Source organism: Prunus avium, chromosome 6 (assembly GCF_965620075.1).
Source record: "Prunus avium chromosome 6, drPruAviu1.hap1.1, whole genome shotgun sequence".
NCBI lineage: Eukaryota > Viridiplantae > Streptophyta > Magnoliopsida > Rosales > Rosaceae > Prunus > Prunus avium.
This window is the reverse complement of record NC_142289.1, coordinates 11,505,780-11,645,829: the sequence shown is the minus strand read 5'-3', so window position 1 is coordinate 11,645,829 and position 140,050 is coordinate 11,505,780. Positions and strand designations below refer to the sequence as shown.

Sequence of the window (140,050 nt, the reverse complement as noted above, 5' to 3'; positions counted from 1 at the left end):
ACATCCTTAACATTGAACCTGTTGAGCAGGCCGATACCAGAAATAGTAGACATGGGCTTCACTTCGAGATCATCCATTATCATATATGTAACAAGGCCCTTCACATACCCTACCGTGCCAGCACCGGAATAAGTAGCCTGTACCGCACTAGTTGGTGAATCAACATAAGTAGTGGTGGTGGAGATGGAGTAATTGCAGCTAGGACATTTGGCCTTAGGGTCTTCAGCCACATAACCGTGGCTTCTACTATTCGAACACATATAGATCATCTATCTAACATCGGATTTGACATCGGTTAACAAACCAAGGATGTTAGGTCCAGCAGCAGCAGGTTCTTTTGGTTTCAGGAGGGCGTCTTTGTTAAGATTGGGTTGCAAATATTCATCGTTGAGAGTTTCAACGCTCTCATAAAGTTCGCCTAAACTACCAACCATGGCCTCCTTAGAGAGCAGCCTAATGATAGTGCCAGCGGGAAGAGACAGGAGAGTGAAGAGAAAGTCCACAAAGTCCTTACCCGCTTCAGCAAACAGGACTTTATTGCGCGTTGTGTCAATGAGGAGCTTCAAACTAACAGTGCCAGACTTTGAGGTTGCCATCGAAAAAATGAGAAGGTAAGTGTCAACTTGGAGATTGTATATATATATTGGGTGCCATGGGAGTCCAGCCCATGATGGAGCAATTACTAATCCTTAGAGTTCTCTAGAGTATTAATAGTGGTACATGAAGGTTGAAATGACTCTTCATATTCCAATGCAAAGCATTGAATTTGGTGGCTGCTGCGTATCCATACATTTAAATGTATTAAATATGGAATTATGAAGCCCTCTTACTACCGTACGTAATGCTATATAATTGGTGCATTGTATGTGTGGTGCATTGATGATGGAAATAAACTTGGGATTTTAAGAGCATTCACAGTCATGTTTTCTATTTTTTAGTTAAATTTTAGCTAAAAACATATAAATATTATTTCAGGAACTCTCTATAAAATTTAAACTCCAATCATGCAATCTAGTTTAGGGAGTCATAAATGCTATAACTCTTTTTTAATTAGTCCATCTCTATTAAAAAATAATATAAAAAATAGTTAGCATTAATTAAAGGTTTGAAATACTCATTAAATAAAGCAGCATTAAATTATAGTGAGCCACTAGGAGTCCTTTCTCTCTCCTCAAATTTAGGAGCTCCTATAGGTTTCCTTATTTTAGGAGGTGAATAGGGAGCATGATTGGAGTTGTGTTTTTCCAATTCCTTCCTAAAATTTGTCTAAGGAGATGGTTTAGGGAGCCCATTGTGGATGCTCTAAGAGCATCCATAATCATGCTCTCTATTTTTTAGTTTAAATTTAGCTAAAAACATGTAAAAGCTATTTTATGAGCTCTTTATAAAATTTAAACTCCAATCATGCTCTCTAGTTTAGGGAGTCATAAATGCTATAACTCTTTTCTAATTGGTCCATCTCTATTAAAAAATAGTTAGTATTAGTTAAAGGTTTAAAAACTCCTTAAAAAAAGCAGCATTAAATTATAGGGAGCCACTAGGAGTGCTTTCTCTCTCCTCAGATTTAGGAGCTCCTAGAGGTCTCCCTATTTTAGGAGGTGGATAGGGAGCATGGTTGGAGTTGTATTTTTCCAATTCCTCCCTAAAATTTGTTTAAGGAAGAGGTTTAGGGAGCCTATTGTGGATGCTCTAACAAAAGTTAGAATTTCTAAATTGACATGAACTAGTTCCCGTGTTTAGATAAAAAAAAACATAGAAATTTAGGACCCATTCGTTTAAGTTTTGAGGGCCCATTTTCATTTTTAGAGAACAAAAAAAAACCATGAACCCGTTCGGTGGGCTAAAAACAGAAAACACTGAGAATGTTTTAATAAAATGAGAACAACGTCACTTGTACTTCTGGAAAACAGAAAAAAGATGTTTTCATTCTCCCAAAAAACAGACACCTAAAACACGATGCTGCTCAATCTCTTGTTCAATCTTCTCTCCCCATCACTCTACCCTGCAAAACAAAAACGAAAATCAAACCCATCACAGCCATGACTGTTAGACCATCATCACGGCCACCGCCACTAACCCTGCCACTGTCACCAAACCTCACAGACTGTGAAACCCTATATATATATATATATATATATATATATATATATTAATATGTGTAGGGGCTTTTTTTCTTCCGGCAGCTACTACGGGCCTGGGCTGCCGTAAATAGCAAAATGGATGAAATTGCCCCTTGAGTCTGAGTTCAGAGATCATGCCCCAAAATGCTTCGAAAGGGTTGTAAAGCCTTAGGAAACACCTTGGTTACCTTCACCAACGAAAAGAATGGCTGCTTACAGATAAATTCTTGGCTTAGCATGAGAAGCTTGTGGCATGGGAGCAAAATCGACATGAGTTTAGCACCGAAGAGAAAATTGAGTGTTCTTGGGAGAAAAAGGGGTATTAAGGTAGGAGATGGAGAGTTTGCAAAGAGGTTTGGCTGAGAAAGGAGGGAAGGAAAGGAAAAGATGGCTTGGGCGCTATTTCCGGCAGCTCGACAGTGACTCTGTCAAATGTCAGAATAGCATGACAAAGGGGAAAGCTGAGGGAGGAGATGAACTAAGCACGAAAATTGCTGGGTTTTGCATGCAAGAGAGGAAGCTTGCTCTCTGGTTGTGTGTTGTCATGATGGGTAGGAAATGCCCCTTTTTATAGGCGCTGGAAACTACCATTTTTCAAGAAACCCTAATGGCTTCTATCCAATTTGGCCAAGTTTTTCCCTTCCTTTCTCCCCTCATCCCTTCAATCATCCTATTTTGGTGAAATCCACTCTACCCAATCCCACAAAATCATGGATTTTTGGGAGCTCAAGACCCTTTCCCGCAGCTACCTCAAAACTCTCATTTTCAGCCATCTCCTTCCTTTCCTTTTTTCCTTCTTTTTTATGGCCAGGTCTGATGGGGGAAAGAAATGGGTATGTACACTGGTTTGAAGGGTGTTTTGCTCAAGTATCCTTTGGTTTTTGGATGGATTGTGTTGGGATTTGTCTTTGGCCATGTGCTGGAGGCTCCCAGCAGTCCACTCACATGGGTAGCTTTGGTTTTCTCATTGTTTTTGTTTCCAGCTAAGTGCTGGAGAGATGGCAGATATTTTCCTTGGTTACTTGGGGCTCTCTAAGGTGATGGGTTAGTTTGTCAAAATAAATGGGCTAACCTCAATAAGTGTTGGCCTATTCTTTGTTGAGGTGTTGGGCTAATTTGGTTAAGCTAATGGGCTATTTCGGTTGGGCTTTTTGGTTGGGATATTTTCTCTTTGTGCTCACCCACATGTTTGGGCCTAAGAAATGGGCCTGAGTTCCGAGGCTCCCAAGCAACCCCGGGACTTCCATTTCTTGGCCCATCAATGGGCCTCATGTCAACTTATTACCATCCATACCACAACCCACTCAAGCAAGCCCCAGGCATCTTGCGTGGCTTGGGCCCACTTAAGCTTGTAGCATGGCGTGTTGCTTATTTGCTTGGCGTGGCATGTGTGCAAGCGCGTATGACGAACTTTCGCATGCCCAAATTAGGTTTCCTCTCGATAAGGTATTGCATTGGGCCAAGAATTTATTTGGGCCGAACCGTGGATTTTTTGGGCCTCAACATTAGCCCCCTTGATTATTGGGGCCATGAATGTGTATTGAAATGGTCCGAATAATCAATTTCCAGCCCAAAATAAATTGTAGTGGCATGGCATGGCATGGCATGGGTTTAGGAGCAACTCAAGGATGACCAGTTAAGGGTCTCTGAAATTACAGCCAGGTCTTTTCCGGGAAGGTTGGAGGGGTCGCAATGGTCCCGCTTAAAACCCAATTCTTCTTAAACACCGAGGGTGTTTCCTTAAAGAAATTTCCTAGACACTGTAATTTTGGAGGTCACTTACTAGAGTTACCAAGAGTTTGCCCATTTTGTGGCATGACAGAGAAGAAAATGCTTGGTGGATTAGCTCAAAATAACATAGCTTGCATGATTTATTTGCTTAAGTGACTAGAGAGGCTTGATTTTAGATCGTATGCTTGGATGCTTGGCATTGGCATGTATGCTTGGCTCGGGCTTGTATGCTTGGCATTGGCATGTACGCTTGGCTTGGGCTTGTATGCTTGGATGTTTGGCATTGGCATGTACGCTTGGCTCGGGCTTGTATGCTTGGATGCTTTGCATTGGCATGTACGCTTGGCTTGGGCTTGTATGCTTGGATGCTTGGCATTGGCATATACGCTTGGCTTGGGCTTGTATGCTTGGATGCTTGGCATTGGCATGTACGCTTGGCTTGGGCTTGTATGCTTGGATGCTTGGCATTGGCATGTGCTGGAAGGATGTTTGAAATAGGGCAGGTGTTGGAAAATGTTTTGTTTGGCATGGAATAGGTGTTGGAAATTCTCTGCTTATGGAGTAGGTGCTGGAAGAACGTGACTTGGCTTGGCATGATTAGCTTGGATTTGCAATGAGGACGTGGATAATCTAATGGTTGAGTTGAATCAAGATATAGCTTGGTCTGGCATGAGGGTTCACTCTTCTGGCAGCATGAATATAGAGCTTGTGCTATTTTCCAGAAGCACCTCGTACAACGCATCATTATCTTCCATGTTTTGCTTGGCTTGAATCTTGGTTATTGGGGTTTTGGAATTGTTGGTGGTGATTGCACTGAATTCATTCCTCAGCCGCCAAGTGCACCATAATCATCAGAAAAAGATTTGATTGGCATGAGTTGCAAAAACTATTGCAGCGTGGCCTTCTGAGTATTTGTTTAGGTCATTGCATGGCGTGGTGAACTTAGGATATCCCTTTGTTGCGATGGTGACAATTTGGCATGATATGGTGATAGCATGGCTTCTTCTCTGTGCTTCCAGCAGCTAGAACTGCCAAGTTCTAACATTGTCATTTTTATGATGACTGTATTGCTTGAAAAGCTTGATATTGTGATATCTGGTTTGGTTTTCTTGAAATGTTTGTACCAAGTGAGATGCTTGAGTTGCATGGTTTGTGTGAATTGATTCACAAATGCTTGTATTGATGCATGGTGGGTTGAAGAAGAGATACAGGCTTGAGAGAGCATAAGAGAGCTGGGCACATTATCTCCTTGACTGGCTTGGCCTTCACGTGGGCAAAATTGTGTTGCCCCTTCCTTTTGAATTTTTTATTTGCAAGTGGCTGCTCTCTTTTCCTTTCATTTGGCATGGCATGCTTTATTTTCTGATTTTCTCTCACTCTTCTTTCTTCTTCTTCTTCAAGACCCAAACCCGTGGGTATTGTTCATCGACATAGAAGTCAGATTTTTGAAGCTCGGATCAAAAAACTTCCTTGATAAAAGTTGTTCATCTGCTCGAGTAATTTAGCCTGTAAAAATTTGAGAATTTTTTGAATTTTTCTGATGCCTCAAAGCTGGTCTGAAACTTCTGCACTCATCCATGGCTGGTGAGTTTCTGCAGATTCTGCTTCTTCATGTATCTTTAATTTCTGATCCTCGGATGATTTCACTTGCTTCTCAAACTGTGCTCACAATTATGTTGTTTATACCATATCCAAAATTGAAGATCATCCAACCATTGTAGTGTTCTCTGCCTTCATTTTTCTGATGCATGCTCATGAATTGATGTTGATGCTTTGTTGCATGTTTGTTTTCTATGCTTGAAGCTTGAATTACATTGCACTTCTCAAAACTGGTGAGTTAGGTACTAAATTTTGAGGCTGAGCTTTCGATTTAGGATTCTAGCTTGGTGATAAACAAGACTCATACAAGCTCACTTGGGGTAATGCATGCCCAGTGTTTGTGAAAATGTCTTACAGAGCTTGTGTGCTGATCTTTGAACTTTCGAAATGTTTCTCTTGGAATATAAGTTGGAGGTTTTGACACATGAAAATAGACTTCTCAATGGTTGTGTTGGAACTGGTCTTGTGCCATTTGAAGGAAAATTGAATTTTTGGTACAATTTCAAATGGCTAAGCTGCTGAAATTGTGCAGTTTCTGCTGCATGGCATGTTTTGGGAATCTGTTTGACATGCTTCCCTAGCTCGAAATGCAATGAAATTTTGGAAAAACGAAGCTTGATATGTCTAGTTCTAATCTGGAAAGTTTGGGACTTGTTGGTTGTAAACTTGATTTCTAGTGATTTTCGAAAGGTGGGATGTTCCAGCTAGAATGGTTGGAAAGCTTGTGTATAAGTTTCGCTTGGCATGTTGCTTTTGTCTGAGAATTTAGCATGTCCTTTCTCTTGGCATTGAGTGCTGATCTGGGCATTGCTAGAGCATGATCTTGAGCAATATTGTTGTGAGAGCATGATGTTGAATGGCATTGTTGCATGAGCATGAGTTCTTCAATTTGCTTGAGCTGCGTGAATTGCTTGGAATACCTTAATGAAATGTAGTTGCTTGGCATATGGATTGGTATTACACCCTATGAATTTGTCAAATGCTTGATAGCTAAGTTTGCTTGAGAAAATTATGCTTCCAGCGCCTCCCTTTGTGTATGAATACCTTTTCGGTGCCTGATTTTGGCTAACGTATTCTCTTGTTCAGAATCTCTAAAGCATGAGAAAGCATGAGAAGTCAAATTTTCTAGGATTTTGATAGCATCAAAGTGAGTTTTGGATACTTTCATCTTGACTTGCAATGTGAAGGCTTATGGAAGATTTGAATTGCTTGGCCAGAGAGACTTTGGATGAGACAGAGAACAAGCTAGTTGTTGGGGCTGCTTTGAGTTTTCTTTCAGAGATGTAATGAGTTTGTTGAATTGTTGCAAGGATAAATTGAGCTTTGGGGGTTAAGGAGCATATACACTAGCATGATGTTTGAAATAGGGCAGGGGCTAAGAAGATTTGAAATAAAGCAAGTGCCAGAAATTCTTTTCTTGTAGAGTAGGAGCTGGAAGAATGTAAGAAAATATGCTTCTGGCACCTCTGTTTTTTTTTTTTTTTTTTTTTCACGAATACCTCTCCAGCATCTGTATCTTTTTTAAAGACTTGATTTAGAGGTTCCAAAGCATGAGAAGAACAAGCTAGTCGTTGAAGTCACCTCAAGTGTTCTTTTAGAGGTGCAATGAGGTTGTTTAATTGTTGTAAGGATGGATTGAAATCGGGTAGAGGCTAAGAAGGTTTGAAAATAAGGCAAGTGGTGGAAACAGTGATGAATGAATGTATATAGCTTGGACTTGGTTGACGATGTGAATAATGTTGAATCACAGCTCTCGGAACCGAGGCATTGCTTGGTTTAGCATGAGAAACTTTGAAGTGCTTGTGCTTGACTATTTTTTTTTCAATTGGCAGGAAGGCCCCAAGTCATTTGGAACTGAATTTTGACTCCTTTTTTTTTTTTTTTTTGCAGATTTGCTTGGCAAGAAGCCCCCAAGTATTTTGGAGTTTGCATGTGTAGTTCGCTTCAATGGCATGAATGACGGATTTGCCTAAGCCCCCAGCCCTTGTACAAGATCTGTTTTGCTTGAGAATGGAGATCTAAGACACAAGAAAAAAAAAGCACATGTCAGTCACCCATGTTATGCTTGTTCTGCAAAGTAGATAGCCAACAAAAGGAAAAAAAGAAAAAGAAAGAGGGAATGTTCTTATCTCTTTATTCTCTCTGATTTTTTTTGCTTCTAGCCTTCTTCTTCGGAGGCGTTGGTGAACATAACGGCCTGATCCCCAGCAGAGTCGCCAATTTATGTAGGGGTTTTTTTTCTTCCGGCAGCTACTACGGGCCTGGGCTGCCGTAAATAGCAAAATGGATGAAATTGCCCCTTGAGTCTGAGTTCAGAGATCATGCCCCAAAATGCTTCGAAAGGGTTGTAAAGCCTTAGGAAACACCTTGGTTACCTTCACCAACGAAAAGAATGGTTGCTTACAGATAAATTCTTGGCTTAGCATGATAAGCTTGTGGCATGGGAGCAAAATCGACATGAGTTTAGCACCGAAGAGAAAATTGAGTGTTCTTGGGAGAAAAAGGGGTATTAAGGTAGGAGATGGAGAGTTTGCAAAGAGGTTTGGCTGAGAAAGGAGGGAAGGAAAGGAAAAGATGGCTTGGGCGCTATTTCCGGCAGCTCGACAGTGACTCTGTCAAATGTCAGAATAGCATGACAAAGGGGAAAGCTGAGGGAGGAGATGAACTAAGCACGAAAATTGCTGGGTTTTGCATGCAAGAGAGGAAGCTTGCTCTCTGGTTGTGTGTTGTCATGATGGGTAGGAAATGCCCCTTTTTATAGGCGCTGGAAACTACCATTTTTCAAGAAACCCTAATGGCTTCTATCCAATTTGGCCAAGTTTTTCCCTTCCTTTCTCCCCTCATCCCTTCAATCATCCTATTTTGGTGAAATCCACTCTACCCAATCCCACAAAATCAGGGATTTTTGGGAGCTCAAGACCCTTTCCCGCAACTACCTCAAAACTCTCATTTTCAGCCATCTCCTTCCTTTCCTTTTTTCCTTCTTTTTTATGGCCAGGTCTGATGGGGGAAAGAAATGGGTATGTACACTGGTTTGAAGGGTGTTTTGCTCAAGTATCCTTTGGTTTTTGGATGGCTTGTGTTGGGATTTGTCTTTGGCCATGTGCTGGAGGCTCCCAGCAGTCCACTCACATGGGTAGCTTTGGTTTTCTCATTGTTTTTGTTTCCAGCTAAGTGCTGGAGAGATGGCAGATATTTTCCTTGGTTACTTGGGGCTCTCTAAGGTGATGGGTTAGTTTGTCAAAATAAATGGGCTAACCTCAATAAGTGTTGGCCTATTCTTTGTTGAGGTGTTGGGCTAATTTGGTTAAGCTAATGGGCTATTTCGGTTGGGCTTTTTGGTTGGGATATTTTCTCTTTGTGCTCACCCACATGTTTGGGCCTAAGAAATGGGCCTGAGTTCCGAGGCTCCCAAGCAACCCCGGGACTTCCATTTCTTGGCCCATCAATGGGCCTCATGTCAACTTATTACCATCCATACCACAACCCACTCAAGCAAGCCCCAGGCATCTTGCGTGGCTTGGGCCCACTTAAGCTTGTAGCATGGCGTGTTGCTTATTTGCTTGGCGTGGCATGTGTGCAAGCGCGTATGACGAACTTTCGCATGCCCAAATTAGGTTTCCTCTCGATAAGGTATTGCATTGGGCCAAGAATTTATTTGGGCCGAACCGTGGATTTTTTGGGCCTCAACAATATGTACACTAATATTTTATGGAAATTAAATATTTAAAATTAATAGTTTTAATACTATATATATATATATATATAAAAAGTTGCATGGCAAGCCACGTGAAAGCTTTTGCTATAACCTATCAAATCTATTATATGGTTTTAACTATATATGCCAATTCACTTCAATCTTATATAATATTTATACACAAGTGTTTAGAAAAGTTTGACGTGTTGCTTTTTAGAGCCCTCAAAGACCACAATAGCATGAGGTGGTGAATATTAACTTGAGGTGTAAGAATAATAGGAAGCCTTGTATGTATAAATGTAATTGGAAAGTGCTTACTAAGCACTCTCCGGAGCCAGCACCTAAAGACTAAATGGGGTGGCAGTTTTATCTTCAAGCCACCCATGTAATCTATAAATCCTAGGATGCAGTCTAGAAATCCCTAGGTTAGTTATGTGGCACAATGTTAAAGCTTCAACCAAATTTTCTTTACCGACTCTAACTACTATAAATAGTCCTACATAATAGCTTTAGACCATAAGTTCTTCAAGTTATAGTAGTTTCCTTGAAAAAAATCGTAGACAAAAGAAAATAAGAGAACTAAGTGTTGTGAGGTTTTGAAGAAATTCAAGGTATTTGAGCTTACAATTGGGAGTTATACAATAGCTTTGGATTTAAGGTAGGGGTTCTTTCTTGGGGAGGTTTTGCATAAATTGATTTAATTAAATATTGTGAACACTATATTATGCTTGGTAATATTGTTTGATTATTATCCTTGATATTGGATGTTTACATGATTATCAATTATCATTATAATTTGATTAATATTGACATGTTCATATGTTGTCAGTGGTGTTTGGAATTCTTGGGTTGACAAATAAATTATGGAAAAGAGGGTAATGGGAAGGTTCTTTTGTGTAGTTGAGTCTGACCATTGTAGGGACCAAGTTCAGGCGAGCCCGTGTGCACAGTAGATTAGGAAATCGGCGGTATAATTGTCGATTGGGTAATTTGGGCTTGGAGATCAATGGTATGGACAAGATGACTAGCAAAAGGTGAATTATGGGATGATTGAAATGGGTGTTAGTTTATATAATGGGGCATTCGGAATCACAGTGGTAAAATGCATGGTATGGGACATGCAGATTTGCTTGCCCTATTATATAGATTAACGGGTTGGGTAGAATTGAAGTTCATTCATGCATTGCATAAATTGTACATTAATAATCTCACTAATCACATAAGACATAGGACTCCTACTGAGCATGTAATACTCACCCCTTAATGAATTTATTGCAGGTTTTGAATCTGAAGTTTAGTTGTGACAAGGAAACAAGAAGAATGAGTTGCAGATAGTTTTGGATGTTTTATTAAGAGTCTGTATTTTACTGAAATTTTGCTTGTAAAATTACAATGTAAATTACTTTGGTTTAAATAGAAGTTTTATGTTTAATTCTCAAGTTTCTTGCTATTTAAATTTTGTAATTTTAGTTTTTTTCTTTTCTTTTCTTTTACCTCACACTCTCAATAAATAAGTAAATAAATTGGGGTGTGACACAGACCCAGTCCCCACATCACCACCACTTATCAAACCCAGCTGACACCAACAACACCACCATACCAATGGAATCACCACCAAACACCCAATCGAACCCAATACGCATCATCGCCACCTAGTAAAAAAGCAATCGACCCTAACACCTCCACCACCCATACCCAATCAAAGCACCATCATCGCCATCACCACCCAATCGAGAGAGAGAGAGAGAGAGAGAGAGAGAGAGAGAGAGAGGTGGGTTGATGGGATTCATGCCATGGAAGGAATGAATGGGTGCGGCAGCATGAAGAGATAGTGAAAAAGAGGGAAGGGAGAAGAAAAGAGAAAGGAGAGAAGAGGAAGAAAGAAAAGGAAAAAAGAAGAAAAGAGGAAGAAAGAAAAAATGAAAAAAAAAAAAAAAAGATACAAATTTTTAACTTTAAAAAAAAAAAAATGTTTCAAATTATACATTTTAAAAAATATTTTTTTAGAACATAAATTAGCAAAAATACACTTGAAAAATAACTCATATATTATTATTCTCAAATTGTTCTACCAGACACGTTTTCATTGTTTTTATTTTATGAATCTATTTTCTAATTAATCTACCAGACGCATTTTCAAATCCTGAAAATGCAAATTCGTTTTCTTGTTTTCATTCTCTGAAAATATTCTCTGAAAACATTATCTGAAAACGTTATCGAATGGGCACTTAGAAATTATGTGTGGGAAAAATATGGAATTTGGAGGTCATAAATCTCAACTTTAAATTCTATCTAAAAGTCGTCATTTCTCAAATTCCAAGAGAGATTGAGTTTTAAAAAAAGATAACTTTACAAATAAAGGTTAAATTCCGTATTTTAAATCCCTCACCCAAACTAGAAATTTTACAAATTCTAGAACATTAATTTCCGTCATTTCAAATTCCGTAATTTATACATTGGAGTAGAAATTGTACTGTTAAGGTATTGAATTCAAAAGACCATGCTCAAGTATGGGTTGATTAAACTCAACATTGGTTCTTTTCATTTGACTTTGCTATTCATACAGATGCGGACGTCCGAACGTTATTATCGTGCCATGTATTTTGTACTACCCCTCCTTCACTTCCTTTCTGTTTACAATAGCATCCGCACAATAATAACGTAGGGACGTCCGAATGAGAGAATAATATCAGACTCTCAGTCCCACAAGAAGAGCTCGAAATCAGCTTCTAATCCAAATTTCATAAGATTTTGCGAGGCATGAATTGAAAATCCAAAACATCATAAAAAAAAGGGTTTGAATAATCCAAAAAGAAAGGCATTGCATCTCATCATTTAATAGCAGCAGATCTGTGATGCACTAGCCATCCAAAATAACCAGGCAAAACAAATTAAACCAGCTAAAAAGGAAACATCTTACAGAAGCTTCAGAATGTCAACTCCAGTACTTGAGGTGCTAAGCTGCATTGACATTCCCCCCAAGGAACACATGGGTGAGAACTGACTTTGACAGCAATGACACCTTAAGCAGTTTCACACCCTAAGAAAGCAAAACAAAAAAACATTGTTAATGTGAACAAAAGCTAGATTACAACTTAGAGAATATATCTCTGACATCCAGCTAGAACCAAATAGAATTGAAAATTCAGATTATTTAACCAAATTTTAAAAAAAAAAGTTGAATTGGAACAAGACTCAAACCATGGTTCAGGACTCAAAACATGTCCATCAAATGAAAACAGGGATGAAAAGAAAACCCAATCCTAGGTTTTATTTTAGGGCTAGAAAGGGAAAACTATCTGATCAAACTGTCGTTTGGAGTACTTATCGTCATGTGTTACCACTTTGAAGATGCAATTCCTATTTTGTAATTCATCTTTCCAATCTCAAGTTCGAATCCCCTATCCTACGTCGATCAAGAAAAAAATATTGGTATCCACGAAAGCAAAGGGTCCAAAGGGGTGCATATCCAATATATAGGCACAGAAAAAAACATAGAAGTACAAAGATGGGTTGGAGATGCAAGTGAGCCAGGCAGACCATGGATCGAGCAGACGGTTAATAAAAACATTTGCCGACGTACCTCATTCATGCCTAGATCAACAACCTTCTCCTCAAGGACCCCGACATCCTTAACATTGAACCTGTTGAGCAGGCCGATACCAGAAATAGTAGACATGGGCTTCACTTCGAGATCATCCATTATCATGTATGTAACAAGGCCCTTCACATACCCTACCGTGCCAGCACCGGAATAAGTAGCCTGTACCGCACTAGTTGGTGAATCAACATAAGTAGTGGTGGTGGAGATGGAGTAATTGCAGCTAGGACATTTGGCCTTAGGGTCTTCAGCCACATAACCGTGGCTTCTACTATTCGAACACATATAGATCATCTTTCTAGCATCGGATTTGACATCGGTTAACAAACCAAGGATGTTAGGTCCAGCAGCAGCAGGTTCTTTTGGTTTCAGGAGGGCGTCTTTGTTAAGATTGGGTTGCAAATATTCATCGTTGAGAGTTTCAACGCTCTCATAAAGTTCGCCTAAACTACCAACCATGGCCTCCTTAGAGAGCAGCCTAATGATAGTGCCAGCGGGAAGAGACAGGAGAGTGAAGAGAAAGTCCACAAAGTCCTTACCCGCTTCAGCAAACAGGACTTTATTGCGCGTTGTGTCAATGAGGAGCTTCAAACTAACAGTGCCAGACTTTGAGGTTGCCATCGAAAAAATGAGAAGGTAAGTGTCAACTTGGAGATTGTATATATATATTGGGTGCCATGGGAGTCCAGCCCATGATGGAGCAATTACTAATCCTTAGAGTTCTCTAGAGTATTAATAGTGGTACATGAAGGTTGAAATGACTCTTCATATTCCAATGCAAAGCATTGAATTTGGTGGCTGCTGCGTATCCATACATTTAAATGTATTAAATATGGAATTATGAAGCCCTCTTACTACCGTACGTAATGCTATATAATTGGTGCATTGTATGTGTGGTGCATTGATGATGGAAATAAACTTGGGATTTTAAGAGCATTCACAGTCATGTTTTCTATTTTTTAGTTAAATTTTAGCTAAAAACATATAAATATTATTTCAGGAACTTTCTATAAAATTTAAACTCCAATCATGCTCTCTAGTTTAGGGAGTCATAAATGCTATAACTCTTTTCTAATTGGTCCATCTCTATTAAAAAATAATATAAAAAATAGTTAGTATTAGTTAAAGGTTTAAAATACTCCTTAAAAAAAGCAGCATTAAATTATAGGGAGCCACTAAGGCCTAGTTTGGGATTGCTGTCACTTTTAAAAAAAGTTGCTTCTGCTGTGCTTTGAAAATAATTAGCTGTAAAGTAAAGCAGCTCCATGTTTGGTAAACAATATTTTTAAAGTGCTGTTAGTACAAAAAGCAGTGTAAAAGCGTTTGGTAAATTTTAATATAAAATTGTTGTAACTGTGAATAATGACTAAAATAGACATGATGTTAAAAGTGTTTTGTATTAATCATGTGGTGGTAGTTGTAGTGATGGAATGGAGGTGGTGGTGGTGATGAAGGTGGAGTTGGTGGTGGTGGGGATGGCGGTTGTGGAGGTGGTGGTGGTGGCAATGGCAGCATGGTGGTAGTTGTAGTGATGGAGTGAAGGTGGTGGTGGTAATGAAGGTGGAGTTGGTGGTGGAGGGGATGGTGGTTGTGGAGGAGGAGGTGGTGGTGGTGGAGGTGATGGATGAGGTGGTGGTGGCGGAGGATGAGGAGGAGGATGTGGTGGTGGTGGTGATGTTGGTTGTGGAGGTGGTGTTGGTTTGGAGGTTTTGGAGGAGGTGGTGGTTGTGGTGGTGGTGGTGGAGGATGAGGAGGAAGAGGATGTGGTGGTGGTGGTTGTGGAGGTAGTGAATGTGGTGGTGCAAGTGGTGGAGTTGGATGTGAAAGTGGGGGTGGTGTCATTTTTTAAAATGAATGATGGTATTTTGGGAATTAAAAAAATTTATTAAATGTTCATATATGCTTCTTTTGAAAGCAGCTTTGAAAAGCAACCCAGAATCTGCTTTTAAAAGCTGCTGTCAAAAGGCCATTGCTTTTAAAATAATTGGGATATTTTCTTTTTACTAAACACCTTAAACTGCTTAACTTTAAAGTGAAGCAGGTTTTTGGCCAAAAAAAGCAATCCCAAACGGGGCCTAAGAGTGCTTTCTCTCTCCTCAGATTTAGGAGCTCCTAGAGGTCTCCCTATTTTAGGAGGTGGATAGGGAGCATAGTTGGAGTTGTATTTTAAATTGACATGAACTAGTTCCCATGTTTAGATAAAAAAAACATAGAAATTTAGGACCCATTCGTTTAAGTTTTAAGGGCCCATTTTCATTTTTAGAGAACAAAAACAAACCAAGTGTACTTCTAAAAACAGAAAACACTAAGAATGTTTTAATAAAAATGAGAACAACTTCACGTGTACTTCTGAAAAACAGAAAAAATATGTTTTCATTCTCCCAAAAAACAGACGCCTAAAACACGTTGTTGCTCAATCTCTTGTTCAATCTTCTCTCCCCATCACTCTACCCTGCAAAACAAAAACGAAAATCAGCCCACCACAACCATGACTGTCAGACCATCGTCACGGTCACCGCCACTGACCCTGCCACTGTCACCAAACCTCACAGACCCAGTCCCCACATCACCACCACTTATCAAACCCAGCTGACACCAACAACACCACCATACCAATGGAATCACCACCAAACACCCAATCGAACCCCAATACACATCATCGCCACCTAGTAAAAAAGCAATCGACCCTAACACCTCCACCACCCATACCCAATCAAAACACCGTCATCGCCATCACCACCCAAGAGAGAGAGAGAGAGGTGGGTTGATGGGATTCATGCCATGGAAGGAAGGAAGGAATGAATGGGTGCGGCAGCATGAAGAGATAGTGAAAAAGAGGGAAGGGAGAAGAAAAGAGAAAGTAGAGAAAGAAAGAAAGAAAGAAAGAAAGAAACAGCTTGGGAAGGGAGAAGAAAAGAGAAAGGAGAGAAGAGGAAGAAAGACAAGGAAGAAAGAAGAAAAGAGGAAGAAAGAAAAAATGAAAAAAAAAAAGATAAAAATAATTTTAACTTTAAAAAAAAAAAAAAAAATTTCAAATTATACATTTTTTAAAATATTTTTTTAGAACATAAATTAGCAAAAATACACTTGAAAAATAACTCATATATTATTATTCTTAAATTGTACTACCAGACACGTTTTCATTGTTTTTATTTTATGAATCTATTTTCTAATTAATCTACCAGACGCATTTTCAAATCCTGAAAATGCAAATTCGTTTTCTTATTTTCATTCTCTGGAAATATTCTCTGAAAATGTTATCGAACGGGCACTTAGAAATTACGCGTGAGAAAAATATGGAATTTGGAGGTCATAAATCTCAACTTTAAATTCTATCTAAAAGTCGTCATTTCTCAAATTCCAAGAGAGATTGAGTTTTAAAAAAGATAACTTTACAAATAAAGGTTAAATTCCATATTTTAAATCCCTCACCCAAACCAGATATTTTACAAATTCTAGAACATTAATTTCCGTCATTTCAAATTCCGTAATTTATAAATTTCTTTGTACTTTTAAATTTCCTCATCCAAACGCACCGTCAAGGATTGCCCTCTTACTAACGTATGTATAAAAAGGAAAGGTTTGGTAGATAGATTCTCAAATGTTTCAAATTGGGTTAACAAAAAGCTATTTGGAATTTGTCGATCTCAATATGTTGGTTATATATGTGACTGAGTTTTAAAATAAATGAAGTTGAGATTCCACTTCAAAAGTAGTCCAACTCCTTATAAGTTCTTCGAAGGTTTGTTAAATTTTCGATGCGAGACATTTCTTTACATCCTTACAAGCCCTGGCATGTGTGGAGAAATTTCAAGCCTAACACATGGATAATACATATATTGGGTGGCTTTGAGCATGTGACTGTTGGGCTTCACACGTGGGCAATTCTATCTCTAATACTATGAAGGAAGTTGAGAGTCCATCCTAAAATTAATTGTCAATGGGAAAGTAGCTCAATTCCTTATAAGCCATTCAAAGGTTTGTTAACTTACCAATGTGAGACGTTTCTTCACATCCTCACATTTTGAATATATATTCTAGGTTGGAGTAGAAATTGTTTTCATTAAGGTGTTAAATTAGAAAGACCATGCTCAAGTATGGGTTGATAGGAATCAACATCGGTTCCTTTTATGTGGCCTTGCTATATATATACACACTCTCAGGTTCGCACTAGAAGAGCTCGCAGCCTGCTTATAATCCTTAAAATTTCATAAGTTTTTTGCAAGGCGTGAACATAATTTGAAAATCCAAAACATCATAAATGAAAAGTAGGGGGCAAATAATCCGAAAAGAACGACATTGCATCTCATTTAAGCAGCAGATCTGTGAAGACTTCCAAAATAACCAGGTAAAAACAAACTAAACCAGCTCAAAAAAGAAACATCTTAGAGAAGCTTCAGAGTGTCAATTCCAGAGGTGCTAAGTTGAGGTGCTCATGCTGCATTGACATTCTACCTAAGGAACACATGGGTGAGAACTGACTTTGTCTGCAATGATGCCTTTAGTAGTTTCACACCCTAATAATAAAGCAAAACAAAAATGATTGTTAATCTGAATAAAATGACAGTAGACTTGTGTCAAATTAGCTAGGTTACAACTTAGAGAATTTGTCTCTGGAATAATCCAGCTATAACCAAATAGAATTGAAAGTTCAGATTTATTTAAGCAAACTCAAGATGATGAATTGGTTCACGACTCAAAACCATAGAAAAATTTGTGTCTTTAAACAAATTCAGATTTATTTCCCCACTGTTTCCCTCCTTGATTTATCTATCACAAACAAAGAAATTGAAATTTTTTAAAGGGCATCAGATGAAAACAATGATAGAACACGTATATACAATTAACTATGTATAAATAGTCCCCAAGGGTACAACTTAGAAAGGGAAAACTATCAGATGAAACCCTTCTTTGGAAAACTTATCAAAGATCGTTATGTGTTACCAACTTACCACTTATACAGTGGTGGATCCAGGAAATGTGTAAAAGTTCCTAAATCTTTTTCAGACGAAAATAACTCCAAAAATTAAAATGGTAACACTTGCATTCATAATTTATGGTAAAACACAAACCCCCTTTCATACATGTCAGTACACATATTCATGTGTTCTACGACTTTAATTGGTTCATGAATATGTTCCTATTTTTGAACCTAGTTTGGGTTTAACACACAAGTTTACTAACATGGAAAATCTTGATGTATGAGTATTGCGTGTCAAACAGCAACCAATATAGCCTTCATAGGCTAAAATGCAAGTCAAATAGCATGTCCACGGCCATGTCCACTTTGATCAATGATCATAATGATGGACAAAGCGGCAGGCCAGGCGTTTAAAAAACAAAAAGGAAGCCAGCGCACGCAGCTGGGCTTAAAGTAGCAAACAGACAACAGCAACTGGTTGGGGCATTTCATCGAGCAAATGGTGGGCACCCCAGGGTAGCCCACCAACCGCTCATGTCATGGCGTCATAAGTGGAGCTGCTCAGGGAGTTTTCCGGCGTCCATGGGTCGGCGACTCCACTAGTCCCTCTGTGGGTCCGCATAAGTGACTTAGATATATATATATATTTTTTATCAAGAATGGAGATGCAATTTCTATTTTGTATTTTCTCTGTCCTAAAATAGAACAGGTCTCATGTTCGAATCCCCTCCCATGTCAATCAAGACAATTCATGAAGGCAAACAATCGAAAAGGAGTGCATAACCGATATAGGCACAGATAGAGCAAACCGTTAATAAAGAAATTGGCAGACGTACCTCATCCATTCCTAGATCAACCACCTTCTCTTCAAGGACACCAACATCCTTAACACTGAACCGGCTGAGCAAAGTGATACAAGAAATAGTAGACAAAGGCTTCACTTCGAGATCATCCATTATCATGTATGTAACAAGGCCTTTCACATACCCTACCTTGCCGGAATAAGTAGTTTGCACCGCAGTAGTCGGTGAAGCAACATAAGTAGCGGCGGTGGAGAGGGAGTAATTGCAGCTAGGACATTTGGCCTTAGGATCTTCAGCCACATAACCGTGGCTTCTACTATTCGAACACATATAGATCATCTTTCTAGCATCGGATTTGACATCGGTTGACAAACCAAGGATGTTAGGTCCAGCAGCAACAGGTTCTTTTGGTTTCAGGAGGGCGTCTTTGTTAAGATTGGGTTGCAAATATTCATCGTTGAGACTTTCAACGCTCTCATAAAGTTTGCCTAAACTACCAACCATGGCCTCCTTAGAGAGCAGCCTAATGATAGTGCCAGCGGGAAGAGACAGGAGAGTGAAGAGAAAGTCCACAAAGTCCTTACCCGCTTCAGCAAACAGGACTTTATTGCGCGTTGTGTCAATGAGGAGCTTCAAACTAACAGTGCCAGAGTTAGAGGCTGCCATCGGAAAATGAGGAGGAGGCTGCCAGAGTTAGGGCACCTCCAATGAAGATTCAAACTGGACAAGTTTCTCTCCAATGGGCCGGATTATATGGACCGGTACTATATTGTGCTTGTGGCATATGTATTAAAATAAAGGAAATATATTTTTTGGGGTCGGTCATTTATTTTCTTTGTATATTTTGGTAAGAAATTAACTTGGGAATGCAACCGAATATGGTGTGCAAAATTAGCCCATCTATAATAAGCTATCTAAATTATTTTTTTAGACAAATTTTACCCTCCGTTTGGATGAGGGAAAATAACTCGGAATTTAGCTAAAAGTCGGGAATTTAAGAGGAGAAATTGACAATTCCCTTATTTGGCAACTTAAGCGCGGAATTTATTAAATGACGCACGGAAAAAATCGTGGAAATTGAGGCATCAAATTCCCGAGTTTAATTTCCACCAAAATAGGCGTCATTTCACAATTTTCATAGTGCTGGAATTCATATTTTCCAATGTGCCAAAACTTACATAAAAAAAAACCACCAAACTTTTCATTAATTTTAAAAAAAAAAATTACACATCTCTCTGGATCAAATTTGAAGGTTAGTCTTCAAGCCTTTCTCCTTCAATTTAGGTTTTTCTATTTCAGGGTTACCACGGTTTCTAAATGGCTATCAAAATTGGATGTTTCTGACTAAATTTATGAATATGTGTTGAATGGGTTTTGTGATCTTTGCAGCACTATGGCTGGATTTTGGGAAGTTTTAACAAAATATTCTATGCCCATGGATATTGGTGTGTGATTTGTGTTTATGGTACAACTCTATAATTGTTTGCTAGCTTTATCGCTTTGTGTTATCGTCTTGTTCAAGTTTTATCCTTCGTTTCCTTACTCTGAAGAAAAAGCCTATGTTGCTGAAAAGCTTTTTATATACTATGTAAGGAAACGAAAAGCTTTGTTGATTGTTATATGATGCCGAAAATCGAGGGCGCTGAAATAGGTGCAGATGCAACTGAGGTTATGACTCCTACTAATGAAGTTGATCATGTTGATTTGAATGGTGATACACAAGATTAAGAAGATAGTCATGTTATTGGTGATATTTCACCAACCTCAACAAATGGTCAAAAGAGAAGAAATAGGGCATCAAATTCTTCTAATATTCTTCCTACAGATAAAAGAGGTGCTGTAAAAGATGTTATTGCTGATTCGATTGCTAGAATGACTTTATCATTTGAAGAGTTTATCCGTGCTAATACTAAGAACCTTGATCCAGCAAAGGTATATGTTGTAGTACAAGCAGTACCAGGTCTTAGTGAAAATAAACAACTCAAAGCATGTGCTTGGCTGATTGAAAATGACAAACAATTTCAGATGCTGAAGGCACTCCCAATTAAGAAAAAAAAAAAAGTATGTTGTTGATGTTTATTACACGTGGAGAGTGATTTGGTTTGCTAATATGCTCTGTTTGTTTAAGTTGAGTTATTTAGTTCATCAAACGATATGTTATTTTATACTTCGAGGAATACCTTATATGTTAGTTATCAGTTTTTTTGTTCTTTCGAAATATATAATTTCTGTCATTTACAATTTAAATGAGCTATCCAAACATTGAAATTTTCAATTTCTGTCGATTACAAAATTCGACATACATAAATCCAAACACTGAAATCTTCAATTGCCAGAAATTGAAATGACGGAAATTTAAATTCCGTCATTTTAGAATTCTATGTAATTTGCAATTCCTTCATCCAACTGGAGCATTAGGGAAGAATAAAAAAAAAATACAACTTCAACCATACTCCATATCCACCAGTCCCCAAATAATTTATCGCGACATGACATTTCTGAACGACACGACATGACATGACATTTCTGAGCTAGATTTACAGGACCTTGCTACCACCCGGAATTTCTGAAACAACTATCAATCAAGTTTGTCATTATGTAAAAAAAATATAATAATCATAACTTTGGGCGAAGAGAAAGAAAAAAGAAAAAGAGAGATAAGGAAAGGAAAGAAAAAAGAAAGAGAGTGAGGAGAGAGGAGAGAGAAGAGAGAAAGAAAAGAAAGAAAAAAAGAAAGAGAGACAGGAGAGAGAAGAGAAAAACAAAAGAAAACTAGCGGAGAGAAAGAAAAAAGAAAGAGAGAGATAAGAGATAAGAGAAAGAAAAAAGAAAGAGAGAAAATAATGTTTTTTTTTTTATAAGTGGTGGGAAGGGATTGACCCGAAAATAACCCAAAATTTAATTATGCGGGTTGAATTCGTGAATTTCTCGTGCGGATTTCAAGTCGTGTCTGAAATTGCTACTCCTGAATCTTGGTTCCCTTTTACCTTCTATTCTTATTTGGTTCTCATCTTGAAGCTCTCTCAAGCCTCAAGCTCGGATATCTCATAAGGATGGTAATGTGGCTATACCCAATCCCGCCTTCTCGTATTATTCAAAATGGGGAAAATGGGGATTCCCCATCCCCTCATTCGTTAGGAGAAGAAATTCCCCACACTGCCCCATTACAAAAATACAAATAAAAAATAATTTGTGAACGAGAAAAAAATGTTAGAAACTAAATATACAACACAAAACTTTTAGTTTAGACTTACATTTTTCTAATGTATTATTTAATTCAATATATAATATGATATGTGGAACATAAAATTTGGTGAGAGTCTTAGGAAGGAAGACTTAACAATATATTCACATGAAAAATAAATAATATATATTTTAAACAGGGCAGGTTCGGTTTGGGGATTAAGAGAATTTATAAAATATCATCCCTACCTCGCCCCGAACATCATACCCGAAAATTTTCCCAAAATTCGCCCCCATAGTTATTTTTATCTTTCATACCCGACCTATTAGAGTTAAAGCCCCACAAAGAGCCTAATTCGGGGGAAAAATTGTCATCCCTCTGCTCTGCAATCTCTTGCTCAAGGTAATTGTTCGTACCAAAATTGGAAATTTGTCTTCGATAAACTAAGGGATTTTGGTCATTGCACAGTACCAATATATGGCTCATTTTTGCTTAAATTATGGCTGGTTCATGAACTAATTCTAGCCAATCCTAGCTGATTGAAGAAAGAAGTTCCTAGCCAGAATGAAGAATTGAGTGGTAGTTTTTAAAAATATATATTAAATGGAGCAATGATGAAGATGTTGGAAAGGGCGGCGCACCAGCAAACAAAGGATAACAAAATGGAATGGAAAGGAAATATAAAAAAATGATAGTGCAGGAGCTTGTTTTGGAGGAGTCTGTATTTTTATCCTTGCTTTTTTGGCACTAATTCGTTCCTACCCACCCGACTCACCATTTGGTGGCAAGTAGAGGAATTGTTTTATTTTTTTAATCATAATGGAGCCAGCCTGAGCCACTTAGAGCATCCACAATGGGAGGGTGTATATGGGGGTGTATGTTAAATATACATCTCTTGTCATCGGAATCGTCTCCAATGGGGAGATGTAAAGGATTGTAAATATACATCACTACCATAGAGATGTAAAATAAAATGTACATTTACATCTATTTTTACATCTTTTGTAGACGGGACCCACCCGAGAAAAGAGAAGAAAAATGAAGAAAAAGTGGCTTTACATCTATTTTTACATCTTTTACATCTTTTCCCATTGAAGCAAAAAACGTATTTACACCCCCATGGAGGTGTAAAATGGATGTAAAAGTGGCTTTATACCCCCGAATTTACACCCCCACTGTGGATACTCTAAGCATCGACAGGGTGTATTTTTTGGGGCGTAAAGTTACTTTTACATTTTCTTTACACATCCAGGGATGTAAATGCATTTTTTGCTCCAATGGGAAACGATGTAAATCCAAAGGTGCATATTTGATATGTTTGTGATAATTTTTTTTTGTGTTTTTTTTTGTGTTTTAACTTTTTAAAATTAATTTTGTGCTCGTTAGATTTATTTTATTTTCCAAATAAATGGACCTAAAAAAATTAAAATTTGGAGAACATATGATTTTACCTACAAACTAACATAAAAATATCTATGTAGAAATCTGGGCCATTGGAAGTGCAATGCAAATTGCATGAAATCTGGGCCTTCCATCTTGAATTCCAATTCCCATGCTTTATGTAGGACATGTTTTTTTTTTTTTCTCAGTGAGTCATGCTTTCGGTGGAGTGCTCTCTAGTCTCTAGGATGTTTTCTGTTTTTGCTAAAAAGTCTCTCTCTCAAAAGAGGCGTTGCCTCTATTTGTATTGGAGCCGTTGCTGTTTTGATCAGATTGAATGAAACTTATCTGTTTTTGCTCCAGTCTTCTTCCTTCTATTTCTTCTACATGCCTAAATTCAAGTTTGTATTTCATTCTGTCTTATTACTTGTTGTACTAGATAAATATTGAAGTCCTTACTCAATCTTAGGCATAAAAAAGAATATATATTGGGCCAGTTTCCCACCCAATTCATAATCGCTTTGTTTAAAGTCAATACTTTGGGTATATTTTTCATTTTTTCCTCTCAGTCCGTTGGAGTTTTTAACTGTCAACAGTGGCACCTTCGCAATCACAAGAAAAAAACTCCACAGTTAATCCCATACGCATGGCTGGCGGGTCTTTTCAGGATAAATAGTAATTAAAAACTCCAAGTTGAAGTGGCAATTCGATCTCTATTGAAAAAGAAACAAAAAAAGGCACTTTCCATTGAAGTTGCAATCCACTTTATTTTTGTGTAATTTGTTTGACAGTTTGGTTAGATTTCATGGATACCAACGATTGGAGGCAACTCTCGCCAGGAGAATTCATGACAAAGAACTATCAACAAGATGTGGTCCAGATACATTTTAGGTTATTGTACATATTACTAAACAAAATTTGTGATGGAGACGTCAAGTAATGTAATGCCATTTAGAATTAGAACCTAATTTATATCGATGCGGCATTAATAAACAAAATTTGTGATGAAGACGTCAAGTCATGCAATGCCATTTAGAATTAGAACCTAATTTATATCGATGCATCATTAATAAACAAAATTTAGAAGCTAAACTAACCCTGCTTTCCCCTTGCATTATTTGCTCTTCGTTCTCGTGTTGAAAACTCTCTGAACCTCTTATATCTCACTCTGGTCTTCAACTCCAGCCCCTGGTAACCTTTCTACATCCCCAATCTATTGCTCAAGTTAATACTACAAGTTGAACTTGCGGACATGTTAGTTAGGCAAGTTGGTCAAGGCAATGGGTCCGCCACAAGTTCGAATCCCCTCCCCATAAGTAGTTTAGACTATCGCTTATATATATAAAAAGATATATTCCAAGTTCATATTGCTATTCCATTACTGAAAAAAGAAAAAAAGAAAGAAAAAAAACATGAAACTGCACTTTCATTGAAGTTGCAACCCAATTTTTTCGTCTTAAATCTTTACTACTGCTGGTTCGGTTTGGCAGATTTGATGGATGCCGACAGTGATTGGAGGACCCAGTTTCTCCCAAGTTCACGGCAAAGAATTGTCGTCAAGATGTAAGGGTGACTGTGTCAACAGATTGTACAGATACATTTTAGATTATTGATTAATGACATGTTATTAAGTTTAAGTGTTATTGTTTTGTTTGAGCTCTCCTGATAATCAGTACTAGTAACATTTGATTAAATGTATTGCTTATGCAGAATGGATGCAATAAAGAGGTATCCTCCCTTCTCCGGGGACGGATTAGATGAAATCAGGAGAACTGCTGTAAAGATAGAGGAAAAAATTTATGATGTTGCCTTAAGCCAGGTATAACTAAGGTTTCCTAACTATTTTTCATGGTACATTTTGCTAACAGAGAAGAATGAGAGAGAAAAATCTAGAATATTCATAGAAAGAAACAGAGGAAAAGATTTCTGTATTTCTCAGTATATTGAATTGTTGTACAAGTGAATAGTTCTGCCAACATTGTTGGGTTTTAACAATCAGCCCTGCCAAAAATCAACCATAAAATTTTCATTTAGCTATTTGAAATCATTGATTTTATTGCAAGCACTATGTTCTTCTATCTAATTTTTTCACAATGAGATGTCTAAAATGCTTCCAGTTTGAGTAATTTTTTGTTTTTATTTGTTTGTGATAATGATCATTGAATTGAAAATGGGCCGTTCGGATCATTGAAATTTACATATGTATTGTTTATTTTTCAACCCTCCTGCTATTGTAGCTAAACGTGTAATCTAAGTTTTGTGTGCATCTATTGTCCAGACGGATTATCAACGGAAAATTTCTCTAAAGATCATCATGATTGCGTCGAGGTCTGAGTCTCTTGGCCGAATGCGACCATCCAACCTGAAACGACGTCGCATCTTTGCTAGTGATTTGTAACAAGTTTTTTGACTTGGTCTTATATAAAATGTATCTATCAAATAAAAAATCACAGAAACTCAACAAAAAAAAATGAAGTAACAAGAAACAGTTCCTAGGCTAGTTGCAAAATTCCTGATTTAATGTTCTGTAATTACTCTATACTTTATGCGCTTGGTCATCTTGATGTTATAATTTTGTCAGTTTGTCCTATAAAGAGCAGGTCCTAATAAATTAGGAGGTTGTAGGGTCTATGAGAATCTTGCAGCCTCCTCTGGCTCAAATATCCTGATGCTTTAGCCATTCTAATCGATTTGCATACGAGATTGATCCGTACTGTTTCTTTTCTTTTCTTTTTTCAGGGCATCATTCAAACTAGACTTAGAATAGGTTATCATTTTTTGATTGAAGTAGAAATTGTTTCGATTAAATTAGCCTTCAAGATTCTCAATGTTTCGTGGATGATTGGCCTTTTCTGCCAGTGTTTGCTTTAAAAATATGATGCTCATACCCACAAGACAAGAGATTCAAGAGGAGCTCATAACAAAAACAGATGATTTTTATAAATATATTAGTAACAGAGCAAACAACAACATAAATATAACATCACACATGTGAAGCTGAAAATGAATTCTGCATCTACGAATATCGGTGCATGAAAAGAAAGAATCCTCTGAAACAGAACCATAAACTAGTAGGATGTAGATAAATGCAAATGTGGGATCTCCACCATGGCAACAGAACTAGGTAGAACTGTTTAATTTGATGGAGGCGGGAACAGGGAAGGAATTGTTGGAATTGTTGGAATTGTTGTTGGAATGGTGGGGATTGAAGGGATCGTAGTCGGCATAGTTGGCAATGGAGTGGAAGGAAGTGGAGGAAGAGTGACCTTGGGAGCAGTGGGGATGGTTGGCAATGTTGGTTTTGGCATAGATGGGATTTGGGTGCTTGGGAAAGAAGGCAATGTGGGCTTTGGCAGTGCTGGGATTAAAGGGGTGGTTGGCAGTGGTGGCAATGCGGCTTTAGGCAGTGTTGGAAAGGAAGGCAGTGGAGGCAATGTAGCCTTGGGAATGGGAAGAGATGGAATGGTAGGCAGCGTCAATGCCGGGGGTGGAGCTGCTGTGTCCAGAAGGTGCCGGGCCGCCAGGCTCACATCAAGGCTTGATAAACACAACGCTGCTACCATCATAGACAATAGTAGGAAACAATGCTTGAAACCTGCCATATTGGTTGATATACAGGATCACACAGAGCAAGTTCTTCAATATATGTGAGTAATTGTTTCTGTTTCTTGTTTTGAGTTGAAGGCATAACATGTCTAAAAGGTATTTATAGGGAGAAAGTCCAAATTAAGTTGTCAATGTTTGATGAAATCTAGTTGGGGTTGTGTGGAGAAGTAGTGGTTAGCTCACCTTCGCAAAAACATTAATTCGAAACGTATCTATATTTAAAACTATCCACCAACCCTTTTGTGACATTGTCCAACGTAAGCAGTCTATTTTGTAGCATGATCTCAATGTCATTCAGATTAGAAGTAGATGGTATTGGTACCCAACATTTTTTTTTCTAATCATCTAAACTCAGGCTAGACTAGCGTATCAACCCACAGCCATGAGCCCCCATTTAAATCTTGGTTTGATCCCGTGGGGAATCGAACCCATGACCTGTGGAGCACACACAATCGCAAGTTCGCCCTAACCACTGGGCTACGCCAAGGATGGGTGAGTCAGAATTTTGTTAACTTATAAGAAATGATTGTATTTAAGTTCTTATTTGTTTTGTGAATGGCCATATGAATTTGATGGCCTGTTGACACAAGGTACATCTCCTCAGCATAGTTCCACAAGTAGCAGGGAGACAAATGATATTCATTCCTATTAATGATAAATTAATAAGAAATCAACTAAGATACATACTTGATCCTAAATTGTGTTAGCCTATCAAACACAAGTTATGGTTGTTGTATGGGTTAGCTCTACTCACAACCAAATCACTGAGGAAGATGAAACCTCTTACTAAGCCCTGCAAAAATAGGCCTGTCAATAACCACCTTCAATGCCCTCCGTAGCGCCACCATCCCTTCTTTTCCATCACTCAACCCTTGAATCCACAACACATTTTTACTCCTTCCACCCACTATCACCATCTCAGCCCTCACCACCCTCCCTTTCACAGAGCTCAGTGCCCTTGTCATGTCCGATATCAGCCCTGGCCTGTCGTCACAGCTCAATGTGGCCTTCACAAGCCCTTCTTGCTCTCCATCACACTGCTCCAAACTCAACTTGTCAACCCCACCTGGTAAAACACATTCATCACTGTCACCGTGGCGACATGCTGCTTCCACTTCTGCCACGGCCTTCTTCAGCTCTCTTACTTGCCGGACCGTCTCAGCAAGCACAGATGCCTTGTCCATCTGTGTGTCAAAGAAATATTTTATTTTAGAAAAATTGTGAAATACATGACATGTTATATTGTCATACTACAAATGAAGCTTTGCACATTCAAACATAATTCCAACTAATAAATCAACGGTTTTTTATTCACAATCTATGTTTCGTTGTCAAATTGTAAATGAGGCCGCACATATGTTTAAACATAACTCTTAACCGATGGTTCTAATTCACAATCTGGTTGGCAACAGAAAGTTTTTCTTTAATGCACATGAATGTTAAGAGTAGATAATTACCTTGATCAAGTTTGGGAGGACGGTACGAAGAGTGGCATATTGACCATTGATTCGCATCCTTCGTCTTCTCTCTGAGTCACTGTGTTTCTTGGCTGCAATTACTTTAGTCTCTGCCTTTGATTTTGGTTTAAAGAAGCTTTTGGAGTAGATAGTATTCACTGGGAATACTCCTTGGCCTTTTGGGAAGCTGATTTGCTTCGTATAATAACTTGAGATGGACTGCATATCTTGCTCTAGCTAGCTATAACCTGTCTAAAATAATCGCACCATTTAGAAAAAAGGAAAAAAAAAATCTGATAACAAAAGAATTAAAGAAAGAGAAGGGGAAATAGAACAAATTGGAAAAGAACAGAGGAGAGGGATGCTACCTGTTGCAATAGTAAAACCATGAAAGAATTGCACTAAAAACAATGGAGGGAAAGACAATGTTTGTGTTTTATATAGGAAATCTTCTGCTACCAGTGCTTACGATGGAATATATTTGCATTTAAATGTGACAAATTGAACCTAATAAATGACATTTACTATTAGGGTAATTATTGTGCGATCCTGAAATCTGGATATTGGGTGTGCTATAAATTTAAAATTTGCAATCATATAGAATAAACCAAAAAAGGCAAAACAGTATCAATAAAATACAGAAGATGACTTTGGGTATCAGTGTCACATGAGTCACGAATCACATCTATTACTCTCTCATACTTGGTTTTTTTTTCTTCTTTTATATCAATATGACCGACTTCTTCTAACAAAGTAGATATTGATGTCACTAGACCAAATAGTCATTCGTTCTTACTATCAATTTTTCTCCTCTTTTTTTTTATGTTCTTACTATCAATTTTTCTCCTCTTTTTTTTTTTTTTAATAAATATAATACGTCATTGCTAATAAGGAGAAATACTCGCTCTTAATTTCTATAAATAATTTCCTTTCCGAATTTACTTAAGAAAAATGTTAGGGAGACTATTATTGTACTGCCTTTTGTATCATGTCTCTAATAGAGATAAGACCTACTTGCATTGGTTGTCTCTACCTCTATTAGAGAAGTGGTACAACAATGTGGTCTCTCTAGCATTACTCTTTACACACGTGATACAATTTTACCTGCTTTTATCTCAGTGTCACTCCTCTCAAAATGCATGTGCCAAGTATTAATTACACAAAATAATGGTTATTGGTTAAACTTTTGAAATATATATAACCATACATCATAACACCTTAACTATGATTGAAAGTAGCAACAAATATTGCATGCTCTCAAAAATTAATAATAATAAAAGGACAATTTGGTTTCTTCATATTAGCATTTCCATTTTTACACAAGTAACTCAATTAATGAATATGTTGCTTCTTCCTTCTCACTTCTAGCTTCCTCCCAACCAAAAAGCCAGAGCCCTTCACATCATCACATCAATCCAAAAATAAAGCAAAATCCAAGTTGACTGTAACTTATGACTATCAAAAAAGGTGCAAATTCCAATTGTCCAAAGTATGCATGGCATCAGTGCTTAATATAAACAGTTCTCATACATAAATCATGGCCTGTAATGGTAGAGCCCTGAGGGCACAATACAGTAGCCATAGCTACCATCAACCTGACATTGTTAACTCCATTGCTAATATTTTTCACGGACACCATCTCATATTCATAATTATGTAAACAGGCAACAACTAAAATAATTATATCATACTCAGTGTTTTAATACTTTGCAGCAAAATGCAAAGGCATCAAAACATTCATATTATACTCTAGAAGCCTATCATTGGTGGCCCTGTGAGTTGCTTAACTTGCTTTCTCTAATTGTTCTTTGATAGCACCATGAGAACTACCTGAAGGACCAGCATTTTTCCACATGAGTTTTCTCCTGTATAACATCCTCTATACAGATAACTTACAGCATTCTGCTATATGGCAAAATTCAACCTACAATTATCATTATCTTTTCCTTACTGCCTTCAACTGTTGACCATCAGCTTTAGGTCTTTCATCTCACCACCACTAAGGGCCTAAGGATAATATATGCGAAAGAGAGGAACAGTAAGAGCCTAAAGATATATCCAATATATCTTAAACAATATACTCATAAGGATGACAGAGAAGGCCTGCAATAAGAGGATGTATTAACTTAAACAATAGCTGAATAAGAATGGATACGAAGTAAGTACATTCAAGATTGTTAATGTACGAGGAAAAAGGATAGTAACTCTTACTAAAACTGCATTTCATTATTTATCACATTGCATCTCTTACCACAATATGCTGCACAATGGCTGCATCCATTCATCTTTTAGTGGCAGAGGTGAGAGGCACTTCTTCACTTTTTGAGCTGGGGTAACTTCCGTATTGCTACTTGGTTGTCAACTCATTTTAAAATTGGTATAGTCAAGATTAACAAGCTCCCGATAAACCAAATGGAAACAACTAACAGTCTAAGGATTTAAGTTGAATAATTCAGTGTGTAAAGCAATAACTCGTAAAGGTCCCAAGCAAAACAGAACATAAAAACCTTGATTGCCAATTTACCATTCACTGCAAGCATTGTTCAATCAAAGTGGGGTGAACCATTACAAGAAAGAAACTACCATCAACTATCAGGTCATTGTGCTTCAAAATCAGTCATCCTAATCTATTTATCCACAAAATTAAGCAGACTTAGAACTGAAGCTGCAAGAGATACCAGAACATCTGCTTAACTTTTCATTTTATAAGATAAAGTTGGTTAATATTACCTTAGCTAAACTATTACCTAATTTCTACTATGAGATCAAAGCACCTGGTTGATGAGTCTACCGTGTAATTCAGTCTACTTTCAACTGTGAGCCAGCCAATTACTCAAAAGCCTTGCTCCTACTTGCTAAAACCCTTCCAAAGTTAAACCATATAAAATTTTGGAACTTCCATCACCACCCTGAAATCTCTTACCTTTCCATTCCTTTCAAACCGGACTATCCCCTATACCAACATAGATATCATCTTCTCCTTCAAAAAGCTCCAGCCCATCCATTCCACTCCCACTTCCACTACCTCCCTTATCAATTCCATTTCCATCTTCAACACTCGTGTCCATTCCTTCCACTCTCTCATCACCCATCAACTCAACCCTCCTGCTTCTCATCTCATTTCCCATTATCTTCTTCGTATTCCATGCCACAGATTTCGATTTGACGCTCTTCAGACGCCTTGCTAGAGTCTTCACCCTCTTCACTGGTGTCTTCCCTTCACTCCTCAACTCTGCTCTTCCACTCCCACCTATATCAGTTCCCACAACTCCTTCACTCCCAATCTTTACCTTTTCTTCATGCATTCCCTCAAAACCCACATTACCATCCACCAAATCATCCTCAAACTCATCATTAGTATCATCACCATCATCATCATCAGAGATAACCACAACATCATTGTCTTTCTTGCCAATTACCTCTGTCTCCATCTGCTTCTTTGGGTGCATGTACTCCATTTGAAAATACCCAAAACAGAAATTGTACTGCTCCTTCCCCTGCACTATAATATCCGGTGATGGCGCCTTTATTGCCACTCCATGGAACGCTTTCCTGCAATTCTGGCATCTCAAGCAACAATCCTCATACACCTTCCCGTACTCAAACATGTAATAGCAGTACGGACAAACTGTCCAAAATGTCACTTCCACATTACACCCTTTACCATTTTCCCCCACATTTTTTTCCTTCTGCTCTCTCTGTTTTGGGGTTTCTTGCCCATTCTCAGACCCATTTGCGAAATGGGTTTTCTTGTCTTGGTCCGACAGGAAGGACCAAGCTTTCTGGACGAGCTCAAAGGCCTCCTGAGCGAAAGCGAACCCGTTCTTGCTGGGTTCCAAGAGGGTCTTGAGTTTCTCGAACTGGGTCCGGACGAGTGTCGGGTTTTCAGAGCCGGGTCGCGGTATTTGGAGAATGGAGCACCAGTCAGTTGGGTTTTGGTGATCGGCGGCTAGGAGTACGTCGGCTACGGCGAGGATTTGGTCGGCCCCGGAGTTGTGCGGGTCGGACTCTCGAGCTTTGAGAGCGAATTTGCGGCAAAAAGAGAAATCTCGGATGCTGAGATAGTGGGCTGAGAGGGTGAGAAGCTTTTGGGCTTTGGGCGAGCAGCTGCTGCTGCGTTTTGCATGAACCATTTTTGTTCTTTGTTGATCAATTTTTTGTGGTTTTTCCTCAGAATGCTGTGTTTTTGTGGGTAAGAAGAAGAGGAGTGATTTTTGTGAGGGAAGAAGAGGGGTTTTAAAGAGGGGGAATTCAGTGGACGAAAAGGGGCATGAGCTTTGGAGGAAACTTTGCTTGTTTGTGCTAGGACTTGTGAGGGTATTTTGGTCCTTTAGGAGGAATATTATATGCATTCCAGGTGGGTTCCTCCAAGGAGAGAGACGTGGCTGTTGCTTGGGGCGCAATCTTCCCCTGCTTCAGAGAACAGTGGTGCAGTCCGTGGGTTTTAATGCACAGTGGGAGAAAACAGAGATCAGATGTATGGAGGGAGGACAGGCAGAGGCTCTCAAAATTCTATTGGTGCTCCTCTTTTGATTTCTCAATCCTTTGACTGCATATGAGCCTAGTCCATCTCCTTCATTTACATATAACTTCCTTTGTATTACATAAATCATTATTGTTATATATAGTAAATAAAGAAGTTTCTTTTAAGGAGTAAATAAGTTTTGTTGCCCCAAAAAAGCAGTACATAAGTTTTGTTGCACCAAAAAAGCAGAACGTCTTTCTTTGTATGGTGGGTAATAGTAGAGTCAGGAAAGTTATTGTATGCTAATATATTAGTGATATTATTAGGTTTAAAGCCAAGGTTGAGTCAATAATAGTTAAATTAGATCATCTATATAAAGCAAAAGACAGAGAATAATTAGATCACCTAAAATATTCAAAATACCAGAAAATATCCTTGGTTAATGTAAGTGCTCGTTTGGCATTGCTTATTTGTGGTGATAAGTGATTTTTTAAAAAATTTGGGAAGCCCAGTCCGTTTGGTAAACTATGAGAAAATCACTTATTGTTAAAAATTGCTGTGAGAGAAAGCTATAAGGGAAAGCAGCTAATGAGGTGCTTTCATTTTCTGATTATGCAGGAATCAGTTTCGAAGAAGCGTTGGGTTTAATGATTATGCTGCAATTTTTTTTCTAATTATGCGGGAATCAATACCAACAACATTTTTAATAAAAAGTTTACCAAACGCCAAACTGCTTTCTCTCACAGCTGATTTCTCTAACAGCAAATTTGACAGCGATTATTTTCACAGCACAGCAATGCCAAACTGGCCCTAAATACTAAAAATTGAAATTATTAATTAAATGAGGATAATATAGTAAATTCACACTTTTTCATATTTAAAAAAAATTAAAATTAAAAGATAAATCAGATAATGAATTCTTTTTTTTATGGAACACAACTACCCATTATCTTTTTTAATTCTAAGAGGCTAGTATTTTATTAAGAAAAAAAAAATTCTGTCAAAATCTCCAGGAGAGAGAGAGCAGGATCTAAAATCTATTCATTTTAAAAATAAAAAAATAAAAACCCCAACTTTTGTGTTTACTTCAAAATCTATGACTTTTTAAGACACCTAAACTTTTGTAGAGTTCTCAAAGGTAATACTCCCATATGTTCATTAAATATGAATTTAAAGTCATAAAATCTTGTAACAGAAAAAAGTCTATTAAAATCTGAATTGAGTACAGGCATACTCCTTTTAGCAACACCCTAATTTCAGTGGCTTGCCTTTCCTGTAAGGAGACATTCTATTTTCATGTAAAAGGTTTGACACATATACAAAATTAATTCATCAAGTTAATATGGTATAATCCAATGAAAAAAGGCATTAACTTGTATTAGAAACCTCCACTCCCCTTTTAGATTAGACTATCGCTTGTATTAAAAAAAAAATTAATTAATTCATAAAAAAATAAAAAGAAACATATGTGCACATACCAAACTGTGATTGGCAGCATAAGGTGTTCCTGCTCCCATAAAATGAGGCAAGAATTTCCTGACATGGAATTGCTCTCCCATCTATTTGCCGCCTCAATGTCATGGAGGTGATAACTTTTTTTTTTGGGCAGTATCGTGCTGCCAATTAGCCTAGCGACCTCAGCTCTGAGCCACCCTAACTACTCTCCCAATTCACCCGTCATGGGAGCCATGCAGTAATACTCCCATTTCAGCAGATGGGAGCAATTCTCCCCCACTATTTTTTTTTTGGTTCAGAATTCTTCCCCATTGCTGAAAGTCACAATTTTTGTAACACCACGCTACAATGGCTTAATGCAGTTGGTAAAGAATAAGAGAAAACTAGATGATCATACACACAACATAGATCAACAATCTAGGGCTCTTCCCAAGCTTTCTTTCCTGTTTATTTTCCCAACAAATCTGCAAGAATTTAGTTCCTGTACTCCATCTCCCAAAAGACAGAGGCAAAGCTACAAAAAAGAAAGTGTACTAAATTTGTCACTGCAGCACTAAAATTCCGCAGGAAGCAACACTTTCGTCAGCACTTCTTTCTGCTGGTTTAGTTTCCTACTATATTTCTACAAAAATAATATTTTCTGGCCAAAGAGGAAAAAGTACAAACTCTTCTACAGAAACGAATGATCTGTGTGCGTTGGTTTACCACCAATGAAAATAGCCTTACTCCTCATGCCAAGCTCTATCTTAAATCACTGCTGATGGCTAAGCTCACCTTGCATCTTTCTTCTAAACCCCAGCACCAAGTATGTATATGTCACAGTTGTAGATACTACGGATACCCCAACGTAGACGCATACTGTTGTAGTACAAACATAAATGTACCTGGAGAGAAGATGCAAACCATAAGTTCCAAAGTGAGTGAAGTTAATATGAGCTGTGGACTGCCTTTAGCTATTAAAATGTCTTTCGACAACGGATGCAAGAGAAAATAATATCTACTTTAGGTGTAAACAGAAGCTTAGAAATCAGTTTTATCTTATATAATTTTCACCTATTACGATTACAATTTAGGGATTAATTATTCATTTATCTCTGTTTATGATAACTTTGTTCTAATCATTACAGTTAATTACTATGTTACTATATTTTATTATTTGGAATGCATATAAAAGTAGGTCTTATTGTAATATAGTTTCATAATTCTAGATTGACTGACGTTAATGAAGATGGATTGTAGTTTACCCTAATTTTCTCCTGCCTCTCTTCTTCAACCTCTACAATTGGTTCTCTCTTTTCTACTCTCCAGTCTGTTTTAATTTCTCACCCTGAACTAAATTCTTTGTCCTACATCTTTCCAAGGTGTTCCATAGTACAATAAATAGATTATCACAGAAGATTTCTAAAACAATCACTTAAGACTCCCTCACTCTAGACAAACACAATGCATAAGAGAGGTTTATTTCAGTCAGGAACATCAACTAATACAAGCCCTTATCTCAGTGAGACTTACTTGGGAGAAAAGACGCTCCAAACAAAAAGATGGTTCCTCATTAACAGCAATATGATGGTGTACGCTGTCAACAAAATGGAGTTCAACCCCAGTGGAACCAGACAAGGAAAGCCAAGCATTATTTTGAGGAGTTGTGTGGAATCTGAACTGAAGGGAGATGGGAGATAGCTTGTCTCCTTCACAGAGATATACATCACCATGCTAAGGATAAATAACATTGGGGAGGCGTAGGTGATCATGAACATTAAGATGCCAGAAAGTACCGTCGAGTGACTTGAGATGCCCTGGCAATGAGTAAACAATCAGAAACAAACAGAAACTTTCCAAATCTCAAAATTTCTGCAATCTGTCCCCAAAATAATGTTTTTCTTTTCTATATAAACCATGCCAGGGTAAAGAGGATGTACAATAAAAGCTCCAGCAACATCAATAGTAGCTAGAGAATTGCTGTTCCCCAGAGCAAAATGGCCAGCCATTCCCAAAAAGTAAAATGCAGCAACCTAAAAGAACAAATGCAAAATGCAGTATTAGTACCTGCAATAAATGAGGCTTAGGGAGTAAATAAAATGGGGTAATGTTCTATTGCCAGATGTCTATCATCTTATGTTGCCAAATATCTAATGTGCTATGTTGCCAGATAACTGGCTTGTTAATAACATGCCAGGCTGTCTGGCAAGATAACATTTTCCAAACAAATTAACACTGTTCATGCAGCACATCACACACTCATGCTTTCTTTTTCGAAATGATATTCTGAATCTCTTTACAATATGATACTTGAAACGAAGTGGTCTCATAGAAACAAAAAGTTACCCTTTTATTTTCCCTCTATATTCTTCACATAACATATTAAAAAGAAAAAAAAAACAACTTTCTGTACGTATGTTCTTTATCTTTCTCCAACCAAACAAGGGGCAAATCAAACCTTAAGAGACTTGAAGCCTTTCAAATTTTCATACTTCTCAATTTAAGAACGGTACGACATAATTGCTTTTATTGACTGGACCAGTCTATGATTAACACGACTTTGACACACAAGAATGAAAACAATATTAACTCAAAACAAACTGATATTGAAACTAACCTCAACCCACGGCTTATGATGCAGAGCACTGTAAGAAAAATACAACATGCTGGCAAAAATTTGCACTAGTAACAAGAGTATAGGCATTGAGTTAATTGTTTGTTGAAGCAAAAGTTGCAGAATACACCAGCAGGAGATGTATGTCCACCCTACTATATATAGAGAATCTCTTAATTTCGCCATAAGCGACTTATTTTGAACTTCATTGGGAGCAGAAGTTGACATGTACAAATCTTGATTCGAGCACATCTCAGATATTGAAAAAGGTACAAGCCACGGTAAGGCTATAACAGTTCCAAATGTGGAAGCACCCAGAGTTGCATAAATTATTTGTACCAATGTAGTCGTGCTGTAACTGGATGATGCAAACATACCATCCCAATGCTTAGTGACATGTTGCAAAACCAACAATCCAGACATAAGAAAGCTAAATCCAATCGCCAGAACAAACTTTTTGTTGGACCCAAGTAGAAAAAGAACATACAAGCTTAAGGTCATCAGTAGAAGGCATGAGACGAGCTGAATTGATTTTACATTATCAGTCCCAGACTGCTCAAGCCACTTAGAAATGTCAGGAAGATTTGTCCAATTCACGCCTCCCTGGTGCCAGCCTCTCAATATCCTTCCAGAAACAAGAACCACAAAGATGGAACTCAATCGAAAACAACTTATTTTGTTTTGTTCCTTGGATAAAGTATGGAGACCTTGAGCTCCTCCACATGGAGGACATTGTATTGCTTTACGCAATAATAACAAATTCAATGTGGAAGCCACAAAATGCCAAATGTATTGCTCTTCCTCTACCATAGAACTTGATATCATACTTACAATGAGGATCAATATAACACCTAATACAAAAGTCTCATCTAAATACCAGGTCTGCATGGCGCTCTCTAAGTCAAAGAGGTACTTCTCTCTGATGTAGACTTCTTTGCACATATTAAATAGAAGGCCTAATAATATCAGACAAGACAGGAGCATTGCAGCAATTCCGAGAGTAAGTAGGCTGACAGGTTTCTAGAAAATAAAATAATTGTCAGTGGACAAAAGTTATGCAAAAGAAACTAAGATTTACATAATGAAACAGTTTAAGACTCTCTCCATCAGAAACAATCACCATCTCTGATCATCTTTACAAGGGAGAAGAGAATATACATACATCAGTTGCGCTGCGTGATAACCACTCACTTGCAGTTCTCAGAAACTCATAGTATGCTGTAACAGCGCTGCTGTAGTCTTCCCTACTTTTAGACCTAGTTACATAATTTACACATAAAGACTGGCATTAGAGGTTTTCCTTATTGAATCTTGTGTCATGATTACGATAACAGACAGTGTCATGTATCCACCTGGGGAATTCCTTTGACATCCAGGAATTTTGGAGAAGTGCAGCATTCGTATAGAGGCAACAAAACATCTTTCCCATGCTCCCAGAGCATTTGGTTATCTTGGACTCTTGATCATCACTGAAGCCATCACATAGGTAATTTCGACATGATAAACCAGGCATTTGTGCTTGCAATAATCTAAGTAATTGCCAGGAATTTAACTCCAGTGCCTTCAGTTGTTGGTCATCTTTACTCATCAAAGACAAGGAAACAACATCAGAAATTACACACATTCAGTGGTACATGGGCTGACAGTTGATCTTGACAAGATCTAAGGCTAAGGAAAGTCATAGCAGTCAGCGACATTCAGTGCGAGAGTTATTAATTTATCTACTTATCAAAACTCATAGGTTAAAAAACAACTAGGTAATTAATATTTACCAATGAGACTAATTAATCTGACAGGAGAGGATAGATTTGTGGCTCAAACTTCCACTTGTTTCAAGTATCATTTTTTTGTATTGTCAGTTGTTCATTTCTTATGGCTGTCTTACAGGAAGGGCTTTAGCCTATGTCTAACAACTTACACCCTCCATACATCCCTTTATAATTGTATGGTAAATGCCATTACAAGAAATTAAGCTGATTTAGTGTGCATCATCAGTCAAAGATTGACATCTAAATGTCATTTAGCATAGAGAGACAACATTGGCTCAATTTAAATAGAATCCATAAAGAAAATCACCCCACCTATTTTGAATGGAGACAAATGGGTCAATGGATACCTCAAGGGAAAATGCCATTGTGGTTGATCCTCAAAATTTTGTAAAGAAGTATTTCAAGTTTATTGTGTACACATGCTTAACTTATCCACATATCATTCTTTCAACCCCTTGTACAACCAACCTAGATATAACAAAGTCCCACACATAATCACACCAGCACATAGGCATAATAATTCACAGACACACCCACACCCACACCCACACACATACGCATAGATATAAATCTATATAAAACTTATAACAAGGGATCCCATTTGATAAGAACCAAAAGGGCATGTGGGGCCAAACTAATCGGAAACCATTTAATCATCTAACTATAACCATATACAAAGACGAACACAGTATTCCCCCATAATGATTGAAATTTTTTAGGTTTTGCATGAATGACTTTTAAACAGGGATCTAAGAATTAGACGGTTTGGATAATTGGACCACATTGAGGGGTGTCCTCAACAATGCAATAGAGAGATAGAGAGAGAAAAAGAGAGGGAAGGAGGGAAGGAGCTAACCAGCCAAATACCCAAAAATTTCGGCAATTAGGACACCAACATTGTTTTTTGGAATTGGAACGCCAAATAGAAGAGCTAATGTTGGTGCAATGTCTACCTGAACCACAACAATTGCACGTGATAAATGACATTACATTTGCAGGTAAGTGATGAAGAGGAAATATATTAGTCTTAATCTTGGGGCGAAATTCTCTAGTCCAGCAAGTTAAAGTATGTCTTTGTTGTAATTTAATGGGAACTAGGAATCCCATTCAATGTAAATAATCATGGAACATTATAACCATACAATTCTATATCTTAATTACCTGATAAATGATGTTATGGGTGGACGACGAATAATCAAAGATGTCATTGTTCAGGCCAATAAAAAGGGCTAAGGAGTCAGTTTCTTCATATGAGGACCCTCCATGATTACCACTCTCAGTCATGCCATGGTCACTTACTACGACCTAGATAAGAAATTCATGATAGAGACAGATATGAGTATTATTTCAAATTTTTGAATGACTACTGACAGAACAGAAAAATAAATAAATACATAAAACACTTTATAAACCTCACAGAGAGAGAGACAATAATTATAAGGATATAGCTGTTTAGATCCACTAATATAAAGAGAGTAGTGAAAACTGGCATGGAATGTGAACTACGCATTGAAAGTCCCAATCAGAGCCAATGAGCATACATGTATTTATGTGCAACAGTTTTACACATTAACAGCTGCTTTACATGATACTACAGTGCCATAAAATGTTATCTGAAAAGACAAAACATTGTTTAGATAGAAATGCACTCTCTATTGCTTAAAGGCCTTCCTAGAAAAGCATGTTTCCTTTGGATACATTTATGCCTCAAATTCAGAACCCCTACAGCTTTAGCCCTGCATATTATAGTTAGTCTTCCGTATTTGTTTCTTTATGCGTTTTTCAAAATCGAGTGGGTAAAATGCTAGTCAGTTATTGCTCCTCAGATGAAATTCCATGATCAACAGCTGTGAATTCATGAGACATAAGTAAGAATCTACAGTCAATGAGAAGAACCAGAAAAGAGAATGACGAACCAAGAGTGTCTGTCCTTGATCATTTTTTTGATTTAGTATACTACTCATATGAATCATCTTCACCACGTCATCCATCTCTGAAAGTTTTGGAGCCATCAAGGCACTGAAATAATCAAAAACATGTCCACTTAACCCTCAAGAAATAAGATCGTTGAATCAATCAAAAGAGGTTTAAACAGAAATTAGGAAAAAGGACCACCTGTTGCGCCCACCAATATGTCCCACATGATCTAAGCCCAGATAATGAAGAATCTGACATGCAGTTTCAGTTAAAAGTGGAAAATGGAGCAATGCCTCCAAGCAGAAACCAAATTCATCATTCAAGATTTGATTATGTCCTTTTAAAACAACAGAATACAAAGTACATGATACTTTTGAATTTTCCAAAGAATAATTTTGACGATTAATCTGATGAATATATATATTCAAAGTAGATTTTTTTTTTTTTCATAATAATGAAACTATTGCTATTAAACACAGTGAAAAATTGGAACTACCCTGTAAAACCAGCTTGAAAGTAAAAATTATTAAAATGCTAGTCCATTTAACAAATTGGCAAAGTAAGAGTACAAATATTCTTTACAACAATTATCGGCAGCAGTGTTGCTAATAAGGTATACTAGGAGCCCTGGACAATCCAATATTATCTAGTAAGTTAGTAACTGAGACTAACCAGAAAATCCCAGTCATCTTTGTTAAGCTCATGACCCAGATGTCGAGAAACATTTTGATCCACTTGTACAGTATCTTTAACCTTCAGCAAGAAAGAATGCATGTTGCAAGTCAGCATATATTACAACCTCCACAATAAACCCAGATACAAAATTACCAATTTGACTTCTACAAGAATAGAGTAACATCAAACATAAGATTACTAATCAATCTGAAAAGTGAAAAATTGCATGAAAACTGGCCAACTGAAAATGGCAGTGGCCTTAACACATCAGGGTAACACAGCCAAGCCTATAAAAACAGGAAATCTTAAGACAAGCATTCACTTCGTTAGCATCCAGACACTTCAAAAGTGAAGATGTAGAAGCTTAACATCATATGCAAGCTTTGACATGTAACATGCTGATGATGTTTGACATGTAACATGCTGACGATGCACAAAGAGACTTACGAAGAAACTGCTCACTCCATCGTGCCTAATAAATAATCCTGGAAACAACTTAAGCCATGTTTCATCACCAAGCATCACCATTTTCCAACCAATCTTGAAAAACTGGTCTGTGAGGCAAAGAAGTAAACAAGTATCATGAAATTCTGGACAGTCTTAAAAAAATTTGACATAGTGAATGAATTTAACATTAAAGTATTAATTATCAACTAACCGAGAAGATTGTCATCTAACATAGCTTGTGTGTTAAAATTCAAAGCCACGTCCAGGAATCCCCCTATTGCTCCAGAAACCATAGCCTGCAATCCTATACCAAGGGGTGATGAAAAAGCAGACCTCTACAAGAATGATTGTCTACATATAAAAATATTGTGATGGAGACAACCTTCAAACGAGGCATTGTAACAGTTGGAGGTGCAGCCTTTGCATGATACCCAATTGCCATTCCATTAGCAAGCAGTGATTGAGTATATGGCATAGCTTCCATTAATGCCTTGCTTGGAGGCTTACCATCCTTGCCAAGCACAAGTTCTGCTGGAAGACCATCAATAACCTAAACTGGCATGATTGTAAAGGACAAACCAAATCTTATCCTCTAGATAACATCTTTATCGACTAACACATCAAAGAAACCGCACAGATGTTGACAGAAACAAACTAAATATACCATTAGTATTAGCCGGTCAAATGCAGGGGGCATTCCAGATAGTTCCTGCATTGCCAATAGAACAAGGAATTATGTATGTATGCATGTGTACATACACATATGCAACAACCCTGATATTGCAACATTTAAAGCCCAAACATACTATCTGGAAAAGGATTGCCCTGGAAGTCATTGAATTCCACACAAATTTTGTTGCCACATATATTAACAGTTCCGAAGCTAAATAGTGAAGAATAATTACAAATACCAAAAACCCCCCAGAGAAAGTGTGCATTTAGAGCTAGAAGACTGTCAAACTTCACAAAACTGAACTTCTAAGTAAAAATTCAAAGTTGCCAAACCAAAAGAAGCATGAAGGAAACAAGTACCTTATACAGTGACCTGAGCTGATGAGGATGCAGGTCTCTCTCGGTCTCATTTTGAATCGAATTGCACTTGGGTGCTTGAAAACTCTCCGGACCACTGCCATTGTCAGTGAAATGAACCAACTCAGACCCAAAAAATAAGTGCTTTGTTTTCTTTTGGTTGTTGATGTTTCAATTTCTATGATCCTTGGTATTATTCTAAGAAACCAGAGTACCTGTGTCCAGGTAGGGTTGGTTTGACGGGGAAGAAGCCGAAGACGAAGATGGAGAGGCCAACCATTTGAATCGCAACTCCAGCTATGGTGAAGAGCGTCAGCTTCGAGCACGTTAGCCATGGCATTTTACGAACCCTAAACCTCTATGCTGAATTGGAACTTCGAATGCTTCCCCGATGATCATATAACGAGAAATTATCAAAGGGAGCAATCAATTATGATACGATCGAAACAAATCCTAAAATTTTGGATCAAATTGGAAGTGGAACCAGAGACACTCTGATGTTATAAGTTTTTTTTATTTAAAAATAGTATTTTTTAGTTAATTTCAGATTAGTGTAGTAACTTGACCTCCAATTACAAACAAATTAAAATTAAATATTTTTTGTTGTTGGAATAATCTCATCCATTAAAATTTAATTTGAAAATAAGAAATGGAATTATACCACTAATCACGTACCAAAAAAAAATAATAAACTTTCTTCACAATTTTTTTTAGTACAAAACTTTCTTCATAAATTACAGGGATGAGATTTTTCACACACACACGCACACAACTAAGATGTCATGAGGATTCGAACTTGAGACCTCTTATATGCAAATCAAGGCTCTTTTTCAGAATTTTAATTAAAGGCATTTCACACAAAAAAAAAAAATTGTTATACTATTGAACACTAGGTAGGTACACTTACAATATTACATAACTTATTCTAATTGTCTAGCCATGTATATTATGATTTAGCCAAATTGGTCATTGTGTTTTCCAAAGTTTACAATTTATAGAAATTTTGTTATTTTTCGTTAAATGCAATTTTTATTTTTATTTTATTAGGAATCACCTTCAGACTTCTTCCTCTAACTCAACGAGTTAGGGTATATTGTGCTATGAGGGTATTTAACATTTCAAGGTTAATGACCAAGATGGTCCCCCAACTATTGCTCCAGTATCATTTTGGTCCACCAACTAAAATTTTCATTTGAACCGTCCTTCAATTCTTTGTTTTGTATCAAGATGGTTCATTCATGATAGATTTCGTCACTTCTGATCACGCGATGGCCACGTGACTGAGTTTTGAAGGGTATATGCGACTTTTTGAGAAGCTATATCGTTCAGAAGCAAAATACCTACAGTTTGGTGGATGTTTCTCTCATTTTAGGCGATTACCATGGACTGAAAGGGTTTGATTTTGGGAATTGTTGAATTGGTCGATGCTGTAGTAGTGTGTGAGTCGTTGAATTGGTGAAGTTAGTGTGTAATTTCAATGTTAATTTTGGAGTTCGAATTTGGGAGTTTGGGTTAGGGTTTGATTTTGGGGATTTTGGGAAATTCACTACTTGTTGATAATGAAGTTCAAATTCCGTTCGGGTGGAAAGACTCCCAAATACAGTAAAGGCTTCTGTAATGCATTTTATGTTTTTTTTTTTTTTTTTGGAAATGGATGAGTTGTCCTTGTCTGGAAGTACGGTTTCTTTATGCGTAAAAGATTCCTTTTTCTGTGTTTGTGTTCAGCTTTTTGGTTGTTTTATGTATAAGGGTAAAGGAATCGTTTTCCTGTAAGTGGATTTGGCTTTTACTACATTGACTGTAGAGTGTAAGCTTTATTTTGTCTGAAATGTTGAATATGGGGTTTTTTTAAATGTTTGTGGTCCCTTGGTTGTCTGCTTTACATCCAACTCAGTAATTATTGTCCTTAACATTAACAACAAAACTATGACTTTAAATTAACATATGTTGTTTCAATTTTGTAGCTACCAATGGAATGTGCACTCTAGAATTACATCATGGGGGCTGGTGTGAAAACAGGGTTTATAAAAAGGGTAAGGTATGTTATTTGGACAATATTGTAGAGGATTTTCTGTCCTTGTTAGATTTACTGAAAATTGGGAAAGGTCTTGGGTATGATGTTGACATTTCTCAAGTTGAGCAAAGTTTGGAAATTAGGTGTAGAAATGTTAAGGGTGGACTGGAGTTTGTTACATCAGATGCTACAGTGGTTGAAATGGTTGGTCACATATCATCCAATAAGGTTATTGTGTTATACTATAGTGAGATTCAAGACTATGACTATGATGCAAATGGTGAGAATTGTAATGGAGATGTGACTCAGAATTACCAAGTGAAAGAGGTGGCTTATATTGAAAATGAGGAGACTTTTAAGAATGTTGGGACAAAAGTGGCAAATGAAGATGCGGTCAATGAGGTACCAAATGAAGATACAGGGGCAAAATTACCAAATGAAAATGAAGATGAGGATTCAGAAATTAAAGACAGTGATTATGAGTTCAGTGAAAATGAGGCAGAGGTCAGGCCAACTGTTGGAGATAATATAGCATATGAGGAGACTAGTCATGGGGATCCAGGAGAGGTGTCATCAGATGATGCTACCACATCAGAATTTGACACTAGAAGTGAGATTGAAGATGAGGGTAATAGTTGAAAAAAAGAAAAAACTGCCAAAGTTTAAGCAGTAAAGAAGATATGTGGATTTGAAAAATCCTGAGTTTAGATTGGGAATGAAGTTTGCAAACAAAAAACTATTGATAGAGGCTATCAAGAAGCATGCAATTATACATGGTAGGGAAGTGAAATTGATAAAAAAGGATAAGAGACGAATTCAGGCAAAATGTGTGGAAGGCTGTTCTTTCCAAGTACATGGATCAAAGATTGATATAGAGGAAGGGACATGGCAATAAAAACTTTGAGCCTAGAACATCAGTGTGGAAGAGTAGACAAGCTTAGATATACCACATCAAACTGGCTTTGTGACAGATATGCAAACAAGCTCAAGCGCAACTCAGAGTTTGATCTGAAATCATTTCAAGAACATGTGTTGGAAGATTACAAAATAAATGTCACAAAAATTCAAGTTTATAGGGCAAAGAGGCTGGCCAGAGATTTAATTGAAGGTACTTACAAAGAACAATATTCTAGGTTGTGGGATTATGCTTAAGAATTGAAAAATGCAAACAGGAGTAGTACAATGAAGATTAAAACTCAGGTTGTGAAGGGTAAGATAGTGTTTCAGAAGATATATGCGTGCTTGGCTGCTTGTAAGAAGGAATTTTTAGCGAGTTGCAGACCTGTTATTGGTGTTTATGGCTACCATTTGAAAGGGCCTTATCCTGGACAGATCTATTGGGGTGGATGGGAACAATGGTTATTTCCCAGTAGCTTATGTTGTGACTCTTGAATTTGGTTTTTCAATCTGCTTATTGAAGATTTAGGGATTTTACACATGAAAGAGCTTGGGTAGTCATTAGTGACAAACAATAAGGACTTATACCTGTCATTGAGACAGTACTTCCTACTGCAGAACACAGGATGTGTGTGAAACACCTGTACAGTAACTTTAGGGCATCACATATTGATCTTGCTTTGAAACATATATTATGAGTTATAGCAAGAGCTACAATTGTGCCTTGGTAGGAGGCAAAAATGGAAAAAAATGAAAAATGAGGATGAGGAAGCTTGGAAGTGGTTGAAGATGAGACCTACAAAAAATTGGAGCAAAGAGTCACATTTTAAATGTAATCTTTTGTTGAATAATCTATGTAAAAATTTCAATGCAACCATACTAAACCAAAACATGATTACAAGGAGCCCCTTTGATCTTTCAACCATACAAATCCAAATACAATCTGTGTAGAATTTTCGAGAGAGTTCCTAAACCAAGCATTGAAAGTAGCATGTCCTTTCTTAGCCTAACTGTCCGCCGAATGATTTGTTTCTCTATTAGCATGAGAGTATCGTTGCATCACTATTCTACCAGAAAGCGTCATCTTAAAATAAAAACTACGGCAACTGCAGGGTTCTTAGGGATGGGCAAAGACAGAAATTTAAAAACTTATCACAATAAAGAGGATGAAAAAATAGAGTGATTGCTATATGCCAGTGATGGGTATCACTGTGCATGCATGAGTACGTGTAGATGATGCGTGGAGTATCACAGATTCACAGCTCAACAAATATTGGACAACCCAAAATGAAATAATCTTATAATACATCATAAAGGCAAGGCAAATCATGAAGCCTGGCAGATTTCTGCACTTTATGACCTCACATCTTTTAGGACACCCCCCTTTTCAAGTTCGCCGACTAAATCCCTCAACGACGGCACTTTCATGGCTAAAGTCCTGTACAGCCTAGAATAACGAGCTCGCGTTCCATCTGCAGTCCTTGCCAAGGCAAGCAAGCTTAGAGCTTCAGGGAGTTGGGAGAATACATGTTTCATCTCCTCCAAGCTCATGCTTTCCAGAACAGATGGTCTTGGGACAACCCTCACAACCTCACCCCCTTTAGGTTCTTGAATCTTGGCATCTGCTTTAATGACTAGTTCTGAATTAGAGTTTGCTCCGCACTTGATGATAAATGGCGTTGTAGCGCCTGTATTGAACTGCAGGACGTTCCACTGTGCCACGTCAGTTTCAGTACCAAACCCTAAATCTGTAGATGGTTTGAGAGCATGAGATTGCTCCTGAAGGTGATCATCTTCTTCGGGAATAGACTGCAACATAGAGATGATTCAGGGGTGAAGTAAGAGATTAATAATAAACTGCATTGTCAGGCAAATGCACTAACACACCGAAAGCAAACTTAAAAACCAATTTTATACACAGTTACCCATCAATTTTACAAGAAGCACCCTTTGTGTTAAAAAGAAAAAAATAGCGTGTGTGTATACCCGCAGGGAAATATCTTCTAACCAGATTGTCTGGCAACATAAGATGCTTAGGTTTCCAGACAATGTCATTGGAGCATTGATCAGGTCAACTTTTTGACTGAATGTGTTCAAATTCAGTCTGGTAACATAAGTCTGACAAGAGAAAGTGTTAAGCATTTCACAGATACCTGGATCACATGACGAGCATCAGCAATTTGCCTTTGCGCGCATGGATGATCAATGTCAAGAAGGGAAGGCATCCGTTCAGCAAGTTCATCTAGAGATGCAAGCATTTGCTTCTTCTTACTCTTGCTCAAGGTGCTCATAGAGGATTGTCTCACTATATCCTGTACAAGAAAAATGTATTACATTTTCTGGTTTCTCAAATTAGCAATAGCCCAATCATCAAATATCACCTGGAAAAAATAAAATGAAAAGGTGCAAAGAGGTAAACCTTGACTTGTTTCACTATGCCATCAAGGGAAATGAGAGATGCTAATCGTGCATCTTCAGCAGCAGTAGAAGGATTTTGAATAGGTGGGCCACCATCTTGCAATGTCAATAAGGCTACGTCACTTCTTATTTGTTGCAAAATCTGATGAAACCAAGAAATTAGCATAATATCCAACAATTGGTCCAAGAAGATAATAGAAACAAGGATCATTCCAGCCAACTTGTTCGTCACCACAGGAAATGGAAACATAAAAAGAAAAGAATTTTGACTTGCATGCCAGTGGATGGTTTATTGAATAACTTGTCAAACATAGGAACTCTGATATACCTTTTATTTTTAAATCTATTTTTTCAGTTGAGAGACCTAGATATCAAGCCGAGGACACAGGAAACCTCTTTCAGACAAGAGAGATTCTATGCGTGATCTTTTAGAAACATAAATTTGAGATGTCATTAAACAAGAGGTCAACCATAGAAAACAAACAGGTTTAAAATGAAAAGGAGAAAGAAAGTACAGGCAAAATAACTTCCTGAACAAGGAGGAAAAAGGAATGTTCCCTGTCTGACCCAAGCATTGATTGGCATCATGAGTTTCCAACCTTTTAAAATTAGAGAAAAGGAACAAAAACTAAGGTAAAAACTTGTATATTTTAAGGATTACATCCTTTTTGTTAAAAGGATTTCTTCTCCTTTTCTGTTGAACACGCAAGTTTGCATTTATGAAGTGCATGACAGATTTCAGACCCAAAAAAAAATGTACACGAAATATGCAAAATATAAACTTTCTAAGATGTGCACAAATATCAATAAAAAATATTACCTTTCTCCTTTTGTGATCAACAGACTCGAGAGCTGATCGCAATTTTGCAACCTGTGCTGCATCTTCTGCCCTTTCTGATGCCAATGTACCAGCAATATCCTAGGAATATGGAAAAAAAAAAAAATCAACAAAAACCAATAATTCATTGAAAGAGATGCACAGAACAAGTAGGCAGGCATCTCAATTACATAATAAATAAATAACAATTATATGGCATCTCATATTTGAAGGAAAATCATGCACGTCTCACACCAAATTTAGCACATAAACCACAAATGTGCTAATGGACATAAATACAACAGAGATGCTACTGGAAATGAAAAGAAAATCATGGGTATATGGACCACCATTAAAAACAATGGAGATTTCCCAGGTTAATGTAAAGAAGTCCTTAGGCCCTCTACGATTTTGAAGGGGGTGAAAGAAATATTAAGCCAACTATTTAAAATAGGAGACTAACCCAAGATCCAGACATACCTTCAGGTGCTGCAATTGAGAACTATAGACCCGCTTCGAATACTCAGATAGAAGTTGACCAAGAGCATCTGTATTAGGAGGCACTGCAGCACCAAGTCCAGCCATCCAACCATCCATGATTGCAGTTGAAAGAAGCTCCAACTGACCAGTTGTCCCTCCTGATGCATCATCTCCAAGAACAGAGAGGAAGTCAAAATTTTCTGCAAGCCAGGATCTAAGTTGGCGCTGCAGCTCACCAGCTGGTGTATGAACAAAGAGAGCAGCAAGAGCTTTGTTTCCAATTGCAAAACTTTTAGCCTCCTCATTTATTTCTCTAAGCTTTCCAGCAGTTACCTGCTGCCGTGGAGTATCCTGTACATTTGAGTGCTTAGGGCCACATCATATAAACCATTTGCAACAAAAGGGAATTCTAGCAGAAAATGTTTAAACTAAGTAGTGATAGTGAAGAAGCACCCAAAAACAGAAGAATGAGAAAGATAGGTACAAGAAAAGTAAAGAGAATACATCTGACTTCTAGACTTCTCCATTAAAACAGAAAAATTGGCGGAAGAACAGCTAGCCTTTATTTTCTCTACATTCTCTGGTCTGCCTTCTGCATGTGTATTGGGATTCTCTTTTCTATTTATCCTTTCTTTCTTGTTTATATCAACAGACAGGAGCAAGGGAGACACAGAGAGCATAAAGATGGCAGCTACCTGATCAAGACCGCGTATCTTTGATACAACTGATGAAAACTTGGACTTCTTTTCTGGCTTTAGATTCACTCTGAAGCCTTGGATATGCTCATCAACATAGCGCACGGGAGATCTTCCAGGGCTGCTACCTCGGCTGGAACTTCTACTACGTCCAGTATTAGCCTTCTCCAGAAAATTCTCAACGGGAGAAACCTATAAATAATAAGACGGAAACAGCACTAAATAATATGCATTTGACATCATATTTTCTTGACCCCAACCCCCCAGGAAAAAGAGGGAGCATACAAATAGAATGGTAAGGTCTCTATTGTTTCGTAACTTTCATTACCTTGATGGACTGCAGCTCCGGCGATCTAGCAAGCAAAGATCTAATATACAAAATTCTAACACGGGATACAAGCATGGTGTCCATTACCCTCTGTGGTTCCATTTTACGAACAAAGGAGAAAACAGCATCTCTTATTTCAGCAAGTATTTCATGCTCCCTAGAAGCCCCTGCTTTGATTACTGCAGCCAGAACCTGTCATTTGTAAATACAGTTACTTTTGGAATTTCTACTTCTAAGATACAAATTACTCAGGATTTGCGTAGGTGTACAAGTTCCTGTTATTGACAAACTGTTGAAACTTCTGTATATAGAAAGACCAATAGGTAAAATACTTTAAGCCAAATAGCAGAAAATCCATACTAGACAAGTGAACACATATCATCACATCTTAGCTTTAGCTGCAGAATAATTATCATCAACCATTAACATGTTCCGACCAAAAGAAAGATTATGTGCTCAAATGAAACCTGAAAGACTAATAAAGTATTACCATTCTGACATCATGATCCACCATACAAGCTAAGTCAAGCCAAAAAAAAAGTTGTTTAATTTTTATGATCCTAGGTATTGTGCAGTAATGTTTTTGTTTTCAGTTAAAGAAATAGAAAGAACAAGGAGAGGAAAGTGAGAAGGGCGATGAGAGATCAGATAATATATAGAATGATTTACAAGAATCTTTTTTATTATAAAAACTTATGAATCAATAATTTAACAAGCTCCTCTATGTAAAGCTCACCACCACCCCCAAAAAATTTAACAAGAAAAAAATCCTTAGTTAGTATGACATTTTCAACATCAACTAAAGGTGAAATGTTGAAACTGAAGCTTTAATACTCACTTTAAAATAAGAAATGCACAACACCATATTATATCCACATAAATCATATTATGTCAGTATGATTACAAACACAAATGAAAAGAAAAATCAAATAACCAAGCGTACCAGCATCAAAAGCTTATTTGCTCCATCTGAAATGGCAGCAAGGCTGTCATGTTGTTCAGGATCAAAGTCATTCAAGGCAGATGTAAGATATTCTCCTGCAGGGGTTGTTTTGACTTTATCCGAACCTGATTTCACTAAAGCAACTGTACCCTCAGTCTTGTCTGCAGCAAGTGCCGGTGATGAAGGAACAACATCCATCGAATGCCCCCTACTATCAATCCTGCTTTATGGTATTAAAAAATAAAGTTTAATAAGCAAAATTTTCTTTTAGGAAATATGGGCTTTTGAATAGAGAAAGATAAGACAAAAATTACATTAACCACAAAGTGTAGCCAAAAGTCTTACCTCACAAGGTCCCGAGACTGCACATTTAGCGGCCCCTTGGATAATGGACTTGACAGCTGAAATAACACACACACACACAAACACATATTAGAAGTATGAAACAATACCCTAAACAAATCACTGAAGTAGAATTGCTTAAATTTCATAAATGAGACAAAAAATTGTGAACATAGTTTACATGATCACATGAAATCAAATAAGGAAGCAGCTTATTATCTAACAATGGATTCGAATAGGACAACAGCTTTCTGCAAACTCTTAACTTTTTCGTAGAATTTTGAATTTCTCCTAAACTTTTTTCAGTCGGTCCAAATGGCATCACAAAACAGAACCATCAATATCATACGAATAAATGAAACAGCTACCATAGAGTCAGATTGCTAACTGAAAAAACTTTCAGCCCAGAATCTTTAAGTGTTTTATTACAATAAACACCCAGAATTACATCTAACTGCATTCCTCAGATTTCCATGAATTACTGAATCAAGATAAGCAATGAATGCAACAATAAGCACAAAAGATGCCACAAGAAAATGAATAAAACCAAAAGACTGTAGCAGATACTTGAAGTGCTTAAAAAATAATCAACTGCACAAAGATACATCTATAGCATGAAAGCACACAACCACATCTAAAATGAGATAAATAGAAATTACCTTTGGTGATCCAGCCAAAGATGCTTTCTCTGTTAATCTATCAAATAACTTCTCATTTTCTTCATGTAACCTCTGTTGAGAGAGAGAGAGAGAGTATTAGTCATCCTTTTAGAACGAAATATAACTATATATAAAGGAGAATATCGATTGAGATTTGAAATATAGATTTAAATAGATGATCTTTTCATGCTGGCACACACAAACAAGGACTTGGTAGAGGATACTAAGTCATTGTGGAAGAGACTCCTCATAACACAACTTTTTGGTCCCCAGGAGACTAAAACAGGAGCCTTTGGTACTTCGTTCTAGTTTTTGCAGTCTAATGGTCTTCAGACTACTGGGCACTGTTAACGATTATGTAGCATGATTACTATTCATGTGGCACTCTTCATGACATTAGCAGATTTGTTAGCGAGGTCATTTTGGATTGCCATAGCTTTCTTATTTTTACAGATTTAATGGATTGCCATTGTGAGTTTAATTCTAAATGTCAGGATTTAATGTCTTGAAAGGTTCAAGTCTCTACTTAGGCTCGTGAACTTCTAGTTTGCATGGGAAATGAATATTGATTCAGACTACAAATAGCATCAATAAGATGTTCAAGGATACAAATATGAGGTCATGTAATAATGATTCATCATCATTAATGCATCACGTTTATGGTAGAATAGCACACCTCTATTAATGCATCACGTTTTTTAAGCTCCTCTTCCAATTTCTTAGTAACTGGGGGAGAATCCATGCCATCCCCAATTGCCTTGGCATTTGATAGATCTGATCCTAATGCTGACCGATCTTCACTGGAATGGAGTGCTTCACTGAGTCTGGATTCAATGCTTTTCATTTTGGCCTGAATGAGACAATTAAAGTTAGAGAACACCATATGGTGCAACAATATTGCAAAGTAAATTTTTTATTAGGAAACATAAATATGAAACTTTCATACATTAGCATACGTCCATCATAATTCAACTCTTTTTTTTTTTTTTTGAATAGAAACACTTTTTATTCAAAATTGAAGGATAAAATAAGAACATTTAGACCAAACGAACGAAACACTATCCTGAAGAGCAGACACAATGCCACTCAACACAGAAAATAAAACGGCCAAACATAAGAGACCCCTTACGATACTACAGCTAGCAGATTACGCATAATTGTAGGATAGGGTATATTCTTAAAAGCAAGTGAAGTTGATGCCCAAAGAGCAGCCCAAAACTTCACTCTTTCCCATAACTCTTCCACCCCCACTCCCTTATACTCCTCGAATATTCTCCTATTACGTTCCAGCCAAAGGTTCCAGACCACTGCTTGCATCAGACTGCCCCAGAGAATTTTAGCCTTCTTTAGGGAGAAAGGGCAATGAAGGAGGAGGTGGTCCACACTCTCCCCTGCCTTATTACATAAAGCACACCAGTGCGGGCTAATGCACACATAGGGACAGTGTCTCTGTAGTGTATCTCCTGTATTAAGTTTTCCCAACACCGCTTGCCACACAAAGATCTTAACTTTTGGAGGAGTCTTGGCCTTCCAAATTTGAGTGTACGGAGAGAAAATCTCCCCTTCACCTCTACTCTGAATATGGGAACATAGGGACTGACAGGAGAATAACCCGGACATAATTCAACTCTTTAATAATGCAACAAAACTGAAACCTCCAGACATTGACAAATGAATATGTGCCATAGTTACTTTAATGAAGAACCACATTAAGCAACAGTTGAAAACAGTGATATTCAAATAATATCAGGGGCTACCTGCCCAAAAAAAATTATAATATCCTGAGCTGAGTTAATTATGGAACAGTGTCAAAAATAACCATGCTGCAAAGACCAACTGCTGACCCAAATAAGCTCCAATGATTCAATCATATTATAGTGAAACACCCATCCCAAGTATGTAGTGTAGATTACACATAAAATATGAACGTAACACAACAATAACATTGAACAGGTTTTCTACGGGAGTTCCTGGACATTTCAAAATAAATATTGAACACTCAAAATATAAATGAGGAAGACTAAACAGACACATGACCAACCTGCAAGGCCCGAATCGTAGAATCTCGTTGTTCTATCTGCACTTTTTGATCTTGCTCCAACTGTAACAGTTGAGCTACTTGATTTCTGAGCTGCGCATTTTGTTCCCTTTCTATCTTTTGCTTATCTGCAAGCATAATATTCTCTGACTGCATCAAATGAGAATATTAAACCAGTTTAGCAACATGCTTACTATAAGAAACTACATGATCAATGTTGAATCACACATGTAGACAAGACAGCGCCAAACACCAATTTAAAATACAGAAAAGCCACAAATACATTCCCCGGTAATAAAGTGAAAAAAGTCAAACATTACCAAAAACCAATTTAGAATACAAACTACAAATGCATTCCCCAGATAAAAGATGAAAATTGTCAAACATTGTGACAAACTAGAAAATTGGAATGTAAAAATAGATAGATCAGGAAAGCTAGCATATAGTTTACAAGAAACTTTTATGATAAAACTGAAAATCATTAAACTAGACAACTAGAGAGGCAACTCTGGAGAAATTCCTTAATTGGATTGCAAATTCAAATCTAGCAATTAACAGTTTGAACAATAAAGGAAAACACATTAAAATTGGCTTATATCAAGAACATGTCCAAACAATTATTTGGGAAGAAATTTTTCTGACTTTCACTAGCATGCAAGTCAATTGGAAAACTGTAGCAAATTCAGGAAGTTATAAAACCTGTAAATCTGACTGTAACGTATAAGAAACTTTCCACGCTTTCTGGACTTCATTGAAGAGTAGGACACATTGATCATTTGCATCCTTGAGTGAATGTTTAAGTCCCAAAACCTCTTGTTTCAAATCCTGACTTTCTTTTTCCTTTTCATACAACTCCTTACGTGCATCATTTGCCTACAAGAACCATCACAAATAAAAATTCAGAAGAAATGAATTCATAACTTTGCTCATAACAGTGCCTTAACCAGAACAAATTCGTAAGGTAAGAAGTTATTTATTAGGGGCTCCATACTTTTTTTTTGGTAAAGTTAGTATATCCAGTATTAATCAAATGTATATCATTTCGATGCAAGTTACTTGCTTCGATGTGCTCATGACAGAAAACAAAACTCAAGAGTCCAAAGCAAAATATTTATAGTAAATATAGAAAGAGGGGGGAGAGAGAGAACTTACAATATCTCTCCATTTCTTTATGGTATCTCGATTCCCAAGGCCTAGAACAGCATTTCGAGCTCTAGAAGAGAAGTTGAGAGACGATAGTGTCTCCGACAAATTCGCAGAATTTGGAACGACATTAACAATCATCAGAGTTTTTGAGCTTCCACCTACAGAAGTTTTTTTCAATAAGAAATCAAAGATAGTTCTCCAACCAGACTGATGAAAGACAATTAATATAAATCAACTGTACAGAACCCCAAATGATAATGCCAGTCAATCATACAGAGGAACAGAGGGTAATGGACACCATGATCAATCTGACACAAGTAACCATTGACCAGTTACCAACACATACAACCATAAAAAGCACTATACACTACTTCTCATTCTTTATTTTCGCTTCATGGTACAATTACACAGCTAAATCAGTACTAACATAAACAATAAGGAGAACTGAATACCTAGCGAGTCTGCGAGTACTTTTGTAAGCATTGAATTTTCATAAGGAATAGCATCCTTTTTGGAAGTCAAGGAAGACAAAACATCTCCCAACCTACATGCACAACATCAATTGCACTAACATTTTAGTACATGATGGCAGGAGTAAATTCAAAAGGTACAATATTCGCACATGATGATGTCATTGCTTCACCAATCTACACAAAAATAAAAGATAACAGATTGATATAAGCAGCCACCATGCAAAAACTCAGTACGGGTTGGAAAAGAAAAGCTGATATACTGTTGGGACCAACAGAAAATCACTTATTTATTTATTAACCATCCTTTTAGTAATGTGAACACCTATGTTGCACAGATCCTTCAAATTTGGCCATATGGAGTATTCAATACGGATATGGCCGCATACATATCGGGTATAGCATTTGGAGTATGTGTCTTTTGGGCACATTTAACTTTCAGATAAAACAAGGATATGCGCTTGAAAAGGAAAAGACATGGTCAGGAAACAAAATGGGTACTTCTGAAATTTTATAAAAGGGGTCTAATTGCAATATTTAAAAAGTTAAGGATCACGATGTACTGTTCAAAAGCTAATTTCAACTGGCCACATAAGTCTCTTCTCTTTTGTGGTTCAACAAAATGAGAAAGGGGGATAGGTTTTCAACGTTTCTGATTAAAGAGAAGATATAATACATATTATGCCTATAGTAGATTAATGTTCTCTTGCCAAAAAAATGCTTATGTTTCCATACTGTGAATCTGTACCACAGATTCTGACAAAATTCAATTTGATCAAGGGTCCAGATTCACAATTTGCCAGACAATCTGACAAACATTCCCTTTTCCCATATATATCTATATATATTATTTTAACCGTTGTATATGTATCCTAGTTTTTGGAGATATTCGTACCGTCTCTAGCATCCCAAATTTGTATCCGTTCAACATTGGTGATCACATGCTAAGAAAATAGATTTGAAATGCCATACTATGGTATCAAGATCATGCAAAATGAAAACCGTATATTGTTCAAAAGTTTAAGACCAATGTGAACCATCCTTAAAATTATAGGCAACCTGAAAGGCTAGAAACCAAAACTTTTCAATATCAGAAAAATGAGATAAGTCATCCAAACATACGCTGAAAGTGATTTCATCACATGCAGCAAGTCTGTCACACGCTCACTGCTGTCATCTTCAGCAATTAAACCTTCACTTCCAGCCAAGTCAACTAGAGAAAGCTTGCTGTATGTGTTTTCTCCAGTGATCAAATTGTTATAATATATATGTATCGTGATGATCCTGACAATAGTGAAACAAGAATCTATTTTAGATCAATTAATACAGACCAGTTGTAACACATAGACAAGCATACATATCAAAAAAAAAAAATTGGATGACTGCAAATACTGAACTTCTTTTTCTAGTTTTCCAACTTAATGGTATATTTATATTTCCTATCCACTATTCCCTTTCTTCAACTGTTTTCACTCCTAAAAACTGGACAGTGCAACAGTGGCCGTTTGTCAAGTTTGGAGACTACAACCAGTAAGTAAAAAGAAACCCTATAATAGGCCACTTGGTTGTAGCTTCAACCAAGTTGGTAAAATGTCAGACAATATTCCACCAAGTCAACAGCAGATCAAAGATGTCAACAATAAATTTATTTTAACTATGTAGCAATTAAATGTATTTTATTAGATGAAAGTGAACCTAGTTCAAGTTGTTAAGATCAATTAACTACAGACTACCTTTTCTATCAAAAGGAACAAAACTTTTAGTGTGCTCAAATAGATCCTTTTTCCAGAAAGGTGTACAAGTGATAATGACCGCTTTCTCCTGAATCAAGTGATCGCTCAGAAGTGATGAGATAGAAAAGTTGAGAACAAATTGAGGATCATAATTCAAAAATAAAATAAATAAATATTTCACAGTTTAAGCATGGTCTTCTCATTCAGTGATCTGACGGGACTTTTTTTAAGAGAAAGGTCAAGCTTACCATAGTACTTTAAACTATGTTACTAAAAGTACGACCTTACACTATAACAGCCATATAACGAGCCTACAAAATTTGGAACATACAAATGAGAAACGTTGAACTTTGATGGATCATTTCCTCGGCTCTGAAATGCATCTTTTAATACTTTAGAGAAGTCCAGTGGGTTATCAACTTTTTCCTGCACAAGTTCTACAAAGGACTCCGGTGATCCCATGCGAATCTTTGGTAGAGCATCTCCTGATTCTGGGAGTAAATCCCTTATCTACAAGAGCATGGAAGGAATCCGCATCAAACCATCATGAGGATTCCTTGCTCAAAAGCCATTCAGACAAACATAAACCAGAAATCATGACAATTTACTATAAAAAAAAATAAGTACCTGTTCATTGTAGAGCTCAAAAACTGTAACGGAGAATTTAAATCTCGACGTAGAAGTTGAATCAGAGTTGGCCAAATCGAATAGTTCCTCGAAAGAACGAGCATATAAACCACGATCATGGCTAGATCCTTCCTGAAAAAAGGTTACAGAAGGCCAAATATCATGAAACTCGTGCACAACTTGAAAGTACTTTCATAAATAAAAAAAATGAAACAACTACCACTAAATCTCTTACTGTACCAAAAACAGTAAAAGGCACACCACTCATTGTGACAATTTAAATTCTTGCTCTAGTACATTGAATTCCATTGTTTATTTTGTGGTAAACCAGTGGAAAGAATTATCCAGATTACAAAAAGGAATGTAACAAACAATGAAAAGCCCACCAGGCTTTAAGGTTCAAATCTAATAGTGAAGAATCGCTTCTCATTTATTTTCTAAAGTCCCTAATAAATCAACGTAAAATTTGTAATCAATTCATTTTACAAATTTGTAATAGAAAATATCAAGTTACAACGCCCTGAACTGGCTATAGGAATAGATGTCAGCATACAAGTACAAATTTATATGCATCAGAAACACATTCTGGCAAAGACACACACAAACAAATGCATAGGGAGGAAAAGAGGAAAAGAGAGCAACCATAGTGTGTGTCTTTCCTGAGTTGGTTTGTCCATATGCAAATATAGAAACATTATATCCATCCAATGCTGATTGCACCAAAGGTTGAACATCACGGAAAAGTTCAGCTGACAAACAAAAAAGGTCAAAGATGTTTTAGCCAAAGACAACTTTAAAATAGGAGAATATGTTTAATATTTCACCTAGCACAACCACAATAGGAAGGTGAAAACAATGAAATAAGAAAGTTATGCTCACCTTGTCCAACATGAGGTCCATAAACTCTGTCAAGTTCGAAATCCTTCTTGGGGTTGGACAAGGCATCATCACCAGTATTTACACGGATGTTGTAGTCATCAGGATATTCAACAATTGAGGAACCTTCATCCTCAAATAATGGTCTTGCACGACAATATATCTTTATGTTTCCTGGAATTAAAGGCTAGTTAGAAAATACAACCCCGTTGAACTTTTGTTAGATCAATTAAATACCTCAACAACCTTAAAAATTAAATTTAAAAGTGCTTATGTGTGGCATGCCTTTTTTTATGGGTGTGTGAGTGACTGCGTGAGAGAGAGAGAGAGAGAGAGAGAGAGAGAGTCCCAAAAGGAGAAAACTCACAGAAGATGAGTACCTTTGGCTGTCAATAAGTCATTGAACAACCTTCTCTTCTCATTGATCAGCGGAGAAATTCTAGCCTCAGTTTCAAGGGCAAATTGATCTGGCATTTTTATGTAGACAAACTTTCAAATCCATTAAGATAACCCAAGAACATAAAAAAAAAAACCCTTACAAAAAGTAACGCTGGGGTGAAGGGCATTAAGTTTTCTTGGACTAACTAATCTCAAAGTGCAAATACATCACAAAAGAAAAAGAAAAAAGTAGTTTTATTTTGTTGCAATGTAATATCAAACCTTGTACCCTGTCAAAAAATGTCACTCATCTTGAATTTAGACAAAAGTCCCATACCACCCACTTCAGAAATCCTTTAAACCGACAAACGCACAATCAAACAGCTTAACCAAATCTCTTACCTAGCTTTCGGGTTTTATTGGCAAGAACACCAAGATAACGTGTAACTCTTTCAAGTTTGGCATTAGAATACTCGTGCAACTCACTTGCTTCTTGTCTCAACTCCAAGTAATCTTCTCTAGCAAGCTGTCCAAAAAGAAATGTTGTAGCAGACCTCCTAAACCCAACATAATCTTCACATAAAAACAGTAAAATAACTTCAAAAGGCTCCAGAACAGATGCAACCACTTATTCTCACTAATACAATCTCTCACATTATGCACAAAGCGTTCACATTCTCCAAGCCAAATTATTCAAAATGCATTTCCAACAACACACACTCTTGAACCACAAACCACTGATTTTAACACTGATTCAGCTCAAAACTCCATAACTCACAGCCTCATACCTTAATTACCAAAACCAAAATCAAACAACGCATTACCTTAACTTTGTCCTTGAGTTTCTGGAGCTTAGAAGTCACAGAGTGGTTGGAGAGCTCAGACTGAGCCAAAGCCGAGGCAGCAGAGATCGAGTACCTCCGAACTAAAGGCGCACCAGGCTTGTAATCGTCATGGTCGAAGCTCGACGCCGTCGACGACGAAGAAGACAACTTCCTCGGCTCAAAGCCACTGACCTCCCAGTTCCACCTATTGTTGTTCCTCTGCTCCGCCATTGCCGTCTCCCCCACAAACCTAGCCCCAAAATTTGAAAACCCAAAATTCAAAACCTCAAAAGAAGCCAAAATTGCTTCTCAGTGGCTCTGGCTTGGGCTCTGTGGACCTAGAGAATAGGGATCATCTAATTTCAGCCATTTTCTTTTTCTGTTTTGCTTTTGGGATATATAAATGGAGTGAAGACGCTGGTATGTATGTCTGTACTGTACTGCCTTGTGGTTGGGCTGGGAACGACGTCGTTTGGACATTTGGGGGACACTTCTCGGCTTCTTGAGTCACAAATTTTTTGCGCTCGTTATTACTTCACGCCTCGCTCTCAGATGGGGTTGCCTTTGATTGTAGACTTGCACTTTTTAGATAAGGCAGCGCACGTGACCGTGCGTGCGGATTGTTCAGAACTTCCTTGTTGGGTCTGAGAATTTGACTTTTAACCAACTGTTAGTTTCTAGCCCGAATCTCCGAATATGAGTGAGTGATATTCTTTGGGGTTTTAATTGGGAAAATGCCACCTTTATGTATTATAGCGGTATTTCCGTTAATATGACCATCAATTGAGGAGTAGAACTGTCAATTTATGTATAAAGAATCTCTAAAATGACCTATTTAATTTGACGACAAAATAGACGGAATGACCAAATTGTCACGTGCGACACAATTGAAGGACGCCAGAAATTAAAAACTAAATAGAAGACCAAAATAAAACTCGGGTATAAATTTAGGAGCGACTGCAATTAAAAACCATTCTTTTTATTTAAATGGTACATTTCATTTTATATTTGCTTCGGTTACAAATATCTTTTTACTGTTAAGTAGTACAATATTTTACTGGGGATAAAAAGTAAAAGAACTATATAAAAAAAAAAAAAAAAAAGTGGATTTGCATAATGCACTTGTGTGGTGGTGGGTCATTTGGCTTGAAAGACCCGCCCAGCTCCAATTCAAAATTTGCTGTTTTTGTACTAGTTTGCTCTTTATACCCAATAGTAATGATGATGGAACACCTGGGGCTTGTTGGTATTTGGCCCACACCATAGACAAATTCGATAATAATAATAATCAATCCTGCAAATGTACAGATTAATCAAACCCAAGTTGCTATGATATTTTAAGTAAATTATGCCTTTGATAAATAATATATATATATATATACATATATATAGTTTATGAGTCTATTAGATGGACAATTATGTAGAGAGCAAATGACTTGAACTTGAAACAAGCGTGCATGAAAGCATAATGAACATAATGAAATAAGCGTAATTCTCACTTATTTTACTTAATTTTCACTTAATAATTCCATGCAAATTATTTTAGAGATTTCTTTTTAATTTTTTGGTTGAATTGGAAAAACAAGGCCGAAGAACATAAAACAAAGCAAACTAGCCCAATGGGTTTGTTATATTGTAATAGTAGAGATGTTTTCCTCTCTTATTTCTTAATTCTAGGGGTTCGAACATAAGACCATTGATCAGCACATCAAGACATTTTTCAATTGGACTAGACCTTATTGGCGTCTCTCTCGTACCATTTGCACATGCCATATTTCTTTAATATTTTTTAAAAATATTTATGGATAGATAGTTGTGGATCTTCTATCAGTTGGGCTTTGTTATATGGGCAATATTGAAAATATAGTACATTTACTAAAGCGGTGCCAGCGAAGGGACAGTTCTCACTGGAGGGTCAAGTCCAAAATGTCTAGGCCCGTTTAATGGGCCTCAGACCAATTTCTACCAAAAAAGAATTTCATCCTTTCCTTGTTTTAGTGGTTCTTTTTTATTCTTGGTTACACAATAATTTCTTCTTTTTTTTTCTTCTTTTTTTACCGTTGGGATTTAACAAAACAATCTCAACTGTAAAAGAAAAATAATCTGCCCAAATTTAAATCCAATAGTAAAATTAGTAATATTAATTAATCTAAATCAAATTAACTCCAAAAATCCAATAATTTAGCTGGTTGTACACAATAATTTCGTCTTACTTTGTTTTTTGTTTATGTTACATAAAATATTGTTATCAGAATTTGATTTTTTTTTATTTTTTTTAAAATGGTTAAAGTATTTTCGTTTTTGTGTGCATGAGTTGAAGGCACAAACACAAACTGAGCATGCATGCATGAACAAAAGTACGGCACACATTGATATTCCCTTTCAGAGGAGAAAAGCCATTGCTGCCGTGCCTGCCAATATTAATGAGTTGGGTTGGGTTGGGAGGCAGCCAACCCAAGAAACCAAAAAAGAGGTTTAATTAATTATTAAGTAAAAATAAAGGAGAAAGAAATTAGTGGTGTGATTGAGGAGGTGAGGGAAGGGACATGCTTGGCCAGGTTTAGTTTCCGTGTAGAGGCTAGACCAGTCACCATCGCTCACTGATGCCTCCGTAAAAAGCTAACACAACACCACTGAAAGAATCTTGAAACCCACCGACTACAGGTCACATCACCAGTATAGGCATTGGGCAAATTATCCTCTACGTGTGTGTCTTCATTATCAATCACCTAACACCACCACCATCATCACCACCATTCCCAATAAATAATGATAAAAATATACTAATTTTAAATATATATATATAAACTCGATTTTTACGATCACAACTTTCTATTTTGTTTCGACCACAGGAAAAAAAATACACAAATGTTTCTATTTTGTCAGATTATGCTCATGTCATGAGTTACTTTAGGGTTCGGTTATATAGTATTGTGTGGGCATTTATTGAGATTATATTTAATTGTAGTGATGTGGACTATTAGTTATTGGTGCGACTTTTATCCCACTTTAATTTGATTTTTTAGTGTGTTATTTTTGTTGCTCTCTTGGATTTGATGCTTTGGATGTCATGTTGATATCTTAGCTTGTATTATTGAAGATTTTGTAATGAAGTTATTCTTTGATAAATAAATAAAAAGTGTTTTTTGAATTTTCTTAAAAGTTCTCATTGTAGTCCATAAGTTCTCAAATCAAATAATGTGACCCTTTATTTTTTGGTATGCACATTAATTTGGTTCATGATGTCGTTTTCTAGTAAGGCTTTCGATAAAATTGGTTACGTGTCATCGTTTGACCAACGTGCGTTTGGTTCATAAGAAATAGGGCTTGAGAATGATTTCCCATATTTAGTAAGTCTATGCATGGGAAATGGTTAGTTGCCTGGCACATGAGAAAATATGGGGAAAATGTAACCCTCCATTGCCCTTGGGTTTCATTTTCCCTTCCCATGGGAAACTAGGACTAGCATTAAATGCACCTTTCTCATGATCATTTTGTGCTCATTAACAATTTAGAATTACAATATAACATTAAATGCATTCATTTTCTTTTATATATAATTTAATATGGGTATAATTGGAAAATTAAATAAATTTTGTTTTACATTCCTACACCAACTAAACATGAGGAAAGAAATAAAGTGGTATTTCTTAGTTACTTTCCCCGTAATAATCAAACATGGGAAAATACATGAGAAATTATTTACCATCAAATCTTTTCCTTAAACCAAACATAGCCTAAAGGGATACTGTAATTAAAATGTAGCTCATTTTAGTCCCACAACTCACGTTTTGCTCAGCAATGCTACATGCTCTCCAATTAAGGTTTCACATTTGAGTTAATTATAAAACTGCCCCATCAACTGTCTTTAATGTTTTTTGGTCCCAAGTTAGTCTTTAGACTTTCACATGTGTATTTAATAAGCAGAAGTAATGACTTTTGTCCAAAAATAAAAAAGATATCCTATCATTTATTTATAATGAATTCGATACTTAATTATCGTTTCTAATAAATAAATAAAATGTATCTCTAGTAGTCCTAAAGTGGCAAAGTAGCTTCTCCCCTAATTTTCTTCACTCTTTAACTAATCTGACCAGAGTAACAATGTGAGGTGACTACTTCTGTCTTAGTTTTGTTAATCGAAGTGGTTATTTGTTCTCAATAACCACACCTGAAAAATTTGGTGACCGAAGTGAGATAAATGCAAAAGTCCAAGAGGCAAAATTTGATAAACCCTCGTTTACTTTTGCTAAAAGGTGAGAGGGAGAGAAAGTTGCAACAAGGACAACCCCAACAATAAGTAAAAGAAAAGGGAAAAGAAAACTTGTTAAGCTTCTAATTTTAAAAAATTATCCAAATTGCCAGAGGGATCTAGCTTAGTGAAAAAGGGCCTTGACTTGTAGACACAAAGTCTTAGGTGCAAACCCCTACAACATCATTTGTGTGTATGTAAGAAATCCCCCATTGCAGTTTCTCTCTCGTTATGCGAGGAGAGCCGTGCATCCTCTCTAGGGTTTCATATAGCGTCCAGCCACGTTCAATTCACGTCGTCTCTGTTCTCTTGCGAGGTCATCATCTCGTGTAGTTGCTCTCCCCTTCCTTATCCTGACCTTTTGTCTTTAGTTGCTCAATCACCTTCCGCCATCTTCGTCGTTCTCGGTCCCTCTACCTGTGCTCGCCGTGAGCGCCTCATCGCCCCCATCCTCCCTGCCCAATCACAGCTGCACTCTCAGCATCGGCACTGTGCACCATTGCCCCAATCCGTCATCGTGGTAATTGTTCCCCTAACTTGGGGACTGGTTCATTTGCTCTCGTCCTTTCCCTTTCTTTTGTTTGGTGGCTTGTCTATAGTTTTAGTATGTCTACGTCTGTGGACGATATTGAGCAATCCTTTGGTAGCCGCCTGGTACTCGTGCCTCGTGAACAACCTGGTTTGGTTATTATAGTTCTTCTAATGTTGCATACACTTCTATTGTTTTTATCTATAGTATTGTGGCTCACGTCCTTACAGATCAATCCGTCAATCATGATGACTTTATAGAAATCTTTACGCAACTTTGGAAAGGTTGCGCTTAAGTTTCAATTAAAGATATTGGTTTCAACAACTTCCTACAATTAATTGGACATTCTTCGTTGTTTGCGGGCACAAATCAAACTCATAACTCACTTTAACCACATTCTACTATGTGAATGTCAAATACTGTAACCTCAAAAGACGAGAAAGACATTGATGAATGGAGAAAATGCGTTAGAATGATTCTAATAAGGGGCATATCGCATATGATAAATTATATATCTTCAAGATGAGATGAGGGGGCGTGGGGACTACCACGACAGAAACACTTGCTCGTCAACGATTTTGACCATTTTTACCAATTTAGTTAAAAAAAATCGTGAGAGTGTATATCTCTCATGATGAACTAGCTTTTAGTTTAGTGATATTTGTGTTACCTAATTGGAGGAGATTTCAGGTTCAACTCACGTGACATAATTTGTGTGTGCGCCCCTTTCCCTCTAGTTTGGACCATGACTTGTACTAAAATAATATATATCCAAATTGAGCTCAATGCTTCCCTGCACTGCAACTCAAGATTTCAGTTTTTCACACCATCGGTGAAACCTTTTTAAAGTAACCAAAGGGCAAAAAAATAGTAACCAAAGGGCAAAGACGTGGAAAACAGCCAGTAGTTTGCTTCACCATAAAAAGGACCTTCCTTTTCCACACTTCCACAAACATTCCCTCTCTCTATAATTTTTTGTCTCTCTCTCCCAATCTCATTGGTGGCCTTGAAGTTTCACAGAACACTAAACCCCAGATTTACTCAGACTGGTAAGTAAATCATTAAATACAAAGCAAATAAAAACTTAAAAAAGCACCAAACAAATCCCCTTTTTACCTAATAATCTAGAAGCCCCTCCCCTAGCTTGGCCTGAGAAATTGTTTTTTTTTTCTCCAATTGGTTGGTTTTATTTTTTATTTTCTGAGCCTTGTTGGTCTTGAAAAAGCTCTCTCTGGATCTAAGAATCTAGAGATGGAGATGGGTGATGGGTCTCTTTCTCTCTAAAATTTTGCATTTCATTTCATCGCATATTTAGGGTTTGCCTTTGCCCCCAGAGATTCTTGGCTAAATTTGGCAAATTGCCGCCACTTCTCGCACCAGAACTGTCCCTCTCCAATTAGCCCTCGTTTCCTTTTGCTTCTAATTTTTTTGCCTTTTCTGGTTAGTTTTTCGCTGATTATTTCTCTGACTGAAGATAACTAAACCCTAAAGAAGAAAGCAAAATATTCCATTCCAAACTAAGTTAGAGTTTTCTTTCCATAATATATCATTGTCCTTTTTTCACAAGCTTGCAGAAGAAGCAGAAGCAGAAGCAGAAGAAGAAGATCGATCGATGGCGAGGGAGAAGATTCAGATCAAGAAGATCGACAACGCCACGGCGAGGCAGGTGACCTTTTCCAAGCGGAGGAGAGGGCTTTTCAAGAAGGCTCAGGAGCTCTCCGTTCTCTGTGATGCAGATATTGCTCTTATCATCTTCTCTTCCACTGGAAAGCTCTTTGAATACGCCAGCTCCAGGTCTCTCTCTCTCTCACAAACTCAAGCCCACTATTTTTTTATTATTTTTAATGTATATATTTTTTATCATCCGTAAAAATTGATAGGCTTAAAATTTGAGGGTTGGTTGTGTTTATTTTATTGGGGGTGAAAAATGAGGAGGAGGAGGAGGAGGAGGAGGAGGAAGACCCACGTCAATGGAAGTGGCTGCTCAGCTAGTCAAGCTATATTATAATAATATTAAGAGGGTATATATATATATAAAATAGGGTGAAGGGTCTGCAACTTGGATTGTTGTTTTCTGTGGATGAATATAGTCATATAATATACATAAAAACAAACAAGGGATAAGACACTGTTATTATTGGGGTCTAATCACTTGCTATTCTTATTGGATACCGCCCATTTTGACCATGGTTGGGTTTGTGATGCAAAAATGAGCAACGTATACGAGTTTGACCAACCAAGACTAAACAATTTACCACCATAAAGAAATCAAATAGCCAAAATTAAGAAATTCCACCTAAAGGAGTTGAACAATTACGGCCATCTATTTTTCTTTTTCAAGTTTCCCTCTATTGGGTTTTGTAACAATGCTTCAAATTTGTTTGAGAAAATTTTGTTTCTGTTAAAAACATGGCCATAATGTTGTTAATTCACGTGTTATAATATAAGTGAATGACGAGTAAATACTTTAAGATAAATTTGTCATATCATGCGACAGTGTCACTATAACAACAAAAATTGCTCATAAACTATATATGTAAGATTCTAGAGGGGAAAAACATTTTAAGTTTAAAAGTGTAACAAGTTGCAGCAGCATCTTCGAAATGCTAAACCAAAAAACTGCACTAAAATGTGAATAACATCTTTTTATGCCCTTTCCATTTTTGTTATTTTTTATTTACTGCTATTTGCTTTGAAGCTTTCTAGTTAACCAGCTAGTGACGTGTCTTGTTTTTCTCTTCTGAAGCATGAAGGAAATTCTAGAACGTCACAACTTGCACGCCAAGAATCTCTCGAAAATAGAACAACCATCTCTTGAGTTACAGGTTCGTCCTTTATATAACATATGTAGACATAAATAAATGCATATAATGTGATGTATTGTCTCTCCTTCCCAATTCGTTAAAACTTTGATCTCATCTTCTTGAAGTGTTTTGTATAGTAATCTTAAGCCTTGTGTTTTCTTTGTTCTCTAGGAAGTAACAGTTGAGCTAGCCCTTCCACATTTATTAATCTCAATGATTCAACACATCGGTCCAATTCGAGATTTTTTCCTTTTGTTTTGAAGTCTTGGAAAGTATTTATATGTGAGCCCTAGCTGGAATGATATCAAAATTTTCCTTGAGTCGTGCATAGTGGATGTGTGAGTGAGTGGATGCTACATGCACACTGCATGCTTGGTTAAGGAAAATGCTAGGGACACGACTTATTGTGTTTTCTCAAGTTTCCGCTCTATGTAAGAGAGTCGGAAAGAGAGCGTATTTTGAACGAGTAATTCTTTGGGGTTCTGTTCTGTATACAATCAAAATTTGATTGACAAGTATCTGAATTTATTTCGGATTATATATTGTTTTTCCTATTTTTCATTTTTATATTTTGATTTAAAGAATTATTACCTCTGATGTAGCTAGTGGAGAACAGCAACTACTCTGCGTTGAGCAAGGAAATTACAGCACAAAGTCAACAACTTAGGTATTTATAAGTCTCTGTTTCAAATAATAATTACTTGTTTATGCTCCATAATGTAGAAATAAAATCGTTGACATATAGGCAGATAAGGGGAGAAGAAATCCAAGGATTAAATTTGGAAGAATTGCAGCAACTGGAGAAGTCTCTTGAAGCTGGATTGGGCCGCGTAATAGAGAAAAAGGTCTGTATTTAGTCTCTTGAATCTGATTGGGTTCTCTGTATATTTATTATGTGTCTAATGGAAATCTTTGTGTATGTCTTTTTCAGGGTGAAAAGATTATGAAAGAGATCAGCGATCTCGAAAGAAATGTTAGACTCTTTCAACTATAAAATCTCCTGCCTATAAAATCATACCTAAAGTTATCATCCTTTGATATATGACATTGCTTTCAGACATACATAATATCTGGGTTAATTAAGAGGCCGTAAATATTATGATCTTCGGATTGGGATGCGTATTGGAATTATTCTTATTCCCGACTTCTCTTACTTTTACTAACACATGAGTATTGAAATTATTTTTTTTCCTAAAGTATGTGAACTTCACATCACAATCCGTGATATAGTACCTGAAAAATCAGAAATTAGATTGATTAGGGGAGTAGTTGATCCAATTTCAATTCATTTTCTATCATTGACTTCCCATGTTTCAAGTAACTAAACATATGTCAAAAGTTTAGGGTACTGCATTACCAATACGAATTAATGTATCTGTATAATGATTTGAGGATCTGATTATGTGGATGTTATCGTCTTTGTTGTGCCCCGTCTGTTTCCTAGAGCGACCATGGGAGTAGACTTCCCTAAGCCTGAAAATGATTTCAATTGTAATCTTCTAACACATTCCGTTTATGCAAATGAAAGATGGTTCATGCTTATTTAGAAAGAACAAAAAAGGAATGAGGTGAAGACACCATATAATTATTTTCCTCTTCTCTATTTCCTTGACATGATTTGTATATGAACGTGCAGGCGATGCGATTGGTTGAAGAGAATGAACGGCTGAGACAGCAAGTATAAGATATCTCCATTAACTCTTCATCTATGTTTATGTTTCGAGTCTTTCTCTGGTAATGGTTCTTGGTATGGTTGTTGAAGGTGCTGGAGAAACAAAGTAGCCGGAGGCCGGTTCGGGCCGATTCAGAAAACTTGGTTATGGAGGAGGGTCAGTCATCAGAGTCTGTCACCACCAACCTCTGCAACTCTAACAGCGCTCCTCAAGACTATGAGAGCTCAGATACATCTCTCAAATTGGGGTGCGTTTAATTAGTCTAATTAATACTCTTGATATGATGCATTAATTTCTACTGATATGCCCTAATCTTAAGAAAAGTCATCCTCTCCCAATCAACTCTCATGCGCTAGCTCTCCCGACTTAGAGAGGGACATTGTATACACCCGTTGCATAAGTAACCCATGACATTACTAATTCAAATCTCATAACCATTTTCGTGAGTAAATTTTCTAGAGTAAAAGTTGTTTAGACGAGTCGAATTAGTCTTTGCATGCCTATATTTACTTTGGCAAGAAAGCATTTTCCAATTTTAAATGGACATGTCGCTACTAACACCTGCCATGAAGTACTAGAGCGACGAGCATTATACGGCAGGTAGAATCCACTTGTTACATGAGTTGTAATCCACGGTTATAAACGGATTGACTGCTACATAATGTGGTCAGCTAATTAACAAAAAAACTACGGTAGTTTCTCTAGAATTAGTACTAATTAAGTGGCGATGTTGATTTTGAGAAAAATTGCTTCACTATGTATTTTTTTCTCCTTATAATTCTTCTATTGTGTTTTCTTTGTTTTGCAGGTTACCTTACTCTGGTTAATATGATCTTTAGTTTGGGGAAAGTTGAGTTACTAATTGATGAGATATATGAATGTAACATTCAACACGTGCATGCAACCCCACTGTGTTAAAAAAAAAGTACATGATTCATCCGAATCTTTGACAGATCTATCATCTATGTGATGCTAAATATATATCATCGTTCCAAGTAATTATTTTTCTCAAATGAGCCGCAATATGAGATGAGACGGGACCCCACAATAAAATCATATATTGCGACGACTCATGTATTGACTCCTATCATTCATAATACATGGACAATTAGCCATTCTTTTGAGTTTGATGTAGAGGTAGGCACGGTTTGGGTTGGCCTGTCTTTCAGCCTTAATCGATCGACCATCGAATTGACAATGTCATCAATTAGCTATTGGGGCTAGTTCAATTAGTGAGAGAGGGTGATGAAATGAGTTACAATTATGATACATGGACAATAAAAAATTTGTCATCCTTTTGTATTTATTTTGAAAATAAAATGTGTTATTGAGACTAGCCTCTTGGAGCGTGCGCCATTGACCTTTTTGTTTATTTAATATATTTTTTTCATACCTAATCTTTTATATAGATATATAAAAATATAAAAAACTGAAAAACCAGTAATACAGGTGGAGTGAGGAGTAACTTCTTCTTCCATATTTCTTGTTTTTGGTTTTTAGCAAATTAAATTCTTACTATTTGACAATATTGTATTAAATTGTGGCATTCCAACATTTTTTTTCAAGCAAGAATATTTTAAATTTTTTGAATGTTTACTTTTACAATTTTCCGTACTCATTAGAACAATAATTAATAGAATAGATATAACTCATCATCAATGAGTTTAGCTTATAACTCTCATCTTACTACAATACAATTTTTGCAAACTGCACAATATACTAATTTCCTAATTTCCAGTTATCCTCGACTTCATCATCAATGAGTTCCTAATTTCCCGTTACTTCAGACAAGTGACAGATAAACTTTAAGCAACTAATTAATTAGAGATGCACTAGCTAGCTCTTGAGTTTAATTATTCTTGCATTTAGTTAAATCCCGGTTTAGTGCATCCCAAGTAAGAACTGACATTATTCTTTGTTTGATGCAGGTCTGATGGATATAGGGCAGAAGACAATCTACTAGTGATGAATCTTATGTTATTTGTTTTTGGGAATCACTTGACATTTAGGTTGAACTTAAATATGTAGCATTTTGTTTTTGAGACATCTTGTGAATTTGTTGGAAGAATGTTAGATCTATGGATTGCTTTTGAATGCAATGAATTATTTGATGCTATAAATTTTATCTACAAGATTGTTTAAAAGAAATTAATTGTGATTTCATATTGTAATACAATAAATAAAGAACATGGAGAGGTAAACCTAATTAGTTACCAATTTTTTGACATACATTAGTGACCAAGCAAGTAGGTCACTAATGTGGGCACGTGACCCAATTTCAATATTTGGACATTGATTGCATTCAGTGACCAAAAAGAGTAGTTTCTGTGACCAAGTGGGTGGCCACTAATACCTGTTTTTCTTGTAGTGCCTTAAAACTATCATTCTACTTAATTAAATTCAAATGAACTATAAAATTTCACTCAACTACTCAAATTCATTTCAATTCAATTTGACAAAAATAATAAAATAATATAAATTTCTTTGAAAAAATGGGGTAAAAATTAATGAAACTAATACAACATATTGTTTTCATCGACAATCCTCACTCAATGGAAAACAAAAAAAACTTGCGCAAGAAAAGGATATGTGGCTGTACATTATACATACAGCTACTAAATCACAGCGGCCAAGGCCATGCTACTTTAATAGAGTAATCTAACTTAATTTAATATTATTTAATTTGTTATTTATAAATTAAAACTTTTTTATTGTTATATTATATTATGTTATATATATATATTTATTAATTTAAAATAAATATATCATTTATTCATTGGGCTGGGTTCAAGGATGAGGAACTTGTGATCACAACATGATGAAAGCAGGCCCACTTTTTCAGCAATAATAGACCCATTAGCAAGATGGAATCTACTAGTACATCTGAGCTGAGCTGTGCGACCGAATTTTCTTCTGTTCAGTTTGTTTCCTGCTATGCTTCCTTCATTGTAATACATCGGATGCGTAAATGAGCGATGCTTTGTATACAAAGAGATCTTGAGATATGAATTCAAGGGGTCTTCAATACATGAGCACCCCAAATAAGTTCTCTGTAGTTGGGTTTTGACATTTGTTTTTCCAAACTCAGATAACCAAATGATATGAACAGCTACCATGGCAACAAAATTGTGTCCACTTAAACTTAGGAAGTGGGATACATCATACATGAGACCCAAAGGTTTGCAACTGTAATAAGGATTTCATGCTCCTTGGCCAATTGCTTGATTAGATCTGTATCCAGAGGTTTGCAAAATCTTGCAACGGCTACTGTCACCGATATGTCCCTGGTTTTCAGCATGCTTGCAGCTTCGACACATTGTTGAACTATAGAACCATATCCCAAAATTGCAACTCTGCTGCCTTCCATCAGTATTCTTCCTTTTCCCAATATTTTTGCAAGCATAAAAACACCCAAATGTTTTTATTAATAATAAGCTCAGCAATATATTATATTTTTTTTTTATTCCAAAAATATTACTATTATTTCCTAACACAAAGTCTTCCGTCTTGATTCTTCCGTTTTCCGTCCAAACAGCAAGTCTTCTTTACTCTTTGGCAAGTCAATAGGCGTGCTCTGCTCTCAAGTCTCCACCACACCTCTCTCTCTCTCTCATATTAAAAGCCAGAAATTACATGTTGCATTTGGAATTAGCCATCATATGATTGCAAGAAGAAAACTAAAAGATCAGGTGAATCTCTATCCCCAATTTGTCAATGCTTTTCATATATTGTTTTTGTAATTATTTTAACAGACTTTTTGTTTTGTGAAACCGTCAAAATCAGATGATTGTACTTGCTGAGCCCCAACCCACCACCACACAATGGAATCTTATCTTCCGGTTGATTGCTCCCCAGAATCAATTCTAGATGTGTTGTTTTGATTAAGCTAGCATACACCAAAATAAGGCCATTATGGCGTCAGTTTCAGTTTCAGCAGACCTCTTAATTGACAAATTTGTAGCAATTCTCGAGAGTGAAGCAGCCTCCATAGCGGGTGTTGGTGATCAAGTTGATGAGATTAAGCGGGAGCTGGAATTCATGAAAGCCTTCTTAGTGGATTCTAACGGGGGCAACGAAGTACACACACAAGTAGAGGAAGTGTGGATCAGAAGCGTTCGAGACTTGGCCAATGATGTTGAAAACATCATTGATGAATTCATGTATCACGTGTACGAGCAGCAAATTGGCGGTCGATTTTCCAGGTGGATCCACAAAACCATTCACTTTCCAAAGCACCTTTGGTATAAGCGTAAAATAGCCAACAAGTTACAGAAAATCGCGATGGCAATTAGAGCTATTCCAGAGAGAAGTCAGAGATATGGTGGTGGTGCAGCTGTAGAAGGTAAAAGTACTTCTTCTGAGGATATTCGCAGATGGGTGCTGAATCAAGCGGGGTCTTCTCTTTATCATAAGGAGGATGAGCTCGTTGGGATTGAAGGTGATAAAAACTTGTTAATGGGATGGCTGATGAACGAAGAGCAACGCCAAACTGTTGTGTCTGTGGTCGGGATGGGAGGATCGGGGAAGACAACTCTGGTTGCAAGGACTTTCAAAGATGAAATTGTAAAGAGACATTTCGAATGCTATGCGTGGATTACTGTTTCCCAGTCTTATGTGATTGAAGACTTACTTAGAAGATTGATCAAAGAATTCTGCAAAGCAAAGAAGGAAGAGGTCCCTGCAGACATGAATGCCATGAGTTATAACGAATTGCTGGAGATTTTGGTGAACTACTTGGAGACTAAAAGGTACCTAGTTGCATTGGATGATGTGTGGGATGTCCACCTTTGGGAGAAAATAAGGTTTTCATTTCCAGATAAACAACTTGGAAGTCGAGTCATGCTTACAACTCGAAGAGAAGACATAGCATCCTCTTCTTTTGGAGTTGAAAGCCATGTTCACAAGATTAAACCGCTGGAAAGGGGTGATGCGTGGGAGCTCTTCAGCATGAAAGCATTCTCAAGTTACCCTAACAAATCTTGTTCAACAGAAATTCTGCCATTAGCTCGGGAACTTGTGGAGAAGTGTGATGGCCTACCTCTTGCGATCGTAGCCTTGAGTGGTCTTATGTCTTCTAAGAAGTCACTTACAGAGTGGGGCAAAATCTACAACAGCTTAAATTGGCATTTAACAAACAATCCTTTGCTAGAACCTATGAAGAGCATCTTGTTGTTTAGTTTTAATGATTTGCCATACCGACTGAAACAATGCTTTCTATATTTTTCCCTTTTCCCTGAAGATTATGTTATCGTAAATAAAAGGCTCATTAGATTGTGGATCGCTGAAGGATTTGTTGAACATGAGAAAGGCACCATGCCAGAAGAAGTTGCTAATAGCTATATTATGGAACTCATTTTTCGTAACATGCTACAGGAAATGATTCATGAAAACCAACCAGCATGTAAGATGCATGATCTTATGCGGGAGATTGCTCTGTCAATAGCAGAAAAAGAAAAGTTTTGTGTCGTTCGTGATGGGAGTGAAACAATGGAAGCAATCGGGGCCCTCCGTTTGTCAATTCAAACAACTATTGGAGAAATTGGACCACGTACAAGTATGTCAAGGCTTCGTTCTTTTCTTGTCTTTGCCACTGGCGTATCGTCATTCTATTTCTCAAAGAAATTACCTTTCGACCGTACATTGTTGAGGGTTCTAGATTTGCAGGGTGTCCCAATTCATCATTTGCCAGACGAACTAACATACTTGTTTAATTTAAAATATTTGAATTTGAGAAAAACTCAAATTAAGGAGCTTCCAGAATCCATAAGACGGCTCCGCAACCTTCAGACCTTGGACCTCACGTGGACAAATATAGAGGCACTTCCAAGAGGGATTTCCAAGTTGCTAAACCTGCGACATCTAGTTATGAGCCGTTACGAAGGTGGTTCCAAGCTAATTGGGGTAAAAATACCATCAAGTATTAGTAAGTTGAAGAAATTGCAATCTTTGGGGTATATTGAATCAGAAGGAAACATTATTAGACTTATTGGAAATATGACCCAGCTTACATTCCTTGGCATTACAAATGTGAAAGAAAGAGTCGAGGAGGACCTATGTGCCTTAATTCAAGAGATGAAGGTCCTTTCCCGCTTGAGTTTATTTGTAGCAGATGGAGAGGAATTTCTTCGAGTTGAGGCATTGTCTTCACCGCCTCCCTACCTTGAAAGACTTAAATTGGTCGGCAAACTGGAAAAGGTACCACATTGGTTTTGTTCACTCCACTCTCTCACATATTTGAATCTACGTGGGTCCAGACTTGAAGAAGATTTACTACCTCATATTGAAGCATTGCCCTCTCTACGTTCTCTTTGCCTTAAGAATGCCTCTGTTAGAAAAGAGTTATGTTTCAACAGAGGCTTTGTGAAGCTTTGGTATTTGCGGTTTCAGAATCTCGCATTATTAAATAAGATAACTATAGAAAAAGGGGCAATGCCAAATCTCGAGTTCTTAGACATTCATAGTTGCATGATGTTAGAAACATTGCCACAGGGTATTGAACACCTTACTCAACTACAACGATACAAATTTCGTAATGTTTTAGAGCAGTTTATGGAGTCCATGAAAGAAGGAGGTGTGGATCATGCAAGGATGCTACTCGTCGACGAGAGATGTAAGAAATATACGTAAGTATCTTTTATCCTTTCATTGACTTTCCTAAACTTAATGATTTGGAATATTTCCAAACTTAATGATTTTGGATGTAAAGCCATATAAATTGTTTGTTAATTACAATATCTCTTGTCTTTTTATATATTTTGCAGAAATAAGTCCATACCGAGTGAAGATTATTTTAATCCATGATAATACCTAAGTTGATGTTCATAAAATTGCATCTGTTGCTTTAGCAATGGGCAGATGTACGTCGGTGATTAGCGTGTTTGTACTTTCTTCTTTGTTAATTGTGTTTGTAAGAATACCATGTAAGAATACCATCAAGTATTAGTAAGATGAAGAAATTGCAAACTTTGGCATATATTGAATCAGAAGGAAATATTATTAGATTTATTGGAAATATGACCTCTTGAGTTTATTTGTAGCCACTACCACAAAAATTGACCGTTGTATATGTATCTTAGTTTTTGGAGATATTCGTATCGTCTCTAGTATCCCATATTTGTATCAGTTTAACATTGGTGATCATATGCTAAGAAAATAGATTTGAAATGCCACTCCACGGTATCAAGATCATGCAAAATGAAAACCGTATATTGTTCAAAAGTTTAAGACCAATGTGAACCATCCTTAAAATTATAGGCAACCTGAAAGGCTAGAAACCAAAACTTTTCAATATCAGAAAAATGAGATAAGTCATCCACACATACGCTGAAAGTGATTTCATCACATGCAGCAAGTCTGTCACACGCTCACTGCTGTCATCTTCAGCAATTAAACCTTCACTTCCAGCCAAGTCAACTAGAGAAAGCTTGCTGCAAATACTGAACTTCTTTTTCTAGTTATCAACTTTTTCCTGCACAAGTTCTACAAAGGACTCCGGTGATCCAATGCAAATCTTTGGTAGAACATCTCCTGATTCTGGGAGTAAATCCCTTATCTACAAGAGCATGGAAGCGATCCGCATCAAACCATCATGAGGATTCCTTACTCAAAAGCCATCAGACAAACATAAACCAGAAATTATGACAATTTACTATAAAAAAAAATATAAGTACCTGTTCATTGTAGAGCTCAAAAACTGTAACGGAGAATTTAAATCTTGACGTAGAAGTTGAATCAGAGTTGGCCAAATCGAATAGTTCCTCAAAAGAATGAGCATAAAAATCACGATCATGGCTAGATCCTTCCTGAAAAAAGGTTACAGATGCACAACTTGAAAATGCTTTCATAAATAAATAAAATGAAACAACTACCACTAAATCTCTTACTGTACCAAAAACAGTAAAAGGCACACCACTCATTGTGGCAATTTAATGCTCTAGTACAGTGAATTCCATTGTTTATTTTGTGGTAAACCAGTGGAAAGAATTATCCAGATTACAAAAAAGAATGTAACAAACAATGAAAAGTCCACCACGCTTTAAGGTTCAAATCTAATAGTGAAGAATCAATTCTCATTTCTTTTTTAAAGTCCCTAATACATCAACGTAGAATTTGTAATCAATTCACTTAACAAATTTGTAAAAGAAAATATCAAGTTACAACGCCTTGAACTGGCTAGAGGAATAGAAGTCAGCATACAAGTACAAATTTATATGCATCAGATACACATTCCGGCAAAGACACACACAAACAAATGCAGAGGGAGGAAAAGAGGAAAAGAGAGCAACCATCGTGTGTGTCTTTCCTGAGTTGGTTTGTCCAAATGCAAATATAGAAACATTATATCCATCCAATGCTGATTGCACCAAAGGTTGAACATCACAGAAAAGTTCAGCTGACAAACAAAAAAAGTCAAAGATGTTTTAGCCAAAGACAACTTTAAAATAGGAGAATATGTTTAATATTTCACCTAGCACAACCACAATAGGAAGGTGAAAACAATGAAATAAGAAAGTTATTCTCACCTTGTCCAACATGAGGTCCATAAACTCTGTCAAGTTCGAAATCCTTCTTGGGGTTGGACAAGGCATCATCACCAGTACTTACAAGGATGTTGTAGTCATCAGGATATTCAACAATTGAGGAACCTTCATCCTCAAATAATGGTCTTGCACAACAATATATCTTTATGTGTCCTGGAATTAAAGGCTAGTTAGAAAATACAACCCCGTTGAACTTTTGTAAGATCAATTAAATACCTCAACAACCTTGAAAATTAAATTTAAAAGTGCTTATGTGTGGCATGCCTTTTTTTATGGGTGTGAGTGACTGCGTGAGAGAGAGAGAGAGAGAGAGAGAGAGAGTCCCAAAAGGAGAAAACTCACAGAAGATGAGTACCTTTGGCTGTCAATAAGTCATTGAACAACCTTCTCTTCTCATTGATCAGCGGAGAAATTCTAGCCTCAGTTTCAAGGGCAAATTGATCTGGCATTTTTATGGAGACAAACTTTCAAATCCATTAAGATAACCCAAGAACATTAAAAAAAAACCTTACAAAAAGTAACGCTGGGGTGAAGGGCATTAAGTTTTCTTGGACTAACTAATCTCAAAGTGCAAATACATCACAAAAGAAAAAGAAAAAAGTGGTTTTATTTTGTTGCAATGTAATATCAAACCTTGTACCCTGTCAAAAAATATCACTCATCTTGAATTTAGACAAAAGTCCCATACCACCCACTTCAGAAATCCTTTAAACCGACAAACACACAATCAAACAGCTTAACCAAATCTCTTACCTAGCTTTCGGGTTTTATTGGCAAGAACACCAAGATAACGTGTAACTCTTTCAAGTTTGGCATTAGAATACTCGTGCAACTCACTTGCTTCTTGTCTCAACTCCAAGTAATCTTCTCTAGCAAGCTGTCCAAAAGAAATGTTGTAGCGGACCTCCTAAACCCAACATAATCTTCACATAAAAACAGTAAAATAACTTCAAAAAGCTCCAGAACAGATGCAACCACTTATTCTCACTAATACAATCTCTCACATTATTGACAAAGCGTTCACATTCTCCAAGCCAAATGATTCAAAATGCATTTCCAACAACACACACTCTTGAACCACAAACCACTGACTTTAACACTGATTCAGTTCAAAACTCCATAACTCACAGCCTCATACCTTAATTACCAAAACCAAACAACGCATTACCTTAACTTGGTCCTTGAGTTTCTGGAGCTTAGAAGTCACAGAGTGGTTGGAGAGCTCAGACTGAGACAAAGCCGAGGTAGCAGAGATCGAGTACCTCCGAACTAAAGGCGCACCAGGCTTGTAATCGTCATGGTCGAAGCTCGACGCCGTCGACGACGAAGAAGACAACTTCCTCGGTTCAAGGCCACTGACCTCCTAGTTCCACCTATTGTTGTTCCTCTGCTCCGCCATTGGCGTCTCCCCCACAAACCTAGCCCCAAAATTTGAAAACCCAAAATTCAAAACCACAAAAGAAGCCAAAATTGCTTCTCGGTGGCTCTGGCTTGGGCTCTGTGGACCTAGAGAATAGGGATCATCTAATTTCAGCCATTTTCTTGTTGAAGACACCGGGAATATGCATGTCTGTACTGTACTACCTTTGTGGTTGGGCTGGAAACGACGTCGTTTGGACATTTGGGGGACACTTCTCGGCTTTTTGAGTCACAAAATTTTTGCGCTCAGATGGGGGGTTGCCTTTGATTGTAGACTTGCAGTTTTTAGATAAGGCAGCGCACGTGACCGTGCGTGCGGATTGTTCAGAACTTCCTTGTTGGGTCTGAGAATTTGACTTTTAACCAACTGTTAGTTTCTAGCCCGAGTCTTCGAATATTTGTCTGAATGTTAGATTCTCTGGGGTTTTAATTGAGAAAATGCAACCTTTATGTATAACATTGTGTACCACTTTGTATGGATGGGCTCCACTGGTATTATAGCGGTACTTTCATGAATATGATCGTTCATTTAAAGAGTGGAACTGTCAATTAGTGTACAAATAACTAGGGGTGGGCACGGTCCGGATTGGATCGGTTTCACGTCAAAACCACGGCCGAACCAATTAAAGTATAACGGTTTGGTTTGGTTCGGTTTGGATAAAAGTTATAAGGGAAACTGAACCAATCCAAACCAATTTAAGACGGTTTGGTTCGGCCGGTTTGGGCCTAAGCCCAATTCTCTTTCTTTTTGCATTTTTTCAACATTATTAGCCCAATTATAACCAACAATTTCACAACTTACTTATTACATGAATCATCTTCTAGAGTACGAAACCGTCCTAAAGCTCAAAAGGTTATAAAACTTCATATTTCACTAACTAATATAGCTCAATTCAAATATTCATATATAGTTATTAACTAATTAGAGTATTACACATATAAAATAAAATAAAATAAATAAATATACACATAAACGGTCCGGTTTGGTTTAAGCCGGTTTACAAAAGCTCAAAACCAAACCAAACCAAACCATATACGGTCCGGTTTAGTTTGATTTTGACTAAGAAAAAGTCAAACGGTTTGAAAACCAAACCGGTAATTACGATTTGGTTCGGCCGGTTTCATTGGTTCGGCCGGATTGATGCCCACCCCTACAAATAACCCATAAAATGACTTATCTATTTTGACGACAAAATTGACGGAATGACCAAATTGTCACGGGTAACACAATTGAAGGACACTCGGGGTACAAATTTAAGGACGATTGCAATGAAAAATCTTTTTATTATTTAAATGGTACATTTTATTTTATTTTTGCTTGGGGTAAAAATATCTTTTTACTGTTAAGTAGTACAATATTTTACTGGGGATAAAAAGTAAACAAATAAAAAAAACAAAAACAAGTGGATTTGCATAATGCACTTGTTTGGTGGTGGCATTGCCTCAGGGTTTTGAATACCTTACTAAACTAGAAGGATACGGATTTGAGAATGTTTCAAACCAACTTATAGAGTCCATACAAGAAAGAGGTGTGGATCATCCAAAGGTACAACATTTATGTTCGAAGTCTTCTATCCTTGCATCGAATTAATTTCATAAATTTAATCATTTGAAATGTACTTAACAAGAAAATATTGTTCTCATTCTCCCCCTCTCTGTTAATGCATGTAAAACCATATAAATCCTTCCAACTGAAATTCATGAGACACACAATGCATATATATACATATGAATTGAAGTTTTGTTTGATAATTACCTTGTTGCTTTTGTCTCTTTTGTATATTTTTCAGAAACAACCAGTCTAAGGATTGAAGTTTCTACCTAGTATGTCCCAGGAAGAGCCTGCTCTCATGTGAAACGTGAAGATTGATCTCGGCTTCTAGTCCGCCTCTTTTAAATCGAATAATATATCCAAAGATTCTGTTCATAAATTGCGACTTAAATTTTAATTTTTTTTTTGATGTAGTTTGCATCTTTCACTTCAGCAGTTGGCAACTGTATGTCGATGATTTGTCTCTAAGATTTGGACGATGTGTACTTTTATGTTCAGTGTGTAAAGCATATAGGCTAACCACACGTCTATAGAGAGTAAGGAAATTTGGTTTTAATATGATTATATGCTGGGAAGAACTGTATTGAATTAATGCATATAATTATCAACCGTTCCTGCTCTCACAAATCATCTGAGAAATACTTTTGACCCGAGCGTTCCAACAATCTCTGGAAACCAATTAGTAGCACACGAAGGTTCTAACTTGGGATGATTTAATATGGCTTTACAGCCAGCCATTAACAGAGATGTGAATGAGAACAATTTCGTGAACACAAGTTTATGAAACTCAATGGAAGCATAAAAGATACTTACGTCGGCTTCTTACATCTCTCTTGGACAAGTAGCATCCTTGGATGATCCACACCACCTTCTTGTATGGACTCTGTAAATTGCTTTGAAACACTCTAAAATGCGTATCCTTCTAGTTTAGTAAGGTGCTCAAGATCCTGTGGCAATGTCTCTAATCTCAAGCACTCATCAATGTCTAAGAACTCGAGATTTGACATCACCCCTTTTTCTATAGTGATCTTATTTAAGAATGAGAAATTAAAACCCCCCAAATATCTAAGATTCACAAAGCCTCTACTGAAAAACAACTCTTTCCTAACAGAGGAATTATCAAGGCAAAGCAAACGTAGAGAACGCAATGCTTCAATATGACGTAGTAAATCTTCTTCAAGTCTGGATCCACAAAGATTCAAATATGTAAGAAAGTGGAGTGAACAAAACCAATGTGGTACCTTTTCCAGTTTGCCACTCAATTCAAGTCTATCAAGGTAGGGAGGCGGTGAAGGCAATGCGTCAACTCGAAGAAATTTCTCTCCATCTACTACCCATAAATACAATTGGGAAAGGGCCTTCGTGTCTTGAATAGAGGCACATAGGTCCTCCTCATCTCTTTCTTTCAGATTTGAAATTGCAAGGGCCGTAAGCTGGCTCATATTTCCTATATGTCTAATAATGTTTCCTTCAGATTCAATGTATCCCAAAGTTTGCAATTTCTTCATCTTACTAGTACTTAGTGGTATTCTTACCCCAATAAATTTTGAACCATCTTTGATACGGTCCATAACTAGATAGCGTAAGTTTAGCAACTTGGAAATCCCTCTTGGAAATGCCTCTATTTTTGTCCTCTTGATGTTCAACGTCTGAAGGTTGCGGAGCTGTCCTATAGATTTTGGAAGCTCCTTAATTGGAGTTCCACTCAAATTTAAATATTTTAAATTGAATAATGACGTTAAATTGTCTGGCAGATTATCAAGTGGGACATCCTCCAAATCTAGAACCTAAAACAATTTAAGGTCAAAAGGTAATTTATTTAAGAAAGAGAATGAGGATACGCCAGTGGCAAAGACGAGAAACGAACGAAGCCGTGATATACCTGTGCAATATCCAATTTCTCCATTAGTTGTTTGAATTGACAAACGAAGTGCCCTAGTTTCTTCTACTGTTTCACTCCCATCATGTACAGCACAAAACTTTTCTTTTTTTGCTATAGACAGAGCAATCTCCCGCAAAAGATCATGCATCTTACATGCTAGGTGGTAATCTCAATACATTTCCGGTAGCATGTTACGGAAAACGAGTTCCATAATATAGCTCTTTGCAACTTCTTCCGGCGTGACCCCTTTGACATGTTGAAAAGTAAATTGCTTACTAATTTCTCATTAGTAAATGATTTACTTAGTATATTTTACTTTTCTTTATTCAACTGCGTGCTAGTTATGTAAGCTTGAGATCATATGCCAAGTGTATGGTCTTAGATCAGGTTTTTATTACCAACGGCTCACATGCCTTGTATTGCCATGTGTCATAATCACAATGGCTGCTCAAGAACTAATTTTACATGATTCTCCAGTTTCAAACTTTGAAACTTATGATCACACTCTGTTGGCTGCGCAAATCTCACGGCCTGGTGTTCCGAGCTGAGGGATGTGCGTTAACACGTGGCTTCCTTCTTTTGGGTGCGGTGCGGTTGTGCGCGGGCGTGCCAGCACGGTCTACCGTGCGTCGAGATGGTGATGTGGATGAGATGGTTAAGTGGTTCGCCTGTTTGAGTTCGACTCCTAATCAAACGATTGTGGCCGAGAGAGGAACTGATCTCGACCGTCAGGTTCACGGCTTGAGCTACAATGCCGTTTAGTGGTGGTGTTGATGGTGGGTTTTGGGCGGTGCTCAGTGAGCGACGGTCGTCTGATATATGGGGTGAGTGAGGGAATAACAGAGATGGTGCTCCGGTGCCTTGAAAATCAAGGGTCGTATGATATATTGATGAACGGATTTTCCTTACAATCTAATATTACTCCTAGGAAAGCAAGTAAAAATATTGAAAGTGCATTACAGGAAAATATAATTTGCTCCGTGGGAGGCTTTGGTTTGGTGTTTGAACCCTTTGAATGTAGCTTGAGCCTTGTATTTATAGGAAGAGCTCCTGGAGGAGTAATCGAGGCTGAAAATCTGCATGGTGGAGCATGATTAGAACAAGTGGGTAGTCCAATCGACATTTGGGATCGTGAAGCATGGTGGTGTGACCCCATAAATCCTGGTAAATCTCGGCCGCCGCCCTGATCGTGGGTTCTGCGCTTCTGGCCGTGGGGACGCATTTATTGCTCTGATAGCTAGTCACCTAATCTCTCAAGCTGTAAGAATTTGTAAGAATGTCTGCGCTTAACCACTCTGATTCCTGTCGCCAAATCCTGACGTTAGTCACTTCCCTTCTTCCCTCGTGCATTAAATGCCTCTTTGCAGCTAGTGGTTTTGCTAGTCAGAGACGTTACTTCATTAAATGAAGCGTGGGTCCCTGCTGTCACGTGGTGATTTGACTCTAATTCCTTTGGTCGTGATTTTGTTCGTCCTTCGGCCTCGGCCTACGATGCCATGGTCGAGGCCGAGATGATTATGCCTTCGCAACTTTTCCTTTGTTTTTAGGAAGGCCAAACATCTGACGAAACGCCAAGTTTTAGTTCACGAGCAAGTGCTAGGGCCGAGAAAGGAAGCCCCTTCGGTCAGTGTACGACCGTGATTTATCAGGCACAAACACACTCCAAGGAAATGGAAGAGTTTGAGTGATGTGTATGCTCAATGCAAGATGAGCATCATTGAACCTGAAGATTTTAATGAAGCAGTCAAAGATGAAGCCTGGAAAAAGGCTATGGCAGAAGAAATATTGATGATAAAGAAGAATTCAACTTGGGAATTAGTTGATAGGCCAAGCAACAAACCAATTGTGGGAGTAAAGTGGGTCTACAAAACCAAGTTGAACCTTGATGGTTCCATACAAAAACACAAAGTCAGACTTGTAGCCAAAGGTTACACACAAAAACCAGGAGTTGACTACAATGAAACCTTTGCTCCTGTGGCAAGGTTGGATACTATTAGAACCCTCATTGCACTAGCTGCACAGAAAGGATGGAAACTATGGCAACTAGATGTTAAATCAGCATTTTTGAATGGTGTTCTTGAAGAGGAAGTATATGTGGATCAACCGGATGGTTTTGTGGTTAAAGAGGCTGAAGACAAAGTGTACAGGTTAAGCAAGGCTCTTTATGGTCTAAAACAAGCACCAAGGGCCTGGTATAGTGAGATTGATACATATCTCATTCACTGTGGTTTTCATAGAAGCTCAAGTGAAGCAACTCTATATGTGAGGAACAAAGAAGGAGTTGGTACCTTGATTGTATCAATCTATGCAGATGACATAGTCTACACAGGAAGTAGTGCAGAAATGATGGAAGAGTTCAAAACTGAGATGATGTGTAAGTATGAGATGTCAGACTTGGGTTTACTTCATCACTTTCTTGGAATGGGGGTAACTCAAACTGAAGGGAGCATCTTCATACATCAGAAAAAGTATGCTCTCACTCTCTTGGATAAATTTGGGCTCAAAGATTGCAAACCAGTGAGCACTCCTTTAGTAGCCACTGATAAATTGAAAAGAGAGGATGGAAGTGAACCTGCAGATGAGAGTTTATATAGGAAAATTGTTGGCAGTCTCTTATATCTAACTGCAACTAGGCCAGACATTATGTTCTCTGCTATCTTACTTGCAAGATTAATGCACAAGCCTTCTAAGAAACACTATGGAGCTGCTAAAAGGGTTCTAAGATATATACAAGGCACAATTGACCTTGGGATTGAATATGTGATTGGATATTGTGACAGTGACTGGAGTGGATCTGAGGAAGACATGAAAAGCACCTCAGGATATGCTTTTTCATTTGGAAGTGGTGCATTCTCATGGGCTTCGGTTAAGCAGCATAGTGTGGCCCTTTCAACTGCAGAAGCAAAGTATGTAAGTGCAGCTGAAGCAACATCTCAGGCTATTTGGCTTAGATTTGTGCTTGAGGACTTTAGAGAAGAACAAGCTACTGCTACTACCTTATTCTGTGACAACACTTTAGCTATAGCAATGTCTAAAAATCCTGTATTTCACCAAAGAAGCAAGCATATTGATAGGAAGTTTCATTTTATTAGAGATGCAATTCGAGAAGGCAAGATTGATATGGTCTACTGCAAAGGTGAAGAGCAAATAGCTGACAGCTTTACCAAAGCTCTTCCCAAGGACAGATTCAGCTATCTAAGAAGCCTACTTGGTGTGAAATCAGTTAGCAATTTAGAAGGGAGTGTTGAAAAGTAAATTGCTTACTAATTTCTCATTAGTAAATGATTTACTTAGTATATTTTACTTTTCTTTATTCAACTGTGTGCTAGTTATGTAAGCTTGAGCTCATATGCCAAGTGTATGGTCTTAGATCAAGTTTTTATTACCAACGGCTCACATGCCTTGTACTGCCATGTGTCATAATCGCAATGGCTAATTGATCGGTGCATATTTACATATCATTTTGTACCCTTCTAATTTATGATTTGGTTATGTTTTTGAGTTAAACTTGTGCTTTTAATAAGTTTTGTGTTTGTTTCAGTGTTATAAGCTTGAGACTCACTAATTGCATTTTGGAGACAAGTTAGCTCAAAACGGTGTCTGCAGATCGGTCAACTTCACGGATTGGACTGTACTTGCTCAAGAAGAACCAGATGATGAGCCATACATCATTGGAAAGATACGGAAGTCTAGTTTCTGTATAATTTTACGGTTCATGATTCCGAGTCTTCTAGAGAAAGTTATACATGTTTTGGCAACTGAAGGTCAAATTCGGCAGCATCTGCGTTACTGGGCCAAAAATCACATTTGAAGGGCTTTCCGATTTTTCCTTGAGTTGGGCTGCATATGCTTGGAAAGATAATTCAAAGAGCTTCAAGATCCATATTTTTCCAGATTTTTCAGATTGAAGCCACAAGCCCAAAACGAGCCCACAAGCTGGCTGCAATGCATTGTCATGCATGACATATGCATGATGAAGTGTTGTTGATTGTGGGAAAGTTTGGTGAAGCATATTCAATACCTATTTTTGAGTGGAATTTTGCAGCAGCCAAATGAATTAATTGAAGTTGAAGTGGATGATGCAACACTAAGCTTAATGACAAGAAGAATTGTTTTCAAATGCAATAGTGTGTTAGGTGAATTAAGTGTTGTAAGTTGGTGAAGTGAGTGTGGTTAGTGAACTCTATTGTATAATTCAGATTTTCACTTCCCCTAGGCCTATAAATAGGGAAGTTCTCTAAGCTTGTGAACACACCCCAAGGGGGGGAGCTCTCAAACACTTCTCTAGAGCTTCCTTCCCTTCTCTCCCTCAAATTCTCTTAGTTTCCCTTTGTAGTTCTCAATTGTTGTAATAAGATCATTCTACTAAATTTTCTTTCTTCTAAATTCTCCAAACTGTCTGCCGCGCAAATCTCATGGCCTGGAGTTCCGGGCCGAGGGGATGTGCGTTAACACGGGGTTTCCTGCTTTTGGGTGCGGTGCGGTTGTGCGCGGGCGTGCCAGCACGGTTTACCGTGCATTGATGTTTCGATGAGTTTTGGATGGATGAATGGTGGGCCTGTTTGATCTGTCTTCCTAGTCAAACGATTGTAGCCGAGAGAGGAACTGGTCTCGGCTGTTAGGTTCACGGCCTGAACTACAAGGCCGTCGAGTGATGGTGTTGGTGGTGGATTTTGGGCGGTGCTCCGGCGCGTTGCTCAGGGAGCGACGGTCGTGTGATATATGAGGTGAGTGAACGAACAACAAGGATGGTGCTCCGGCGCCTTGAAAATCAAGGGTCGTATGATATATTGATGAATGGACTCTGCTTACAATCTAACACTACTCCTAGGAAAGCAAGTAAAGATATTGAAAGTGCATTACAGAAAAAATAAGTTGCTCCATGGGAGGCTTGTTTTGGTGTTTGAACCCTTTGAATGTAGCTCGAGTCTTGTATTTATAGGAAGAGTCCCTGGATGAGTAATCGAGGCTGAATTTGCGCATAGTGGAGTCTGATTAGCGCAAGTGGGCAGTCCAATCGACATTTGGGATCGTGAAGTATGGTGGTGAGACTCCAGAAATCCCGGTGAATCTCGGCCGCCGCTCTCGATCGTGGGTTCTGAACCTCTGGCCGTGGAGACGCATTTATTGCCTGGATAGCTGGTGAACCAACATCTCAAGCTGTCAGAATCCTTGTGAGAATGTCCACGTCTAATCACTCTGATCTTCACCACCAAATCCTGACTTCAGTCACTTCCCACCTTCCCTTGTGCATTAAATGCTACTTTGTGGCCAATGGGTTTTGCTGCATTAAACAGGCACTACTTCATTAAATGCAGCCTGGGACCCTGCTGTCACGTGATGATTTTGCCTTTAAAGCCTTGGCCGCAATTTTGTTCGACCTCGGCCTCGGCCTAAGCTTGAGGCCGAGATGATTATGCCTTGGCATTTCCTCTTTTTATTTTTAAAGAAAGCGAAATGCCCTGGCGAAACGCTGCGTTTCAGCCTCTGCGAACAAGTACCAGGGCCGAAAGAAAGGGCTCCTTCGGCCAGCTCGTGGCCGAGATTTATCAGGCACAAACGTTGCCCCCACATCCCTGGATTCTTCGACCTCGGCATGGGTAGGGGCCGAATGGATTCCAAGGGATAGACCCTTTGCATTCCTTTCTGAAGTGATTGACAACTGGGGCATTAAATGCGCAGGCCAGTCGGCGCATTCCGCGCATTTAATGCCTCAAGCACATCGCGCAGGCCATCATTGCCCAGGGCGTCGCGTCGCCTCGTCAAATGAAACGACGGTCACTGTCATAACTTCACGTGCTCTGAATACGCTGTCAAGCCGTTTCATCTTTCGAGATCAAACCTCCGTTTTGAGCTCCAGTGCTAGTATAAAAACCCAAACTCCTTCGTATTTTCCTTCACACTCCCAGGCTTCCTGAACTCATTTTTTTTTCTTTGAAGGTTCATACTGTCCTTCCCCAGTTACTTCACCCTCATTCCCTAAACTTAACATTATTATCCAGCGAGCCTTTTTCTTGCTTCAATCGCCCTGGAACCCTTTTTTGACTCCTGGGCTTCGGCCTGGGCTTCGCCCTCCCTTATTACCAACTGTCTTAATGATCCTTATTGCAGCTCCCTCCAAACCAGGGAGCCAAACCTGCTGAGTCGCATGACTGGGCAATTTGGCCTGGTCCAGATGACTTGGCAGTTTGATGAGGGCGAGAAGATCTGGGACGATGACCTCGACGTGGCCGAATCTGTGCGGCCGAATACTCGGATTGCACCCATGGCCGGAGCGACGACCTTTATCAAGGCTGAAGTGATGGTTTCTACTATAACCGGAATGACGACCGCTTACCATGTTCGGAGTGATGGCTGCAGTCACGGTCTGAACGACGGCCGCTGCCACCGCAGGAATGGCGACTGCTTACCACGGCTAGAAAGGCAGTGGCCATCCGTGTCCGGAGTGACGGCCCATGCGCCTCCCAATGCCTGGAGTGAGGCCCTAGGCGTAGGCTGGCCGTGGATGATGACGACATAGGTAGGGAAGGTCCTGCCTCGGGGGAAACGTTTGATCGTCTCGCAGAAAGGACCGAGGAGCCGAAGCGCGTAGATTTAGGGTGTGACTTTTCTTATGTGTTTGTACTCGGCCAGGACCTGGCCGTCTTTTTGTAAACGCACCCCCTTTTCATCCTAAATGAATAAAATGAAGTATGATTTCTTTTAATTTGTCTTGGTTACTTTGTATACCCCACTTCGTCGTTTGCAAATCTCACAACCCTTCCGCGGCCGTCTCCCATAATGACGGGATATACCTCTTCAGATATTGGCCGTTGATCGGCAAGTTGTGCCGTTCCCCATCTCTATCTTTCAACTGAAATGCACCTCGGCCAAGAATTCGCTGTCCTTCCCAGTTGGGCGAGAATTTGCCGAACTGAGGGTCCTTTGTCCCAATAGGAAGTACGGCTCGCCAAACTAGGTCGCCTTCGGCGAATGCCTTTTGCTTAACCCTTTTGTTGTAAGCTCTCTTCGCGATTCGCTTTTGCGCCTGCATCAAGTTATAGGCATCGAGTCTAGATTGCTCCAAATCTTCCAACTCCTGAGCCATGGCTTGTGCATAACGCTCCTTCTCATGCCGAGGCTGCTCGGCCACGCGGAGAGACCGAACCTTTAACTCCATCGGGATGATGGCGTCGTGACCGTAGGTTAAGGCGTAAGGAGATGTGCCCGTGGCCGACCGCTTTGAGGTTCGATAAGCCCAAAGAGCTTCGGGGAGTAAGTCGTGCCACGCCCTAGGCTTTTCCTCGATCATCTTCTCTAGGATGCCCTTGATTACTTTGTTACTTGCTTCGGCCTGTCCGTTGGATTGAGGGTAGTAAGGTGTTGAGTGGATCAATTTGATCCCCATCTTTTCAGTGTATTCCCGCGTCTCGGCCGATGCGAATATCGGGCTGTTGTCGGCCGTGATAGTCTCTGGAATACCGATAGGACTCGGCCTCGACCCATTTGGTGAAATAGTCGGTCGCCACTAAAATCCAAGCGTGTTGGTTGGACGCGGCCGGATGGATTTTTCCGATGATATCCACGGCCCACCCTCTGAATGGCCATGGTTTGGTAACCGGGTGGAAGGCTTCGGCCGGTACCCTTTGTATGGGGCCGTAGATTTGACACTTGATACATCCCCTTGCATACTCTATGCAATCTTTCAAAATGGTCGGCCAGTAATAGCCGTGCCTCCGGACCAACCACCTCATCTTGACCCCAGACTGATGAGCACCACAAATCCCCTCGTGAGACTCATTCATGATGACCTTGATGTCCTCGGCGCTAGGACATAGGAGCAACAAACCGTCTGATCCCTTTCGGTACAGCTCATTTTGATAAATCAAATAACACCGAGCTTGGAACCGCGTAGTCCTTTCATGGCTGCCAGAAGGGTTGCGTAGATACTTCACTATGGGGTAGCGCCAATCGGCTTTGGCCGTATCGATCTCGTCGGTGATGTCGGCCGAAAACACTTGCGCTGTCATTCCTCGCTCGGTCAAGGCTGGCAAGGTACGTCTCTCGATTCTTATCACACGATCGCAGTCAGTGCTTAGGATGTTTACGCCAGACGCTACCTGGGCCATCTCATTGGCCTTCGCCGTTTTCGGCGCGCGGTATATGAACAAAAGAGATTCTAGAAAATCCATCGGCCGTGTTGAGGGCCGTCACATAATATACGGCCAAATTCTCACTCGTACATTGGTATTCCCCAGTTAACTGGTTAATCACCAGCTGAGAGTCGCCGTAGACCAAAACACGTGTTGCCTTCATTTCTCTTAAAATCTCGAGACCAATGATGAGCGCTTCATACTCAGCTTGATTATTAGTGCATTTGAAATCGAGTTGGAAAGCAAACTGCCACTTCTGCCCTTGAGGAGATTCAATCACAACTCCGGCTTCTGACCTAGCCTCGGTGCTGGAACCGTCAAAGAACATGGTCCAAAAATTCTTTTCCATGAGGGCCATACCGATCTCGACCTCCAACTCGTCTTCTTGTCCCTGGGCCGGGTGATGAGCCAGAAAATCAGCCAAAGCCTGACCCTTGACCGATTTCTGAGCCACGTATTGAAAGGTGAATTCGGACAATGCCATCATCCATTTCCCGATGCGGCCGCGGATGATCGGCCGGGTAAGCATATATTTGATGAGATCGGTTTTAGAAATGATCTGAACAACCGAAGGAAGCATATAATGCCGCAATTTGGTGGCCGCGAAATAGAGGGCTAGGCATAGTTTTTCGATCGGCGAATAGTTCAATTCGGCCGTGTTGAGGGTGCGGCTCAGATAGTGCACTGCTTGTTCTCGCCCAGACTCGTTGTTCTGAGCCAGCAGACAGCCGATAGAACCCTCTGAAGCCGAAATGTAAAGCCTCAATGGTTTCCCCCTTTTCGGCGGCATCAGGACCGGTGGTTGGGACAAATACTTCTTGCTGTCGTCGAGGGCCGCCTGATGCTCTGCTCCCCATACGAACCGCTCGGTGTCTTTGAGTTTGAGCAAGGGAGACAACGGCCGAATTTTTCCCGCTAGATTAGATATGAAGCGTCGTAAGAAGTTCACCTTACCGAGGAAAGACTGCAGTTCCTTCTTAGTCCTCGGCGGAGGGGCCGCCATAATGGCCGTAGCCTTATTTTTATCGACCTCGATTCCTCGTTGGTGAACCAAGAAACTGAGGAAATTCCCGGCGGTGACACCAAAAGCACATTTCTTCGGGTTCATTTTTAGGCCGTGCGCTCGCATACGGTCAAAAGCCTGTCGAAGATGTCCTACGTGGTCAGCTCTGGACGGGGACTTTACAACCACATCGTCGATGTAGACTTCAACGGTTCGGCCTATAAGGTCGTGGAAAATAAGGTTCATGGCTCTCTGATACGTTGCGCCGGCATTTTTCAGGCTGAATGGCATGACCACCCACTCGTAGGTTCCGATTGCTCCTGGACACCTGAACGCCGTTTTATGAACATCTTCCTCGGCCACAAAAATTTGGTTGTAACCCGCATGGCCATCCATGAAAGACAGGAGTTCGTGCTTTGCGGCTCCGTCCACCAGGAGATCCGACATGGGCATGGGGTATTCGTCTTTGGGGGTCGCGAGGTTCAGATTTCGGTAATCGGTACAAACCCTCAAAGCCCCAGACCTTTTCAAGACTGGCATAATGTTGGCCAGCCATTCAACGTACCGGGCCATTCGTATGAAGCCGGCTTTAAGGAGTCGTTCAATCTCCTCCTTTACCCTAAGCTGTACCTCGGTCGAGAAACGCCTTGCCGGCTGTTGGAAAGGCTTGAACCCCTCCTTGATTCTTAATTCATGCTCGACCAAACTTCTTGGCAAACCAGGCATTTCATTATAATCCCAAGCAAAACAGTCCTTATATTCATGGAGCAAGTGTTGCGTAGATTTAGCTCCACCAAAATGGATTAAGCTGCATCCTCAACTTGTGATACTCGCAAGTGCACGAACCGTTGGTAGTATAGCATATGTAAGTGCGAGGTCGATTCCACAGGGATTGATGATTGAATGATCCAATTTAGTTTCCCTACACAAAATAGAAACAAAAACAAAGAACATAAAACAAGGAAGAAAGAAATAAGTAACTCAAGCAAATAAGTTCCCAAGTTCAATTAGATTAATGGATTGATTCTAGCTAAAGTATGATTAAGCCATGGTGTTTGGTCATAACCTTGTGTTCCTAATTCCCTAATTTGATCATTTGTTGTCTAACCTAAAATTAAGCATTAGGAACCCATTAAGCATAGAAGAACAATTTAAACAACCAAGCATGTATCTAATCCCTGTTGTCGAATGTCCATACATACTCTTCCTATTCATAGTTCAATTCGAATTAAAGCATGGTGTCTACTCTTAATTCAAACCAAGATAGCTAACATGCAAGCCTAAATGGTGATCAATCATTCAAACTAGCATATTAACTTATAAGCATAATGAATAAGAACAAAAATCATAATTGAAACTTGGAAACTAATCAAACTTGAAACTAAAGAAAAGAATTTACATAACAATGAAAATTAAGTAGAACTTGGAAAAACTTAAGGAGAATTTCAGCACAAAGATCTCATTATAACAATTGAAAACTAGAAAGAGAAACTAAGAGAATTTGAGGGAGAGAAGGGAAGGGAGCTCTAGAGAAGTGTTTGAGAGCTCCCCCCCTTGGGGTGTGTTTACAAGCTTGGGAAACCTCACTATATATAGGCCTAAGGAAGCTGAAAATCTGAATTAAGTATGGCTAATGCATACAACACTTGTTTTATAAAATCTGAAATGGTTGATGCACTTCACTAATGCATACAACACTTGCATTATAAAATCTGAAATGGTTGATGCACTTCACTAATAAATCCCACCAGCAGCCCTAGCTCATCTTCATGTCACCATGACCAAGCTTCCAACCAGAAATAATAGCTCATCCTGAGGTCAGCATGACCAGCAACTTCAAGGGCTTACTAATTGGGCTTCCCTTAAGCAAATTAAGACTTTAAGCACTCAAACTTGAAGTTCAGAATGTCTTCTTTCCAGCCATATATCATTTGGGCCAATCCAAGGTCGGAGGAGGAAGTTAAGGCCAAAACAAATTGCTAACTCATTTTGCGCGCTGATAAAATCCATCCTGAGCATGGCTCTGTGTTTGCTAGGTAACAGACTCCACAATTATCCAATGGGGCTGAATTTCGGATATGTTATAGTATACACCCATTGGAACAACTTTCATGAAGAATGTGGCCTCATCCGAGCTATGTCGGTTGCTGAAACAAAGCTTACAATATGACCTACGAAACTGGGCTGGCAGGGGACTGTAGCCAAAATTGAGTTTGTCTTTAAGCTCTTCATCCATTCATCCAAATTAGGCCCTAACATGCATGGATTGCATCATTTACTATCCAAAGCCATCATTATTACCTAAAGCTCAATGAACTGAAAGATAAACACAAAAAGGATTAAAAGCACAAGTTTAACTCAAAAACATAACCAAATCATAAGCTAGAAGGGTACAAAATGATATACAATTATGAACCGATCAGCAAGCCGATAACCTCGGCCGCTAACTCAGGATCCAAAAGATGGCTTACAAAAAGAGGCCGTGGTTCGGCCTCGGTCCCTACATTAATTTCTAACAAAGGGTCCTGTACTTCAGGGTAGTCGTCCTCCATTTCGGCGGGCGCTGTTTCTAGGTCATCCAACGTCAATGCGTCCGTTTCGTCCGCTTCATGGAGGAATTCGATCAGGTTGATTGGCGAATTTGGCCGTAAGGATTCCGCCGCCCAGTGTTCCAGCAGACGCTCCACCAAATCCCTCACGGCCGCTGCCCCCTCTTCTTTAGTGGCCTTATCTATCATTTAAAGACTGGTGAGGTCGATCAACACTTCACGCGCCGAATCCTGTCGGATATTCTCGGCGCCTAACTCCAGCACTTTATGGGCCGTAGTCCTGGTTGGTCGGCCGTTTGCATCGTGGCTGTGAGGACAACCCATCCAACATCGTCGTCGTAAATCCGAGCTTGGACGGCGTTGGCCTCGAATGGTTTTTCGTCGGCCGGGTGTATGGACACCTTTTGGCCGTCCCAGAAAAATAACAATTGGAAAAGGGAAGATGGTATACACCCAGATTGATGGATCCAATCATGGCCGAGTAATACGTTGTAGTCGACGCTTGATTCGACCACGTAGAAGGCCGCGACCCTCGTCTGATCGGCCACGGTAATCTTCAGGGGCAATACGCCAATGGTTTTTGACTTATCGCCGACAAAACTACTCATGACCACATCGCTGGGGATGAGGTCCTCCTTCGACTTGTCTAGCTTTCTCATTAATGAAAAGGGAAGGATATTGACCGTCGCCCCACAGTCAACGAAGACCTTGGATATGGGAACGCCCTCTATGTGAGCCGAGATATACAACGGCTTCAAGTGCCGGTATTTGTTCGGCTCGTCTCTTGGTATTACCTCATTAAACGCAACGGCCAGCAATTCCTCCTTAGTTTTTGGCCTCTGATCAAATTGCTCCTCGGGCACGTCATCCTCTAAACCGCTGGTCTGCCCTCTCGGGGCTGAAAACTCGAATGGCAGCACCAGGACCATGTTGATGCCGACTTCCTCCGGCTCCTGCGGGTTTCCCCTACCGGCTTCCTCTTCGGTCTCAGAGCCGTTTTTAGTGAGAGCTGTTTCCTCGACCATCCCGAGGATTCCTTCATATTCTTCATCGGAAATTCCCATTGTGGGGTCGTCCTCGGCCTCGTGTCCGAAGAGAGGATCTCCGAAACCCTCGTCCATCAGCTTTACGGCCCCCGCACTATCGGTTATGGATGCTTTGACCGCGGGGGGTTCTAAGGTTTCGACCTCCACTTTGAGGGTCCGTCTGGCCTCTGCCAATACGTCCCTGGCGGCTAAGTAATCGTCTAGGCGGCTCACTCGGCCCTTTTCCTCGGTCGTCAAACCAAAGAATGTGTCCGTCGGCGTCACAGTGAAGTACCGGCGGAGATAATCCAAATCGTCCCTGCTGAAGGGAACTTTGGCCTCTAATCCATCGAGGTTGGGCTGGTAACTCGGCAGGCCTCTTGCCCTGGACTCCCTGTTTGCCTGGTATACGGCCTTAATGGCCGAGTCAGAACCGCTGGTGATGAGGAGTGCTTCTGCCTTTGTGTTCTTGAGGGCCAACTCCACGATTTCTCGGTTCTCAGGGGTCATACCGTATAGATCCAAGGCCGAATGGTCTTTATGGAATTCTTTGAGGAAGGATAGACCGTTGGCCGAAAAAGGGGGATCCCTCTCGTGGTAGATGTCGACGACACCCTCGTCCGTTCCTTCCGCGATCGCGGCCTTTGGCTGGGTTGAAATTGCTGGCGACCCACGAGGACTTTCCTCGTGCCTAGGGCGCCACGCCCTCAAAGGCCTGGTGCCGGCTGCTCTTACGGCTGGGGAGACAACCGGCTCGGATGACAACCTGTCAACCGTCGCCACTTTCTTTTGGCGTTTGAAGCCCTCGACCTCGTTTGTCTGCATCCTGGCCTGCTGAACCTGCCTCTGCATTCTCCTCAGCTGGGTTTTCGTCAGTGGTTCGGTCCTGGCCCCAGGCCATGCATGGTACCAACGGTCATCCTTTATGACTGGGGGTTTGAACGTTTTTACCGATCTTGGGGGAGCCTCTTCTTCGCGACTGGCCGAGGCGCTGGGGTTTTGTGGCCCTAGTCGGCTGAAAACAGCTCTGTTGGTCGGTTGTCGACCGTACTGACCACCGAATCTTCTTGCGGTCGTTTGAAATGGCTCGGCGGCCATCCTCTTGTTCTCCTGCGGCCCGGGCTGGCCGATCTTTCACCTACATCGTTCGCAAAAGGCTGGCTCGAGTTCGGCCAAAGGCTCCTTTCCTTTTGCCGAACTGCGAACTCCTCTATCCTCGGCCGGGAGTTGAGCATCGACCATGTTCACGACAGGTGGAGGGAATGGCTTGGAGTCGACCTGCATGGCCGCCTTCTCCTGAAACTGGAGCTTCTTCTCGTCTATCAATTTCTGGATAACGTCTCGCAAGACAACGCAGTTGTTGGTGTTATGAGACCAAGAACTGTGGTACTTGCAAAACGTTTTTCCTTTGAGCTCTTCGGGCTTCGGGGTCTTATGGCCGAAGGACAATTTTACCTTCTTCTTGGCCACCAGCAGGTCGAAGATAGCTTCGGCCCTTGTTAAGTCAAAAGTGTACGCCTTCGTTTCCCGGGTCGCGAACTTGGCGTCGGGGATCTTTGTGCGGCTGTTGTCAGTTTTAACGAGCCCTCTGCAAACGAAGGGTTTGTCTATGCTGACTTCGGCCGAGCTCATCTCGATCTCATCGCCCTCGGCCTCTGCGAAACCGTCTGCTTCAGCGTAGCTGACGATGGGATTCCTATAATAGGTTCCCTTTGAGGCCGTTTTCTTCTGCATCTCCTCTTTCAACAAGGACGCATATCTGTCCACCTTGTTGGTCAGGTCATGCATGTCTCGAAATTCGATCCCCTGGAATTTCTTCCGGTATTCGAATTCCAATCCTTCCTCGGCCATCTTGACGAACTCCCTCTCTGGTAGGTTCGTGCGGCACCAATTTCTACATGTTTTGAACCGCTGTAGGTAATCGCGAGGTGATTCGTCCGATGCTTGGCTCATTCTTGCCAACTCGGCGATCGTAATTTCTCGGTTGGTCTGGTAGAAATGTTCGTGGAACACCCTTTCCATATCAGACCAATCCCTTATTGAGTTCGGCGGAAGGTTTATAAACCACGAAAATGCCGCGCCGGTCAACGAATGAACAAAAAGTCGGAGTCTCTGAGCGTCCGAATCGGCCTCTCCACACTAGGCCGTGAAACGGCCGATGTGTTCAATGGACGAAGTCTGCCCATTCCCGGAGAAAAGCATGAACTCTGGCAATCGATAGTTCCGGGGGAGGAGGGTTCGGTCAATTTCTGGCGGATACGGCCTCGTGTATCTTGGCATGTCCGGCCGCCTCTGAGCTAAGCCGTCTTCGATCATCCGCCGGACATCTTCGAGCCGGATCCCTTGAGGTGGTGCCTCCTGTTGGGCTGCAAACGGCCGCGTGGCCTGTGGCACCTCGTTCTGAGGCCTTGCCTGCTGGGCCATTTGAACAAAAGGCTCGGCCGGGATGACCGAGCTGGTCGATGCTAGATGAGCACCGTAGGTTTGACCAGCGTGCATATGCGTTGTTGCTGGGACGGCCGACCCATAGTGAAGGTGGGAGCCCAACGGACACGACGACGCCTGCAAAGGTGGTGAGACGGTCAGGCTCCCCTGACCGTACTGTTGTGTCGTTACTGCGGATGTGTTACTTGGGCCAGGATGGGTGTGGACGGCGGCAGTATGAACCGGGCCGAGCGGGTGAACCGCGGGATGTGTGAAACTGCCGTGCCCTAGTGATACGGCCAAAGCATGGAGCGGTCCGCGCGCTGTCTCCGCCGAGTAGGTTGGTCCGGAATTCGTCCAAACGGGCTGGGATTGCCCCCAGCTGTTTGTTGGTGGCAGAGAATGCTGGCCGTAGCCGGATGCTTGGGTATGGGCCGAGACGCCGAGGCTGCTGCTTTCGCCATAAGGCTCGATTCTATCGCGCTCTTGGGTCCTCGGTCCTGTTCTGGGAGGTGTGGCAGGTGAGGCCACCGGCATCCTCTCTTGAAAGAGCGTTCGCAGTTCTGAGGAGAACCTGTCCATCGCGGCCATGAAGGATGTTTCTATCCTGTAAGCCTGCTTGGACATCGGTTCCTCCACCACTGCCTGTTCCTGCATGGATTCGACCGTGCGATCCGTCGTTACTGGAGCGCCGGCCGAAATCCCGACCGTATGCTCGGCCTCGATACTTGTGATCGGTGAGGTGGACTCAGGAGTCTCAGAAGTCATTTCGACTGCTTTGTTTTTGAGCTTTGCCTGTGCCCTGGTTTCCACCATAAGTTTTTGACAGAAGTCCCACCGGGTGTGCCAAAAGTGTCTGCCGCGCAAATCTCACGGCCTGGAGTTCCGGGCCGAGGGGATGTGCGTTAACACGGGGTTTCCTGCTTTTGGGTGCGATGCGGTTGTGCGCGGGCGTGCCAGCACGGTTTACCGTGCGTTGATGTTTCGATGAGTTTTGGATGGATGAATGGTGCGCCTGTTTGATCTGTCTTCCTAGTCAAACGATTGTAGCCGAGAGAGGAACTGGTCTCGGCTGTTAGGTTCACGGCCGAACTACAAGGCCGTCGAGTGATGGTGTTGGTGGTGGATTTTGGGCGGTGCTCCGGCGCGCTGCTCAGGGAGCGACGGTCGTGTGATATATGGGGTGAGTGAACGAACAACAAGGATGGTGCTCCGGCGCCTTGAAAATCAAGGGTCGTATGATATATTGATGAATGGACTCTGCTTACAATCTAACACTACTCCTAGGAAAGCAAGTAAAGATATTGAAAGTGCATTACAGAAAAAATAAGTTGCTTCGTGGGAGGCTTATTTTGGTGTTTGAACCCTTTGAATGTAGCTCGAGTCTTGTATTTATAGGAAGAGTCCCTGGATGATTAATCGAGGCTGAATTTGCGCATAGTGGAGTCTGATTAGCGCAAGTGGGCAGTCCAATCGACATTTGGGATCGTGAAGTATGGTGGTGAGACTCCAGAAATCCCGGTGAATCTCGGCCGCCGCTCTCGATCGTGGGTTCTGAACCTCTGGCCGTGGAGACGCATTTATTGCCTGGATAGCTGGTGAACCAACATCTCAAGCTGTCAGAATCCTTGTGAGAATGTCCACGTCTAATCACTCTGATCTTCACCACCAAATCCTGACTTCAGTCACTTCCCACCTTCCCTTGTGCATTAAATGCTACTTTGTGGCCAATGGGTTTTGCTGCATTAAACAGGCACTACTTCATTAAATGCAGCCTGGGACCCTACTGTCACGTGATGATTTTGCCTTTAAAGCCTTGGCCGCAATTTTGTTCGACCTCGGCCTCGGCCTAAGCTTGAGGCCGAGATGATTATGCATTGGCATTTCCTCTTTTTATTTTTAAAGAAAGCGAAATGCCCTGGCGAAACGCTGGTTTCAGCCTCTGCGAACAAGTGCCAGGGCCGAAAGAAAGGGCTCCTTCGGCCAGCTCGTGGCCGAGATTTATCAGGCACAAACACAAACACTTCTCTATTCTCTAAAGTCTCCATGTCTCAAACACTTCACAAACACCCTTCTCTCCCTTCCCTAAATTCTCAAATTCTCCAAGTTCATAAACATTCTCCAAGTTCACAAACATTCTCCAAATTTCCCAAACACTTTCTTCTCCCTTCTCAAAACTTTCAAACACATGCTCTTCCAAAATCCACAAAGTTCTCAAACACAATTCCCATTCTCTTTCAAAATCCTCAACGTTCTCAAAATACCTCTCTACTTTCTTCTCCAAAAGCCCCCATGTTCTTGAACACTTCCCAAACACTCCTCCCTTCTCTTTCTCAAACACCTCTCTCTTTCTCTCCAAAAACTCTCCATGTTCTCAAATGTTGTACAAAACCTTTTTGTTTCTTTTGTTTTCATTTATGTTTTGTGTAGGAAAACTGAGTTGGATCATTCAATCACCAATCCCTGTGGAATCGACCTCGCACTTACATACGCTAAACTATCAACGGTTCGTGCACTTGCGAGTATCACAAGTTGAGGATGCAGCTGAATCTATTTTGGTGCAGCTGAATCGACACAACACTAATGTATTTGAATGGTGATGATTTCTGATGTAAGAGGAGAATAGCAATGAATAAAAAAGCATGACCTCTGCAACGGCTTGAAATTGCATAGAGGATTATTCCATTCTTCTTTCAGCTTAGTCTCTCTCTCTATGTGTACCTTTCTACTCCCTTCGTAATCCAAATCTTAACACTTTGCAACTTCTTCCGGCGTGACCCCTTTGACATGCTCAACAAATCCTTCAGCAATCCACAATCTAATGAGCCTTATATTTATGATCACATGATCTTCTGGGAAAAGGCAACAATATAGAAAGCATTGCTTCAACCGGTATGGCAAATCATTGAAACTAAGCAACAAGATGCTCTTCATTGGTTCAAGCTATTGTAGACTCTGCTCCACTCTTTAAGTGACTTCTTAGAAGACAAAAGACCACTTAAGGCTACAATTGCAAGAGGTAGGCCTTCACACTTTTCCACAAGTTCCCGAGCTAATGGCAGAAGTTCAGGTGAACAAGATTTGTTATGATAACTTGAGAATGCTTTCATGCTGAAGAGCTCCCACGCATCACTCTTTCCCAGCGGTGGGATCTTGTGAACATGGCTTTCAACTCCAAAAGAATAGGATGCTATGTCTTCTATTCGAGTTGTAAGCATGACTCGACTTCCAAGTTGTTTATCTGGAAATGAAAACCTTATTCTCTCCCATAGAAATATATCCCACACATCATCCAATACAACTAGGTACCTTTTAGTTTCCAAGTAGTTCACCAAAATCTCGAGCAATTCGTTATAACTCATGACATTTATGTCTGCAGGGACCTCTTCTTTCCTTGCTTTGTGGAATTCTTTGATCAATCTTCTAAGTAAGTCTTCAATCACGTAAGATTGGGAAACAGTAATCCAAGCATAACACTCGAAATGGCTCTTCACAGTGTCGTTGGGGAAAGCCCTTGCAACTAGAGTTGTCTTGTCTGAACCTCCCATCCCGACCACGGAGACAACAGTTTGGTGTTGCTCTTTGTTCATTACCCATCCCATTAAAATTTTCTTACCACCTTCAATCCCAACGAGTTCATCATCCTTATGGTAAAGAGAAGACTCCGCTTGGTTCTGCACCAATATGCGAATATCTTCATAAGTACTTTTTCCTTCTACAGCTGCACCACCACCATATCTCTGATTTCTCTCTAGAATGGCTCAAATCACCACGGTGATTTCCTGTAACTTGTTGGCTATTCGACACTTACACCAAAGCTTCTTCAGAATGTGAATGGTTTTGTTGATCCATCTTGCAAATGGACCGCCGCTTTGCTGCTCGTACATGTGATACATAAACTCATCAATGATGTATTCAACATCATTGGCCAAGTCTCGAATGCGACGCTTTCTCTACTTGTGTGTGCTTTGTTGCCGCCATCAACATCCTCTAAGAAGGATTTCATGACTGCCAACTCCTGCTTAATCTCATCAACTTGATCACCAACACCCGCTATGGAGGCTGCTTCACTCTCAAGAATGGCTACAAATCTGCCAATGAAGATGTCTGCAGCAACTGATGCCATAATGGCCTTATTTTGGTATATGCTTAACCAAAAGAACAAATCTGAAATTGATTTAGTGGAGCAATCAGAGCCGGCCTTGGGCAAGGGCCACCAGGGCTACAGCCCGGGGCCCACAGCTGAAGGGGGCCCAAATCTTTTTTTTAAACCTATGTATATATGTGTAAAAAAATAAAAATAAAATAAAATAAAAACAAAAGAAGTTACCGATTGTACTTCTCAATGAAAAGGGAAGTCAATCAATCACAATCAGTCTCTATATACTCAATCTCAAGAAACGTAATGAGTAAGAAAGTCCTTATTAATTGTACAATATAATATAAAATAAATAAACAAATTATGGAATAAATCAAAACAGACTTTTTTAGCTACAAAAAGAAGAAGGAAAAACCCTCAACCTTCTCAGTTCATAACCCAACGAAAGCAATTTTTTTTGGGTGATTCTCCTTTTCTTTGAACTGAAGCAATTTATTTATTTTTGGTGATTCTCCTCTTCTCCAACATAGAGTTGGAAAATAAATCATCCACAAGCTAGACTAGTGCCTTTTTTTGAAGGTAATTTTTTTTTTATATATATAGATACATATAGAATGTAGATGTATAAATTTTGTAAATTGTAATACATATCTTTGTTAACTTTTTCTTATTTATTATTTGATTCAACAGAAAACTTGGCTTGGATTCTTGTTCTTTGTACTTGGAAGTTTCAAGTGGAAGAAAATAAGCTCAAAATCCAGGTTTTATTGCTCTTTGTTAATTAGTTTTATTGTTTTTTATTGTGTTGTGTTTATTATAAAAATTAAAAAATATTTCCTAAGAAACAACTTTCTGGAAATCTCAAGAGACAAAGAAAGAAAGAAGAAGAAGAAATTGCTCAAAGTTTAAGAGCATCTTTGAATAAATATTTTGTTAAACAAACCAATGCTTCACTTGAAAATTTAGATGAAGATTTACCAAATGAATATGAACAAATGAAAAAAGAAGAAGAAATTGCTCAAAGTTTAAAGGGGCACAGTTGAGAAAATTTGCCCTGGGCCTTAGAAATCCCAGGACCGGCTCTGGGAGCAATCAATCTTATGCATATTCGAAAAAGAATTTCAGTAATTGTTGTTATAAGCATGGCCCTAGCCAATATCACATTTCGCAATAAGACAAGTATGGAGATTAAACAACTGTTGGGGATTCTCCAATTAAATGCATTTGATAATGAATGCTCCATGAATTGAGATAACTTTAAGTCACCCGAATCGATTACATTCGCCTAGTAAACAATGGTAAACAAGTAATGCCAGCCAAGGTATTTGGGGTTTAGGATCTCTCCTTCAAGATATTAAACGATATTAAACCATTTATAAAAGGATTTTAACGATATTAAACCTTAAACCCTTGATTTTTTTCATTTGAAAATTTTTCGAATTTTAAATTGCTTTTTAAAAACTCCAATACTTTGTTGATGTGGCATATATGTGGAGTCCACATCTCCAATAATTTAGTGTCACATGTATTTAAAATACAATATATATTTTTAAATCAAAAAATCAAAAAATTTCACAGGTACCATTTGTGATAGGTGTGTGAACCTCAGGGATGTTTTGTGATATATATATATACCACGTCAGCAAAGTAACGGAGTTTTTTATGGAACCTAATGGCAGGGACCATTTGTGAGCTCACATAATAATCTTGAGGACCACAAATGAAAAAAAAATAAAAATGATACAATCTGATAGTTTCATAAACCCTTGGGACGTTTTGTGATATTAAGTCTTAATATATATATATATATATATATATATACTAGAACCTCTAGAAGAACTAGATTAAAAAGGATTTTTAACTAGTTAGAAATGGAAGCTTGACTTTAAGAGAGTTGGTTTGTATATTTAATAATTGGAAGACTAATAATTTGAAGACTTTGAAGACATGGAAGAAGAAATGGAATTGTTAGCTACGGAAGAGAATAGAGAGTATAACAAAATAGTTGACTTGGAAGATGACTTGGGCAACTAAAAAATAAAAAATAGAGAAATAATGAATAAAATAAATTAATGAATGGATGCAAATTGAAACTAATAAATTAATCATAGACTTAAAAGAAAATTAACATAGGTGAATAAATTATACAAATAAAAAATTATGAGAGCACTAAGTTTAATTAAATAAAGAATATAAATTAATGAAAATAATTGGTCTAACATAAATTAGAATTTAAAGACTATAAAGATAAACACAGAAAATAATATTAATTGGAAATATTATTAACTGTGGAAGCTTTGAAAACAAAGTAAGAACTTACAGAAATCTTAGTTCAATGAAAGCAAGCAATGTCACGCAGGACACTCACACTCCACTCTCACTCACAACTATTGTAGTTGCCTCAGGTCTACAAACTCTGAGAGAACTTTGAAAACTGAAGAAACTTACAATGCTTACTTAACAAAGCTTGCCGAAAACTGAAATGAAAACTTCTAACTTATAGCCTTGGCTTACAAGAGAAGACAAAATAACTTTTGAACTAACTTTGACTTTAACTTAAGTGAAAAACATTTAACTTAAACTTTGTCGGGGCATCTTTGAATTGAAAGGCATTCTCTGAAAAGGCTACTTTGAATTGAAGGGCATGGGCATCTTTGAATTGAAAGGCATGGGCATCTTTGAAAATCTTTAACTTGTCAGGGCATCTTTGAATTGAAGGGCATATCTTTGCTTTAACTCTGGAGAAACAGAAAGGCATCTACTTTCACATGGGTGAAAGGACTTTAACTCTGCTTTCGGCTACTTTAACTTTGGCAGAGGCATCTTTGACTTGGAAGGCTTCAATCTTCAGAGAGATCATATGGATCTTGACTGTCGGGCACATAATCGGACCATCTAGGCTTAGGCTTCTGACTAAATTGTTGACTGGGCATCTGGCTTGAAGAAGATTCAGACTTTGGACTGGCATTGTCTTCATCTTCATCCTTCATTTGAGAAACTTGAGCAAGGAGTTGCTCTGCTAATTCTGTTAATTCTTTCTTAGATTTCCCTTTGAGGGAGGCATTTGAACTGCTTGGAGAGGCTTCTCTGGCTTGAGCGACTGGCATCTGGATAGGTGGATAACTTGCATGGACTTGATTAATAATATTATTTAGAATGACTTTGTCCCACCATTTGACTACATAATGACGGCATAGAAATCTGGTGTCCCAATTAATCTGATAGCTCCATTTTAGAATCCATGGAATCTTATATTTGGCAAAGAAATGAAGAAGCATAGGGAAGAATTTCTCCTGCTTAGTTAGTTGGTGCTTCTGACAAAAATAATTAAATGTGGGGCGTAGACCTTCTGGAAGGATTTCCCAACAGGAACCATTAATGTTCCACCATTGGAGAAACCAGTAAGGAAAATAAGGCTTGAATTTGGCATCGAAGTTCATGAACCATGAATGACTGAAGTCTTCAAATTGATGAAAGAAAATTGTATACCATGCATCAATGTAGTCTCCATAATTATAAATAAGGCCTGATTGAAGTGGCTTTTGATCATAGGCATTTTTACTCCAGTGTTCTGGCTTAATGACTTGGCGTATATAAATGGAATGGAAAATAGTGGCTTCTGTTTGTTTGTCCTTGATGGGCTTAATGTCTGCTGATTGGGTTTCATAAAGAATGTCCCTATAAAACTTCAAAGACTTAGAAGGATGACTTGGAAAATAATGCATGTTGGGAGGAAAGAACTTCTTAGCTATTTTAACTGGGTCATTCAAATCTTCTAGATAAGGTTCAACAATAAAAATATGAGAATTGCTTTTTGGATGATATTTAGACCTTTGGGCTTGGCTTTGACTTGGGTTGTGACACTGGGAAGGCATAGGGGCATGAACAATAAAAGGATCATACTGGGAAACTAAAGCTGTCTGATAATTAGGGCGTAGAGAAGGCTGGCTTAAAGGGCTAAAACTATTCCTAACTGGAATTGGCATATAACCTGGAAAAGGCACAAGTTGGGCATTGGCTTCTTGTTTGACTGGCATAGGCATTAGGGTAGCTGGAAGGACTCTGGCTTGGCTTGGGCCTGGGCTTGGTTGGCTTGTCTGACTGTATTGCATTTTTTGCTTGTCTTTTTCTTTGCTTGACATGGCTCTGCCTGTTTATCCTGTAGAAATTCTCTTGTAAGAAAATCAGGGATACTGTTTTCACTACCTCTCAAATATTCTAACTGAAAATCAAAAACACTCAGAATTGCTTGCCATCGTGCAAAAATCTGCTTACTAGCTATATTTTTAACATCTTTTTCTAAAACATGTTTTGCAGACTTACAATCAACACGAACTAAAAACTTTTGATTTAATAAATCATCTTGAAATTTGCTTATGCATAATACAATAGATAAAATTTCTTTTTTAATAGTACTATAATTAACTTGGGCTTGACTCCAGACTCCGGAATGAAAACGAACAATTTGTTCAGGAGACTCAGGGCTTATTCTTTGTTTTAAAATACCACCATAACCTGTTTCAGAGGCATCTGTTTCAACAATTTTAAAAGCATGAATTGAGGGAATACCTAGGCATGGAAGAGATTTGACATGAATCTTAATTTGCTTAACTATTTCTGTATGGCTTGGAGTCCAGGCAGGAGGATTGCTCTGGAGACGATCAAACAGGGGCTTACATAATTTTCTTAGATTTTGATAAAAATCAGAAACATAATTTAAAGATCCTAAAAACCTTTGAAGTTGACTTTTTTCTAGAATTTGGTCTGGAAACTTATCAGCAAACTGGATGACTCGATTGATTGGGCTTATCTGACTTTGGCTTATGTTGAAACCTAAAAACCTGACATTGACCTGAAATAACTTGATTTTCTTGGCTGAAACAACTAAACCATTAGTTTTGACTATCTGAAGAAATTTATGTAGATGCTTCCAATGTTGCTCAATTGACTCAGAGAAAATAAGAACATCGTCTATATATACTATGGAAAAATGACTGTAAGCATTAAAGATTTCATTCATAATATTCTGGAATTCACTAGGGGCATTTTTTAATCCAAAAGGCATAACATTCCATTCATAATGACCAAAAGGGGTAACAAATGCAGTCTTATATCTATCTGATTCTTTAATTTGAATTTGCCAAAAACCGCTTTTCATATCAAATTTACTAAAGATAACGGCTTTTCCTAATCTATTAACTAAATCTCTTTTATTAGGGATTGGGTACCTAATCCATTCTAAAACTGAATTAAGAGGCTTATAATTTATAACTAATCGTGGGGCTCCTCTTTCTAACTCGGCATTTTTCTGAACATAAAAAGCTGGACAAGACCATGGTGACTTACTTTTCCTAACTATTCCTTTGTTAACTAAATCCGTGACTTCGGCTTTGCATAATTCCATTAACTCTTGGCTCATTTGAATTGGACGGGCTTTAGTAGGAATATTCTTTTCACTAAATGACTTGACATAAGGTAAAGAAATGACATGTTGCTTACGGTGCCAAAAGGCATTGGGCATATCAGAACAAACTTCATTTTTTAACTTATCTTCAAATTTACTAATCTGTAATTGAAGCGACTTGTCGGCTAACTGTTGTTCTACCCTTTTAAACTTAATTTCTTCTTTAAGAAAATTAACTTGCTTATTTTTACTATGAATTAACTTAACTGACTTGGAAATAGCTGACTTCTGTAATGACTTAAGACTATGTAATTCTGGCTTAGTTAAAAATTCAAATTTAACTTTTTCTCCTAATTGGCTTGAAGTGACTCCATCATATTCTACCTGAAAGGGGTAAAGTAAAGAGATAAAGGGTAAACCTAAAATGACTTCATCCGCGATATTCTGGATCAGGACAAAGGATGTCTTAAAGCATATTTTATTTTGACATACATGGGCTTTTGGTAATTCATATTTTAACTTAAGGACTTTTCCGGACGCTGTGCCTAGAACTTCTTTAGATTTCCTATAAAACTGGGTTGGAATTAGACCTTCCTGAATACAATTTAAATCGGCTCCTGAATCAAATAAAGCAATTGTATTTAATTCAAATTCATTAATAAAAATACTGACTCTGGAATACCATTTCCTAAAATTAATTTGCTTAATTAAATTAATGGCTTTTTCTTCCTTATCAGACAACTCAGGTTCTGACTCAGAACTAGACTTACCAAATGGATTACTAGTTTCTGCTTTGGATTCTAATAAATTAATTAAATCCTGTTTAATTGCATAATTCTCAGTTTCTAACCTTTGGCTTATTTGTTTTAACTCTAAAATTTCTTTTTTAACTAGTTTAACCTCTAACTGAAGATCCTGGAGGGTGACTTCCTTCTTTCTATTAAATCTTTCTAAAGTGGCATTAAGACTTATCTTAGGAGGCATAGGGGAACTAGACTCTTCTTGACTTATGATTTTTCTAAGTTTCTTTAGGTATTCAGACTTTAACTCTGGATCCTGAACTTTACTAATTAAATCAATTAATAATTCTTCTTGTTCCTCTTGCTTAGTTAAAACACAAATTGATTTATTTAAAATTCTACAACATTTATCCTTGCATCCTAATTGAACTTTTGGTAATTGTAATGATTGGAATATACCTAAAGTCCCTAATAAGGAAATTTATAAGCAAAAATGGTCAATTAATGCATTTAAGCAAACTACGCATATTAAGACAGTAGAACAAGTCTATGCCTTAGGAAAAGAACATGAAACATGCCAATTACTTAATCTTGATGCAATTAAGAAACATAGGCAAGAAGGCAATAATTTTCTACATATAGGATTAGTTCAAGTTGCTGTTAAGCCCTTAACTAAATTAGGACTTAAATCTGCAATTTTATTAAGTTTAAGAGATGCTAGATTTAAAGATTTCGAAGAAGGAGTTTTAGGAATCATTGAGTCAAGTCTATGCCATGGTCCAGTACATTTTGATTGTTATCCAGATTTTACTGTAAGCCTTAGTGATCCGCATATTTTGAAAGTTTTAACTTTAACTATTAAAACGCACGGTTATAATGTTTTACCAGGTACCCAACCTTTAGCTTTAATTTATAGAATTTATTACAAAGTCACAGGCACCAACATTAATTTTCAAGCCTTAAGCAAAAGCCCAAAAAATCAAACGCTTTTAATTCAGAGTCATACCCAAAATGCTAATATTACAGTTCCCAAAATGATTAGGTGGTCAGATGTCAATTTACCTAAAGAATGGTTTTTAACCACTGAATGCCCCCCTAAGCCAGTTCAACGTAGTTTAAATGATTTAGATTATATTCAGCCTTATTTAGATGGTACGGTTAAAATCAGTTTTGATAGGCCAGTAAAGTCAACAGTTCAATTAGAACAATTACCTACGCCTAGTCAATCCTTTAAGTTTCCAGCAAGACATTCGTCTGCAGAGTCTTCTTCGATTACAGAACGAGATTTAGAAGCCGACAAAGCCTTAATTGATTTCAAAATTAATGAATTAAGAAAAGCCAAACAGGTTGTCCAACCAAGCTACAAAGCCCCTATTGCACCTCCTGAGCCAATACAGCCTACGTCACCTACTAGGTCAGATGCCCAAGATTCTACTTTTGAGGTTTATAATTATGATGCCCAATTAAGAGTCCTTAATAAGCCATTTAAAATTCATTGGTCCAAATTAGATGCCCATTTCCAAGCCCCTGAAAATGCCGAAAGAAAAGCCAAGTATCATGATTTTTTCCCCCAAGCTCAAAGAAAAGAAATTTTCAATGAGTGGAAAGAATATCTCAAAGCCACTAGGTCCGAGTCACCTTATTTAGATTTCGTAGAAGCCAAATATCTAAGTCAAAAGTTAGTTACTTTAACCCAAGAAAAATGGGAAAAAGCCGATAATACTAAAGTTGTCAGTACTCACCCCCCAGTTGAAGCCATAGTAATCAATCATAGGAATGCCAAAATTACTGCAAGCCCTTACAAAGTTGCTGAGTCAAAAGATGAACCAGTCAAAAAGGTCATAGAACAAAATAATTATGCCAACACAAGCCTAATAGTAATAGGTAAACAATTAGATAAGATAGAAACAAAAGTTGATAAATTAATTACACAGGAAGTTACCCTTAAGCCAAAGAAAGAAAAGCCTTTAGTTCACTTTAACCTAAAGCCTGAGTCTGCACTTAAAGTCAGTCCAACAATGCGTAAAATAGAGGAAATGTTTCAGGAATTAACCCCAGTTAAACCTAAGCCAAATAAGGATAAAGACAAAGGTAAAGATGAAGAAACTTCAATTAAAGTTTTAAGTTTTGATGTCAATTCTGATAGTGAGTCAATTATGTCTTCAGAACCAAGCCAAAGTCTAGAGTCTGAAACTAGCAATATTTCTAAAATAGAAAAAGCCTTTAGCAATCTCCAAGTTAACCAAGATGCCCAGAGTCTTAAAGTCAGTCGTTTAACAGGCAAAGTTAATCCTACAAGTCTTACCAAGAATTGGTATCCTAAGCCTACGCCTCCAGATGTCCAGTTTGAAGAAAGAACCCAAAGCCAGTTCTCAGTGTCTTCAGATAAATTATACGAATGGAATATAGATGGTTTATCCGAACAGGAAATACTTAATAAGTTACAACATATGTCTATGGTAGCCAATAGTTATGCCACTAATCATCAGTTAAGACAGTCAGAAATAGTTTCCCTTTTAGAAACAGGTTTTACAGGAACACTTCGTTTCTGGTGGGATAAACATCTCACAGAAGCCGCCAAGCTTACAATAATTCATGCCTTTAAAACAGATGAGAATAATTACCCTATTTTAGATGAAAGAATAGGAACAAGCATAGAAGACGGAGTCAATGTCCTTTTATATACCATAATTGAGCATTTCATAGGTACGCCCAGTAGTACAACAGCTAGAATTCATGATCAGTTAAGTAATTTAAGATGCCCTAAGCTAAGCGATTTTAGATGGTATAAAGATGTTTTTATTTCTAGAGTTATGCTTAGAGATGATAGTAATCAAGCCTTTTGGAAAGAAAAGTTTATTAACGGTCTTCCTAATTTATTTGCCCATAAAATTAGAACAGTCTTAAGCAATGAGTCAGGCCAAATTAATTATGATGAGTTAACCTACGGTAATATAATTAGTACAATTAATCAAGTCGGTATGAAAATGTGCGTAGATTTAAAAATAGGAAAATCAATCCAAGCCGATAGTAAAAATGCTAAGTACGAATTAGGAAATTTTTGTGAGCAATATGGTCTAGCACCGGTCCCGCCGTCTAGACAAGTCAAAAGAGGCCATGATAGACGTTTTAGTAAAAGACGCCATTATTCTCGCAAAAGAAATTCTTTCAGTGATAATGATAAGTTTTATAGTAAAAGAAAGTTTACCCCTAGGAAAAACAGATGGTCAAAAGGTTATTCAAAAGGTTTTAGGAAAAGCCCCCGACAAGGTAAAAAGAATTACTTTAAGAAAAGCACAAATAAAAGCAAAGTTAGATGTTACAAATGCAAAAAGCAAGGTCATTATGCTAATGAGTGCAAAGTTAAAGAGGCAATTAAACAATTAAAGTTAGCATCCGAGGAAGAAGCTAAGTTAATTAAAGTCTTAGAGTTAGCCAATACTGAGTCAGATCCTATGCCTACAGACAGTTCACATGCCTACAGTTCAGATAGTTCCCAGTCTAGTGAGCCAAAAGTTCAATTAGGATGCAAGGATAAATGTTGTAGAATTTTAAATAAATCAATTTGTGTTTTAACTAAGCAAGAGGAACAAGAAGAATTATTAATTGATTTAATTAGTAAAGTTCAGGATCCAGAGTTAAAGTCTGAATACCTAAAGAAACTTAGAAAAATCATAAGTCAAGAAGAGTCTAGTTCCCCTATGCCTCCTAAGATAAGTCTTAATGCCACTTTAGAAAGATTTAATAGAAAGAAGGAAGTCACCCTCCAGGATCTTCAGTTAGAGGTTAAACTAGTTAAAAAAGAAATTTTAGAGTTAAAACAAATAAGCCAAAGGTTAGAAACTGAGAATTATGCAATTAAACAGGATTTAATTAATTTATTAGAATCCAAAGCAGAAACTAGTAATCCATTTGGTAAGTCTAGTTCTGAGTCAGAACCTGAGTTGTCTGATAAGGAAGAAAAAGCCATTAATTTAATTAAGCAAATTAATTTTAGGAAATGGTATTCCAGAGTCAGTATTTTTATTAATGAATTTGAATTAAATACAATTGCTTTATTTGATTCAGGAGCCGATTTAAATTGTATTCAGGAAGGTCTAATTCCAACCCAGTTTTATAGGAAATCTAAAGAAGTTCTAGGCACAGCGTCCGGAAAAGTCCTTAAGTTAAAATATGAATTACCAAAAGCCCATGTATGCCAAAATAAAATATGCTTTAAGACATCCTTTGTCCTAATCCAGAATATCGCGGATGAAGTCATTTTAGGTTTACCCTTTATCTCTTTACTTTACCCCTTTCAGGTAGAATATGATGGAGTCACTTCAAGCCAATTAGGAGAAAAAGTTAAATTTGAATTTTTAACTAAGCCAGAATTACATAGTCTTAAGTCATTACAGAAGTCAGCTATTTCCAAGTCAGTTAAGTTAATTCATAGTAAAAATAAGCAAGTTAATTTTCTTAAAGAAGAAATTAAGTTTAAAAGGGTAGAACAACAATTAGCCGACAAGTCGCTTCAATTACAGATTAGTAAATTTGAAGATAAGTTAAAAAATGAAGTTTGTTCTGATATGCCCAATGCCTTTTGGCACCGTAAGCAACATGTCGTTTCTTTACCTTATGTCAAGTCATTTAGTGAAAAGAATATTCCTACTAAAGCCCGTCCAATTCAAATGAGCCAAGAGTTAATGGAATTATGCAAAGCCGAAGTCACGGATTTAGTTAACAAAGGAATAGTTAGGAAAAGTAAGTCACCATGGTCTTGTCCAGCTTTTTATGTTCAGAAAAATGCCGAGTTAGAAAGAGGAGCCCCACGATTAGTTATAAATTATAAGCCTCTTAATTCAGTTTTAGAATGGATTAGGTACCCAATCCCTAATAAAAGAGATTTAGTTAATAGATTAGGAAAAGCCGTTATCTTTAGTAAATTTGATATGAAAAGCGGTTTTTGGCAAATTCAAATTAAAGAATCAGATAGATATAAGACTGCATTTGTTACCCCTTTTGGTCATTATGAATGGAATGTTATGCCTTTTGGATTAAAAAATGCCCCTAGTGAATTCCAGAATATTATGAATGAAATCTTTAATGCTTACAGTCATTTTTCCATAGTATATATAGACGATGTTCTTATTTTCTCTGAGTCAATTGAGCAACATTGGAAGCATCTACATAAATTTCTTCAGATAGTCAAAACTAATGGTTTAGTTGTTTCAGCCAAGAAAATCAAGTTATTTCAGGTCAATGTCAGGTTTTTAGGTTTCAACATAAGCCAAAGTCAGATAAGCCCAATCAATCGAGTCATCCAGTTTGCTGATAAGTTTCCAGACCAAATTCTAGAAAAAAGTCAACTTCAAAGGTTTTTAGGATCTTTAAATTATGTTTCTGATTTTTATCAAAATCTAAGAAAATTATGTAAGCCCCTGTTTGATCGTCTCCAGAGCAATCCTCCTGCCTGGACTCCAAGCCATACAGAAATAGTTAAGCAAATTAAGATTCATGTCAAATCTCTTCCATGCCTAGGTATTCCCTCAATTCATGCTTTTAAAATTGTTGAAACAGATGCCTCTGAAACAGGTTATGGTGGTATTTTAAAACAAAGAATAAGCCCTGAGTCTCCTGAACAAATTGTTCGTTTTCATTCCGGAGTCTGGAGTCAAGCCCAAGTTAATTATAGTACTATTAAAAAAGAAATTTTATCTATTGTATTATGCATAAGCAAATTTCAAGATGATTTATTAAATCAAAAGTTTTTAGTTCGTGTTGATTGTAAGTCTGCAAAACATGTTTTAGAAAAAGATGTTAAAAATATAGCTAGTAAGCAGATTTTTGCACGATGGCAAGCAATTCTGAGTGTTTTTGATTTTCAGTTAGAATATTTGAGAGGTAGTGAAAACAGTATCCCTGATTTTCTTACAAGAGAATTTCTACAGGATAAACAGGCAGAGCCATGTCAAGCAAAGAAAAAGACAAGCAAAAAATGCAATACAGTCAGACAAGCCAACCAAGCCCAGGCCCAAGCCAAGCCAGAGTCCTTCCAGCTACCCTAATGCCTATGCCAGTCAAACAAGAAGCCAATGCCCAACTTGTGCCTTTTCCAGGTTATATGCCAATTCCAGTTAGGAATAGTTTTAGCCCTTTAAGCCAGCCTTCTCTACGCCCTAATTATCAGACAGCTTTAGTTTCCCAGTATGATCCTTTTATTGTTCATGCCCCTATGCCTTCCCAGTGTCACAACCCAAGTCAAAGCCAAGCCCAAAGGTCTAAATATCATCCAAAAAGCAATTCTCATATTTTTATTGTTGAACCTTATCTAGAAGATTTGAATGACCCAGTTAAAATAGCTAAGAAGTTCTTTCCTCCCAACATGCATTATTTTCCAAGTCATCCTTCTGAGTCTTTGAAGTTTTATAGGGACATTCTTTATGAAACCCAATCAGCAGACATTAAGCCCATCAAGGACAAACAAACAGAAGCCACTATTTTCCATTCCATTTATATACGCCAAGTCATTAAGCCAGAACACTGGAGTAAAAATGCCTATGATCAAAAGCCACTTCAATCAGGCCTTATTTATAATTATGGAGACTACATTGATGCATGGTATACAATTTTCTTTCATCAATTTGAAGACTTCAGTCATTCATGGTTCATGAACTTCGATGCCAAATTCAAGCCTTATTTTCCTTACTGGTTTCTCCAATGGTGGAACATTAATGGTTCCTGTTGGGAAATCCTTCCAGAAGGTCTACGCCCCACATTTAATTATTTTTGTCAGAAGCACCAACTAACTAAGCAGGAGAAATTCTTCCCTATGCTTCTTCATTTCTTTGCCAAATATAAGATTCCATGGATTCTAAAATGGAGCTATCAGATTAATTGGGACACCAGATTTCTATGCCGTCATTATGTAGTCAAATGGTGGGACAAAGTCATTCTAAATAATATTATTAATCAAGTCCATGCAAGTTATCCACCTATCCAGATGCCAGTCGCTCAAGCCAGAGAAGCCTCTCCAAGCAGTTCAAATGCCTCCCTCAAAGGGAAATCTAAGAAAGAATTAACAGAATTAGCAGAGCAACTCCTTGCTCAAGTTTCTCAAATGAAGGATGAAGATGAAGACAATGCCAGTCCAAAGTCTGAATCTTCTTCAAGCCAGATGCCCAGTCAACAATTTAGTCAGAAGCCTAAGCCTAGATGGTCCGATTATGTGCCCGACAGTCAAGATCCATATGATCTCTCTGAAGATTGAAGCCTTCCAAGTCAAAGATGCCTCTGCCAAAGTTAAAGTAGCCGAAAGCAGAGTTAAAGTCCTTTCACCCATGTGAAAGTAGATGCCTTTCTGTTTCTCCAGAGTTAAAGCAAAGATATGCCCTTCAATTCAAAGATGCCCTGACAAGTTAAAGATTTTCAAAGATGCCCATGCCTTTCAATTCAAAGATGCCCATGCCCTTCAATTCAAAGTAGCCTTTTCAGAGAATGCCTTTCAATTCAAAGATGCCCCGACAAAGTTTAAGTTAAATATTTTTCACTTAAGTTAAAGTCAAAGTTAGTTCAAAAGTTATTTTGTCTTCTCTTGTAAGCCAAGGCTATAAGTTAGAAGTTTTCATTTCAGTTTTCGTCAAGCTTTGTTAAGTAAGCATTGTAAGTTTCTTCAGTTTTCAAAGTTCTCTCAGAGTTTGTAGACCTGAGGCAACTACAATAGTTGTGAGTGAGAGTGGAGTGTGAGTGTCCTGCGTGACATTGCTTGCTTTCATTGAACTAAGATTTCTGTAAGTTCTTACTTTGTTTTCAAAGCTTCCACAGTTAATAATATTTCCAATTAATATTATTTTCTGTGTTTATCTTTATAGTCTTTAAATTCTAATTTATGTTAGACCAATTATTTTCATTAATTTATATTCTTTATTTAATTAAACTTAGTGCTCTCATAATTTTTTATTTGTATAATTTATTCACCTATGTTAATTTTCTTTTAAGTCTATGATTAATTTATTAGTTTCAATTTGCATCCATTCATTAATTTATTTTATTCATTATTTCTCTATTTTTTATTTTTTAGTTGCCCAAGTCATCTTCCAAGTCAACTATTTTGTTATACTCTCTATTCTCTTCCGTAGCTAACAATTCCATTTCTTCTTCCATGTCTTCAAAGTCTTCAAATTATTAGTCTTCCAATTATTAAATATACAAACCAACTCTCTTAAAGTCAAGCTTCCATTTCTAACTAGTTAAAAATCCTTTTTAATCTAGTTCTTCTAGAGGTTCTAGTCCCCTTCTATATATATATATATATATATATATATACAGAAATTCTCTTATGCGGATATCCGGACGTTATTATCGTACGGACGCAGTGTATTTTGTACTACCCCTCTTTGTTTTCCTGCCTGTTTACAATAGGATCCGCACGATAATAACGTGCGGACATCCGGATAAGAGAATAACTGTATATATATATATATATATATATATAACATACAAAATCCAAAAAGAAAATTAAGAAAAAGAAAGGAAACACATGCACTATAATATCATTAAGTGGGGTACATTGTATGCGTGGGTAAGGTTTGTGTGTGAGAGAGGTAGCAAAAGTGTGTGTGTTGGGTAGCAGAAAGAGAAAAAACAATATAAAAATCTTATGATAATTATAGATAAACAAAACAAATGTCGCTGTTTGATCGACAAAATGATGAAGCAGACCCATAGCAAGATGGAAACTACTTTGTCGAGTTTTCAGAGCAATAATTGATCCTCTCTCTCTTCTAGTACATCTGAGCTGAGCCCCAACCCACCACCACACAATGGAATCTTATCTTCTCATGTATTTTGATTTATAAATTTTGTGTTACATCCGGTTGATTGATCCCCAGAATCAATTCTAGATGTGTTGTTTTGATTAAGCTAGCGTATACCAAAATAAGGCCATTATGGCGTCAGTTTCAGTTTCAGCAGACCTCTTCATTGACAAATTTGTAGCAATTCTCGAGAGTGAAGCAGCCTCCATTGCGGGTGTTGGTGATCAAGTTGATGAGATTAAGCGGGAGCTGGAATTCATGAAAGCCTTCTTAGCAGATGCTGACGGGGCCAACAAAGCACACACACAAGTAGAGGAAGTGTGGATCAGAAGCGTTCGAGACTTGACCAATGATGTTGAAAACATCATTGATGAATTCATGTATCACGTGTACGAGCAGCAAATTGGCGGTCGATTTGCCAGGTGGATCCACAAAACCATTCACTTTCCAAAGCACCTTTGGTATAAGCGTAAAATAGCCAACAAGTTACAGAAAATCGTGATGGCAATTAGAGCTATTACAGAGAGAAATCAGAGATATGGTGGTGGTGCAGCTGTAGAAGGAAAAAGTACTTCTTCTGAGGATATTCTCATATGGGTGCAGAATCAAGCGGAGTCTTCTCTTTATCATGAGGAGGATGAACTCGTCGGGATTGAAGGTGATAAGAACTTGTTAATGGGATGGCTGACGAACGAAGAGCAACGCCAAACTGTTGTGTCTGTGGTCGGGATGGGAGGATCGGGGAAGACAACTCTAGTTGCAAGGACTTTCAAAGATGAAATTGTAAAGAGACATTTCGAATGCTATGCATGGATTACTGTTTCCCAGTCTTATGTGATTGAAGACTTACTTAGAAGATTGATCAAAGAATTCCACAAAGCAAAGAAGGAAGAGGTCCCTGCAGACATGAATGCCATGAGTTATAACGAATTGCTGGAGATTTTGGTGAACTACTTGGAGACTAAAAGGTACCTAGTTGTATTGGATGATGTGTGGGATGTCCACCTTTGGGAGAAAATAAGGTTTTCATTTCCAGATAAACAACTTGGAAGTCGAGTCATGCTTACAACTCGACGAGAAGACATAGCATCCTCTTCTTTTGGAGTTGAAAGCCATGTTCACAAGATTCAACCGCTGGAAAAGGGTGATGCATGGGAGCTCTTCAGCATGAAAGCATTCTCAAGTTACCCTAACAAATCTTGTTCAACAGAAATTCTGCCATTAGCTCGGGAACTTGTGGAGAAGTGTGAAGGCCTACCTCTTGCGATCGTAGCCTTGAGTGGTCTTATGTCTTCTAAGAAGTCACTTACAGAGTGGAACACAATCTACAACAGCTTAAATTGGCATTTAACAAACAATCCTTTGCTAGAACCTATGAAGAGCATCTTGTTGTTTAGTTTTAATGATTTGCCATACCGACTGAAACAATGCTTTCTATATTGTTCCCTTTTCCCTGAAGATCATGTGATCGTAATTACTAGGCTCGTCGCATTGTGGGTCTCTGAAGGATTTGTTGCACATGTCGAAGGGCTCACGCCAGAAAAAGTTGCAAATAGCTATCTTATGGAACTCATTTTTCGTAACATGCTACAGCAAAGGTTTCGAGGACACCAAGTAGCTTGTAAGATGCATGATCTTTTGCGGGAGATTGCTCTGTCTATAGCAAAAAAAGAAAAGTTTTGCGCTGTACATGATGGGAGTGAAACAGTAGAAGAAACAGGGGCACTCCGTTTGTCAATTCAAACAACTAATGGAGAAATTGTATCATGCACAGGTATATCACGGCCTCGTTCGTTTCTCGTCTTTGCCACTGGCGTATCCTCATTCTCTTTCTCAAATAAATTACCTTTTGACCTTAAATTGTTGAAGGTTCTAGATTTGGAGGATGTCCCACTTGATTGTCTGCCAGACAATCTAACATCCTTATTTAATTTAAAATATTTAAATTTGAGTGGAACTCCAATTACGGAGCTTCCGGAATCCATTGGAAAGCTCCGCAACCTTCAGGCCTTGGACATCGTGCGGACAAAAATAGAGGCACTTCCAAGAGGGATTTCCAAGTTGATAAACTTGCGCTATTTATTTGCGGGCAGGCTCGGAAAGATAATTGGGGTAAGAATGCCATCAGGTATTAGTAAGATGAAGAAATTGCAAACTTTGACATATATTGAATCAGAAGGAAACATTATTAGACTTATTGGAAATATGACCCAGCTTACGAGACTTGGCATTTCAAATGTGAAAGAAAGAGACGAGGAGGACCTATGTGCCTCAATTCAAGAGATGAAGGTCATTTCCAAGTTGGGTTTATTGGTAGTTGATGGAGAGGAATTTCTTCGAGTTGACGCATTGTCTTCACCGCCTCCCCCCCTTGATAGTCTTGAATTGGTCGGCAAATTGGAAAAGGTACCACATTGGTTTTGTTCACTCCACTCTCTCACATATTTGAATCTGCGTGGGTCCGAACTTGAAGAAGATTTACTACCTCATATTGAAGCGTTGCCCTCTCTACGTTATCTTTGGCTTGATAATGCCTCTGTTAGGAAAGAGTTATGTTTCAACAGAGGCTTTGTGAAACTTTGGAATTTGCAGTTTCGAAATTTCGCATTATTAAATAAGATAACTATAGAAAAAGGGGCAATGCCAAATCTCCAGTTCTTAGACATTCGTAGTTGCATGACGTTAAGAACATTGCCACAGGGTATTGAGCACCTTACTAAACTACAAGGATACATATTTGATAATGTTTCAGACAAGTTTAGAGAGTCCGTTGAAGAAGGAGGTGTGGATCATGTAAAGATGCTACTCGTCGACGAGAGATGTAAGAAATATATGTAAGTACCTTTTATCCTTTCATTGACTTTCCTAAACTTAATGATTTGGAATATTTCCAAACTTAATGATTTGGATGTAAAGCCATATAAATTGTTTGTTAATTAAAATATTGCTTTTGTCTTTTTATATATTTTGCAGAAACAAGTCCATACCAATTGAAGATTTTGAGTTTACGTGGTTAAATGTATAAGACTTTTAACAAACATCAAGGTACCCAAGTTGATGTTCATAAAATTGCATCTGTCGCTTCAGCAATGGGCATATGTATGTCGATGATTAGCTTTTAGGATTTGGATCATGGATTCTTTTATATTCTGCGTGTTTGTACTTTCTTCTATGTTAATTGTGTTTGTACTTTCTACAAAAATTGATAAGGAAAAGACACGGTCAGGATACAAAATGGGGTCTACTGTTCAAAAGCTAATTTTAACCGGCCACATAACTCTCTTCTCTTTTGTGGTTCGACCAAAAAAAATAAGTACCTGTTCATTGTAGAGCTAAAAAACTGTAACGGAGAATTTAAATCTCGACGTAGAAGTTGAATCGGAGTTGGCCAAATCGAATAGTTCCTCGAAAGAACGAGCATATAAACCACAATCATGGCTAGATCCTTCCTGAAAAAAGGTTACAGAGTTGGCCAAATATCATGAATCTCGTGCACAACTTGAAACTACTTTCATAAATAAATAAAATGAAACAACTACCACTAAATCTCTTACTGTACCAAAAACAGTAAAAGGCACACCATTCATTGTGGCAATTTAATGCTCTAGTACATTGAATTCCGTTGTTTATTGTGTGGTAAACCAGTGGAAAGAATTATCCAAATTACAAAAAGGAATGTAACAAACAATGAAAAGCCCACCACGCTTTAAAGTCCCTAATACATCAACGCTTTAAAGTCCACGGTTCAAATCTAATAATGAAGAATCACTTCTCATTTCTTTTTTAAAGTCCCTAATACATCAACGTAAAATTTGTAATCAATTCATTTTACAAATTTGTAAAAGAAAATATCAAGTTACAACACCCTGAACTGGCTAGAGGAATAGAAGTCAGCATACAAGTACAAATTTATATGCATCAGATACACATTCCGGCAAAGACACACACAAACAAATGCAGAGGGAGGAAAAGAGGAAAAGAGAGCAACCATTGTGTGTGTCTTTCCTGAGTTGGTTTGTCCAGTATTTACACGGATGTTGTAGTCATCAGGATATTCAACGACTGAGGAACCTTCATCCTCAAATAATGGTCTTGCACGACAATATATCTTTATGTTTCCTGGAATTAAAGGCTAGTTAGAAAATACAACCCCGTTGAACTTTTGTAAGATCAATTAAATACCTCAACAACCTTGAAAATTAAATTTAAAAGTGCTTATGTGTGGCATGCCTTTTTTTATGGGTGTGAGTGACTGCGTGAGAGAGAGAGAGAGTCCCATAAGGAGAAAACTCACAGAAGATGAGTACCTTTGGCTGTCAATAAGTCGTTGAACAACCTTCTCTTCTCATTGATCAGCGGAGAAATTCTAGCCTCAGTTTCAAGGGCAAATTGATCTGGCATTTAAATGTAGACAAACTTTCAAATCCATTAAGATAACCCAAGAACATCAAAAACCTTACAAAAAGTAACGCTGGGGTGAAGGACATTAAGTTTTGTTGGATTAACTAATCTCAAAGTGCAAATACATCACAAGAGAAAAAGAAAAAAGTAGTTTTATTTTGTTGCAATGTAATATCAAACCTTGTACCCATGTCAAAAAATATCACTCATCTTGAATTTAGACAGAAGTCCCATACCACCCACTTCAGAAATCCTTTAAACCGACAAACGCAAAATCAAACAGCATAACCAAATCTCTTAATTACAATATAGCTTTTGGGTTTTATTGGCAAGAACACCAAGATAACGTGTAACTCTTTCGAGTTTGGCATTAGAGTACTCGTGCAACTCGCTTGCTTCTTGTCTCAACTCCAAGTAATCTTCTCTAGCAAGCTGTCCAAAAAGAAATGTTGTAGCAGACCTCCTAAACCCAACATAATCTTCACATAAAAACAGTGAAATAACTTCAAAAGGCTCCAGAACAAACGCAACCACTTATTCTCTCACATTATGCACAAAGCGTTCACATTCTCCAAGCCAAATTATCATAGTTTCAAAATGCATTTCCAACAACTCACACTCTTGAACCACAAACCACTGACTTTAACACTGATTCAGTTCAAAACTCCATTAATCACAGCTCATACCCTAATTAACAAAACCAAACAACGCATTACCTTAACTTGGTCCTTGAGTTTCTGGAGCTTAGAAGTCACAGAGTGGTTGGAGAGCTCAGACTGAGCCAAAGCCGAGGCAGCAGAGATCGAGTACCTCCGAACTAAAGGCGCACCAGGCTTGTCATCGTCATGGTCGAAGCTCGACGCCGTCGACGACGAAGAAGACAACTTCCTCGGTTCAAAGCCACTGACCTCCCAGTTCCACCTATTGTTGTTCCTCTGCTCCGCCATTGCCGTCTCCCCCACAAACCTAGCCCCAAAATTCAAAACCACAAAAGAAGCCAAAATTGCTTCTCAGTGGCTCTGGCTTGGTCTCTGTGGACCTAGAGTATAGGGATCATCTAATTTCAGCCATTTTCTTTTTCTGTTTTCCTTTTGGGATATATGAATGGAGTGAAGACACTGGGAATATGTATGTCTGTACTGTACTACCTGTGGTTGGGCTGGGAACGACGGCGTTTGGACATTTTGGGGACACTCCTTGGCTTTTTGAGTCACAAAATTTTGGGAAATTGGCGGCTTTGCCCCCGGCGCACCTAATTTTCTCAATAATATCCCCATTTTGAAACCTAATCACAAATGTCCCTCATAAAACTCCCAATTGAGAGTGTATCGCCCCTCTATCACTTGTTTTTTCTTCTAAGTCTTTGCTCTCTCACTAATCATCTTCTGTCTCTAGTCTTTCTTCGACTCACGCCCTCCGTCGTTGACCTCCGCAGAGAGGCCAACGTCGCCATCCGACTCGCGAGCTCCACAGACAAGCCACAGTCGTTACCAGCGACCTCCATCGTCGATCTCCACGATGGTGCGAATCCTCCAACTCAAAGCCTCTCTGTATAATCTGGTTTTCTCTCGACTTTCAGAGCCAGTAAACCCACCCCACCCCCTCCCCCCAAATCGCAATCCACACTCATTCTCTGGGCTTCGTCTTCAAATCCCAAATCTATATAAATTCTGAGTCTCTCACCTCTTTCTTTGCTAGTTTCTGCAATTTTAGAAAATTATGTTTGTTAAGTAATATTCTTGGAGAAATTATTGATTAATTTTGAGTCTCAAGGATTATGAGAAACTAATGGGTCTTCTTAGGGATTTGGTTAGCAGCAGACAATGTTATTGGCAAAGATTAGGAAAATTAATTGTTCTGTACTATTTTTGCTGTTTTTTGAAATTTTATGGTGTCTAACAGAGTTTGTTTTATATTTTGCCTCAGGTTTCAGTTTGAAATACTTGCTTAAGAGGCTACATTCTGTCAAGAGGTATGAATAGCTAAAACTGTTGCTTTTTGGTTAAGAGGTATATTTGCTTCAAAATCTTGTTACCATTATCCACTTGAAATTGTTTGCTACTATCTATATATATAATGTTTTGATCTGAAAATGCGATGAAATTATTGAAGTGCTTGAAGGTAGGCATTGCCCTAATTTTTTTTAAACTGTTATCCACATGTAAATGTGCTGGATGATGAGTAAGAGAGATGTTAGTTTATGCAACAATAACAATAAGAGGTTGATGGATGCTGCAGCTTGTTTTCATTTTACTTTGTTGTTGTCCATTTGGGTATGGGGAAGGATAATCAATCTGCAAATATCGATTGAAACTTGAACCCTTAACATATTTTTTTTTTGGGAGCAATCAGATATATCCATGTTGCTGATGCCCCTTTGGTCTGCAATATAAATGTTGTTTTTCTTTTTATTTTAGAGCAATCAGATATAGTCTTGTTGATGCCCCTTTGGTTTGGAACATAATCTCTCAGTTGTGCAGACAATAGTGAAATTGTATAGTTAGATTTTAAAAAAAACCAAAACTAATATGTTTTAGTATTATTACGGTTAATTCTTTTGTTTGTTCAAATTAATAATCCTGTCCTCCCTGCTATAAACATGTCAGTTTGCCAATTTGCCAATGTCATCCCCCTCACATACTTCACATGGCCAGGTTCTTTTGAAGGTTTTCTTTTGCTTATTGAATTTTATTACTCAGTTAGGTTTTTATTCTGACCAAAAGAAATTGAAGACACACATTTTTACTTGTGAATGAGAAATGTTAAAGATCGGTGGAGATTGATGGATTTTGGTTTTGCAGGTTTTTCAGCTCAAGGTTGATGATGGGGTAGCCTACGGGTTGATTTTTTTTTTTTTGGCCACTTTTTTATGTATATCTTAAGATGTAATGAGATAACATTGTTAGTTCATCAATTCATGAAAGTCAAGTTAGAAGGAAATTTGTCAATCTCTAGTTTCCATGGTTTTATCGTTTCCCCTTGCAAAGAAGAAAAAAATACAAATGTAACCAAATTAGTGATTTAATTGGCAAATGCCATGACAGATTGTATTGAATATGTATTGAACATGTATAGCCCTTTATTGCTTGAATATGTTGTTTTTATATATTCGCAAGCATATGCAATGGAAAAAATCTTTTATTTATATTATACATTGAAGAGAGCAACTGTATTGCTCGCGTATAACCTTTTTTTTTCAAGTCTGTGTTGGAATGAAATTAATGGGGGAGTAAGGAGTTCTTGGATTGCCATTGTATATCCCTTTATTGCTTGTGTATTGCTATTATATTGCCCCCATATATCCAATTTTTTCAATTCTGTGTTGGAATAAAATTATAGTGGGATTATGGGGTTTTTGTATTGCCATTGTATAGCCCTTTATTGCTTGTGTATTGCTATTATATTGCACCCGCATATCTTTTTTTTTCAAGTCTGTGTTGGAATAAATTTATAGGGGAGTATGGAGTTTGTGTATTGTCATTGTATAGCCTTGTATTGCTTGTGTATTGCTATTGTATTGCTCCCGTATATCCTTTTTTCAAGTCTGTGTTGGAATAAACTTATAAGGGGGAGGGAATATGGAGTTTGAGTATTGCCATTGTATAGCCCTTTATTGCTATATGGGAGCAATACAATAGCAATACCTAAGCAATTAAGGGCTATACAATGGCAATACAAAAACTCCATAATCCCACTATAATTTTATTCCAACACAGACTTTAAAAAGTTGGATATACGTGGGCAATATAATAGCAATGCACAAGCAATAAAGGGATATACAATGGCAATACAAAAACTCCATACTCCCCCATTAATTTCATTCCAATACGAGACTTGAAAAAAAAAAAAAAAGGTTATACGCGAGCAATACACTCTTCAATGTATAATATAAATAAAAGTATTTTTCCATTGCATACACTTGCGAATATATAAAAACAACAGATTCAAGACTGAAATTTCTCAAGTAAATTGAACTCAATTTCATTCCATGAGGACTAAATAATTACATGGTCAGTCTGATACACAAATAGTTCCTCAATTACATTTGTTTTTTTTTCCTTATAACTACAGTACACTTCCTACAACTGAATGGAATGTTGTCCCACGCCAAATTGATGAAGGTTCTCAATGCCAACAATCTTCTAGAAGCAAAAAATATAGGTCCAACTGTCATGAAAAAAAGGGTCAATTATCTCAAGACTTAGAGTTAGGGTTTCAAATCACTAGAGACCAAGCTTGTGGGATATGGGCCGTGACATGATCTCATACTCTACCAATTGTTGCTTCACCTTCTCCAATTCATCCATCATCTTCCTATACAACAGAAACAAAATAAAGTAATGTCAATATGCACATATATAAATATGAATATACATAATAATACAAAAGACAAATTGGTATTAATGAGGTACATCTTTGATCTGCTCTATTGGAACCATCACTTTCCTTTTATGCAGATGTGCAAAGGCACAAACAAGCCCAATTTAAAATCTCCTACTTACGTATCAAGAAAAGACAAACTTAAACTCAAAGCAGACTAAGTTTCTTATAAAAATAGAGTTCATTGTTTTTCGTCTCAATTTCATTTGCAACTTATAACTCACATGGTATCCAAAATTTCAAGCAGTGCATGACAACTCAATCAAGTTAAATCCAGAACAATGAGAAAACAACAATATTGATCAATGAAAGAATTATGAAAGAGGCTGATCATTGATCAACAATATTAACTCCAGAACATAGACACCACAGAGGTATGCAGTACAATTTACTTTCATTCAATTTCTACACAAAAATAATCTTTTAGATTGATATAGCCATTCATTGCAAACTGAAATTTCACAGCCATGAGAATAATGCCAAGAGGAAGAGTATCATATCACCTAAGAATTGGAAAACATCTAATGGACGAGGAAAAGCAAACCTACTAACCACAAGACAAAAGACCTCACTGCTCAAGCTTGATCAGCGCACATCTATGTGGACGCTAACCCCCGTATGATCATATTGCTTATTTTTTCTATTCTTGGCATTGGCTTTGCACCATTTATGTTTCAATAGTATACATGAATTGTTCCAAATTAAAAACTTCAAACCGTAGGTCCTAATTATAGGCAGTAAATTATGACTTAATAAAAAATAGCCATTGGAGTTGGATCTAGGGAGCTGAAAGCATCACATGGCTCACCAAATCAGGGGACTACGTACAACAGAGGCACTAGTGCTAGCTAGTACTGCAGGCCAGGGTAGGGCAGGGCATGGCAAGGGACATTTGGATGCAAATGCTAGAGATATAGACCCTTTCTTTTAGGTAAATGAGAGAGAGGAAGCAGCAGCAGCAACAGCAGACCCTCTCTATGTTTATTTCTCAATTTCACAATGACACAAAACAATGTAGTATGAACTTGTTCACAGCACAAGTTAAATGGCGACGTCCAAACGAAAGGAACTCAAGATATGACACAAAAACGGAAAAATAAGAAAATAAATCTAATAGAATTCCAAATATCAAATGACACAACCAAGTATCCATTCACTATAAACTGACATAATATGGCACTTGTGTAAGTCCTCATGTAAAAACAGGGACATTTCTCAAGCATTGTTAAAAGGAAATCAAACTAATGTCAACAGTGATCTAACAAAACCATTATGCACTGTAAAGACATCTTCGTAAACAAATTATAATAAAACTCACATGTTCTTCCTTCCAATTAGATGGGTTCATTGGGTCCTCCTAGAAGTTCACCTTTAAGTATATACCATGAGAATTGTCCCAATTAGTTTGTATCTCAAAGAATACTATAGTGCGCTCATTAAGGTGATTCATCGAACACCTGCAGGCCATCTTTTTCATGCACTCATCAACTCAGCCTAACCAAACAAATAGAACCATATATACGGAACAAGCAAATAAGCATGATAAATAAAACGATGTACCAAGAATTTGGATTTTGAGCAATTTTCTAGACCACTATATGAAATTGAAACAAGCAGAAGAAAACCCAAATAACAGATGGGTATGAAAGTAAAGGCGAAAAGCTGAGCTGGGTACCTGGGACTAGGTATATGGATTTCAGGAATGCTGAAGAAAATTGAGAGATTTGTTGAACCGGAGGGGAAGAATGGTGGTTGAAATAGGTGATAAAGAGTGAGAGATGGAGGTGGAGAACAGCGGCCGAAAGAGAGAGAGAGTGAGATCGCCGTCGCCGATGTGGGTTCTGAGGAGGTGACAGTTGCCGTCACCGATGTGGTGAGAGGGAGAGAGAAAACAGAAGAGAGGAGAGGTGAGTGAGTGAGTAAGTGAGAGTGAGAGCTCTGAGCTCAGAACCACAAAAAAAAAAGTGACACTAGGGCGATACGCAGGCTTTAGGGAGGTTTTATAGGGGATATTTGTGATTAGGTTTCAAAAACTGGATATTAGTGAAAAAGACATACGCGCCGGGGGCAAAGCCGCGTATTTCTCCAAAATTTTTGCGCTGGTTATTACTTCGCGCCTCGCTCTCAGATGGGGTTGCCTTTGATTGTAGAGCTTCACTTTTCAGATAAGGCAGCGCACGTGACCGTGCGTGCGAATTGTTCAGAACTTCCTCGTTGGGTCTGAGAATTTGACTTTTAACCAAATGTTAGTTTCTAGCCCGAGTCTTCGAATATTTGATCCTACTGTTAAATTCTTTGAGGTTTTGAGAAAATGCCACCTTTATGTATAACATTATGTACCACTTTGTATGGATGGGCTCCACTTGTATTATAGCGGTACTTCCATTAATATAACCGTCAATTTAAGGAGTAGAACTGTCAATTAGTGTACAAATAACTCATAAAATGACCTATCTATTTTGACTACAAAATTGATGGAATGACCAAATTGTCACGCGTAACACAATTGAAGGGCACTCGGGTACAAATTAAGGGATGATTGCAATTAAAAATCCTTTTTTTAATTTAAATGGTATATTTTATTTTATTTTTGCTTGAGGTACAAATATCTTTTTACTGTTAAGTAGTACAATATTTTACTGGGGATAAAAAGTAAACGAATAAAAAAAATAAAAACAAAAACAAAAAACAAGTGGATTTGCATAATGCACTTGTGTGGTGGTGGCATTGGCTTAGGGTTTTGAATACCTTACTAAACTAGAAGGATACGGATTTGAGAATGTTTCATACCAACTTATAGAGTCCATGTGTGGATCATCCAAAGGTACAACATTTACGTCCAAAACATAAACAAGTCTTCTATCCTTGCATCGAATTAATTTCATAAATTTAATCATTTGAACTGTACTTAACAAGAAAATATTGTTCTCATTCTTACCCTCTCTGTTAATGCATGTAAAACCATATAAATCCTTCCAACTGAAATTCATGAGACACACAATACATATATATACATATGAATTGAAGTTTTGTTTGATAATTACCTTATTGCTTTTGTCTCTTTTGTATATTTTTCAGAAACAACCAGTCTAAGGATTGAAGTTTCTACCTAGTATGTCCCAGGAAGAGCCTGCTCTCGTGTGAAGCATGAAGATTAATCTCGGCTTCTTATCTGCCTTCTTTTAAATCGAATAATATATCCAAGATTCTGTTCATAAATTGCGACTTAAATTTTAATTTTTTTTTTGGGGTGTAGTTTGCATCTCACTTGAGCAGTTGGCAACTATATGAAGATGATTTGTCTCTAAGATTTGGACTATGTGTACTTTTATGTTTAGTGTGTAGAGCATATAGGCTAAACACAAGTCTATAGAGACTAAGGAAATTTGGTTTTAATATGATTATATGCTGGGAAGAACTGTATTGAATTAATGCATATAAATATCAACGGTTCTTGCTCTCACAAAGCATCTGAGAAATACTTTTGACCCGAAGGTTCCAACAATCTCTGGAAACCAATTAGTAGCACACGAAGGTTTTAACTTGGGATGATTTATATGGCTTTATAGCCAGCATTTAACAGAGATGTGAATGAGAACAATTTCATGAACACAAGTTTATGAAACTCAATGGAAGCATAAAAGATACTTACATCGGCTTCTTACATCTCTCTTGGACAAGTAGCATCCTTGGATGATCCACACCTCCTTCTTGTATGGACTCTGTAAATTGCTTTGAAACACTCTGAAATGCGCATCCTTCTAGTTTAGTAAGGTGATCAATACCTTGTGCAATGTCTCTAATCTCAAGCAATCATCAATGTCTAAGAACTCGAGATTTGACATCACCCCTTTTTCTATAGTGATCTTAATTTAAGAATGAGAAATTAAAAACCCCCAAATATCTAAGATTCACAAAGCCTCTACTGACAGAGGAATTATCAAGGCAAAGCAAACATAGAGAACACAATGCTTCAATATGACGTAGTAAATCTTCTTCGAGTCTGGACCCACACAAATTCAAATATGTAAGAGAGTGGAGTGAACAAAACCAATGTGGTACCTTTTCTAGTTTGCCGCTCAATTAAAGTTTATTAAGGTAGGGAGGCGGTGAAGGCAATGCGTCAACTCGAAAAATTTCTCTCCATCTGCTACCCATAAACACAATTGGGAAAGGACCTTCATGTCTTGAATATAGGCACATAGGTCCACCTCATCTCTTTCTTTCACATTTGAAATTGCAAGGGCTGTAAGCTGGCTCATGTTTCCAATAAGTCTAATAATGTTTCCTTCAGATTCAATACATCCCAAAGTTTGCAATTTCTTCATCTTACAAATACTTAATGGTATTCTTACCCCAATAAATTTTGAACCATCTTTGATAGGCGTAAGTTTAGCAAATTAGAAATCCCTCTTGGAAGTGCCTCTATTTTTCTCCTCTTGATGTTCAACGTCTGAAGGTTGCGGTGCTTTCCTATGGATTCTGGAAGCTCCTTAATTGGAGGTCTACTCAAATTTAAATATTTTAAATTGAATAATGACGTTAGATTGTCTGGCAAATTAGCAAGTGGGACATCCTCCAAATCTAGAACCTTCAACAATTTAAGGTCAAAAGGTAATTTATTTGAGAAAGAGAATGAGGAAAAACAAATGAAGCCGTGATATACCTGTCCATGATCCAATTTCTCCATTAGTTGTTTGAATTGACAAACGAAGTGTTAGCAAGATCCTAGTGTAATTAGGAGATTTACTTCCTAGTATATTAGGATTCTATTTATTCCCTTTTTGTATAGATATTATGTAATTAGGACTTTATCTTATTTCCTAGTATAACCATGCTAGAGTTTATAACCATGTATTATAAATACCTCATTTTGGAGAATGAAATATAACCTGAAAATATTCTACCCATATTGTTTGACTTGGCATCAGAGCCAACTTTGCTGGTGACTTGTGTGTTGTGCCCACCCGTGTTCTAGCCCTATATTTTTTTTCTCTACTTGTGTCGTGTGTGCCCTCCTGGGTTTGTGTGTTGTGTTTTAGTGTTCGTGCCATTCCTCTCTTCGTGCATCTGCCATATTTGAGCCTTGTGTTACGCTGTGTACTCTGCCGTGTTTGTGCCTCTACTGTGTTCGTGCCTGTTTTCGTGCATCTGCCGTATTTGTGTCTCTGCTGTGTTCTGTTGTATATTCTGCGTGATTTGTTGAGTTTCTGCTACAATTATGGGTGATAACTCCATTGTTGGTGTTGTTGCTGCTAATTCTGCAAATTTGTGTGTTTCTGACTCTATTCCAGGTACTAGCTCCAATACTTGGATAATTGACGCTGGTGCTTCTAATCATATGACTTATGATGCTAAATTTTTTGATGAGTTGTCTAGTAACACCTGTGACCCATACATAACTAGTGTTAATGGCTTGCCCTCTCCAATTACTGGCGAGGGCACAATCTCTCTCACTCCTACTCTGTCCATGTCTCATGCGTTATTAGTTCCCAATATCCATTGTAACTTGTTATCTGTTGGTCGATTACTTGATACACTTAATGCTTCTGTTACTTTCTATCCTACCCATTGCTCTTTTCAGGATCTCAAGACTCACGAGATGATTGGGCATGGTAAACAGATAGGGGGGTATTATTTGACATTGCCTTCTGCATCAGTTCGTGATCGTGTCGTAAATACTGTTCAAAGTTGCAGTGTCAAAGACAAACAAAAAATTTGGTTATGGCATCGTCGCTTGGGACACCCGTCATTTGGCTACCTTAAGCGTCTGTTTCCATCTTTATTCCGCTATTGTGATGAGTCCAGTTTTAAGTGTGAGACATGTATTTTGGCCAAGAGTCATCGCACTGTGTTTCTTTTGAGTGACAGTAAAGCTACAAAGCCTTTTGATTTAATGCATTCTGATGTGTGGGGTCCGGCTTGCGTTACTTCGAATGAATTTCGTTGGTTCGTCACATTTATTGATGATTATACTCGACTCACTTGGGTTTTCTTGCTGAAAAATAAACATGATATTGCTTCCATCCTTCCAGAGTTTTGTACTATGGTGTCTACTCAGTTTCATGCTAGGGTCAAAATATTCTGGATAGATAACGGAGGTGAATATGTAAATAATACTTTGGCGTCTTTCTTCCGTGCTCACGGTATTATTCACCAAACGACAACCCCTTTTACCCCTCAACAAAATGGTGTGTCTGAAAGAAAGAACCAACAATTGCTTGAATTTTCCTGCTCACTCATATTGGATATGTCTGTTCCCCATCATCTTTGGGGGCATGCTGTTCTGTTTGCTGCCTATTTGATTAATCGTACTCCTAGCTGAGTTCTTGATTTCAAGACTCCGCATGATGTGTTTGGTGACCATGTTTCCCCTGTCTCCGTCTCCAAGTTGCCCCCTAAAGTTTTTGGATGTGTTGCCTATGTTCATGTCTACTCTCATCAACTGAGTAAACTTGATCCTTGTGCTCTGCGATGTTCTTTATTGGTTATTATTCTACTCAAAAGGATTATAAGTTCTATCATCCACCTATCTAGAAGGTGCATGTTACTTTGGATGTGACTTTCCATGAATAAGTGCCCTATTATGTCTCATCCTCCTCTCCAATTCAGGGGGAGAAGGGGAGTGAATTGGAGAGTGTTGGATTGGAGAATCTTGGACTTGAATTGGAGAATGATGCGTTTGAAGATACTGCTCTATGGAAGGAAACGATTGGTCGCACTGAAGCAAGCGATCGGTCACCCATATCTGAAGATGAAACATGTGAAGAAACGACCGATAGCCCTTTGGAACTCGACCGATCGCCTATATCTAGAGATGAAGTAGGTGCTCTTGGTGTCAAAATGACCGGTCGCATTGAAGCAAGCGACCAGTCGCCTGTACCTTAAAATAGTGACAGTGATTCTTGTATGGATGAGATTGATGCAATACCCCCCTTTGCCCTGCCAGTGCCCCAATCTACTCGTGATAGTGAATTAAGTGAGGTAATTTCTAATGATCTATCTGTGTCAACTTATCAGTTACCCCCACGAACCACTCGTGGGAAACCTAAAGTACAATATTCTCCTGACATACATGCCAAGTCTAAATATCCCATTAGCCATTATGTGTCAACTCATCGTTTGTCTAAGTCATATGCATCATATTTGTGTCAATTATCTAGTGTATGTGTGCCAACTAAGTTGCAGGATGCTTTATCTAACCCAAAATGGATGGATGCCATGAATGTTGAAATGGATGCCTTGAACTAGAATAAAACACGGGATTTAGTTTCTCTGCCACGAGGGAAGAAAGTTGTTGGATGCACATGGGTGTTTACTTTGAAGCATAAGGCTAATGGTTCCATTGACCGTTATAAGGCTAGATTGGTAGCAAAGGGTTATACTCAGACCTATGGAGTGGATTATTTAGAGACCTTTGCTCCAGTGGCAAAGCTTAATACTGTGCATATACTATTGTCCCTGGCTGCTAATCACGACTGGCCCTTATTGCAATTCGATGTCAAAAATGCGTTTCTACATGGTGACCTCAAGGAAGAGATTTATATGGATCTCCCTCCTGGTATTCCAGTAACCTATAAGGAGGGTGTTGTGTGTAAGTTGCGGAAGTCCTTATATGGATTGAAGCAGTCTCCAAGAGCGTGGTTTGGGAGATTTGCAGCATCTATGAATAAATTTGGGTATGCGCAGAGTAACTCAGACCATACTTTGTTTCTAAAGCATCATAAAGGTAAATTGACAGCTTAATTATTTATGTTGATGATATGATTGTAACTGGAGATGATCAGGCGGAAATGCAAAATCTTCAGAAGTATCTTGCTTCCGAGTTTGAGATGAAATCTTTGGGTGATTTGAAGTACTTTCTTGGAATTGAAGTTGCCAGATCTAAACAAGGGTGATTAGACATTCATAATTGCATGACGTTAGAAACATTGCCACAAGGTATTGAGCACCTTACTCAACTACAACGATACAGATTTCGTAATGTTTCAGAGTTGTATATGGAGTCCATAAAAGAAGGAGGTGTGGATCATGCAAGGATGCAACTCGTCGACAAGAGATGTAAGAAATATACGTAAGTATCTTTTATCCTTTCATTGACTTTCCTAAAGTTAATGATTTGGAATATTGCACTTGTGTTCAAGAAATTGCTCTCATTCACATCTCTGTTAATGGATGTAAAGCCATATAGATGTTTGTTAATTACAATATTGCTTTTGTCTTTTTATATATTTTGCAAAAACAAATCCTGTGATTGAAGATTTTACCCATGAGTTTAGGGGTGGGAAGAACTTGTTCGTCTTATTTTGACCCCAAGACTGATCTAGATTGGCTTCTTATTTGCTCTTTTTGAAAATCAAATGTCTTTTTGTGTGTTTTAATTTGCATGTAATAAAATTCGAGTTTGCATATGTCATTTCAGCAATTGGCAGATGTATCTCGATGATAAGCTTTTAAGATTTGGACCATGGATTCTTTTATATTCCACGTGTTTGTACTTTCTTCTATGTAGGTTTGTTTCTCTGGGGTCAGATGTTGAACTTTCAGATTGGCTAAATAAAAAAATACAGAATCTTAATTGCTTTCCATGAGAAGTTCTATAACACTGGAATGTCAACATAGTGGTATCTCAAGCCAATTACGCATTGTTATGTGAGGAAACTAAAACACATTACAATGCATGATTGATTTGAAATGCCGCCACAATGACATCCATGACGTAGGTAAGTTTTTCATCGCCCTTATAAATCCTATTAAGTAACCTGTTAGAATCTTCTCCCTAAAGGCGGCTCTTCTGCGACGGTTGACCTCCCCCTGCCCCCTCCCATCTTTCTCCCCCAATTGTGACAAGGATACGCTCAAATATTTGATCTTATCTAAGGAATGAAATGTAGTTTTTATTATTTTTTTAATCAAACAAAACTATATGCATTTAAAACATGTTTGACAAAGAAAATAAAAAGACATTCGTTTTAGGCAGTAGCCGCTTCCACATGGAATCGTACGTGGGGGGCTAATAACGGTTTTAACCGAAACTCCAGGGACTCCAATTTTTCTCACACAAACACAAAACAAACACTCTGTTTCCCTCTGATCTCTCTGCCTCTCAGAGCCATGGATGAAGAATACGACGTCATAGTGCTCGGAAAGGGCCTCAAAGAATGCATTCTTAGCGGCCTCCTCTCAGTGGATGGTCTCAAGGTAAAGCTTATGTGAACGGTTTATTTTGTTGGTCCTCTCTTAGAAATTGTTTTTGAGTGGACAACATATAAAATTGTTGCTGCCTTGTGGTAAGGTTATTGTCTAACAAATCTAACCTACTGCTACACAGTATGACATACTTTTCTTCTATTCATGCTTCTCTTTAAATACGGCATCGATTTATTTATCTATTTTCGGATTTTAGCTTTGGAAGCGATTCAGTAGAGACTACAATGTTGATATGATCCCCAAAGTATCAAGAATTAATGATGCGTATATTTCTTCCTATTGTTCTTTGATTTCTTCTTTTAGTTTTCCTTTCGTTTAATCGTCATATATAAGGTGATGATGATGTACCATTTTGTCACGCCCCGGATCCGGGGGTCAGTGGAAACCCCGCGCCCAGTGTGTGAGAAAGTAAAATAAAATAAAAAGAAGCCGAAACATGGGTTTAAAATAAACTTCTCTTATAAAAATAGATCCAAAATCTTACAACTTTACAATAAATAAAAAAAAGCTCTATCACTCTCATCTAATTAGCCTCAACCGATTTAGTTCTTGTCTTGCCCACTAATTCATCTGAAAAATTAAACAGGGTGAGGGAAGAGAAACCACCACTCAGTGAGTAGATTATGTAATATGCCAGTCAAGCAATGCCGTTTACACACTCTAGAAAATATCATGAAAAGATGCAGCAGTCTAGATCAGATCACATTGTCCCTTCATATCTCGGTTATCCTTCATAGCATGTAACCAACCACGTGACCCATACTGGCCTCACTGCCCTATGTCCCCGTGTGGTACATCTATCCCTCGGATACCCCAACATTGAAGTTCTCATGTTCCATGAATAATATATACTTCACAAATATTCCAGTCAATATATATATATATATATATATATATATATATATAGTGTGAAAGATTGCATCAAACTAGACATGCTTGACTTGAAATAGAGAGATATTTGTAAATAGAACAAATCCACGATAATTCATGGTTTTCATATTTTATCACAAAATAAGAACTTTTAGAACACATTACATAACTCACCTCGACAATGAGAGCCCTTAAAATAAATTGGCAAGACAACCCATCTACCTATCTTCATGTATTATCACCCAAACCAAGCTCCAAGAGTTTCATCTCCACTCTCTCTCCTTTTTTCTAATTTCTCATGTTTTGAAACTATAAGGTTATGCTCCTATTTATAGTGTTTATAGGGATATGATAAACTTCAATATTAAAAGGATATCCAAGTTTATCCAAAAGATAAATATCCTAACAAGATAAAATCATCCAAGTTTATCCAAAAGATAATATCGTCCAAGTTTATCCAAAAGATAAATATCTTCTTTTATCCATTTAAAATACGGGTCTTCACACATTTTCTGTTTTTGCTTAAGATTGCAATATGCTCAAAAATAAATATAACATACAAAATCCAAAAAGATTAAAATAAAAAAAGAAAGGAAACACATGCACTAGCACTACAATTCAAACATGCATGAATACTGTCTGGCTTTCTTGTTTTACTTTCTTTCTTTTTTCCTTCTACATATTTCAGCCCCAATGAGTTTTACTCCTTTGTGTGTGGTTGAGGCAATTATAAACAATATGCTTTCTGTCTAAAAAGTCAATAATGAGCCATGCCTTTTGGTATTACTTAAACTGATACTGTGTTCAGGATTTCAGATTCTCCATTCGATTGGCTATTCCCAGGGCCGGCCCTGGGTAATCTGAGGCCCAGGGCAAAATCTTAAGTGTGCCCAAAATAATGTATACATTAAAATTATAAATTTTTTTATCAACAAATTAATTTTATTTATAGCATTCATTGTTTTACAACATGAGCCTTCCCAATTGTTATTGTTTGATGATAATAATTTGAGGAAAAATATCATCGTGTTCATCCATAGGGAATTTGCAGTTAGTTTCTCCCGCATGAAACTTTTCTGAAAGTAAATATGCCATTTTCACATTTCTCCCGCATGAAAGTTTTCTGAAAGTAAATCTGCCATTTTCGCATCATAAACTTTCAATTCATTTTCATTTTCTGCTTATTCTTCCAAATGAATATGAACAATTCATTTGGTAAATCTTCAAATAAATTTTCTTGTTTAAACGAGGTAATCCATTACAAAACTCACGTTCTACCTGCAAAACTGATTAAGACCCAACAAAAATCATCTTTGTTGCTTATCTGGGTTTGCACCTGTAACCCATCTCAATTCTCAATGAATAAGTTCTCAATTGGCGACCTTGAATCTGCAAGAATGCCTATATAAAGTGATTATTTGGAAAATAGCAGCAACAGAGACAAAGAGAAAGAACTTACAGCTCTGTTGGCTTGTCTCTTCTGTCATGGAGAGGAAATGATAGGGAAAGAGAGAGGCAATGGAGAGGAGAGAGGCTGCAATGTGACTGTAAGTGAGGGATGATAGGTACATATATAAGAAAATTGAGACAACAAGAATCTAAACCCTATATGGTCTAGTTTTGTTTTGTTTTTTGTTTTTTTTTTTTTGGGGATATGATTAAAAAACAATATATTTGCTAGCATATATGGGTTAGCACGCGCTTTTGGGAAGGGAGGATTAAACAAAAATGGATGCCTGGTTATTTTTTATATTTTTTTTCTGAGGACTTTTTGTTTTTTTATTTGTTTTGTTCTATACGTATATAATATATGGCTTAACTTGATTTTTTTTTGGTGTCCCTTTCAATTATGGGCCCCGGGCCCAGGCCCCAGTTGCCCTCCCCAAGGGCCGGCTCTGGCTATTCCTTATAATTATGTACATGTATGTTGTTATTTAGAGAGAGAGGGAGGGAGAGAAAGGCAAAGTGTACAAACTAGAATAATTGATATCTCTCCAGCAATCCAAGCCTTGAGTGTTGGTCATTTGAGCTGCTTATATCCGGCTCTTTCCTTTTTGTGTAACTTCAGAAACAGAGAAGATGATCTTCTAAGAATTAAGTAGGATCTTCAAAACCAATTTTTCAATTTGATACCTGCGCTACATAAAATATAAAAAATTAATACCTGTGCTGCGATGTTTTCTTGTATTTTTACTTGTATGTGTATGCATGTCTCTGTACTTCATCTTCATAGATCGATTGAACTGGGATAATGCTCATCTGATTTGGTTGACTTATGACAGGTCAGCTGCCACTTGTGGACATTGTTTTTACTCTTCGTAGATCGATTGAAATTCTAAGTGAGCAGTTGTTAGGGGAAATCTCAAGAGCCTTGAAGCCTCTGATTCTTCCAGAGGGGAAAGGCATAAGGTAATTCATTATTCACGTTCGCATTGTCACATTATGGATTTAGTTTTGAAGTGAGAATCTTACTTGGATTTCTCGCAGACCACCTATGCAATTCAGCACAACCTACTACTGTCTAGTTTTCTAGAAGCACAAGCTCTTCAAATGAAATCAAAATATATCATATGAGTTGTCCTTTAGGGTAAGTTTCAATGTTACTTACTAGTATCCCTTGACATAATGTTGTAATTGGATATGCTATATATGTGATCGCTGTAGGTTAGTCAGTTGAGCTTTGATTTTGTTTACTTCTCATTTTGTATGTCAACTTGTCAAGGCTAAAAAGTTTGAAGATTGGTTCATCTTTTGCGTTAAAAAAGACCACAAGAAGTTTACCAAAAGTTCAGATCAATGATGATATTTGGTTGATGAAGATAGTCTGTTGACACAGAAGAGGACCTAAAGAAACCCAGCTGCTTCTATGTAAGGCATCCTGGTTCTAATTATTTATTTATGTTTTTGTGATTTGTTTATGGTGTTTGTCAACTTTGTGAGATTATTTGGGGTTAACTGCAATTTTTGTGATTCTTTAACCATAAACTGAGCAAGCTGCAAAATTGTGAGTTGGAAGCACAAGGAAAGCTTGTAAAAATTGAAATGGTGTTGGAGCTCATGTTGCTGTCAAGCCTTTTGTATGTGCTAGATGTATGTGTGCAGCATGTTGATCATGTTGGTGCTCTGGCTTTTTTTAAAATTTTTTACTAGCCTCTCAGCACGCGGTTTCGCGCCTGCGAGAGGTTTTTTTTTTTAAAATTAAAATTTATTTTAGAATTAAAAAAGATAATGAGTAGTTGTGTTCCATAAAAATAGGATCCATTATCTGAATTTTCTTTTAGTTTTAATTTTTTTAAATATCAAAAAGTGTAAATTTACCATATTATCCTCATTTAATTAATAATTTCAATTCTTAATGTTTGCATTAACCAAGAGCATTTTTTGGTATTTTGAATGTTTCACCATTCTCTACCTTTTGCTTTATATATATATATATATATATATATATATATATATATTAGTCTTTCCATATGCGTTTCCACGCCTGCAAGAGGCTTTTTTTAAAAAAACATTAAATTTATTTTAGAATTAAAAAAGATAATGGGTAGTTGTGTTCCATAAAAATAGGATCCATTATTTGATTTTTCTTTTAATTTTAATTTTTTTAATATGAAAAAGTCTGAATTTATCATATTATCCTCATTTAATTAATAATTTCAATTCTTAATGTTTGCATTAACCAAGGGCATTTTCTGGTATTTTGAATGTTTCACCATTCTCTGCCTTTTGCTTTATATATATAGATAAATATAATTATTTTCAGTATTTTTTTAAGATAGTGCTATATCAACTAATCTAGGGTGGCGGTGGGAGGCGCACACAAGGGGATTCGAACTGGTGCCATGGGGTTTTGCAAATAAACACCTCTACCACTGAGGTAATCACACCCTGGCTGGCTGGTGCTCTAGCTATTTTCTGTAACTCTTGCTCTGTTTTAGCTTTTAGTGTCGGATGATGAAATATTTACCACTTGTAGTTATTAGGACTACACCTCAAATTTTTAGTTATTCATGATAACTATTTATGAGGTTAGGACTCAAACTCAAGTATTGTGTGATGTTTTATGGTAACAGTTTACTGAATATATGACGATAATTCGTATATGACTACCGAGTTTATTGGTTCTAATTTGGAATTTTGTATGTACAGTGCATAAATAAGATTGTTGTCTTGTGTTAAAATAGTTGATTGTACAAGCGTCAATATTTTTTGGGAGATTCACTAATATACCAA

General features: G+C 38.0%; 13 protein-coding genes and 2 pseudogenes across 29 annotated transcripts; 4 read left to right on the top strand and 11 right to left on the bottom strand.

The window, feature by feature from the left end:
• The window catches only part of LOC110774587 (uncharacterized), a 1,398-nt pseudogene extending 802 nt beyond the window's left edge, over positions 1-596 (bottom strand).
• Positions 597-12,103: 11,507 nt separating this feature from the next.
• Positions 12,104-13,369, bottom strand: LOC148293661 (uncharacterized). The gene is made up of 2 exons (XM_088254553.1): positions 12,731-13,369; positions 12,104-12,187 (listed from the first exon to the last, which is right to left on the bottom strand). Exons 1-2 carry the CDS (start codon positions 13,367-13,369, stop codon positions 12,104-12,106), a joined length of 723 nt encoding a protein of 240 aa, XP_088110679.1.
• A 3,659-nt stretch (positions 13,370-17,028) lies between these two features.
• On the bottom strand, positions 17,029-19,245 carry LOC110774586 (uncharacterized). The gene is made up of 2 exons (XM_021979143.2): positions 18,506-19,245; positions 17,029-17,265 (listed from the first exon to the last, which is right to left on the bottom strand). The coding sequence occupies exons 1-2, from the start codon at positions 19,136-19,138 to the stop codon at positions 17,200-17,202; spliced, it is 699 nt and encodes a 232-aa protein (XP_021834835.2). The 5' UTR covers positions 19,139-19,245; the 3' UTR covers positions 17,029-17,199.
• Positions 19,246-24,093: 4,848 nt separating this feature from the next.
• Positions 24,094-25,608, top strand: LOC110770042 (mediator of RNA polymerase II transcription subunit 15a-like). 2 transcript variants are annotated; one of them, XM_088253940.1, is made up of 4 exons: positions 24,094-24,227; positions 24,527-24,624; positions 24,747-24,855; positions 25,315-25,608. In XM_088253940.1, the coding sequence occupies exons 2-4, from the start codon at positions 24,536-24,538 to the stop codon at positions 25,432-25,434; spliced, it is 318 nt and encodes a 105-aa protein (XP_088110066.1). In that variant the 5' UTR covers positions 24,094-24,227; positions 24,527-24,535; the 3' UTR covers positions 25,435-25,608. The 2 variants fall into 2 exon arrangements, with proteins under 2 accessions (XP_088110066.1, XP_021829812.2); XM_021974120.2 differs by having other exon boundaries at positions 24,105-24,227; positions 24,527-24,599.
• A 346-nt stretch (positions 25,609-25,954) lies between these two features.
• Positions 25,955-26,710, bottom strand: LOC148293660 (uncharacterized). Its single transcript, XM_088255491.1, has one exon. It carries the CDS (start codon positions 26,636-26,638, stop codon positions 26,171-26,173), a length of 468 nt encoding a protein of 155 aa, XP_088111617.1. The 5' UTR covers positions 26,639-26,710; the 3' UTR covers positions 25,955-26,170.
• Positions 26,711-27,145: 435 nt separating this feature from the next.
• LOC110770041 (transcription factor bHLH131) lies at positions 27,146-28,735 on the bottom strand. Its single transcript, XM_021974119.2, has 2 exons — positions 28,100-28,735; positions 27,146-27,826 (listed from the first exon to the last, which is right to left on the bottom strand). Exons 1-2 carry the CDS (start codon positions 28,322-28,324, stop codon positions 27,404-27,406), a joined length of 648 nt encoding a protein of 215 aa, XP_021829811.2. The 5' UTR covers positions 28,325-28,735; the 3' UTR covers positions 27,146-27,403.
• A 1,853-nt stretch (positions 28,736-30,588) lies between these two features.
• On the bottom strand, positions 30,589-32,326 carry LOC110770039 (uncharacterized). Its single transcript, XM_021974117.2, has one exon. It carries the CDS (start codon positions 32,230-32,232, stop codon positions 31,036-31,038), a length of 1,197 nt encoding a protein of 398 aa, XP_021829809.2. The 5' UTR covers positions 32,233-32,326; the 3' UTR covers positions 30,589-31,035.
• Positions 32,327-34,426: 2,100 nt separating this feature from the next.
• LOC110770038 (Alkaline-phosphatase-like family protein) lies at positions 34,427-42,962 on the bottom strand. 3 transcript variants are annotated; one of them, XM_021974114.2, is made up of 17 exons: positions 42,665-42,962; positions 42,453-42,546; positions 42,085-42,129; positions 41,803-41,970; positions 41,632-41,716; positions 41,421-41,527; positions 40,971-41,051; positions 40,497-40,549; positions 40,298-40,400; positions 39,543-39,686; positions 39,238-39,334; positions 37,965-38,190; positions 37,775-37,868; positions 36,616-37,632; positions 35,939-36,031; positions 35,532-35,815; positions 34,427-34,903 (listed from the first exon to the last, which is right to left on the bottom strand). In XM_021974114.2, the coding sequence occupies exons 1-17, from the start codon at positions 42,787-42,789 to the stop codon at positions 34,771-34,773; spliced, it is 2,949 nt and encodes a 982-aa protein (XP_021829806.2). In that variant the 5' UTR covers positions 42,790-42,962; the 3' UTR covers positions 34,427-34,770. The 3 variants fall into 3 exon arrangements, with proteins under 3 accessions (XP_021829806.2, XP_021829807.2, XP_021829808.2); XM_021974115.2 differs by lacking the exon at positions 42,665-42,962 and having other exon boundaries at positions 41,803-41,975; positions 42,453-42,545; XM_021974116.2 differs by lacking the exons at positions 42,085-42,129; positions 42,453-42,546; positions 42,665-42,962 and having other exon boundaries at positions 41,632-41,724; positions 41,803-41,944.
• A 3,530-nt stretch (positions 42,963-46,492) lies between these two features.
• LOC110770036 (kinesin-like protein KIN-14B) lies at positions 46,493-60,545 on the bottom strand. 2 transcript variants are annotated; one of them, XM_088254775.1, is made up of 23 exons: positions 60,135-60,545; positions 59,713-59,836; positions 59,313-59,399; positions 58,936-59,106; positions 58,699-58,805; positions 58,057-58,188; positions 57,761-57,939; positions 56,819-56,980; positions 55,679-55,770; positions 55,233-55,384; positions 54,780-54,953; positions 54,084-54,230; positions 52,719-52,892; positions 52,043-52,114; positions 51,387-51,442; positions 51,042-51,264; positions 50,099-50,290; positions 49,771-49,962; positions 49,076-49,426; positions 48,599-48,697; positions 47,780-47,920; positions 47,514-47,672; positions 46,493-47,169 (listed from the first exon to the last, which is right to left on the bottom strand). In XM_088254775.1, the coding sequence occupies exons 1-23, from the start codon at positions 60,363-60,365 to the stop codon at positions 46,714-46,716; spliced, it is 3,873 nt and encodes a 1,290-aa protein (XP_088110901.1). In that variant the 5' UTR covers positions 60,366-60,545; the 3' UTR covers positions 46,493-46,713. The 2 variants fall into 2 exon arrangements, with proteins under 2 accessions (XP_088110901.1, XP_088110902.1); XM_088254776.1 differs by having other exon boundaries at positions 51,042-51,261; positions 60,135-60,544.
• A 5,311-nt stretch (positions 60,546-65,856) lies between these two features.
• Positions 65,857-70,405, top strand: SVP (K-box region and MADS-box transcription factor family protein). Of its 4 annotated transcripts, none has more exons than XM_088255441.1 (9): positions 65,857-65,964; positions 66,483-66,709; positions 67,662-67,740; positions 68,322-68,386; positions 68,465-68,564; positions 68,651-68,692; positions 69,356-69,397; positions 69,482-69,639; positions 70,201-70,405. In XM_088255441.1, the coding sequence occupies exons 2-9, from the start codon at positions 66,528-66,530 to the stop codon at positions 70,217-70,219; spliced, it is 687 nt and encodes a 228-aa protein (XP_088111567.1). In that variant the 5' UTR covers positions 65,857-65,964; positions 66,483-66,527; the 3' UTR covers positions 70,220-70,405. The 4 variants fall into 4 exon arrangements, with proteins under 4 accessions (XP_088111567.1, XP_088111569.1, XP_088111570.1 ...); XM_088255443.1 differs by having other exon boundaries at positions 65,862-65,964; positions 66,490-66,709; XM_088255444.1 differs by lacking the exon at positions 65,857-65,964 and adding an exon at positions 66,030-66,355 and having other exon boundaries at positions 66,490-66,709.
• A 1,965-nt stretch (positions 70,406-72,370) lies between these two features.
• On the top strand, positions 72,371-76,549 carry LOC110754189 (disease resistance protein RPM1-like). 3 transcript variants are annotated; one of them, XM_088255078.1, is made up of 4 exons: positions 72,371-73,081; positions 73,176-74,946; positions 75,934-76,015; positions 76,154-76,549. In XM_088255078.1, the coding sequence occupies exons 2-4, from the start codon at positions 73,305-73,307 to the stop codon at positions 76,191-76,193; spliced, it is 1,764 nt and encodes a 587-aa protein (XP_088111204.1). In that variant the 5' UTR covers positions 72,371-73,081; positions 73,176-73,304; the 3' UTR covers positions 76,194-76,549. The 3 variants fall into 3 exon arrangements, with proteins under 3 accessions (XP_088111204.1, XP_088111203.1, XP_088111202.1); XM_088255077.1 differs by having other exon boundaries at positions 72,376-72,761; positions 72,928-73,081; positions 73,176-76,015; positions 76,154-76,547; XM_088255076.1 differs by having other exon boundaries at positions 72,376-73,081; positions 73,176-76,015; positions 76,154-76,547.
• A 31-nt stretch (positions 76,550-76,580) lies between these two features.
• On the bottom strand, positions 76,581-81,641 carry LOC110758793 (kinesin-like protein KIN-14A). Its single transcript, XM_088254552.1, has 8 exons — positions 81,546-81,641; positions 79,101-79,295; positions 78,686-78,839; positions 78,288-78,374; positions 77,915-78,085; positions 77,678-77,784; positions 77,063-77,194; positions 76,581-76,944 (listed from the first exon to the last, which is right to left on the bottom strand). Exons 1-8 carry the CDS (start codon positions 81,639-81,641, stop codon positions 76,843-76,845), a joined length of 1,044 nt encoding a protein of 347 aa, XP_088110678.1. The 3' UTR covers positions 76,581-76,842.
• A 71-nt stretch (positions 81,642-81,712) lies between these two features.
• LOC110758792 (disease resistance protein RPM1 pseudogene) lies at positions 81,713-102,086 on the bottom strand (annotated as a pseudogene).
• Positions 102,087-116,851: 14,765 nt separating this feature from the next.
• Positions 116,852-120,144, top strand: LOC110766444 (disease resistance protein RPM1-like). The gene is made up of 2 exons (XM_021969776.2): positions 116,852-119,790; positions 119,930-120,144. Exons 1-2 carry the CDS (start codon positions 117,089-117,091, stop codon positions 119,979-119,981), a joined length of 2,754 nt encoding a protein of 917 aa, XP_021825468.2. The 5' UTR covers positions 116,852-117,088; the 3' UTR covers positions 119,982-120,144.
• Positions 120,145-120,162: 18 nt separating this feature from the next.
• LOC110766443 (kinesin-like protein KIN-14A) lies at positions 120,163-122,513 on the bottom strand. Of its 8 annotated transcripts, XR_002528157.2 has the most exons (5): positions 122,074-122,512; positions 121,538-121,789; positions 121,264-121,350; positions 120,945-121,075; positions 120,163-120,405 (listed from the first exon to the last, which is right to left on the bottom strand). XR_002528157.2 is itself a non-coding variant. In XM_088255520.1 (3 exons), exons 1-2 carry the CDS (start codon positions 122,302-122,304, stop codon positions 121,309-121,311), a joined length of 273 nt encoding a protein of 90 aa, XP_088111646.1. In that variant the 5' UTR covers positions 122,305-122,501; the 3' UTR covers positions 120,701-121,075; positions 121,264-121,308. The 8 variants fall into 8 exon arrangements, 2 of the variants coding, with proteins under 2 accessions (XP_088111646.1, XP_021825466.2); XR_015836737.1 differs by lacking the exon at positions 120,163-120,405 and having other exon boundaries at positions 120,701-121,075; positions 121,538-121,836; positions 122,074-122,513; XR_002528160.2 differs by lacking the exon at positions 120,163-120,405 and having other exon boundaries at positions 120,701-121,075; positions 121,251-121,350.
• Positions 122,514-140,050: the final 17,537 nt, after the last annotated feature.

What these genes read in the sequence shown, in the direction of transcription:
- LOC110774586 (XM_021979143.2), bottom strand. Translation starts at nt 19,138, where the DNA reads ATGGCAGCCTCTAACTCTGGCACTGTTAGTTTGAAGCTCCTCATTGAC. An exon ending in TTGATCTAGGAATGGATGAG is followed by an intron (nt 17,266 to 18,505) that starts GTACGTCTGCCA and finishes CTTTATTATTAG; the next exon opens with GGTGTGAAACTACTAAAGGC.
- SVP (XM_088255441.1), top strand. Translation starts at nt 66,528, where the DNA reads ATGGCGAGGGAGAAGATTCAGATCAAGAAGATCGACAACGCCACGGCG. An exon ending in TTTGAATACGCCAGCTCCAG is followed by an intron (nt 66,710 to 67,661) that starts GTCTCTCTCTCT and finishes TCTCTTCTGAAG; the next exon opens with CATGAAGGAAATTCTAGAAC. An exon ending in ATGAACGGCTGAGACAGCAA is followed by an intron (nt 69,398 to 69,481) that starts GTATAAGATATC and finishes TGGTTGTTGAAG; the next exon opens with GTGCTGGAGAAACAAAGTAG.
- LOC110770042 (XM_088253940.1), top strand. Translation starts at nt 24,536, where the DNA reads ATGCCGACAGTGATTGGAGGACCCAGTTTCTCCCAAGTTCACGGCAAA. An exon ending in GGTGACTGTGTCAACAGATT is followed by an intron (nt 24,625 to 24,746) that starts GTACAGATACAT and finishes TTGCTTATGCAG; the next exon opens with AATGGATGCAATAAAGAGGT. An exon ending in ATGATGTTGCCTTAAGCCAG is followed by an intron (nt 24,856 to 25,314) that starts GTATAACTAAGG and finishes TCTATTGTCCAG; the next exon opens with ACGGATTATCAACGGAAAAT.
- LOC110770041 (XM_021974119.2), bottom strand. Translation starts at nt 28,324, where the DNA reads ATGCAGTCCATCTCAAGTTATTATACGAAGCAAATCAGCTTCCCAAAA. An exon ending in TCCTCCCAAACTTGATCAAG is followed by an intron (nt 27,827 to 28,099) that starts GTAATTATCTAC and finishes TTTGACACACAG; the next exon opens with ATGGACAAGGCATCTGTGCT.
- LOC110770038 (XM_021974114.2), bottom strand. Translation starts at nt 42,789, where the DNA reads ATGCCATGGCTAACGTGCTCGAAGCTGACGCTCTTCACCATAGCTGGA. An exon ending in TTGACCGGCTAATACTAATG is followed by an intron (nt 41,971 to 42,084) that starts GTATATTTAGTT and finishes ATGCCAGTTTAG; the next exon opens with GTTATTGATGGTCTTCCAGC. An exon ending in TGGAGCGTCTTTTCTCCCAA is followed by an intron (nt 34,904 to 35,531) that starts GTAAGTCTCACT and finishes TCTTCTCTCCAG; the next exon opens with GTACATTTATGTTTGTACTA.
- LOC110758793 (XM_088254552.1), bottom strand. Translation starts at nt 81,641, where the DNA reads ATGGCTGGCTGTAAAGCCATATTAAATCATCCCAAGTTAGAACCTTCG. An exon ending in TTGGAACGCTCGGGTCAAAA is followed by an intron (nt 79,296 to 81,545) that starts GTATTTCTCAGA and finishes AGGTGGAACTAG; the next exon opens with GAGGTCAGTGGCCTTGAACC. An exon ending in TGACTTATTGACAGCCAAAG is followed by an intron (nt 78,086 to 78,287) that starts GTACTCATCTTC and finishes CTTTAATTCCAG; the next exon opens with GACACATAAAGATATATTGT.
- LOC148293661 (XM_088254553.1), bottom strand. Translation starts at nt 13,369, where the DNA reads ATGGCAACCTCAAAGTCTGGCACTGTTAGTTTGAAGCTCCTCATTGAC. An exon ending in TTGATCTAGGCATGAATGAG is followed by an intron (nt 12,188 to 12,730) that starts GTACGTCGGCAA and finishes TTGCTTTCTTAG; the next exon opens with GGTGTGAAACTGCTTAAGGT.
- LOC110766443 (XM_021969774.2), bottom strand. Translation starts at nt 122,304, where the DNA reads ATGGCGGAGCAGAGGAACAACAATAGGTGGAACTGGGAGGTCAGTGGC. An exon ending in AACTCAAGGACCAAGTTAAG is followed by an intron (nt 121,790 to 122,073) that starts GTAATGCGTTGT and finishes CTTTTTGGACAG; the next exon opens with CTTGCTAGAGAAGATTACTT.
- LOC110766444 (XM_021969776.2), top strand. Translation starts at nt 117,089, where the DNA reads ATGGCGTCAGTTTCAGTTTCAGCAGACCTCTTCATTGACAAATTTGTA. An exon ending in GAGAGATGTAAGAAATATAT is followed by an intron (nt 119,791 to 119,929) that starts GTAAGTACCTTT and finishes TATATTTTGCAG; the next exon opens with AAACAAGTCCATACCAATTG.
- LOC148293660 (XM_088255491.1), bottom strand. Translation starts at nt 26,638, where the DNA reads ATGGCAGGTTTCAAGCATTGTTTCCTACTATTGTCTATGATGGTAGCA.
- LOC110770036 (XM_088254775.1), bottom strand. Translation starts at nt 60,365, where the DNA reads ATGGCGGAGCAGAGGAACAACAATAGGTGGAACTGGGAGGTCAGTGGC. An exon ending in CAAATAAGCTTTTGATGCTG is followed by an intron (nt 50,291 to 51,041) that starts GTACGCTTGGTT and finishes TACAAATGACAG; the next exon opens with GTTCTGGCTGCAGTAATCAA. An exon ending in CTCAATTGCAGCACCTGAAG is followed by an intron (nt 48,698 to 49,075) that starts GTATGTCTGGAT and finishes CCATATTCCTAG; the next exon opens with GATATTGCTGGTACATTGGC.
- LOC110770039 (XM_021974117.2), bottom strand. Translation starts at nt 32,232, where the DNA reads ATGGTTCATGCAAAACGCAGCAGCAGCTGCTCGCCCAAAGCCCAAAAG.
- LOC110754189 (XM_088255077.1), top strand. Translation starts at nt 73,305, where the DNA reads ATGGCGTCAGTTTCAGTTTCAGCAGACCTCTTAATTGACAAATTTGTA. An exon ending in GAGAGATGTAAGAAATATAC is followed by an intron (nt 76,016 to 76,153) that starts GTAAGTATCTTT and finishes TATATTTTGCAG; the next exon opens with AAATAAGTCCATACCGAGTG.